Genomic DNA, 144,179 nt, shown 5'->3' on the forward strand with positions numbered 1-144,179 from the left:
ATGCACTGAAGGGTCATTCCGATAATGGCTGATATATACTTTTTTAATGGATTGATCATATTTAAAAGTGTGCTTTAATGAATTACATTACCAACAATTATGAAACTCCTTCCCAGGACTTTTTCATGACCTTACAAACCCTCACTTGACAACTTGGAACAGCGCATCATGCCATACAGGCTGGCACATTTTCAATCTGCGCAATCTCAAACAGCCTACTGTCACTCAAAGATTGACAGCCTCTAAGCAACAATGGCTTTCCTGTAAAAATACATTTGCGTGCTTGAAAGACACATACATGGATTTCGAACACCATATATGATGTATTGGTACAATATCAATGTAAATCTTTTAAAAAGATTAACCTTAAAACAAATAGGACTATCTCTCTCATCTATTTGGGCACTGAGATTTCCACCACATTGGCTCATGTTGTTTGCCTGAGGCTTGATGTACTTTGGTCTCAGGTGTGCTGTGCTCCCTGAGTGAATTGATGCTACCAGGCTGTAGAAAATTGAGGACCTGCTCTCCATCCATCAGCAGTCAACCATGAAACAACATGTTTGGCCAACAGGGATTGAAGCTGTGATATTTTGGTGATTTGTCTCTCTGTAATTCCTACCATAGCCAACTTGACTTCTACGTTAGCCTTCTGACACATAGTTTGTCATTACATGGAAATACAGTATAATAAATGTTACACCTTTGTGCACGTTAGATCATTTCATGGACAAAGTTATCAGTATTATTTATAGGGCGACCGATTTGTAAACATTTTCCAAAAAGTCTGGACTGTAATATAAATTTATATTCATCCAACCTATATCCCTTTTTCAAATGAATTGTTAAAAAAATGGTTGACATTGACTTGTATCTAGCACATACATAGACATTACCACATTCTACATTAAACAAATGTGGTTTCCTGACCCCCTCCCTAACAATTATTTCCCAGAGGAAACAAACATTTCTATTGGGTTTAGCAGGGCCGGCCACAGGGATAAGCGACATAAACGGTCGGTTTTTGGGGGGGAACAGTCAGGGTCTCAACTTACTGTTGAGAGTTAGAATAGTAGAATACACACGGTGCAAGGTCGACATGTGTTTGTGCATCGGCAGTTTTTCGCTAAGTCACTAAATTAGCCATGTCAGCTAACAATTTTTAGATTGGTAAATTAGTCTAGCTAGCTATCAAATCTTGTAGTAATCATCGGCGAATACCGACCGGGCATGCAGGGCACGTGCCCAGGAGCCCTGATCTCCAAATGGCTCCTATTGATTTTGTTAGTCAAATAATTGAACTGTCAATGACAGATGTGGTCATAGACGACACGACAACTACTACTATATTGAGGGAGTGTGAGGACAATGTAGTGTATGTCCAGTATTTAAAGTTATAAGATAAGACATTGGTTAGCCTTTTCTTTCAGCTCCCTTTTAGTGGAGAACATAGATCATTGACTTGGCTTCACCACCAGTGTTGACTTCACTCAAAATCCATTATAAGCTACAGCATAAGTGCCTAGATGTGATTGTTAATGTGCCATCCCATCAACTGCAGATTTGACATTTTAATCATTTAGCAGACACACTTATCCAGAGCGACTTACAGAAGCAATTAGGGTTAAGTGCCTTGCTCAAGGGCACCGACAGATTTTTCACCTAGTCGACTTGGAGATTCGAACTAGCAACCTTTCGGTTAGAGGACCAACGCTCTTAACCAATAGACTACCTGCTGATGAATAATATGTCAATCTTGTTTAGCATTGTTCTGAATCTGGCAACTTTTAGTGTATACTGTACAGTTGGCAGGCAATAAACCATTCAACAGGATGATTGTCTAATGAGCCATTAATGCATTAGGAAGTCTGTTAACATTAATACATTAGGAAGTCTGTTAAGGTCTGATATATGATAGTTATTGTGGTCCATGGCTATTGTGGCTAATAGCTTGGTTGGCAAACAGGGAGTCCATAAATTACTGAAAGAGCAAGATGCATTTCCCATCACCAAATGAGATTAGTGGACCTAAGACATACTTATTTCCACTTTATTGACAAGTCTTGTTTGCTAGGTTTTAGTCTCCAAGATCACCACAATATAGAGTTGAAGTCGGAAGTTTACATACACTTAGGTTGGAGTCATTAAAACTTGTTTGTCAACCACTCCACAAATGTCTTGTTAACAAACTATAGTTTTGGCAAGTCGGTTAGGACATCTACTTTGTGCATGACACAAGTAATTTTTCCAACAATTGTTTACAGACAGATTATTTCACTGTATCACAATTCCAGTTGGTCAGAAGTTTACATACACTAAGTTTACTGTGCCTTTAAACAGCTTGGAAAATTCCAGAAAATGATGTCTTGGCTTTAGAAGCTTCTGGCTAATTGACATCATTTGAGTCAATCGGAGGTGTACCTGTGGATGTATTTCAAGGCCTACCTTCAAACTCAGTGCCTCTTTGCTTGACATCATGGGGATTTTTTTTTTAAATCAGCCAAGACCTCCACAAGTCTGGTTCATTCTTGGAAGCAATTTCCAAAGGCCTGAAGGTACCACGTTCATCTGTACAAACAATAGTACGCAAGTATAAACACCATGGGACCACGCAGCCATCATACCGCTTAGGAAGGAGACGTGTTCTGTCTCCTAGAGATGATGCGAAAAGTGCAAATCAATCCCAGAACAACAGCAAAGGACCTTGTGAAGATGCTGGAGGAAAGAGGTACAAAAGTATCTCTATCCACAGTAAAACTAGTCTTATGTTGACATAACCTGAAAGGCCGCTCAGCAAGGAAGAAGCCACTGCTCCAAAACCGCCATAAAAAAAGCGAGACTACAATTTGCAACTGCACATGAGGACAAAGATCGTACTTTTTGGAGAAATGTCCTCTGGTCTGATGAAACAAAAATAGAACTGTTTGGCCATAATGACCATTGTTATGTTTGTAGGAAAAAGGGGGAGGCTTGCAAGCCAAAGAACACCATCCCAACCATGAAGCATGTGGTGGCAGCATCATGTTGTGGAGGTGCTTTGCTGGAGGAGGGACTGGTGCACTTCACAACATAGATGGCATCATGAGGAAGAGAAATATGTGGATATATTGAAGCAACATCTCAAGACATCAGTCAGGAAGTTAAAGCTTGGTCACAAATGGGTCTTCCAAATGGACAATGACCCCAAGCATACTTCCAAAGTTATGGCAAAATGGCTTAAGGACAACAGAGTCAAGGTATTGGAGTGGCCATCACAAAGCCCTGACCTCAATCCTATAGAAAATGTGTGTGCAGAACTGAAAAAGCGTGTGCGAGCAAGGAGGCCTACATACCTGACTCAGTTACACCAGCTCTGTCAGGAGGAATGTGCCAAAATTCACCCAACTTATTGTGGGAAGCTTGTGGAAGGCTACCCGAAATGTTTGACTCAAGTTAAACAATTTAAAGGCAATGCTACCAAATACTATTTGAGTGTATGTACACTTCTGAGCCCACTGGGAATGTGATGAAAGAAAGAAATGCTGAAAGAAATCATTCTCTCTACTAATATTCTGACATTTCACACTCTGAAAATAAAGTGGTGATCCTAACTGACCTAAAACAGGGAATTGTTACTAGGATTAAATGTCAAGAATTGTGAAAAACTGAGTTTAAATGTATTTGGCTAAGGTGTATGTAAACTTCCGACTTCAATTGTATCCTCATGTCGCTACTAAAAAGCCACAATGGATCCCATCTCAACTATTTCCCCTCTTTATCCCGTAGTAGTCAAAATTGTAAATTATTGAGCTTGTATGAGATTGTTATTGTGCACGTGTCGTTGAGGCAATGATGAGTGTCTATAGTGAGAGATTTCACTGTTATTAAGTTAGTGCTACATCATATCACCATCATCTCCAGGGAGAAAAAATGCATGGTAATCCATGCATGCCTTCCATTCTATGCTATGGGAGTAATGCTAACAAGCATCATCCCCCTCAGCGACAGCACATATCTTTTAGTAAGTCAGAGATACATTTTCTTATCTCTCATAAAAGTCAGCCAACAGCTGCTTTTGAATAGTACTTTTAAAAGGGGCAAACTGCGATTGCTACATCAAATGTTTACTTTTAAATTAATAGAATATATGAACGGAGTTCACAGGATGACAGAATGGAAAAAATATCAGTTGGATATCAAAGCAAGCATTTTATCATGTAGGAACTATCTTCCTTGATGTTCAATCATGAGTCTCAGTACACAATCTGGAGTGAATCTGACATATGGTTCATGAGGAGAAGATGATTGCAGATCATTTTGAGCATTAGCATTACATATGCAAAGAATGAGTTGTTAATAGTTTCCTTGTGTTTTGAGATATCAATTCCAAATTCCATGATAGCGATGACACGTTGTAAATTGACAGGCCACTGTGGAGTGGATTTACAGTAGCTTAAAATGACATGTAAAATCTGAATTTGGATTTATCAATTACTCAGCCATCTTTTGACCAATCCCTTAGCTTTTCTTAAACTAAGTTAAAGCTGCAATATTTTTTTTATTTTTTATTTCACCTTTATTTAACCAGGTAGGCTAGTTGAGAACAAGTTCTCATTTGCAACTGCGACCTGGCCAAGATAAAGCATAGCAGTGTGAACAGACAACAACACAGAGTTACACATGGAGTAAACAATAAACAAGTCAATAACATGGTAGAAAAAAGAGAATCTATATACAATGTGTGCAAAAGGCATGAGGAGGTAGGCAATAAATCAAATAATTACAATTTAGCAGATTAACACTGGAGTGATAAATCATCAGATGATCATGTGCAAGAAGAGATACTGGTGTGCAAAAGAGCAGAAAAGTAAATAAATAAAAGCAGTATGGGGGTGAGGTAGGTAAATTGGGTGGGTAGTTTACAGATGGACTATGTACAGCTGCAGCGATCGGTTAGCTGCTCGGATAGCAGATTTTTAAAGTTGTTGAGGGAGATAAAAGTCTCCAACTTCAGAGATTTTTGCAATTCGTTCCAGTCGCAGGCAGCAAATTCACGTAGAAATCTGTGTTATAGATCTGCCATTCTCATTGAACTCAAGTCTAAGAAGCGGTAGATCTGTTCAATGTGCACTATTTCTATGCTTCCCATTCTTAAGTTGTGTTTTTGCGTCTTTCACATTTGTTTCACATAGCTGAACATACAATATGTTTTGTTATGGAAAATATATTTCACAGCAGTTTAGATCGTACAATGATTCTCTACACAATATTTGCTTGTTTTATCACAAACTGAAATTAGGCAAACAATTACAATTTTAGCATCCAGGAAATGGAGGAACAATTTCTGCATAGTGCATCTTTAAGATATGTACCATGGGCCTAGATTCCACATTTGGTGTCATTTGGCCCTATGGTTCATGAGAAGCATATTTTAGCACTGGTATAGTGTGGCCATCTTTGAATGCATCAACGTTATTTTCTCCATCTCTTTAGGGACCATTGTGATGAGCCCAAAGACAACATTTGTAGTGAATCTGACTTTTAGTACATGAGATGTTTTATGATTATTTTAAGCATTAGCATTACATAGTCAAAGAAGTGAATTGTTAATAGTTTCCTTATTTTTTAAGATATCAGTGCAAAAACATGGTTCATTATGGTAATTATTTGATGACCCTAAAAGGTTTCAAGTTGATAGGCCATTGTGAAGTGGATTTACAAAGGATTTAAATGGACATGAAACATCTGATTTCCTGATCTACCAATAACTCAGCCATTTCTTAACTAATCCCTTTGCTTTCCTTGAACTATGTTAAGAGATGTGTCAAATGGGGCGTCCAATATGATATGAATTTAAGTGAGACTGCTCATAACGGCGGTGCCATCGGGGCCATTCTTTTTGAACAAGTTACTGAGGGCCTCTAGTTTCTGTGTGCCAAATTAGAAAAAAGATACTAATCTATGCTTGAGTTATTTGACCATGTCAAGGGGAAAAAAACATCTAAGAATAACGATAGGCTGTGAACCCCTAATAAATGCCTATTGAGCTTACTTCAATTGTCGTACCCCCTCAGAACCAAAAATATAAGCTTGTATTATTACATTTCTTGTAAGTAATGTAATTGTAAACAAACACCGTATAGCCTCAAAGCATGGTTAAAAATATATTTGTATATCATGGATGGCTAGTCATCGCTTCCATAGATATGTCTGTGAATTTGAGAGTGGTTACATTTCTCCAGCCTTATCCCTCAGCTTTTTATCAGAACATTGGCGGGGTTTCCACTTTGTTATTGCTGGACTGCAGATTCCCCCATTTAACCACTAATAGTAATTTTTCAGCATAATGTTACACTGACTGTGATTGAAACTGAATAATAAGGCTATGATAGCAATAGCTGCGCAATGAGCATAGTTATCTGTCCCTGAATGCCCCGAGAGAAGAATCAGCAAAGGCAGCTTATAGATATGACCAACAGATGGCAGCAATACAGTGGCTTGCGAAAGTATTCACCCCCTTGGCATTTTTCCTATTTTGTTGCCTTACAACCTGGAATTAAAATGGATTTTTGCAGGGAGTGTATCATTTGATTTACACAACATGCCTACCACTTTGAAGATGCAAAATATTATTTTTGTGAAACAAACAAGAAATAAGACAAAAAAACTGAGAACTTGAGTGTGCATAACTATTCACCCCCCCAAAGTCAATACTTTGTAGAGCCACCTTTTGCAGCAATTACAGCTGCAAGTCTCTTGGGGGATGTCTCTACAAGCTTGGCACATCTAGCCACTGGGATTTTTGCCCATTCTTCAAGGAAAAACAGCTCCAGCTCCTTCAAGTTGGATGGCTTCCGCTGGTGTACAGCAATCTTTAAGTCATACCACAGATTCTCAATTGGATTGAGGTCTGGGCTTTGACTAGGCCATTCCAAGACATTTAAATGTTTCCCCTTCAACCACTCGAGTGTTGCTTTAGCAATATGCTTAGGGTCATTGTCCTGCTGGAAGGTGAACCTCCATCCCAGTCTCAAATCTCTGGAAGACTGAAACAGGCTTCCCTCAAGAATTTCCCTGTATTTAGCGCCATCCACCATTCCTTCAATTCTGACCAGTTTCCCAATCCCTGCCGATGAAAAACCTCCCCACAGCATGATGCTGCCACCACCGTGCTTCACTGTAGGGATGGTGTTCTCGGGGTGATGAGAGGTGTTGAGTTTGCACCAGACATAGGGTTTTCCATGATGGCCAAAAAGCTCAATTTTAGTCTCATCTGACCAGAGTACCTTCTTCCATATGTTTGGGGAGTCTCCCACATGCCTTTTGGCGAACACCAAACATGTTTGCTTATATTTTTCTGGCCACTCTTCCGTAAAGCCTAGCTCTGTGCAGTGTACTGCTTAATTAAAGTGGTCCTATGGCTACGTACTCCAATCTCCGCTGTGGAGTTTTGCAGCTCCTTCAGGGTTATCTTTGGTCACTTTGTTGCCTCTCTGATTAATGCCCTAGTTGCCTGGTCCGTGAGTTTTGGTGGGCGGCCCTCTCTTGGCAGGTTTGTTGTGTTGCCATATTCTTTCCATTTTTAATAATGTATTTAATGGTGCTCCGTGGGATGTTCAAAGTTTCTGATATTTTTTTATAAGCCAACCATGATCTGTACTTCTCCACAACTTTTTCGCTGACCTGTTTGGAGAGCTCCTTGGTCTACGTAGTGTCGCTTGCTTGGTGGTACCCCTTGCTTAGTGGTGTTGCAGATTCTGGGGCCTTTCAGAACAAGTGTATATATACTGAGATCATGTGACACTTAGATTGCACACAGGTGGACTTTATTTAACTAGTTATGTGACTTCTGAAGGTAATTGGTTGCACCAGATCTTATTTAGCGGCTTCATAGCAAAAGGGGTGAATACATACGCACGCACCACTTTTAAGTTTTAAATTTTTTTATTCAATTTAAACAAGTAATTTTTTTCAATTCACCACCAATTTGACCTAATTTGTGTATGTCCATTACATGAAATCCAAATAAAAATTCATTTAAATTACAGGTTGTAATGCAACAAAATAGGAAAAACGTCAATACTTTTGCAAGGCACTGTAGATCCAAAACCATCTTTTAAAAAATGTATTATTTCAACTTTCTATACGTCTTTGTTGTATGTTGGTAGTGTACATATCATTTTTACAATATCATTTGTCACAAAATATTATATTTGGATATGAGGGGGAAATAATGAATACCTTGCTGCTTTTCTTGTCTCAGGTTATGGAGATATCTATCCGGTGACCCTGAATGGTAAGGTGGTCTGTATCCTGTATGCCATGGTGGGTATCCCCCTCATGCTCCTGGTCATCACAGATGTGGGAGACCTCATGGCCGTGCTCCTGTCCAGGGCCTACATCCACCTGCACAATCTCTTCTGCAGGTTGCGTCAATATGGCCACTGGCTCCCCTCCCATCACACAGAGAAGCCAGGGGACGGGGGCCAGGGGGGCCTCCAGGACGGAACCTACACATTCAGCCACAAGGTGGTGGTCCGGGAGCCCATCGACATCCGACAGGTCCTTCACAGCCAGCAGTCTGTGAAGCGCAAGCCCAACCAGTTGCTGAACAACACAAAGATCTTTGACTGCATCATTGCACGAGAGAACTTCAACAGGCAGGGCCCACTGGTGCGGAGCCTTTCTTGCCATGAGCTGGACAGCATGCTTCCCTTGCCCGAGGACTTTGCCATCTGGGACTTCACAGGCATCGGGGAGAGTATGGACAAGCTAAACGTCCCGCTGCTCCTCATCCTGGTGGTGGTGTTTGCCTACATCCTGTTTGGAGGCCTCATCCTGCCCCTGTGGGAGACAGAGTTCAACACCTTTGACGCCTACTACTTTTGCTTCATCACCCTCACCACCATCGGCTTCGGTGACATCGTGCCCAAACACCCCAAGTACTTCATGCTCACCTTCGTCTTCATCATCACAGGCATGGCCATCATGTCCATGGCCTTCAAGCTGGGCCAGTCACGCATCGTCAGCTGTTACCGCCAGTGCATGCGCTGTATCAGCGGGGGGAAGGTGGAGAGGTATGACAATTTGGGGAGCGACTGAATCGAAGAGTTTTGGCCACCATCGGGCAGCTCAAGAGTTCTAGGGTTATAAGGCCCTGCACTGTGGGTCCAAAAAGCACTAAGAGTGGAGTTGAAGTTCTGTATGGCTGACTAGGGAACAGTGTCTAGCTCAGGGCGATGCAAAGATAACCCTTGAGTTGACCCCTCATCATTAGCATGAGCAAATGAAAATGTGCATGTGGCCAATGCTTAAAGACATTCTCCAGTGATTTAAAAAAAATCCTGTTGAAAAGTGATATCCCAAGTATAAATACAGTAAAGTACACACACTCAAGGGTAAAACCAAAACGTTTTGAGAAAAATAGTGTTTTTTAGACACAATTACAAACTTCAAGGAATAGGGCATTCAAGGAGTTGGTCTGATGGGAAGTTGTGATGTCATCACCCTCCCTCCTTGCCTGAGGAACAATAGAGGAACATTAGAGAACAAAAGTGGAAAGGCTCACCCTCCTGTGATATGTCATGACTCACCTTGACCACCTATTGAGATGTTCCTTTTGTTAAGTAAATCAGGTATTAAATTAGGTTAAAACTAGACTGGAGTGCCACTTTAAGCAAAATTGTGTGATGTTATCTGTGTGAGATTCATCTTACATGTCTGTTGCCTGAATAAACACTGGGTGTACAAAATCATTAGGAACACCTTGCTAATATTGAGTTGCACCCACTTTTGCCCTCAAAACAGCCTCAATTCGTCGGGGCATGGACTCTACAAGTGTCACGTTCGTTAGAATGAATATCGGACCAAGGCGCAGCGTATGTTGAGTTCCACATATTTTAATGAAAGTGAAACTAAGCAATGACAAAAACAAATAAACAATAAACTAACCGTGACTACAGATATGCTATGTGCACTAACTCAAAACACATACATTCAAACAATATCCCATAACCCACAGGTGGAAAAATGCAACTTAAGTATGATCCCCAATTAGAGACAACGATTACCAGCTGCTTCTACTTGGGAATCATACACAAACCCCAACATAGAAAATTAAACCTAGAACCGTACATAGAAATAATAAACTAGACTAAAACTCCTAGTCACGCCCTGACCTACTCTACCATAGAAAATACAGGCTTTCTATGGTCAGGACATGACAACAAGGTGTCAAAATCATTCCACAGGGACGCTGGCCCATGTTGACTCCAGTGCTTCCCACAGTAGTGTCAAGTTGGCTGGATGTTCTGTGGGTGGTGGACCATTCTTGATACACACGGGAAACTGTTGAGTGTAAAAAACCCATCAGGGTTGCAGTTCTTGACACACTCAAACCGGCGTGCCTGGCACCTACTACCACTTAAATATTTTGTCTTGCCCATTCACCGTCTGAATGTCACACATACACAATCCATGTCTCAATTGTCTCTAGGCTTAAAAATCCATATTTAACCTGCTCCCCTTCATCTACACTGATTGAAGGGGATTTAACCGGTGACGTCAATAAGGGATCATAGCTTTCACCTGGGACAACGATGAGAGAGCCTATAGGGATGAGGTCAGAGACAACAACCTCTCCCTCAACGTGAGCAAGACAAAGGAGATGATCGTGGACTACAGGAAAAGGAGGGCCAAACACGCCCCCATTCACATCAACGAGGCTGTAGTGGAGCGGGTCGAGAGTTTCAAGTTCCTTGGTGTCCACATCATCAACAAACTATCATGGTCCAAACACACCAAGAAAGTTGTGAAGTAGGCACGACAACGTCTTTTCCCCCTCAGGAGACTGAAAATATTTGGCATGGGTCCCCAGATCCACAAAGAGTTATACAGCTGCACCATTGAGAGCATCCTGACTGGTTGCATCACCGCCTGGTATGGCAACTGCTCGGCATCTAACCGTTAGGCGCTACAGAGTGTAGTGTGTACGGCCCAGTACATCACTGGGGCCAAGCTTCCTGCCATCCAGGACCTATATACTAAGCGGTGTCAGGGGAAGGACCAAGAATTGTCAAAGACTCCAGTCACCCAAATCATAGACTGTTCTCTCTGCTACCGCACGGCAAGCAGTACCGGAGCACCAAGTCTAGGTCCAAAAGGCTCCTTAACAGCTTCTACCCCCAAGCCATAAGACTGCTGAACAGTTAATCAAATGGCCACCCGGACTATTTACATTTACCCCCCCCCCCCCCCCCCACTTTGTTTTTACACTGCTGCTACTCGCTGTTTATTTTCTATGCATAGTCACTTTACCCCTACCTACACGTACAAATTACCTTGACTAACCTGTACCCCAGCACATTGACTCGGTACCGGTACACAGCCTTGTTATTGTTATTTTGTTTTACTTTTTATTTTTACTTTAGTTTATTTAGTAAATATTTTCTTAACTCTTGCTTGAACTGCGTTGTTGGTTAAGGGCTTGTAAGTAAGCATGTCACAGTAAGGTCTACACCTGTTGTATTCAGCATATGTGACAGATACAATTTGATTTGATTGAACTGGTCTGTTTATTTCATGGAAAGAGCAGGTGTTCCGAATGTTTGTACACTCAATGCAGTGGTGATTTTAGCATGTAAATCTTTTTGGGGCAAACTCAACCAACTTTTGTAGATGCATGCCAGCAAAGCCACTCACATGTTATTATTTTATTAGGCCTATGTGGTCTGAAAAGGAAGGAAAATACAATAACTGTCACGATCATCGTAAGAACATTCGGACCAAGGCGCAGCATGATATGGGTTCCAAATCTTTTATTTTGTGAAACGCACAAAAACAATAACGAATAAACGAAACGTTCTGGAGTGCTCACAGGCAACAACACAAAAACAAGATCCCACAAAACACAGTGGGGAAATGGCTGCCTAAATATGATCCCCAATCAGAGACAACGATAAACAGCTGCCTCTGATTGGGAACCATACCAGGCCAACATAGAAATAGACAACCTAGATAGGAACACCCCCCTAATCACACCCCGACCTAACCAAAGTAGAAAAAAGGCTCTCTATGGTCAGGGCGTGACAATAACGAGGATACACTTTTACAGAAAATATGTAATACATAATACATTATATAGTATCCTCTCCTCGTGAAGAAAAGCACGAGCTAATTATAATACACAAAGTAAGAAAAACAATGAAATCATTCCAACATTGCCTAAAATGATGAATGACACTATGGAGCGAATGGAATGGCATCAAACACATGGGAAACATGTGTTTGATGTATTTGATACCACTCCAACTATTCCATTCTGCCATTACCACGAGCCCGTCCTCCCCAATTAAGGTGCCACCAACCTCCTGTGATGGATATATTTATCCAAAGAGTTACTTATATTATCAATGGTATGCATGTTGTCTTCAGTTCAACCTGTTGTTCCACTACTCTATCTTTGATTTAGGATAGGGACATCCCAGATTTGACTGAAGCTGCAATGACTTGCTTTGGTGAGTCTTTGTTGAAGTTGTGAAATAAGTGCACAATAAAGCGTGCACCTGCATTTCTCAGTGCCTTCTCTATAGGGACTAATGTGGTAGCAGTTTATATATATAAAAAAATATATGGTCATTGTATTTACCTTGTATTTATTATCAATGCATTTTTTCTGGTATTTACTTAATTTAACACAATTAGGCTAGTAACTATAGTACCTGGTACCAAATGGTTATTATTGTGTAATTATCATTTATCATGTATAAATTCTTGGTAATGTAAAATTAAGTATTACTGTCACACCCTGGCCTCTGTTATATTGATTTTCTTTATTAGTTTAGTTAGGTCAGGGTGTGACATGGGATGTTTGTGTGTTTTGTCTAGTTTAGGGTGTGTGTATTGTTTAGGGGGTTGTGTATAGTGTATGGGGTTGTGTTCAGTAGAGAGGTTTAGGAAAGTCTATGGTTGCCTGGTTTGGTTCTCAATCAGAGACAGCTGTTTATTGTTGTCTCTGATTGGGAGCCATATTTAAGGCAGCCATAGGCTTTTAGGTGATTGTGGGTAATTGTCTATGTTCTATGTGTGCACTTAGTTCGTTTTAGCTTCACTTTTGTTCGTTTAATAAGTGTTTGTTTTTTCTTCATTAAAAGATGTCTTTTTTCCACGCTGCGCCTTGGTCCACTCATTCGTCTCATAACGATCGTGACAATTACCAATCCCAAAAATTTAACTTGCCTTCTGTGTTCATTGAGCTAGTATTTGATTGTGTGCATTGTATGTGCCAGTAACTATTAACATGTATACGGTAGTTTACTTAAATTGTTTGTTTAAAATTGTAATGGAGAAGAGATGACATATTCTCTGAAATATGTTATCTTAATCACCCTGCATGTATAAGCTCATGCTGTCTCCAGCCAACTGTATATCCTGCTTTCACACCACCATTAAAACACGTTCAACTCAATGTGTGGTGTCCACATTTTTCATGAAGGAAACAACATGAGACATCGTGACACATCAAAACTTGTTTAAATCAGACTCAAACAGCAAATTCCAAACAGCAAAATATATGCTTATATCCTTTTAGTATGGCAGCAAATTCTCAGAGAGCAGAGAGAAAAAAGAAAGGTTGAGAGTGAAGTCTGAGCTCAACCTGAAGAACAATGTTGTAAAGTGGGGGTTGTTGTCAATGGCCAATCAGAGGAGACCACAACCAACATACTGTACCGGCATCTCATAAAACCCCAGTAGCAACAACATGGGCCTACTACAATTCAGGAAAGCAACTGTGTTATTTCAGACAGAAGCAATTTCCCCTTAGTGTATCTTGAGGTAACCCATAGAACAAAATATTTGATCTACTCCCACAGCAGCAACATACTAATAAATCACAAAAAATGGAAAAAATGCACTCAATGTAAGAAAAGTTATTGATAAACTTGTCAGCTATCCAACCGGAGGGGCAAGAGGCTATGGTTACTCAATTAGCTGAAGATCTCATACAGTAGGTCAAGGAGGTGAATAGGCTACAATGGGTAAAACATCATGGGTTGCAGAAAGAGTGAAGGTCATTTTTTTCCATCTTTATAATACGAGCCTTCTTGGTCAACATCCTTTAGATGTGGATTAAATGATCTGTAAACTGGTGGGTGACATGATAGTTTGAATATGTCAATATAGTTCAGATTTGCTTCAGTTTAACTGGATGAAGGTCGTGGATAAATCCGGGGCCAATAAAAAGCAATGCGATCCCACTTAGTCGCGTGAAGTCTAGACAGATAACAGCTACGTCATCTTTATGTCTCCACAGAATTGGCGATGCACAGATACTGTAGGTGGTTCCCTGTTTATGGCAACACATAGGCTTACTAAGTGTCAGTTTCGCATTCTCATGATGCAAGAGACGTCATATAACACAAGATGGTGCCATTGCCACCCTTTACTGAATGAAGTATGCATAATGACGAGTCATTTTCAAAATAGACAAGAGTATCGTTTTTTTTTTACAAAGCCACGGGAAGTAAGTGGTGTTGAAGCAACCCCTGAAATATCGAAATTAAAACAAATATGTATTAAAACATTAAAACTTTTTTTCTTCCCAAAATTATTGAACTAGGCCTGCCTAGTGGTTAGAGGGTTGGGCCAGTAACCGAAAGGTTGCCGGATCGAATCCCTGAGCTGACAAGGTAAAAATCTGTCGTTCTGCCCCTGTGCAAGGCAGTTAACCTGCTGTTCCCCGGGCGCTGAAGACATGGATGTCAATTATGTCAGCCCCCCGGAACTCTCTGATTCAGAGGGGTTGGGTTAAATGCAGAGACACATTTCAGTTGAATACATTAAGTTGGACAACTGACTAGGTATCCCCCCCTTCCCTATTACTCCTGTATGAGTGGATCAAAATACAAGTTTTTTTGACAGTTGACAAAAGTTCCAGTAGTTTTACCTCGCACCCACAGGAACTATATTGTTACGCGGTGCGAAACGGGGGAACCCAAGAGCAGACTCAGAAGAGGAACCCGGGACGAATGAACCAAAACGTGTATTGTACACAGAGAAATATGGAGTGCAGAATAGGTAGTTCAGATGAGATGCAGGAAAAGCAGAAGTGTAGAGTGAGGTTGGAGTTGGCTGAGTTGAACAGGGGAAACAGGTCCTGAGGGGAATCCAAGGCAGTGGTGGTGAGTGATATCCAGGGCAAGTTGGTTGGGTGGTGAGATGTGGAACAGGAGACGTAACTGCAAGAGAGGACAAAACGGTGTGAGGCAGGGAAACAAGCACAGCAGAGCAACAGGATCTTGAGAAGTGACAAAAGGCTAGGATAATGACTGCCTGAGCAGAGATTACAATCTGGCAGAGTGGAAGTGGCAGGAATGAGTATTTGTAGAGATCTTGATTTATGGGACGAGTTGCAGCTGGTAGGGATCTGCTCTCTCCAGCACACCTGTCTCCAACCACACAATCACAACGAGAGGGAGAGAGCGAGTACAGGGGGAGAACTGCAGGTCAAGAGGACACCGGATGACCAGCAGAGGGCGTAGCATGAGCAGATGTGACAATCGGTCATGTACGGGAAATTACAAAGGAGTGTGTGTGTTCATGCTCCAGCTTTTGGTTCACAGCCCTATGTGAAATCTCTTTTAAATGACTTCCACAAGCACAAGCACACACATACATACACCTACTGTACACCTTGTGATAGGCTGTTGCCTATGTATGATTATGAATAAACTGGAGTGTAGCCTTCTTATTAGGCTACCTGATTTGATTTTTTTTTTAATGCTGAATTGTCAGTCTATACAGATAAACTGTAGTTGGATAAAAAATTATAATGATGACCATCAGAAGTGGAAAAAAAAGAATACACTACATGGCCAAAGGTTTGTGGACACCTGCTTATGGAACATCTCATTCCAAAATCATGGGCATTAATATGGAGTTGGTTCCCCCTCTGCTTATATAGCAGCCTCCACTCTTCTGGGAAGGCTTTCCACTAGATGTCGGAACATTGCTACAGGGACTTGCTTCCATTCAGGCACAAGAGCATTAGTGAGGTTGAGCACTGTGTTGGGCGATTCAGCCTGGCGTTCCAATTAATTCCAAAGGTGTTAGATGGGGTTGAGGTCAGGGCACTGTGCAGGTCAGTCAAGTTCTTCCACACCGATCTTGACAAACCATTTCTGTATTAATCTCACTTTGTGCACGGTGGCATAGTCATGCTGAAACAGGAAAGGGCCTTTCCCAAACTGTTGCTACAAAGTTGGAAACACAGAATCGTCTAGTATGCTGTAGCGTTAAGATTTCCCTTCACTGGAACTAAGGGGCCTAGAAAAACAGCTCCAGAAAATTATTTGTCCTCCATCAAACTTTACAGATGGCACAATGCATTCGGGAAGGTAGCCTTCTCCTGGCATCCACCAAACCAAGATTAGTCAGAATGACAGATGGTGAAACGTGATTCACCACTCCAGAGAACGCGTTTCCACTGCTCCAGAGTCCAATGGCGGTGAGCTTTACACCACTCCAGCCGACGCTTGACATTGCACATGGTGATCCTAAGCTTGTGTGCGGCTACACGGCCATGAAAACATCCTAAACATCCTAGAGGGCCACCATTGTTCCTGTTCCCAAGAAAGCTAAGGTAACTGAGCTAAACGACTACCGCCCCGTAGCACTCACTTCCGTCATCATGAAGTGCTTTGAGAGACTAGTCAAGGACCATATCACCTCCACCCTACCTGACACCCTAGACCCACTCCAATTTGCTTACCGACCCAATAGGTCCACAGACGACGCAATCGCAACCACACTGCACACTGCCCTAACCCATCTGGACAAGAGGAATACCTATGTGAGAATGTTGTTCATCGACTACAGCTCAGCATTTAACACCATAGTACCCTCCAAACTCGTCATCAAGCTCGAGACCCTGGGTCTCGACCCCGCCCTGTGCAACTGGGTCCTGGACTTCCTGACGGGCCGCCCCCAGGTGGTGAGGGTAGGTAACAACATCTCCACCCCGCTGATCCTCAACACTGGGGCCCCACAAGGGTGCGTTCTGAGCCCTCTCCTGTACTCCCTGTTCACCCACGACTGCGTGGCCATGCACGCCTCCAACTCAATCATCAAGTTTGCGGACGACACTACAGTGGTAGGCTTGATTACCAACAACGACGAGACGGCCTACAGGGAGGAGGTGAGGGCCCTCGGAGTGTGGTGTCAGGAAAATAACCTCACACTCAACGTCAACAAAACAAAGGAGATGATTGTGGACTTCAGGAAACAGCAGAGGGAGCACCCCCCCTATCCACATCGACGGGACAGTAGTGGAGAAGGTGGAAAGTTTTAAGTTCCTCGGTGTACACATCACGGACAAACTGAATTGGTCCACCCACACAGACAGCGTTGTGAAGAAGGCGCAGCAGCGCCTCTTCAACCTCAGGAGGCTGAAGAAATTCGGCTTGTCACCAAAAGCACTCACAAACTTCTACAGATGCACAATCGAGAGCATCCTGTCGGGCTGTATCACCGCCTGGTACGGCAACTGCTCCGCCCACAACCGTAAGGCTCTCCAGAGGGTAGTGAGGTCTGCACAACGCATCACCGGGGGCAAACTACCTGCCCTCCAGGACACCTACACCACCCGATGTCACAGGAAGGCCATAAAGATCATCAAGGACAACAACCACCCGAGCCACTGCCTGTTCACCCCGCTATCATCCAGAAGGCGAGGTCAGTACAGGTGCATCAAAGCAGGGACCGAGAGACTGAAAAACAGCTTATATCTCAAGGCCATCAGACTGTTAAACAGCCACCACTAACATTTAGTGGCCGCTGCCAACATACTGACTCAACTCCAGCCACTTTAATAATGGGAATTGATGGAAATTATGTAAAAATGTATCACTAGCCACTTTAAACAATGCCACTTAATATAATGTTTACATACCCTACATTACTCATCTCATATGTATATGTATATGTATATACTGTACTGTATATCATCCACTGCATCTTGCCATTTTTATGTAATACATGTATCACTAGCCACTTTAAACTATGCCACTTTATGTTTACATACCCTACATTACTCATCTCATATGTATAGACTGTACACTATACCATCTACTGCATCTTGCCTATGCCATTCTGTACCATCACTCATTCATATATCTTTATGTACATATTCTTTATCCCTTTACACTTGTGTGTATAAGGTAGTAGTTGTGGAATTGTTAGGTTAGATTACTTGTTGGTTATTACTGCATTGTCGGAACTAGAAGCACAAGCATTTCGCTACACTCGCATTAACATCTGCTAACCATGTGTATGTGACAAATAAAATTTGATTTGATTTGATTTGACTGTGCCACGTTGAAAGTCACTGAACTCTTCATTCTACTGCCAATGTTTGTCTATGGAGATTGCATGGTTGCACATCTGTCAGCAAAGGGTGTGGCTGAAATAGCCAAATGCACTTATTTTAAGGGGATGTCCACATACTTTTGACCATGTAGTGTAACTTTATGTAATGTGGCATTGTGTTGATTTCATATCATGAACATAATCAAAACACAGACTTTCACTATTTCGACTTAGTCTTCAACGTAACCTGAAACAGCGAGAATCTGTCAAGGCTTACGTAGAATTATGTGATTACGAGCAGCAGTAGTTCCTGGATTTGGGTTTTCATCATTGATTATTTGGACGAATCAGGATTGGGAGAAGGCAGTGCTAAACGGTTTTCACTGTATTCCACAGCCACAATGTCAAAATTGGCCATATCGTAAAAATTCATGAAAACAAAATGTCCTTTTTAGCCATGATAAACACGGATGACATTAGCGGAACGGCTCCCTCCTGCCCTCGCCTTTCGTTAATAACAGAACAGGGGCAAAGGACACTTTATCGGTGTGTACTAGCTATAGCTAGCTACCGTTGTCGCCCCCCCCCCCCCCTCTTCTGCCTGTGAGGTTTATCAACGTATGGCATCCAACGTTATGTTGCATTCCTGCCATCTACTGTACTGGAGCACCCCTGCCTATGTACTGGAGTAAGAGCTTAAAATGGATCAATAGAAGTATAAAGAGGGGTTCCTGCAGATGCAAAAATGCCCATATGTAGGAACGCCCCCGAATTGCGGGCTGCAGTTGCACCCTTCTCGAGACACTGCTATGCTCTAGGTGAGGATGTTCATGATAAAAGTTGCATGACGTCAAGGATCAGTCAAGCAACTAAAACGCTCTGCACATATCGTTTCTTTCACCACGGTTTGCAGCCGCAAAGTGATTTTTGCTAATGTGCATCTAAGGTAAGATTTCAACCATTATGTCACTTTTAACAAATTACAGGTCACGATTTATTGAAGCAGATGTCCCAATTTCTGCTTCATTCTAATGACACATATGCGATTTATTTGAGTCTTCTCCAATCTACATCAGGTCATTTTACATAGCCTTGTATGAATGCTTAATTTGTCATTAGGCTTCTTGTGCTAAAGTACATTTTTAGAACTGTCACTCTCTGGTGTCCATAACGTTTGTTATTTCCCCAGAGCAAATCTTTTTTCGCTCGCTCTTTTGTGGACTCAAAAAATGGGAAGATTAGACACTCTGAGAGAATTTAATTTATTGTCATGGATGAGAGAGGAAAGACAATCGAGGAAGTTGACCCTGGTCATCGTTTTCATCGCCTTGCTGCTGGATAATATGCTTCTAACGGTGGTCGGTAGGTACAACTTTGGAAAAATTATTTTCACACCTGTTACTGTTGTGTCAACTGTTGTTTCACCCCCCATTGAAACGTATCAATGCCTTTCTAAAGGACAATTCGAGTCTGTTGCCTGCCAAACTAACCCATCAACAATGTGGACAACTGACAGATATTCTTTTCAACCATGCAATGTTTTGTTGTTTCACTTGTAAGAAGGTTGTATTCCCCTTTTTGTTTAGAGTAGTTCAATTATAATTTTTGGTGTGGAACAAAAGTTATTCCGTCCTGGCTATTACCCCCCCCCCCCCCCCCCCCCCCCAAAAAAAACATTGTGATTTGCTCATCATTTTACCTTGCATGAAGCTTTTTAATTATATACGAAATTAGACACTAGCTACTTCAGTTGTTACATTTTATTCAAATAAGATACACATTGGTTTTCATCCAATATCCAATATTAGATAGCACAATGAGTAAGAATGACAGCCTGGTCTCATAGACTAAACTAAACATAGTAAACGTAAATCATGGACACAAAAATATTTATTATATTTTAGGTGTGGTATGATACATAAAATAGAAGGTTACTTAAGGCAAAACTGAAAGTAGGGTGGGTGAGTGTATAACGTGAATGTCTAGCAACCCAAAGGTTGCGTGTTCGAATCTCATCACAGACAACTAGCATTTTAACTAATTAGCAACATTGCAACTACTTACTACTTTTTAGCTACTTTGCAACTACTTAACATGTTAGTGTTAGCCACCTAGCTAACATTAGCAACAACAAATTGGAATTCGTAACATATTTTACATTTTGCAAATTCGTTACATATTGTAGGAATTGCAATTCTTAACATATCATACGAAATGGATGATGGATATCCACAAATGAATACATACATACCAAATGTAACATATCATACTAATCTAGGCTGTATCACATCCGGACGTGATAGGGAGTCCCATAACGTGGCGCACAATTGGCCCAGCGTCGTCCGGGTTTGGCCAAGGTAGGCCGTTATTGTAAATAAGAATTTGTTCTTAACTGACTTGCCTAGTTAAATAAAGGTGAAATAAAATTTAAATAAATAATTGGAACATCCCGGATTTACTTTTACTATGTTACGTCTACCCCTGAGTCCAAGTTGAGAATGAGTGAATAAAATATGTCATAAATCAAACATATTGTGAATTAAAATGTAAATATACCCATAATATATATAACATAACATATTAGAAAGCGGCCTATGTGCTACAATGTTTTTCCATAAACATTTCCTCTGTCGATTATTCATGTTATCAGATTGTGTCAAATTGATTACAACCTTAGGCATTTTCAAAAGCTGAATGTAGCCTTTAGTGTAAAGTTTCACAGGGAGGTTAATTGTTAATAATTGGTCATCCTTTATATCGCCTTTCACGTGGCCAAGTGAATAGTAATTAGTAAATGAAAACTATGGTGGGCCGGGATGGTGCGCCTGCTACAGATTATTTGGGCATGGAATTCATCCATCTACACCCATTGTATATTTTTGGTACCAAGGTCCCCAGCTCACTTGATTTCCATGAAAGCATCAGCATTGCCATTACCAATGAATCTCCCAGTCGTATCAGATAGATTATGGATGACATTGATGTGCACATGAATGCTGTTATTTTGCTTGAGATTGTGCCGTCAGTGCTGGACACGTCTCCCGGACATGTCCATTGAGCAATGGATACAGATGCGCATTGGAAGAATGTCAGAATTTGTCAGTCAGAAATTACTCTAGAGTAGCTGTATATGCTCATACGTGATTGGAGGCAAATCTATAAACAGCAAGGGTATGAATAACAATTAATATGATAAAAGCAGGATAATAACAATAATATGAAAATAATAAGCTAAAACCATCTTAATGGGGCCAATCATTGTGTTATCTGGCACATTTATAGCTACATGAATTAAATCAAATCAATCTTTTCTTAACCTTTGAAAGAAATGGAGTGTGTCCTAATGTCCTACCCGTTACAAAAATCGAATAAATATGAAATAAATTCGTAATTATATTCCACACAGACTTCTTTGGATGATGAGGTTATATCGGAATATACTATAGTAGATATAACACTTTTCAGCATCTGTTTTTCTGCTCCTTTCTTCCTGGTAGTCCCCATCATTCCCAGCTACCTATACACAGTTGATGATGCAGCAGCCAACATGGCCAAGAATCACACCACGGCCTCCCCACACACCCCTTCTGGAACCTTCCAGACCATCGTGTCCCTCTATGACAACTCTGTCAGGGTAACCAGCGGGGGCCCAATGGACTCCACACCCATACCCTTGGATCAGACGCAGGCGGTCTCTCTTTCCACCTCGGCTCTCACACCCCACAACTCCACAGAGCCTGACTGCCCCAAAGCAGATGACCAGCTTCTCAATGAGAATGTGAAAGTGGGACTACTTTTTGCCTCCAAGGCCACCGTACAGCTCATCACCAACCCCTTTATTGGGCCTCTCACCAACCGGTGGGTGAATGACATGATCACACTGGTTGGTGTGTTATCTGTTATCTTATTTTCATACTGTCACGTTCTGACCTTAGTTCTTTTGTATTTTCTTTGTTTTAGTATGGTCAGGGTGTGAGTTGGGTGGGTTATCTATGTTTTGTGTTTCTATGTTGGGTTTTTCGTTTGGCCTGATATGGTTCTCAATCAGAGGAAGGTGTTAGTCATTGTCTCTGATTGGGAACCATATTTAGGTAGTCTGTTTTCTGTTGTGTTTTGTGGGTGGTTGTCTTCCGTGTCTGTGTTGTTCACATTACGGGACTGTTTCGGTTTTCTATTCACTTTGTTATTTTTGTATTGTTGTCGTGTTCAGGATTATTAAATATAATGGACACTTACCACGCTGCGCATTGGTCCGACCTTTCTTACTCCTCGTCAGATGAGGAGGACGAATTCCGTTACACATACTTATTTCTAGATTATTTCAATGAAATGCCAGCTGTGAACTGGCTTGCATGGCAACTATAATTCAGGTTTCGTAAAACCTGTCTATTTATGTTGCCCTAGTTTATGAAGAGTTTTAGCATTTAGTTTTAGCATCCCTGGTTGAACAAATGTTTTAATTGTGGTTATAAAGGGGTTGTTTCATACAGTTATGACTTGATTTGACTAATAATTAAGACAAGTAGTTTTGAATGACACTAAAATGAGATGACAGCAGGCATGCAGGTTAGGCCAATGTGTATCTTCAGAGTTCAGTGTGAAGCCACATGCAGTGTGGGTGCCTGCCAGGGCTTCCTGCTAGCCCAGAGCTAAATGGTGGCTCAGCTTGGCCTGCGTTTGGGTAATCAGTCAAAGGTCCATGGGGAGAAAGACCAGGAACAGACTCTTTTCAAGTGACAGGGAGTAAAATCAAACGCTGCCATTTGTATATTGCTATTTTGAGACCAAATGTCATGTCAGTTAGATCTAATCCAGCCTGTTCCCATATAGCTAAATTCCTGTTTAGTGGTTTGTGTTGGATTTATGCATCTCTGAATGCATGCATTCAGTATGGATCCCTGCTTGTAGGGCTTTACAAGCACTTGTAGTTATTGTTTTGAGCATCGTACTGTATTCTGAAATTACTCAAAATATCGATTTTACTAAGGATCAATACTTTTGTAGACATATCTGTATGTTAGCGCACATATTCGGGAAAGACCAATTTGTCAGAGATATTACTGTGAAATATTTTCTTATGGAATGCTCACATGGGTAAAGTCAGTCAAGGTTTGAGCTCTAGCAGTGCTCACTGCTCAGTCATAGACGAATGCATCAAGGCTAATATTTACCGTCTCAGCCGGGCACCACAATATTCTGTGATTGAAGCAAACAATAGAATCCTATTATTTACCCATAGTCACCTTCCGTGTGAGAAAGGACAACACAAGGCAAGTCATGCATGTCAGGTACATGGAACAAGGCGCTAAGTACACACAATGCATATTTACAAAAGCATTGACACCGCTCCATAATTGTGTAATTTTTGTGCAGACCAACTCCCAGATGTGTATCACCCAAATATCAGTTGTATCACAACCATTGTGTCAAACGCAGTGTGTACGAGGCCAAAGAGTGTTTCTGCCCAACTTCTACTAGACTAATGTTAGATGAGCTGTAGTTATGTGTCTTGTTTTATATAGTATTGCATTATATTCTAGAGTATTGAGAAAGGATGTCTCAATGTGCTTACAGAATAGGATACCAGATCCCCATGTTTGCCGGGTTCTGTATTATGTTCCTGTCAACCATTAGTAAGTATTACCCACATTCACACCTGTTTCCAGATCTCACACCGTGTTTCAATTATATTTTTTCATGATTGATGTTTTCTTTTGTTTTTTTTTGTCTGAATTTCTATTGTCGTTGTTGTCAAGTGTTCGCCTTCTCATCGAGCTACACTCTGCTGTTTCTGGCCAGATCCCTGCAGGGTGTGGGCTCCTCCTGCTCCTCCGTGGCTGGTAAGGTCCTTGGCATTACCCCTGACATTTATAGATGCTTTCAGGATTAGCTTCACTTTGAGACAGGAGCAGCAAGCACATACAGTTTCTCCAGAACCTTCACCATTTTTATTACAGTAGGCCTACCTTGGTATGCATCTTTGTCTCTCGAGTTGAACATTGAGGCATTTATTATACACATCTCTAGTTGAGTTATTGAAAGGTGCTGTGGTAAGAGGAACAACCAATACTCCTAACGTAACGCTGGTAAGTGTCTATTCAAACAGTCACAGAGGATTTGTTTTGTGCAAGCAGCCCTGGGATAAATGAAGAGCAGTGTTTCAAGAACTAATAATAATAATAATAATAACAATAATATATGTAGTATGCTATAAAGAAATACATTGCCTTGCAAAAGTATTCAGATTTACATTTTGTTATGTTACAAAGTGGGATTAAAATTGATGTAATTGTAATTTTTCTGTCAACAATATACACAAAATACTCTGTAATGTCAAAGTGGAAGAATTAAGGATTAATACAAAATTATATAACACAAATATAGTTGTTGCATAGTAGTCAGCCCCTTTGTTTAGGCAAGCCTAAATTAGTTCAGGAGTAAAATTTGGCTTAACAAATCACATTAAAAGTTACATGGACATGACATGATTTTTAAACGACTAACCCTTCCTCTGTCCCCCATATATACATCTGTAAAGTCCCTCAGTCATGTATTGAATTTCAAGCACAGATTCTACTACATAGACCAGGGAACTTCGAAAACCTCATTAAAAAAAGGGCAGTGATTGGTAAATAGGTAAAAATAAAAATCAGGCATTGAATATCTCTTGTAGCATGGTCTAATTTATAATTATGCTGTGCATTATGTATTAAACCACCCAGACACCTCAAAGATACAGTCGTCCTTCTGAACTGAGCTGCAGGACAGGAATGAAACTGCTCAGGGATGTCACCTTAAGGACATTGGTGGTTTTAAAAGTGGTTTCAATGGCTGTGACGGGAGAGGACTGAGGATGGATCAGCAACATTGTAGTGACTCCACAATAATGACCTAAATGACAGAGTGAAAAGAAGAACACAAATATACAAAACATGCATCTTGTATACAACAAGGCACTAAAGTAATAATGCAAGAAAAACATGACAAAGGAATACACCTTTTGTCCTAAATGCAAGCCTTATGTTTGGGGATAATCCAATACAACACATCACTGAGTAACTGCCTTCTTATTTTCAAGCGTGGTGGTGGCTGCATCGTGGTATGGGTATGCTTGACATCAGCAAATACTGGGGAGTTTTTCAGGATAAAAAAAACGGGACAGGGCTAAGCACAGGCAAAATCCTAAAGCAAATCCTGCTTCAAGTCTGCTTCATACCAGACACTGGGAGAGAAATCTACACTGGAGTTGCTTACCAAGAAGACAGTGTATGTTCCTAAGTGGCCAAGTTACAGTTTTGACTTAAATCTGCATAAAATACTATGGCAAGACTTGAAAATTGCTGTCTAGCCATGATCACCAACATCTTGACAGAGCTTGAAGAATTTAGAAAATAATAATAGGTCAATCTTGCGCAATCCAGCTGTGCAAAGCTCTTAGAGACTAACCCAAGAAGATTCACCTCTGTAATCGCAGCCCAAGGTGTTTCTAACATGTATGGACTCAGGGAGCTGAATACTTATGCAACGACTATATTTTATTTATTACATTTTTATTAATGTTTTTAAACATTTTATACTTTTTCTTCCACATTGACGTTAGAGTATTTTGTGTAGATTGTTGACAAAAAATTACAATTAGTCCTTCCGAGTAGCGCAGCTTTCTAAGGCACTGCATCGCAGTGCTAAAAACATCACTACACACCCGGGTTCGATCTCAGGCTGTGTTACAGCCGGCTGCGACTGGGAGACCCATGAGGCCAAGCGTCGTCCGGGTTAGGGGAGGGTTTGGCCAGCCGGGATGTCCCTGTCCCATCGCACTCTAGCGACTCCTTGTGGCAGGCCGGGCGCCTGCTAGCTGACCTCGGTCACCAGCTGGAAAGTATTTCCTCTGACACATTGGTGCGGATGGCTTAAGCGAGCAGTGTGTCAAGAAGCAGTGCAGCTTGGCGGGGTCGTGTTTTGGAGGACACATGGCTCTCGACCTTCGCCTCTCCCGAGTCTGTACGGGAGTTGCAGCGATGGGACAAGACAACTACCAATTGGAGAGAAAAAAAGGTTAAAGAAAACCACCTACTCATTCAAGGGTTCTTTATTTTACTACATTGTAGAATAATAGTGAAGACATCAAAACTATGAAATAACACATATGGAATCATGTAGTAACCAAAAAACTGTTAAACAAACAAAATATAGTTTCTATTTGAGATTCTTCAAAGTAACCACCCCATCGATACGCCCCATCGATACGCCATCCCATCTGGTTTGGGCTTAGTGGGACTATCATTTGTTTTTTAACAGGACAATGACCCAACACACCTCTAGGCTGTGTAAGGTCTATTTTACCAAGAAGGAGAGTGATGGAGTGCTGCATCAGATGACCTGGCCTCCACAATCACCCGACCTCAACCCAATTGAGATGGTTTGGCATGAGTCGGAACGCAGAGTGAAGGAAAAGCAGCCAACAAGTGCTCAGCATATGTGGGAACTCCTTCAAGACTGTTGAAAAGCATTCCTGATGAAGCTGGTTGAGAGTATGCCAAGAGTGTGCAAGCTGTCGTCAAGGCAAAGGGTGGCTACTTTGAAGAATCTCAAATATAAAATATATTTAGATTTGTTTAGCACTATTTTGGTTACTACATGATTCTGTATGTGATATTTCATAGTTTTGATGTCTTCACTATTATTCTACAATGTAGAAAATAGTAAAAATAAAGAAAAACCCTTGAAGTAGGTGTGTCCAAACTTTTGACTGGTACTGTGTATGTAAAAAGAAAAAGACAATTAAATCCATTTTAATCCTGTGAAAAAATACAAGGGGTCTGAATACTTTTGCAAGGCACTGTATATTACCCTGACTGCTCTAACCAACTATATAGATGTGGCCAGGTCAAATGTACCTGTGTATATAAGAGCTTACATGTTCTGTTCTTCTTCTAGGGATGGGGATGCTTGCCAGTGTGTACACAGATGACGAGGAGAGGGGAAACGCCATCGGGATAGCCCTGGGTGGTCTGGCCATGGGCGTGCTGGGTATGTACACAATTCATGATGCGTTTGAGCTCTTTGTAGACTACAGTAACAGGCAACAGTTGGCCAAAATCCTTGACCATCTTTACTTTCTTCCACCCAGTGGGCCCACCATTCGGCAGTGTCATGTATGAGTTTGTGGGGAAAACGGCACCTTTCCTCATTCTGGCTGTTCTGGCTGTGCTGGATGGAGGTAAGTAATGTGGCCATGTTTCTCTCGATCATAATGCAGATGTTCTGTTTTCTCTAATCAGGAGTCACCTGTTAGGGATGCTAACTAAGTTCATCCTCTGTGTCTCCCAACAGCACTGCAACTGTTCATTCTCCAACCCTCAAAGGTGGAACCAGAGGTGAGTGTATGGCTATAGATTTGACAGCTCTTTTTAGGATTATTGATGTAAATTCATTGGAATTGTGTAAGAATGTGTTCACAATCACCAGATCACTGTGATATGAATGTGGGGATCAATAGAGTATTATAAGTGATTTGATTGGATTCATACAGCGTCTTTCCAGATGCTTAAAGTGCTTTACACTGTTTAGGGAATACAAATAGTGCACAGGCCATTAAAAGTAATTTTACACTGAATAAATACACTTTTCTCTGTCAGAACTCTTCTGCCATGCAAACAGATAAGCAGAGAAATTCAGCCGCTCACAGTGACAGCCATGAGTGATGATCCGTTTGGAAGTGTCTTCCAGCCAGGTTTTTATATCAGAGCGACAGCCTGAGCTGTGTGCTGTGTAGGTCTCTGGTATGATGGTTTACCATCCCAGTTAGAGGAGACGTGTGCCTGGGATGGATATTCCTATCACAGCCCCTCTGACTTTGATCTATGGGGCTGATGCATATCAGTCATCACGGATACCAAGGAGGTAGTGACAGAGACCCAATCAGATGGTGGCTGTGATTATCAGACCAATGGCGCTTATACATTGTTTAGTTGCGGATGACGAATATTAAAAAGGGAAAAAGGGAAGGGGACATGACATAATCCTCACTATTAGTACATCACTGTAACCGAAAGGTTGCAAGATCGAATCCCCAAGCTGACAAGATAAAAATCTGTCATTCTGCCCCTGAACAAGGCAGTTAACCCACTGTTCCTATGCCGTCATTGAAAATAAGAATTTGTTCTTAACTGACTTGCCTAGTTAAAATAAAATAACAAATCTCTGTTGCTGAGATTTCTAACAGTGATGTGAACACATGATCATTGAGCTTAGAGACGTTGTCAGAGTAACTGACAAGAGGTTATTGTCACACCTGTGCCAGTCATTAGTGAACTCAATGGCTGTGTGGACATTTCCTATTCATTACTGTAATAGCAGGGACCCTCAGAATAGAGAGGAACAGTGGTATTTCAGTGTGCACAAACACTTTGCATACTGAAAGCACAGATAGTAACTGTACATAACTGTACATCATTGTGGAATGATGTAAAGGTACAGACAGCACTGTAGTAACTAGGTACCACATAATTATTCGAGGCTGCCTTTTTGTATTAATCAGTTTTGACATGAAACTGTTTAGCTCTACATTTCCTGACCCTTTTCTCTCTACAGAGCCAGAAAGGGTCCTCACTTTGGAGCCTTATTAAAGATCCATACATACTCATTGCTGCAGGTAAGAATTTATCATTTATTATTGTTAGTCATATTATTACTTTATTCTGAAGTACCCGCTGTGGCATTTCCCATTTCAGTCACACTAAGCGAAAAGCAACTAGGTGGAAGAAGAACTGACTGAGATGTTCGAACAAATTGTATTCCTGTGGTTGAATTTCTGCCCTGAACTAGGAAAAGACAAACGCTGAGCCTACCAATTGATTTCTGGGTTAAGAACAGTATTATTGCCAGAAAGAGTGTGGAGAGGGAGCGAGCACTGCATGTTAGAAGGGGTCATCTCCGCATCAGATTAGACTGTGTGTGTGTGCGTGCACATTTGCTCGTGTGTGTTGGAGTATGTGTGATGCTGAAGTGCTTGGGGAAACGACATCTATGTGTCAGTGAGACTCCCCACCACTTCAATCAGGGCAGCCTAATACTGGGTATTATGTCGGGGGGGCTGGGGGCTGACAGGGACATAGAAAATGTGTAAAGATGGAGAATAACAGGCCCAAGGTCCACTTATCCTCAATCACATTCTCTTTTCCAGGATCCATTTGTTTTGCAAACATGGCCATCGCAATGTTAGAGCCAGCGTTGCCTATTTGGATGATGGAGACCATGTGTCCAAGAAAATGGCAGCTAGGTATTTTGACATTTCTTTTCCTTTTTGCCCCTCTTGACAACCCTGTTTCCCCTATTGACAATGCTGCACATGAAACCACTCTGCTTGCTGAATGTACTTAGAATGATGGTCTTCATTTGAACTCAAGGTTTGAAAACACAGCAAAAGGAAACAGCATAACACAATAACTTGATTATGACACTGTGGCGTATAACTGGGTATTCACAAAGACTTCATACAGTATCTAGATGATCATTGAAACTGATCTGTAGTCGTTCTCCACCTCATTGAACCTCCCATTTTAGTGAAACTGAATCACTCTTTTTCTTTTCCCGCCATTATTACTTATTTTTAGTAGTGGCATTGACTATGAGGACTCGCACGAGAGAGAGGATGGAGCGACATGGGGGAAAGCAGGGGACAGGATATTAGGGTTTCATTTGCGGGCGAGTGGAGAGTGGGAGTGCTCATTACTGTGTCTAGGAGATATGCTGGAGCCCTATGATAGAGACGGATAATGTGCTTGCTTATCTTGGCCCCTCTGTACCCTGCTATCTCTCGCTCTCTGCCCTGCTATCTCTCTCTCAACTGATCTCTGTCTCTCCCTCTCTATCTTTCTCTCTGCCAGGCGTTGCCTTTGTGCCAGCCAGCATCTCCTACCTTATTGGAACTAACATCTTTGGCGTCCTCGCGCACAAGATGGGGAGGTAGGGAGGGAAATGACTCCCGTTTTTTCCGTCTCCTTATCTTTTCCTGCGTTCGTATCTGTTTCCTGTGCTATTGAGCAACTCTAAATTAGATTTCTCAGGCAGGTTGGGTATTTGCTGTTTATTGAAGTCTACAGTGTGACAGTGTGTTTATAACTGCTTGGCTAACGTTTGTTTGTTTACCACAGTTGTGTGTGCACAGTCACATTTAAATCAATAGATTTTTACCTCACACTTTATGAAAATACATGTGTTTCAGGGCTCAAATATTGCCTGTAGTCATAGAAGTATTCTTTTAGAAAGTTTGAAAAAAATCTAACATTTGTTTCTCAAAATGTCCTAATCCTGTCTCAAAGAAAACAGATTGTGGTCCATTTGCTTCCTCTGTTCGTTTATTTGAAGTTTATTATTGTAATAAATCAGATTTCGTGGGCTTGCGATACAATACAACAGTGAAGGGAGGGGAGAGGGACATTGACTGTTGTCATTGGCAGACCCTGAACTGCTCTTTCCTCTTTTCCCAGATGGCTGTGCTCTCTCATCGGGATGGTCCTCGTGGGGGTTAGCATCCTCTGTGTGAGTACTAGACACATCTTTATCAGGTAGCTTTTAGCATCCAGCTCAACACAATGCTAACATTAATGTACCTGTTTGGCCTGGTGGCATCATCAGAATCAGGGGGTCCATCTAAGGATATTGGGTAGCACTATTGGGTATACACTATACAGTGCCTTCGGAAAGTATTCAGACCCCTTCACTTTTGCCACATTTTGTTATGTTACATAGCCTTATTCTAAAATTGATTAAATAAATAAAAAATCCTCATCAATCTGCACACAATAACCCATAATGACAAAGCAAAAACATTTTTTTTTAAATGTACCTTATTTACATAAGTATTCAGACCCTTTACTATGATACTCGATATTGAGCTCAGGTGCAACCTGTTTCCATTGATCATTCTTGAGATATTTCTACAACTTGATTGGAGTCCACCTGTGGTAAATTCAATTGATTGGACATGATTTGAAGGCACACACCTGTCTATATAAGGTCCCACGGTTGACAGTCCACGTCGGAGCAAAAACTAAGCGATGAGGTTGAAGGAATTGTCCGTAGAGCTCCGAGAAAGGATGTGTCGAGGCACAGATCTGGGGAAGAGTACCAAAAGATTTCTGCAGCATTGAAGGTCCCCAAAAACACAGTGGCCTCCATCATTCTTAAATGGAAGAGTTGGCCACCCGGCCATACTGAACAATCGAGGGAGAAGGGCCTTGATGAAAACCTGCTCAAAGAGTAATCAGGACCTCAGACTGCAGCGAAGGTTCACCTTCCAACAGGACAACGACCCTAAGCACACAGCCAAGACAACGCAGGAGTGGCTTCGGGACAGGTCTCTGAATGTCCTTGAGTGGCCCAGCCAGAACCCAGACTTGAACCCGATCGAACATCTCAGGAGAGACCTGAAAATAGCTGTGTAGCAATGCTCCCCATCCAACCTGACCGAGCTTGAGAGGATCTGCAGAGAAGAATGGAAGAAACTCCACAAATACAGGTGTCAAGCTTGTAGCGTCATACCCAAGAAGACTTGATGCTGTAATTGCTTCCAAAGGTGCTTGAACAAAGGGTCTGAATACTTATGTGAATGTGATATGAGTTTTTATTTCAAATTTCTAAAAACCTGTTTTTGCTTTGTAATTATGGGGTATTGTGTGTAGATTGATGATGGAAAAAAACAATTTTATAAATTTTAGAATAAGGCAGTAACGTAACAAAATGTGGAAAAAGTGAAGGGTTCTGAATACTTTCCAAGGCACATACAGGGGTTCGTGGACACCCCTTCAAATTAGTGGATACGGCTATTTCAGCAACACTGGTTACTGACAGGTGTAAAAAAAAATATATCACACAGCCATGCAATCTCCATCGACTAACATTGGCAGTATAATGGCCTTACTGAAGAGCTCAGTGACTTTTAACGTGGCACTGTCATAGGATGCCACCTTTCCAACAAGTCAGTTCGTCAAATTTCTGCCCAGCTAGAGCTGCCCCGGTCACCTGTAAATGTTGTTATTGTGAAGTGGAAATGTCTAGGAGCAACAACGGCTCAGCTGCGAAGTGGTAAGTCACACAAGCTCATAGAATGGGAGCGCATAGTGCTGAAGTGTGTAGCACGTAAAAATCCTCTGCCCTCGGTTGCAACACTCACAACCGAGTTTCAAACAGTTCTTGTGCCGGCACAAGAACTGTTTGTCGGGAGCTTCATGAAATGGGTTTCCATGGCCGAGCAGCCACACACAAGCCTAAGATCACCATGCGCAATGCCAAGCGTCTGCTGGAGTCATGTAAAGCTCACCGCCATTGGACTCTGGAGCAGTGGAAACGAGTTCTCTGGAGTGATGAATCACGCTTCACCATCTGGCAGTCTGACGGACGAATCTGTTATTTTTTTATAATAGACCGCTGCGACTCGGGAGCCCTGAGTGCCAGGAGAACGCTACCTGCCCCAATGCATAGTGCCAACTGTAAAGTTTGGTGGAGAAGGAATAATGGTTGGGGGCTGTTTTTCATGGTTCAGGCTAAGCCCCTTAGTTTCACTGAATGGAAATCTTAACGCTACAGGCATACAATGACATTCTAGACAATTATGTGATTGCAACTTTGTGCCAACAGTTTGGGGAAGACCCTTTCCTGTTTCAGCATGACATCTAGTGGAAAGCGGTCCCATAAGAGTGGAGGCTGTTATAGCAGCAAAGGGGGGACCAACTCCATATTAACGCCCATGATTTTGGAATGAGATGTTGTACGAGCAGGGGTCCACATACTTTTGGTCATGTAGTGTAGGTGAAACCTAGGGTTTTACCAACCCAGTCATGTCAGATCAGGGGTTACATACAAGAAGGGAGAAGGTAAGGATGAATTTTCTATGTATTGGAACAGGCCTACTGTCTTAATGTCCTACTGTATCTCATTAGTCTCCAAATCACATTTTGAGGCTACAAAGGGAAGGGGAGTTCAATCAGAAGTCAACTCGAAAGCCAGTCAGAAAACAGCGAATTCTCTGGACACAGATAATTAAATTTTCATTGTAGTTCCTTATGCAATTGTGTTGTGTGTGCAAGAACAAAGCTCCTCAAGTCCTTAGACCACATAAAGATGGTATTCTGGATTACACGGTAAACATCTGATCAATACAAATCCTCTTCCACTCTTTACCTTGACTATGTCGTGTCATAGGTCCCTTTCGCTAAGGACATCTATGGACTGATACTTCCGAATTTTGGTGTTGGTTTTGCAATTGGTAAGTCAATTTGTATTGCATTGTATAGAGAAACAACAGATGATGAAATTAGCATCTGGTTTGTAAGATATTACTGAACTTCTCATTGTCTTGTCTCTTGTCAGGCATGGTGGATTCCTCTATGATGCCAATCATGGGATATTTGGTGGACCTGAGACATGTGTCAGTCTATGGCACTGTGTACGCCATTGCTGATGTGGCTTTCTGTATGGGCTTTGCTTTAGGTAAATTACCATCAGATGCTTGAAAATAACCCAGTCCCATAGTATAGTAAAACATTTCTGTCACACGGTCTTATGTATGTTTTTGTTGTTGTTGAGGTGTGGCACGATAAGAGTAGCATCACGATATGTCAATTTGGGGGAAATAATCTATATCCGGCTCCTCTATAAGCTCACTAACCTTCCTTTTGCTGATGAAGGTCCGTCCGCTGGAGGCGCCATAGCGAAGAGCATTGGGTTCCCCTGGCTCATGACCATCATCGGCGTCGTGGACATCCTCTTCGCTCCCCTCTGCTACTTCCTCAGGAGTCCTCCTGGGAGGGAAGAGAAAATGGTGAGACACTGAACACCTCGTACACGCACAGAAGTGTGCACGCACGCACGCACACACCTACACACACACACATGCACGTGCACACACACACACACACACACAAACATACTACACACACACAGAGGTATGCGTTTGAATACTGGTTACTTGTAATGCTGCATCTGATGCAGAGAGAACTAGCCATTGCCATCCCCACAGGCTCAAACTATTGCCATCTTTTATAGGTGATACTACCAGGTGAAACGGAGAGAGAGGAACTCGAGACACACTTTGATCATGAGACACACTTTGAATGGGCTGTCTGTTTAAGTTGACCAGTTCAGGTCTCATCATTGCTGTGTATTGCATTCTACTGCTTTTGGCCACCCCCACCCCACCTTCCACCTGCTTTTGGTTCCCTAGACTAAATACATTTAGACTATGAGTAAGCTGTGTATGGGTAGGTAGAAGAAGATGGCTTATTTGTGCACATGGGGAAGGGATAGGTGGATAGATTGTGCACATGGTGACTGGTGGCACCTTAATTGGGGAGGACAGGCTCATAGTAATGAATGGAATCAATGGAATGGTATCAAACACATCAAACACATGAGCTGTGTTCAAATACCCATACTAACATACTGTATACTGCATACTTAATGAGTATATACTACATACTATTAGTTCATTCTAGTATACTGTAAACGAATAGTATCGTTTCAGTTGAGCATACTAGAGCTTCGCCTGTCTACCGGAAGTGGATGCTGTTGCTATGCAACCTCTTGCTAGCCTGTTAGCATAACACATGACTAGCTAAACATTTTACGATTTCAGGTGTGTTCGTAAATTCAATCTGCAGTGCCAGAATGCGCTCTGGGCGTTTGTAAATCCAGAGCGTTGTCAGATTGTAAATTCAGAGCGGTCGGAGCATTCAGAGAGCACACTGGACACTCTGGCCAAGGAGTAAGGAGTAGGGTTGACCCGAGCGTTCAACGGCAGTCAAGCACCCACGCTAACTGGCTAGCTACTTCTAGACACAAATGAGAGAACACCTCTCTCTGACCATTTTACTCGCCATAGCAGAGCTGGTTAGGCTGTTTTCATGTTATCCAGAGCGTTGGTGACTGTAACTGTGCTGCTGGCAACAATTTATTACGCTTTTTTTGCCGACATTTACTGACACCGGCCATATTCAACTGTGCGCTAGAGTAGATAGCCAGAATTAACAATGTCTATTGAAACGCACAATGACTATACCGCTTAGCTAAGAATGATGTGAATAATCAAGTCAATAAACGTTGGGTAGTTAGTTAGATAGCAGATAGTTAATATACTGCCTGGCAAGTTTGATGTATTAGTATCCAACTAACGTTAGGTAACTAGCTAACATACCGGTACATACTGATGTAATGCTATGCGGTTCGTAAGGATAGTGTAGCTAGCAAATTGTCTGCCAACGTAACGCAACTTATTTGAAAAGTCATTACTTTATTACATTGCTCAACATTTTCTTAACATTTGTCATTAGTTAGTCGGACTTCGGATTTTCTTCAAATCTGAAAACGATGTGAAGCCACACCCATTTTCTGAAGAATTGCATTATGGACCCTAAAAGTACGGAAATAGTGTCCTCTGTGTGTATACTTCGTATTTTTCCGAATTTAGTATAACATCCGGCAACTTTTGGCATACTAACTATATCCATACTATGACCAATAAGCATACTATATACTCAATTCACGTTACAAATAGTATGGTTAGTGCGGTTAGTATGAGTATTCGAACACAGCTATGATTCGACGCCATTCACTCCATTCCAGCCTCTTGGGGTGGAGGGATTGGTGGATAGATTGTGTGAATGTTTACGGTTTGCTGTAACAGATACACCACATACATGAACAGATAGCAGGGTATTCAGCTTGATTAAAGTGTTTGAACTATATAAAGTTTCCCCTTTTGGACCTTATGGTGGTGGTGAATGGTGGTAAGTCTAAAGGTAACTGCCAAAATAAAGGAGGATACAAAATATTGAAAGCAGGTGCTTCCACACAGGTGTGGTTCCTAAATTAATTAAGCAATTAATATCCCATCATGCTTAGTGTCATATATAAAAATGCAGAGTTGCCCATTATTGTAGCTACCATGGCTAGAATAAGAGATCTCAGTGACATTGAAAGAGGGGTCTCAAATGAGCATAGGGGGTTTAAAAGGTGTGTGTGTGTGTGTCAGTCACCAGATCTCAACCCAATTGAACACTTATGGGAGATTCTGGAGCAGCGTCTGAGATAGCTTTTTCCACCACCATCAACAAAATACCAAATTATGGAATTTGTCATAGAAGAATGGTGTTGCATCCCTACAATAGTGTTCCAGACAATCCCAAGGTGCATTGAAGCTGTTTTGGCGGCTCGTGGTGGCCCTATTAAGACTTATCTTGGTGTTTCCTTTATTTTGTCAGTTACAGTGCCTTGCAAAAGTATTCATTCCCCTTGGCGTTTTTCCTATTTTGTTGCATTACAACCTGTAATTTAAATTGATTTTTATTTGGATTTCATGCAATGGACATACACAAAATAGTTGGTGAAGTGAAATGAAGAAAACTTGTTTCAAAAAATTCTAAAAAATAAAATGCGTAAAAGTGTTGCGTGCATATGTATTCACCCCCTTTCCTATGAAGCCCCTAAATAAGATCTGGTGCAACCAATTACCTTCAGAAGTCACATAATTAGTTAAATAAAGTCCACCTGTGTGCATAAATAAAGTGTCACATGATCTGTTAAACGATCTCAGTATATTTGCACCTGTTCTGAAAGACCCTAGAGCAAGCAGCACCACCAAGCAAGCGGCACCATGAAGACCAAGGAGCTCTCCAAACAGGTCAGGGACAAAGTTGTGGAGAAGTACAGATCAAGGTTGGGTTATAAAAAAATATCCGAAACTTTGAACATCCCACAGAGCACCATTAAATCCATTATTAAAAATGGAAAGAATAGGGCAACACAACAAACCTGCCAAGAGAGGGCTGCCCACCAAAACTCACAGACCAGGCAAGGAGGGCATTAATCAGAGAGTCAACAAAGAGGCCAAAGATAACCTTGAAGGAGCTGCAAAGCTCTACAGCGGAGGTTGGAGTATCTGTCCATAGGACCACTTTAAGCCGTACACTCCACATAGCTGGGCTTTAGGGAAGAGTGGCCAGAAAAAATCCATTGCTTAAAGAAAACATAAGCAAACACTTTTGTCAAAAGGCATGTGGGAGACTCCTCAAACATATGGAAGAAGGTACTCTGTTCAGATGAGACTAAAATTGAGCTTTTTGGCCATCAAAGAAAACGCTATGTCTGGCGCAAACCCAACACCTCTCATCACCCGAGAACACCATGTTTTTCCATCGGCAGGGACTGGGAAACTGGTCAGAATTGCAGGAATGATGGATGGCGCTGAATACAGGGAAATTCTTGAGGGAAACTTATTTTAGAGACTGGGACAGAGGTTCACCTTCCAGCAGGACAATGACCACAAGCATACTGCTAAAGCAACACTCGAGTGGTTTAAGGGGAAACATTTAAATGTCTTGGAATGGCCTAGTCAAAGCCCAGACCTCAATCCAATTGAGAATATGTGGTATGACTTAAAGATTTTTGTACACCAGTGGAAGCCATCTAACTTGAAGGAGCTGGAACAGTTTTTCCTTGAAGAATGGGCAAAAATCCCAGTGGCTAGATGTGCCAAGCTTATAGAGACATACCCCAAGAGACTTGCATCTGTAATTGCTGCAAAAGGTGGCTCTACAAAGTATTGACTTTGGGGGGGTGAATAGTTATGCACACTCAAGTTCTCAGTTTTTTTGTCTTATTTCTTGTTTTTTTCACAATAAAAAAACGAATTTGCATCTTCAAAGTGGTAGGCATGTTGTGTAAATCAAATGATACCAACCCCGAAAAAATATATTTTAATTCCAGGTTGTAAGGCAACAAAATGGGGAAAATGCCAAGGGGGTGAATACTTTTGCAAGCCACTGTACAGTACCTGTACATAGTTAGAAATGCTTTTATAAATTGCACATGCGTACGTCTGCAACTAAATATTGGGTCAAAGGATCAAAGAATTACAGTGTATTCAGAAAGTATTCAGACCCCTTCACTTTCACATTTCGTTACATTACAGCCTTATTCTAAAATGGATTAAATGAAATTGATTTTTTATATATATATATATATATATATATATATATATATATATATATATATATATATATATATATATACACTGCTCAAAAAAATAAAGGGAACACTTAAACAACACAATGTAACTCCAAGTCAATCACACTTCTGTGAAATCAAACTGTCCACTTAGGAAGCAACACTGATTGACAATAAATTTCACATACTGTTGTGCAAATGGAATAGACAAAAGGTGGAAATTATAGGCAATTAGCAAGACACCCCCAAAAAAGGAGTGATTCTGCAGGTGGTGACCACAGACCACTTCTCAGTTCCTATGCTTCCTGGCTGATGTTTTGGTCACTTTTGAATGCTGGCAGTGCTCTCACTCTAGTGGTAGCATGAGACGGAGTCTACAACCCACACAAGTGGCTCAGGTAGTGCAGTTCATCCAGGATGGCACATCAATGCGAGCTGTGGCAAAAAGGTTTGCTGTGTCTGTCAGCGTAGTGTCCAGAGCATGGAGGCGCTACCAGGAGACAGGCCAGTACATCAGGAGACGTGGAGGAGGCCGTAGGAGGGCAACAACCCAGCAGCAGGACCGCTACCTCCGCCTTTGTGCAAGGAGGTGCACTGCCAGCGCCCTGCAAAATGACCTCCAGCAGGCCACAAATGTGCATGTGTCAGCATATGGTCTCACAAGGGGTCTGAGGATCTCATCTCGGTACCTATTGGCAGTCAGGCTACCTCTGGCGAGCACATGGAGGGCTGTGCGGCCCCACAAAGAAATGCCACCCCACACCATGACTGACCCATCGCCAAACCGGTCATGCTGGAGGATGTTGCAGGCAGCAGAACGTTCTCCACGGCGTCTCCAGACTCTGTCACGTCTGTCACATGTGCTCATGTGCTCAGTGTGAACCTGCTTTCATCTGTGAAGAGCACAGGGCGCCAGTGGCGAATTTGCCAATCTTGGTGTTCTCTGGCAAATGCCAAACGTCCTGCACGGTGTTGGGCTGTAAGCACAACCCCCACCTGTGGACGTCGGGCCCTCATACCACCCTCATGGAGTCTGTTTCTGACTGTTTGAGCAGACACATGCACATTTGTGGCCTGCTGGAGGTCATTTTGCAGGGCGCTGGCAGTGCACCTCCTTGCACAAAGGCGGAGGTAGCGGTCCTGCTGCTGGGTTGTTGCCCTCCTACGGCCTCCTCCACGTCTCCTGATGTACTGGCCTGTCTCCTGGTAGCGCCTCCATGCTCTGGACACTACGCTGACAGACACAGCAAACCTTTTTGCCACAGATCGCATTGATGTGCCATCCTGGATGAACTGCACTACCTGAGCCACTTGTGTGGGTTGTAGACTCCGTCTCATGCTACCACTAGAGTGAGAGCACCGCCAGCATTCAAAAGTGACCAAAACATCAGCCAGGAAGCATAGGAACTGAGAAGTGGTCTGTGATCACCACCTGCAGAATCACTCCTTTTTTGGGGGTGTCTTGCTAATTGCCTATAATTTCCACCTTTTGTCTATTCCATTTGCAAAACAGCATGTGAAATGTATTGTCAATCAGTGTTGCTTCCTAAGTGGACAGTTTGATTTCACAGAAGTGTGATTGACTTGGAGTTACATTGTGTTGTTTAAGTGTTCCCTTTATTTTTTTGAGCAGTGTATATATATATAAAATCAATCTACACACAATACCCCATAATGACAAAGCAAAAACTGGACATTTTTGCTAATTTATTAAACATAAAAAACAGAAATACCTTATTTACATAAGTATTCTGCCCCTTTGCTATGAGACTCGAAATTGAGCTCAGGTGCATCCTGTTTTCATTGATCATCCTTCAGATGTTTCTACAACTTGATTGGAGCCCACTTGTGGTAAATTCAATCGATAGGACATGATTTGGAAAGGCACACACCTGTCTAAGGTCACACAGTTGACAGTGCATGTCAGAGCAAAAACCAAGCCACGAGGTCGAAGGGATTGTCCGTAGAGCTCCAAGACAGGATTGTGTCGAGGCACAGATCTGGGGAAGGGTACCAAAACATTTTTGCAGCATTGAAGGTCCCCAGGAACACAGTGGCCTCCATCATTCTTAAATGGATGAAGTTTGGAACCCCCCAAGACTCTTCCTAGAGCTGGCCGCCCGGTCAATCTGAGCAATCGGGGGAGAAGGGCCTTGGTCAGGGAGGTGACCAAGAACCAAATGGTCACTCTGACAGAGCTCCAGAGTTCCTCTGTGGAGATGGGAGAACCTTCCAGAAGGACAACCAACTCTGCAGCACTCCACCAATCAGGCCTTATGGTAGAGTGGCCAGACGGAAGCCACTCCTCAATAAAAGGCACATGACAGCCCGCTTGGAGTTTGCCAAAAGGCACCTAAAGGACTCGCAGACAATGAGAAACAAGATTCTCTGGTCTGATGAAACCAAGATTGAACTCTTTGGCCTGAATGCCAAGCGTCACGTCTGGAGGAAACCTGGCACCACCCCTACGGTTAAGCATCGGACTGGGAGACTAGTCAGGATCGAGGGAAAGATGAATGGAGCAAAGTATAGAGAGATCCTTGTTGAAAACTTGCTCCGGGGTCATCAGGACCTCAGACTGGGGTGAAGGTTCACGTTCCAACAGGACAACGACCCTTAGCACACAGCCAAGACAATGAAGGAGTGGCTTTGGGACAAGTCTCTATGTCCTTGAGTGGCCCAGCCAGAACCCAGACTTGAATCCGATCTATCCTCTCTTTAGAGACCTGTAAATAGCTGTGCAGCGATACTCTCCATCCAACCTGACAGAGCTTGAGAGGATCTGCAGAGAAGAATGGGAGAAACCCATCAAATACAGGTGTGCCAAGCTTGTAGCATCATACCCAAGAAGACTTGAGGCTGTAATCGCTACCAAAGGTGCTTCAACAAAGTACTGATTTAAAGGATCTGAATACTTATGTAAATGTGATATTTCTAAAAACCTGTTTTTGGTTTGTCATCATGGGTACTGGTTGTAGATTAATGAGGAGGGGAAAAAAAGGAATTTAATTAATCTTAGAATAAGGCTGTAACGTAACAAAATGAATACTTTCTGAATGCACTGTATGCCTCGAGACAGGCGGATGAATTTGCCTTGGTAGTTGTCTTCCATCAAAGCTACATGACTGTTACAATGTAACCACAGTACAAAGCTCTTTGTTCAATCGAGAGCCATATTTTGTCTCTGAAACTTTGGTCCTTGATAACAAATTATTGGTGGCTAATTTTTGTTGTCTTGGAATTTCTGGTAAATTCTGACTCTATACAATTGTAATCTTCTCAGGCCATCTTGATGGACTCTAACTGCTCGATGAAAACCCGATCATACTCAACACAGGGGAACACAGAGTACGAAGAGATGGAGACAGAGTACGATGAGTATTAATGGACACCAGACATGTATGTTACCTTCCAGAGGATCTATTTTGTTGTACAAAAACAGAGATACAATGATTATTATTTTTTAACAGCAAGGCTGTTTCGTTGTGAATGTCCGTCTTCACTGTTCTGTGTCATTGTTATTGTACGACTAGAGCAAACCAAAGTTGTTGTCATTGCCCTGTGTTTATTTTGAGCCTTATCCAATGGAAGTGGGGCCGTGTCAAAACAGGGTTTTCATGGGCCGTAATAGCAGACTGCTGTGTGTCATATTTACTGAATAGTTCAGATGAGGGTGGTATTATACAGTTGTGGCCAAAAGTTTTGAGAATGACACAAATATTAATTTTCACAAAGTCTGCTGCCTCAGTTTGTATGATGGCAATTTGCATATACTCCAGAATGTTATGAAGAGTGATCAAATTAATTTAAATTAATTGCAAAGTCCCTCTTTGCCATGGAAATGAACTGAATCCCAAAAAAACATTTCCACTGCATTTCAGCCCTGCCACAAAAGGACCAGCTGACACCATGTCAGTGATTCTCTCATTAACACAGGTGTGAGTGTTGACGAAGACAAAGCTGGAGATCACTCTGTCATGCTGATTGAGTTTGAATAACAGACTGGAAGCTTCAAAAGGAGGGTGGTGCTTGGAATCATTGTTCTTCCTCTGTCAACCATGGTTACCTGCAAGGAAACACGTGCCGTCATCATTGCTTTGCACAAAAAGGGCTTAACAGGCAAGGATATTGCTGCCAGTAAGATTGTACCTAAATCCACCATTTATCGGATCATCAAGAACTTCAAGTAGAGTGGTGCAATTGTTGTGAAGAAGGCTTCAGGGCGCCCAAGAAAGTCCAGCAAGCGCCAGGACCGTCTCCTAAAGTTGATTTAGCTGCGGGATCGGGGCACCACCTGTACAGAGCTTGCCCAGGATATTCTGCAAAAGGTACAGGGATTGGACTGCTGAGGACTGGGGTAAAGTCATTTTCTCTGACGAATCCCCTTTCCGATTGTTTGAGGCATCCGGAAAAAGGCTTGTCCGGAGAAGACAAGGTGAGCGCTACCATCAGTCCTGTGTCATGCCAACAGTAAAGCATCCTGAGACCATCCATGTGTGCGGTTGCTTCTCAGCCAAGGGAGTGGGCTCACTCACAATTTTGCCTAAGAACACAGCCATGAATAAAGAATGGTACCAACACATCCTCCGAGAGCAACTTCTCCAAACCATCCAGGAACAGTTTAGTGACGAACAATGCCTTTTCCAGCATGATGAAGCACCTTGCCATAAGGCAAAAGTGATAACTAAGTGGCTCAGGGAACAAAACATCGATATTTTGGGTCCATGGCCAGGGAACTCCCCAGACCTTAATCCCATTGAGAACTTGTGGTCAATCCTCAAGAGGCGGGTGGACAAACAAAAAACCCACAAATTCTGACAAACTCCGAGCATTGATTATGCAAGAATGGGCTGTCATCAGTCAGGATGTGGCCCAGAAGTAAATTGACAGCATGCCAGGGCGGATTGCAGAGGTCTTGAAAAAGAAGGGTCAACACTGCAAATATTGGCTCTTTGCATCAACTTCATGCAATTGTCAATAAAAGCCTTTGACACTTATGAAATGCTTGTAATTATACGTCAGTAGTCCATAGTAACATCTGACAAAAATATCTAAAGACACTGAAGCAGCAAACTTTGTAGAAATTAATATTTGTGTCATTCTCAAAACTTTTGGCCACGACTGTAGATCACCAAATTCCGTGCTGTAGGTCGGCAAGGAGTACAAACCTGTCCTAATAATTCACCTATTGGCCATTAACAGTACGAACAAAATAAATGTTCCTTCTATCTGTGTAGAAACTGACCTAGGGTCAGAGTCAACATCTCGAACAAGGCACTATGAGAACACTGCTTAGTGTTGGTCATTCTATTGGTTGAGTATAATTGGTAAATTATTTAGATATATAGTATAACATAGCCTATTACAGAGATACAAGTTACTCAATACATTTGGAATAAGAATGTTCTTACTGCTTTAACAAGGCAAACCACATTTTACCTTGAAATGGGCCTTTTTCATTGATTCCACAAACATTTTTTTTTATACATTGAGATTGATTTTTAAATTGAGGAAATACCTGAACTGAAAGGACAATACCCCAGAAGCTGTTATAGCCAATGCTGTCCTGGGTTGACTGCTTATGACTGTGCTTGTGACTATTTGCATGGTATACCACATAAAAAAACACCATCACTCCAATGCCGTCGTCAGTTTCACTGTCCACATCAAAACAAAAAACAAGTTAATAAAGCAAATGACTGTCACTGTATATGATACCACAGCTCATAGGAAACATGTTTAGCTGTTTTTTAAGTGTATATACCTTTTGGTAAGCCATTTGAATGTGTGGAAAACGAAGACTCATATCTGAAGACTCAATGTTTAGGTAGATGATAATTAACTTTCCCTATTGACATTTCAAGCCATACAAATATATATTGTGTTGAAAAGTAAACGTATGGATACAGGTTTACTTTGATGTCTCTGAATAAACAGCACCTTAAGGAGATGGTAAAGCACTTTATCAGAGTCTAGTTACTCACACCATTTAACTCCAAGGACAGTTCTAGTATGTTGATGTTGGTTTAGCAGAGAGAGAATTGAGGTGATGAGCTTGATATGTTTTGTAATTTTGTCTAATGTTAGCAACAAAACACTCAAAGTTTTATCAAAGATGAATTCACTTATTATTGTGGTTGCAGTGCACTGAACATCCCAGTAGTGTTAATCCCTAACACTACTCCCGAGTGGCGCAGCAGTTTAAGGCACTGCATCTCAGTGTTAGAGGTTACAGACACCCTGGTTCAAATCCAGGCTGTATCACAACCGACCGTGATTGGGAGTAACATAGAGCGGCGCACAATTGGCCCAGGTTTGGCCGGTGGAGGCCGTCATTGTAAATAAGAGTTTGTTCTTAACTGACTTGCCTAGTTAAATAAATAAAATAGAACCGCAATGTATTTTCAAACACCGAGGTTGAATTTTGGGTCTCAATCTTGACCAGTCTGAATCTTAAACTAACCTGTGAAGAGCATTAACATTATTTGTGAACACTTCCAGTAGGTCATCAAAAAGTATACACACAATACATACAGATCAATATGCATTGTTTCCAAGATCCAAGATTATATTGACCAGCAGCAATGTGCATGCACATACATACAGTAGCAACTTCAGTCTGAGGATTTGATTGGCTGACTGGGCCCTGGCCTGCACATGTCATTAGAGACTTTTGTGTGCAGTCAGTCACCAGTATTAATCCACAACACAGAGCCATGAAGTGTCCCTCCCGTTCCCCCACCCCCTTTCCTATTTGTCCTGAAGCGGAAAATGAAAATATTGACTCATCCACTGCTCTTTGTCAAGACCACTGTGATCTAACAGAAACAGCCAGGCATACAAAGCACTGCTAATAACTGTCAAATATCTCTGTGCTTTTTGGCAAAGTGCATTTATTACAAACCATTCTTTGGTTGTTCGAGCAAACCTGACATCTGGAAATCTGTGAAAATACTTTTATGCCCTTGCCACGGAAAAACACAATGGCACATGTTAAAAATGTCAAATAAGACTGCATTTTTAGGTATATGAAGTGTTATTTGCAAAACTCTGGGTTTGCTGGGTTGCAGGTTTGGTTGAATGGACACCCCAATGGGTTTCATTGTAAATAAATGATGCAAGCAAAATAGCCTGTGATGAAGTTAACAGAGATCGTTTCCTGATACCTTCACTATTAGTTTCATTATTTGCTCTTAAATGTATATTAACATTTTAAATTGAAATACTCATGTCAAGATGGCTACCATTCTGAGAGATTTTTGTTATTTTGCAATAAATTGTTGGGTCATGTAGGTTTCATAATGGATTATACAGTGCCCTCCTGAATTATTGGCACCCCAGGTGAACAAAAAAGGCTGTGAAAAAATGTTATTGTTGTTTATCAACTTGATCTTACACTCCAAATATCATATGAACGTAACCTTTAATTGAGTTAAAATTGTAACAAAAATAATTAAAAATCAAGAAATTGTTTTTTTATTCTAAAACATGCATGTCAGAATTATTGCCACCCCTAAAAATTCTTATGAACAAAATCAAATGTATGTATATTCTGATCTGAGTGTTTGGGAACTCTTAACAGGTCATCCATGACAGGGGTATAAATATGAGGTGACACGCAGGCTAAAATCCCTTAGTCATCCATCAACATGGACAAAAGGTTGTTGACCTTCACAAATCAGCCAATGGCTATACAAAGATAGCCTGAAAACACCAATCTCCACTATTAGGGCAATAATTAATACATTTTAAACAACTGGTGCTGTTATGAACCTGCCTCGAAGAGGATGCAAGTGTATTAAGAAGGATGGTTCATGTGGAGAAAAAAAATCTCCAAGGATAACAGTTGGAGGAGAATTGCAGAAGGGTAACATTTTGGAGTCACCAAGTTTCCAAAACTACAATTCGACGCCACCAATGCCAACAAGTTATTTGAAAGGGTTGCTAGAACAAAGCCTCTGCTGTCACCAAACCACAAACGTAAGCAGCTGGAGTTTGCTAAATGTCATTGGAACTTTGATTGGAACCACGTTCTATGGTCTGATTAGACTACAATAGAGATTTTTGGCAACAAGGGTTTGGTGTAAAAAGAGAGCCATGGTCATGCAGAAAATAAGTATGGTGGTGGATCTGTGATGTTGTGGGGCTCTTTACTTCCAAAAACCCTGGGAACTTTGTAAGGATCAGTGGTGGAAATATTACCCAATTTTCATACTTGAGTAAAAGTATAGATGCCTTAATAGAAAGTTACTCAAGTAAAAGTGAACGTCAGCCAGTAAAATACTACTTGAGTAAAAGTCTAAAAGTATTTGGTTTTAAATATACTTAAGGATCAAAATTAGGGCCTCCCGAATGGCACAGTGGTCTAAGGCACTGCATCGCTGTGCCACGAGAGATTCTGGGTTCGAGTCCAGGCTCTGTTGCAGCCGGCTGTGACTGGGAGACCCATGGGACAGTGCACAATTGGCTCAGCGTCATCCGGGTTAGGGGAGGGTTTGGCCGGCAGGGATGTCCTTGTCCCATCGCACACTAGCAACTCCTGTGGCTGGCTGGGCACAATGCATGCTGACACGGTTGCCAGGTGTTTGGTGTTTCCTCCGACACATTGGTGCGGCTGGCTTCCGGGTTAAGTGGGCATTGTGTTAAGAAGCAGTGAGGCTTGGTTGGGTTGTGTTTCGGAGGATGCACGGCTCTCGACCTACACCTCTCCCGCAGCGATGAGACAAGACTGTAACTACCAATTGGATAACGAGAAAATGGGGTAAAAAAAATATTTAAAAAATAATACATTCTTTAGGATTGTGTAAAAGTTGTCAAAAACATAAATAGTAAAGTACAGATACCCCAAAAATGAATTAAGTACTTTTTACCACTGGTTAGGATACATGGCATCATTTTTTAAATTTAACCTTTATTTAATTAGGCAAGTCAGTTAAGAACAAATTCTTATTGTCAATGACGGCCTAGTGGCGAACAGTGAGTTAGGGCCCCTCGTTCAGGGGCAGAACGACAGATTTGTACCTTGTCAGCTCAGGGATTTGAACTTGCAACCTTTAGGCCACTAGGCTACCCTGCCGCCCCATCATTGGCTCACTCCATCAAGTACCAGGAGATTTTAGGCAAAAACCTGTCTGCCTCTGCCAGGAGGCTAAAACTGGGTCGTCGTTGGATCTTCCAGCAGGACAACAATCCAAAGAATACCTTGAAATCCACAAGAAAATGGTTCACCGACCATAGAATCAAGCTTTTGCAATGGCCATCCCAGTCCCCTGACCAAACCCCATTGAAAACCTGTGGGGTGAGCTGAAGAGGGGAGTCCACAAGCGAGGACCAAGGATCTGGGGGAATGGTCTCAAATCGCCTCCTGTGTTCTCCCACCCCATCAAACATTGAGACAACTCAGAGCTGTTATCTTGGCAAAGGGAGGGTGCTCAAAGAACTAAATGCAGGGGTGCCAATAATTGTGATATGCATGTTTTATATATTTTTTTAAAATAATTTTAACATAAAGGTTAGATTCATATGATATTTTGAGTGTAAGATTAAGCTGATAAACAACTTTTTTCCCCAGCCTTTTTTGTTCATATTTACCTAGGGTGTAGAGATGAATATATTTGTCATTTGTAGAAATCTATTGCACACATGCACAAACATATGTGTGTGTGTGTGCCCATGTTGGTGTGTGTGCCTTCTGACATGTATGTAATTGGTTTGTGTGTATATCAACTACTTACTAACTGGTACACAAAAAAAATGTTGACCTTTTATATTCTGGACTGGTTGTTTACCTGTAAAGTGTGCTGATTGTATAATATATGTTGATACTCAATGGGGATGGAAAACCCCTAAATAAATGTTGCTCTGAAAAAGTGTTTGGATTGAATACGAGTATGTGAACATTTGCTATCTTTTTTTTTTAAGCAGTAGATTCAATCAACCGTAAGTTTGTTACATGTTTGATGGTATGATTGTTTTTGACTGAGGATAAATGCCTCCTATTCTTGATGTCTTTGAAGCAGTAGTGGGAGACACAAGGATGGTGGGGGACCAGGCTATGATGAAGGGGGGGGGGGGGGGGGGTGTCACCAGTTTCCAATGTTTGAGACGACACACTGTAATTATCATGTCAGTCTCCCCAATGGGCTCCAATTACTTACCAGATGCTCCGTTCCCATTCCACCAAGGAACTTTACAGTTACCATAAGACCGATGGCTGCCTTATCTTTCCCTGTGTCTACAGGACAGTGTGAGAGAAAAACCATTAGACCAATGTCATGTTACACTAAGAAAATATTTAACAGGAGCAAATGCCATATTCTGAAGGTACTGTAAGACTATGAGCTCAGTATTGTGTAATTCAAAGAGTATTTGGAGTAGGAACACACAGGAAGTCAGGGGGCTTCAGATGAGCTTGTTTATTGAGGCTATGTACAATAGCGCTTCATCACATGATCCACCTCTAGAACTGTGTACAACATCCCTCTTACAAAACAAATCTCAAAAGCAGAACGCCATAACACGACGTGAATCGTGGGGTTAGAGATAAACAGCGTATGAATGGGATTAGAGAGCACCGATTTACAACAGCTGCAGCAGTAGTAATGGAAGTAGCAAGACACAGACCAAAAATAGTTTTTGTTTACTCTCCTCATGAGCTCAATTCCAGCCCAGGGTCCCCCAAGTTACCTAACTGACCCTTAAACTACGCCAGATACGGTTTGCGTCGGAGAGAAACAACGAGAAACTGAAAAGGAGAGATTGCAAACTGAAGAATCCCTTCCTGATTATCACATTTGTCTTCATTTCCTACAAAAATATGAATATACAACAAGTAGCAGCCAAGACAGTATCTAGAAGAGCATCACGTCTATTGCACAGACATTTTTTGCTTTGCTTCCTTTCCCCTTCACACCTTGTATATTGTCCTCCTGTCTGACTCTGATCCCAAAAGGCCTGCTTTTAACCAGCTCTGGTCCTGTGCTGAAGCAATGGCAGCACAGCCACAGAAGTACACTGCGATTTAAATTAGCTCGGTGAGAATAGAATACAAGTCATACTGATCCTATCCAGAGGCTTTGGGCCCCTTGAGAAGAGAATAACGCTCTCCTTTTATGATCTTTACCCTAAAAATCAGTGTTTTCCCCCCGTGCCTACAGTTGTAATGGGTTTGCTTGTGGCTGGTCATGATGACATCACTATATTGGGGTACAACAGTGGTTGCATTTCTGCAGAGGGTTTGTGCTGGATTGTATATACATATAAATATAAATGGACATACATTTGTCAGTAATTGAGAACAACTTTCAAAGGCCAAGAACTTCACACAATCACAGCCTAACTGCTCAGAGCATTTATAACATCCTAACTGCACAGAGCATTTATAACATCCTAACTGCTCAGAGCATTTATAACATCCTAACTGCTCAGAGCATTTATAACATCCTAACTGCTCAGAGCATTTATAACATCCTAACTGCACAGAGCATTTATAACATCCTAACTGCACAGAGCATTTATAACATCCTAACTGCACAGAGCATTTATAACATCCTAACTGCACAGAGCATTTATAACATCCTAACTGCACAGAGCATTTATAACATCCTAACTGCACAGAGCATTTATAACATCCTAACTGCACAGAGCATTTATAACATCCTAACTGCACAGAGCATTTATAACATCCTAACTGCTCAGAGCATTTATAACATCCTAACTGCACAGAGCATTTATCAATCAGACCCCACACCAGTCACCAAACCAAGTAAATAAAGATATGCAGTACCAGTCAAACATTTGGACACACCTACTCATTCCATGGTTGTTATTTATTTTTACCATTTTCTAAATTCTAGAATAATAGTGAAGACATCAAAACTATGAAATAACACATATGGAATCATGTAGTAACCAAAAAAAAGTGTTGAACAAATACATTTTATATTTGAGATTGTTCAAAGTAGCCACCCTTTGCCTTGATGACAGCTTTGCACACTCTTGAAACAGTCTTGTAGGAGTTCCCACATATCCTGAGCACTTGTTGGCTGCTTTTCCTTCACTCTGCGGTCCAACTCATCCCAAATCATCTAAATTGGGTTGAGGTCGGGGGATTATTGAGGCCAGGTCAACTGATGAAGCACTCAATCACTCTCCTTCTTGGTAAAATAGGCAGCACACAGCCTAGAGGTGTGTTGTGTCATTGTCCTGTTGAAAAAAAAATTATAGTCCCACTAAGCGCAAACCAGATGGGATGGCGTATCGCTGCAGAATGCTGTGTTAGCCATGCTGGTTAAGTATGCCTTGAATTCTAAATAAATCACCGACAGTGTCAACAGCAAAGCACCATCACACCTCCTCCTCCATACTTCACGGTGGGAACCACATATGCGGAGATCATCCGTTCACCTACTCTGCATCTCACAAAGACACGGCGGTTGGAACCAAAAATCTCAAATTTGGACAGATTTCCAACGTTTTAATGTCCATTGCTCGTGTTTCTTGGCCCAAGCAAGTTTCCTTATTATTGGTGTCCTTTAGTAGTGGTTTCTTTGCAGCAATTTGACCATGAAGACCTGATTCACACAGTCTCCTCTGAACAGTTGATGTTGAAATGTGTCTGTTACATTTATTTGGGCTGCAATTTCTGAGGTTGGTAACTCTAATGAACTTATCCTCTGCAGCAGAGGTAACTCTGGGTCTTCCTTTCCTGTGGCAGTCCTCATGAGAGCCAGTTTCATCATAGCGCTTGATGGTTTTTGTGACAGCAATTGAAGAAACTTTCAAAGGTCTTGAAATGTTCCAGATTGACTGACCTTCATGTCTTAAAGTAATGATGGACTGAAGTTTCTCTTTGCTTATTTGAGCTGTTCTTGCCATAATATGGACTTAGCCCTATTTGGTAAAATAATATCTTCTGTATACCACCCCTACCTTGTCACAACACAACTGATTGGCTCAAACGCATTGAGAAGGAAAGAAATTCCACAAATTAACTTTTAACAAGGCACACCTGTTAATTGAAATGCATTCCAGGTGACTACCTCATGAAGCTGGTTGAAAGAATGCCAAGAGTGTCCAAAGCTGTCATCAAGGCAAAGGGTGGCTACTTTGAAGAAACTCAAATATAAAGTATATTTAGATTTGTTTAACACTTTTTTGGTTACTACATGATTCCATATGTGTTCATTCGTCATTTTCATGTCTTCACTATTATTCTACAATGTAGACAATAGTAAAAATAAAGCAAAATCCTGGAATGAGTAGGTGTGTTCAATCTTTTGACTGGTACTGTACATAGAATAAAACAGAGATCCATGTGCTCCTGTAACATTCATACTGAGATGAACCATATAATTAAAAACTTTCTGCCACGATTACATAAATACTTTGCAATTGATCAAGAAGAATTTCAAAAGCAAGCATTTCGTCTGAAGTAACATGATTGGATAAAACTACCACCACCATAGTTATGTTTTAGTTCAGGGATATTATATCCATACAAAAAAAAAAAAAACGATTTGGAAGGGGGGCGAGAAAACAAAAGCAGGTGCTTAATCAAATAACTTAAAACATTTTTTAATTATACATTTGAGAAAAATATTATACAACTCTATCCCTCTACCCAAAAAGCTAAGAAAACATTGTAACAGAGAGAGAAATAACATGTACAGTGAATATGCTGGTTAACCAAATGGGTCATAGATGTTTGGCCTATAAATAAACTGAACCAAGGATGACAGGGGACAGACCATCTTCCCCCACAACATTATTGCCCATTTCATTCAATTATCACGAGCTTGTAGTTTGCAAAAAGTCCAAAAGAAGAGGAAAGTCATAGGTGATTTCTAAAATTGGATTATGCATTAAAATCAAAAGTGCTCACAAAGTTATGAAGATATGAGTGGCATGAAAAGTACATAATCTGTAACATAAATTTCCATATGGTGGAGGATTTCATTTTTGCTCTGCATTTCCACACTGTTGTCTTCCTGTAGACGCACAACAAGGTGTCCAGTCTAACAAAATATGCTTGTTACTCACAGTAAAACAAATCAAACTAATATTTATTTCCTTCCCCAAATAAAATTTGGATAAAACAGAGCTATTTGCTATTTGCATAGCTCCTGCAATGTCAACCACATGTTGATTGCAATCTTCTGCAAAACGGAAAAGCGGTTGCTGTAACTTTTAGTGATAAAATACTGAACTGTAACAAACATTTAAACTCACATTTTCAAGTGATAGAAAAAAGTTAAGGTGCCCTGTAATGTCAACAAAAGCTAAATTATAGAAGGCAATTTTTATATATGTATGTTTTAAAATGTTTGTGAACCCAAGCATTTACAGATTGCCATGAAACACTGATCCTCAATGCAAATTTCTCCATCTAGCTTTCCAGCTTCCCTTTAAAAGTATAATTTTAGGAAAACTAAACTGCTGTTCTTTGGGACAACAAGAGTGGTCTCCCCAAACAAAGTATGCGTGACCAATTGTTTTACAAATCAACAATTTCACCCTCACTAGACCGCCTCAGCTGATCTTCAGAAGGTAACATTTACCCCACCCCCACAGAAAAAGGTTCAAATAATTTTCCTGTGAGTCTGAAGCCCATCCCTCGTCCTTGTTCTCTCTAGTGGAGCGCCTCCACACAGATCTGCTCCTCTGTGATGTTATCCAGCAGCTGGGCCTCCACTGGGCTGCATATGTCACTGTCATAAACCTCTGTCCCCAGTAAGGCCTCCTCCAATACCACCCCCTTGGCCTTGAAGCCATGTGGCTCCGAGGGGGAGGTGCCGGTGCTATCCACATACTCCAGGTCCTCAATGCCTGCCCGGTAGTGAATCACGAGCAGGGTGAGAGCCTGGAGCCTCTCTCCAGACTTGGCCAGGGCGGCCGTGATCAGGGCCTTCCTCCGGGCATCCCCCGTCTCCCTCTCCTCCAGCATCAGGGCGTTGTTGTGCTCCAGTTCCTGGTCGATCTCCTGCTGCAGCTTGTCTAGCATCAGCTCCAGCTTCTGAGAGCGCTCCTCAGTGGGCAGGCCCCGGTAAAGGTCGCGGCCTATCTCCTTCACTGCGATAAATACACTGTCGTCAAGTCCTCCCTCCCGCCGTACAAGCTTGGTGCTGCCGCCGGCTGCATGCTTGGAGGGGCTGGCCCCGGCGTAGGTTTCTGTATCGCTGCTCTCGTTGTCAGAGATGTCGGGGATGTGCACCACATCTGGCACATCAGCCGCTTGCTCTGCCAGCCGGCTCTTGGGCACCTGGCGCAGATTGAGCAGACGGGAGCCGGTGTTGATGATGTGGCGGCTGAGGCCCGTAGTGGCGCGGTTGATGGTGGATTTGGCCTCCGGGTCGGCACTGCGTCGGTCGGTGGCGGCCACGCAGAAAGGGTGCTCGGCCAGGCACTTCTCTTGGCACTTCTTGTGGCAGACATAGGAACAGATCATGCACTGGGAGGCGGCCTTGGTCCACACCTTCTTCTTGCAGTACTCGCACCAGGTGGGGTTCTGGAACTGGGTGTCCTGAAAGTTGTGGCGCACCTCCACCAGCTGTATGGCACTGTAGGCCAGGTCGTCACGGGGAACAAAGGAGAGCTGTTCCCTCTCCCTCAGCTCCTCATCCGGCATGCTGGCCTTCCTTTCACCCTCCATCAGCCCACCACACGTCTCTGACTCTCCATCAGCCAGGTAGCTGAAGTTGAGTGTGACGTCTCCGTAGCAGAGCTTCTCGTTGAAGCCCTTGTGGGTGCTGAGGCTGCGCAGGGCGGTGCGGCTGACGCTGGCCCTGGGCTCTGGGGCTTCCAGTCTGAAAGTGCTCTGGTACTCAGACGAGGACGTGGACAGACACTCCAGGGCCACATGCTCCAGTGTCAAGCTGACGTGGCCCAGACACAGCAGGCTGCCCAGCTTGAAGGGGTCTTTGCACCACAGGGCCGTGTTAAGGTACTTATGGTTGCTCTCCACCACTAACACCACAGAACCATTGCCCCAATGGGCCGTCCGGTTGCGGAACATGATCTCTGAGGACTCCCACATTGAGTGGTCCTCCATGATGTCTCGGGTGATGATGGAGCTCTCAGACACCTTGTCTTTGGCCAGGTCCTGCTTGCTGGGAGCGGAGGGGGCCCCTGGTGGCTCTTCGCAGGGCTCGGGTGGTTTGACCGCTGGCTTTGGTTCGGGCTGTTTCACAGGTGTCGTCACAGCACTGCCTTTGTCACCATTGCTTCCAGTGGAGTGTGTAGGAGTCTTTTCTGGAGTTTTCTCAGCCGCGGCGGTAGCTTCGCTCCCCTCCAGCAGACTTGGTGTTTCAGAAGAGGCTGACGTTAATTTAATGTGGGGTCTAGGGGGCACCAGCGGGCGAGTGGGTGGGGGTGGAGGGGGGACAGTGGGGCGCTGTGGCCCCTCTCCTGGCTCGACACTCTTGTGTGGTGAGTGCTTTGGTGTGGGTGGAGGTCTGACTGGTGACTGAAGCCCTGCCAAGTTCAGTTTGCGGTTGAGGATGGGCGATATGCTGCCAAGGGGTTTGGAGGCTAGATTGGCCATAGTCCTTTTGGGGCTTTGGTTTACTGACAGGAAATCCTCCTTGGCCTCGGCGCTGCTGCTAAGCAGGCTAGACTTGGGGTCTGCAATCAACTCTTCAAACTCAGAGTCCATGTCTTTGCTGTCGGATATGTCGGCGAGGGCCGTGATGGGTGCCGGGTCCTCCTCATAGCCCCCCGGCGGGAGGATGAACCCGGGCTCCTCCAGCTGGCCCAGCCCCTCCTGGAGGGCTCCCAGGCCAATGGTGGTGCTCTGGTGACGCACAGGCCTCTCGTACAGGACCAGCACCCTGTCCCCTGCCTGCTTCAGCAGTTTGGGCACTTGGACAGAGGATGTCACTTTGACACCTGCCCAGAGATAGAGAACATGTTAGACTCATATTGAGATAAACAGTACAACTGAACAACATACATCCAGTATTACTGTATGCTGCTGTTCTTAAGTCACTTCAAACATCCTCAGGGTTGCCAGATCATGCCACAGTCAGGTTTACTTATGCTGCATGGCCTTAGTGTCTTACCGCCGATGGCGATGAGTCGATCGCCCCTCTGTAGGTCTGCCAGGGCAGCAGGAGAGTTGGGAGTGACTGTCTCGATGCTGACATGGACCGTATCACCCTCACAGTCGGGGATGTGCCTGAATGTCATACCCACACTGCCAAAGGGCCCTTTGATCACCTCTGCCTGAAACACACAGAGAGAAACAAACACACTTAGCACTTTCAACTTAGGATCACTTTAAAGCAAGAATCCTGAAGTGAAAACAATAAAGTGTCCTCCCACCCCTGTTTTGCTAAAAAGCTAAGAAATGTAACCACTCTCAATTGTATAGATAGAGCTATGGATGCATAGACTGACCATCCATGATATAAAAATTATACTTTTAACCATGTTTTGAGGCTATACAGTGTTTGTAACTAAGCTCATAAGGCATTTAGAAGTTATATTCTTCAAGAATGAATGGGTATATAGAATAATGTGTAAGTCCAAAAATGGATGTAGCAACTAAGGATTCTAGCTTTAAGCTTGCTATGGATATCAGAACATTGAAGAAAATACAGTAAACCAAAGTATCACAGAACAGTTAACACCCTTACAACATACAAATATTCAACAATATTAGTATTCAACAAATGAAGAAGTTCATTTGTAGACAGTAAGTAAACACTTGACTTCTTGTGAAGTCCTCTATTTATAGCAGTCGACTATAAACATCTCATATGTTGCCTGAGTACAATATTTTATTTTGAAACGTTAATAAATACATGCTGTGTTAATTTTGGCAGGGTTACCTGCCTACAATACCCACTGTAGTGTGCGTAGGTCTCAAGCCCATAGTAAGTCAATAGCGCTAACTGGCTAGCTACTAATGTTAGCTAGCCAGATATCAATTCTCCATGGCTATCTACCTTGGATAACATAGGTTTTAGGTCATTTTTGCCTGTTATACTATCTGGTTAGCTACATTATTACGATTCACATTTAGCTAGCTGATAGTTATGATGTAAAATGTTTGCTTTGTGTACATCTTGTTTCGTCTCTGTTGTCATTGTCCTAGTTAAAAGAAGGAAGGTTCAGTGAATGGGTAAGTCCATAGTAAGTCAATAGGGCTAACTGGCTAGCCACAAATAATTGTTAGCTAGCTACCCATGAAGAATTGACATCTACTTTACCTTGCATAACATTAGTTTTAGGTCATTTTTGCCTGTTTAACTAGCTTTAACGATTCACATACAGTGCATTCAAAAAGTATTCAGACCCCTTGATTTTTCCCACAATCATTCTAAAATGAAGAGAAAAAAATCCCAATCTACAGTACACACAATACCCCATAATGACATAGCAAAAACAGGTTTAAACATTTTTGCAAATGTATTCAAAATAAACTGAAATATCACATTTACATAAGTATTCAGAACCATTAAATCAATACTTTGTTGAAGCACCTTTGGCAGCGATTACAGCCTCAAGTCTTCTTGGGTATGATGCTACAAGCTTGGCACACCTGTATTTGGTGAGTTTCTCCCATTCTTCTAAGCAGATCCTCTCAAGCTCTGTCAGGTTGGATGGGGAGTGTGGCTTGGGGTTGTTGTCCTGTTGGAAGGAGAATCTTTGCCCCAGTCGGAGGCCCTGAGCGCTATGGAGCAGGTTTTCATCAAGGATCTCTGTACTTTGCTCCGTTCATCTTTCCCTCGATCCTGACTAGTTTCCAAGTCCCTGCCGCTGAAAAACATCCCCATAGCATAATGCTGCCACCACCATGCTTCACCGTAGTGATGGTGCAAGGTTTCCTTGGCATTCAGGCCAAAGAGTTCAATCTTGGTTTCATCAGACCAGAGAATCAAGTTTCTCATGGACAGAGTTGCTTCAATATATCCACAGAATTTTCCTTAATCATGATGCAATCTATTTTGTGAAGTGCACCAGTCCCTCCTGCAGCAAAGCACCCCCACAACATGATGCTGCCACCCATGTGCTTCACGATTGGGATGTGGTTCTTTGGCATGCAAGCCTCCCCCTTTCTCCTCCAAACATAACGATGGTCATTATGGCCAAATAGTTATATTTTTGTTTCATCAGACTAGAGGATATTTCTCCAAAAAGTACGATCTTTGTCCCCATGTGCAGTTGCAAACCGTAGTCTGGCTTTTTTATGGCGGTTTTGGAGCAGTGGCTTCTTCCTTGCTGAGCGGCCTTTCAGGTTATGTCGATATAGGACTCGTTTTACAAAGGATATAGGTACTTTTGTACCTATTTCCTCCAGCATCTTCACAAGGTCCTTTGCTGTTGTTCTGGGATTGATTTGCACTTTTCGCACCAAAGTACGTTCCTCTCTAGGAGACAGAACGCGTCTCCTTCCTGAGCGGTATAATGGCTGTGTGGTCTCAAGGTGTTTATACTTGCATACTATTGTTTGTACAGATGAATGTGGTACCTTCAGGCGTTTGGAAATTCCTCCCAAGGATGAACGAGACTTGTGGAGGTCCACAGTTTTTTTTCTGAGGTCTTGGCTGATTTCTTTTGATTTTCCTATGATGTCAAGCAAAGAGGCACTGAGTTTGAAGGTAGGCCTTGAAATACATCCACAGGTACACCTCTAATTGACTCAAATTATGTCAATTAGCCTATCAGAAGCTTCTAAAGCCATGACATAATTTTCTGGAATTTTCCAAGCTGATTAGAGGCACAGTCAACTTAGTGTATGTAAACTTCTGACCCACTGGAATTGTGATACAGTGAATTATTAGTGAAATAATCTGTCTGTAAACAATTGTTGGAAAAATTACTTGTGACATGCACAAAGTAGATATCCTAACCGACTTGCCAAAACTACAGTTTGTTAACAAGAAATTTGTGGAGTGGTTGAAAAAATGAGTTTCAATAACTCCAACCTAAGTGTATGTAAACTTCCGACTTCAACTCTATGTAAGCAAGGTTTGAAATGATCATGTTTTAGTCAAATATTAAATCGGACAATTTGCAGTCTACAAATTATTTGTAATTATGTTCCGGCCCCGTGACTATCTGCTCAAGATAAAAAATCTACCCATGGCTGAATCAAGTTGATGATCCCTGGTCTAGGGTTTACAGAGAATGGTTAGACAAACAAAAAACACCCAGTCAGCATCAGTCCTGTGGGTGAAAACAGCATGTGAATGAGAGGTCGAAGGACAATGGCAAGAATCGTGTAAGCTAACAGGCGGGCCCCAAACAGGCAAATAACGGTGCAGTACAACAGTGGTGTGCAGAACGGCATCTCGGACTGACGAGTTGTGCGTTCCTTGTCACTGATGGGCTATTGCAGCAGACGACCACACCGGGTTCCACTCTGATCTGCTAAAAACAAGAAGAAGCGGCTCCAGTGGGCACGCAATCACCAACACTGGACAATTGAGGATTGGAAAAACGTTGCCTGGTCTGACGAATCCCAGTTATTGTTGAGTCATGCTGATGGCAGAGTCAGCATGAGTCCATGGGCCCATCCTGCCTGGTGTCAACGGTACAGACTGGTGGCGGTGGTGTAATGGTGTGGGGATTGAGCAATGTTTCCATGCTTGGAAGAAAATTAAATACAACGGCACAACCAGAAAAATCGTAGCTTTTTTATAGACCGAGATAGAGGTGCTGGCGTCAGAGGTTGCGTAAAACCAAAAGGTTTTACTTGGCTCGCACGGTTGTGGCTATGACAAGTAAAAATAAAAGCATAGCTACAAATAAGAGGACATTAGGACAATTCAAGTTGGTTTAGCAATGGCAAATATACTTCAAATGAGTAGGCAACACTCACCAATAAGCCATCTATCCTCAACAGCTCAGGCCAACATTGCTGTTCTGCAGAATGGATGAGTTGTGCGCTCCACCTGGCCACCACATTCAGCAGCGTCTTTTGCGCATCACATAATGTGCGGGTGATGGGTTAAGTGAGTGGAAGCCTTTTCTGTTCACATAGTTGAACTTGTTTTGGGAGGGTGCTTTTATGGCGATGTGGGTGCCGTCTATTGCTCCATTCGTATTTGGGAACCTATTGATGGCAAAGAAACCCCTCAACTTTAACCTGTTGTGAGATGGTGTATGGAAATTGTATGCAACTGTTCGTCAAGGGCTGTGAGATGCCGATCGGTAAACTCCTGCCAAAAACCCTAGGGTGGAGAGCACTTGGATGTGCACCGGAGTGGCAAGCGCTTGCCTTTCTAAAGAAGGTCTTAAATCCTTACAAAAATCCTATAACATTGGTTTGGGGAAACTATGTCTGATGATCCCATTTGTACTTAATGCTAAAAAGTCCCACCTGTCTCTAAAAACGTGCTCTCTGCGAAATACAGCTTGTGCCGTGCCAAATCTTCCAACAGAGCAAGATCGACCAGCTCTCATTCCATTTCCCATTTCCTTTTATAGTATTTCAACAATGGCTTCCCTTTCACACGTACCTCTAACTTAACAAATAACTGTACTTTATATGGATTATTATTGTAACAAATGCACTGTCAAGATATGTTGCATGACTTCACAATAAAAATGGAAAAATGATCAAATGATTACTATTTTACCCATTCACTAGGCTACGCTTGACCAGCAGTTCCCGTATTCCACCAATTGACACTGTGCGTACGCATGGTCATGGATGTAAATGTACGCACACTCTCAAGCAAACGTTCATATTGATAAATCTCACACTTTGCGTGGAAATGATCCCCCGCATTGTTTACGCACAGATTTGTGCCTACGGATGATTGGTAAAATGAGGCTCCTGGAGTTTACCAGCTGCCTCAATCACTGTCACGGCGCACTGAGAACAAGTCACGTATCCACCATTCACCGGTTGTGACGTCGGGGCAACCTGCTTTGTGTCTCCCTGGCCCAATGCAACATGACAGCGTGTGTCGCTAAAGTGCAGTGCGTCCAACATAGGAGTCCCCCCCCCCCCCTATTGTATGCAGATCCTCAGAACACCATGTCATCATGGGAAAATTCCAACTATCAACATTGTGCACACACCAACACAAACAATAGAATTGTGGAGGAAGTTGATGAAGTCGGTCAGATCTTGAATGAATGAGAGTTCAAATGTGATGAGAGATTGATGGTTGAGGGAGAAGAGGGGAGAAGGGAGGAGGGGTTCCCGGTCTGGGAGACAGAGACGAACAACTGTAATTTCCCAGCTGTCATTTGTCATAATTCTCAAGGAGGGCACTGATCAAGTTAGGGGCGGGGATGGAAAAAGCAAATGATCTATATGAGCTGGGGGGGGGGGGTTGATTCACTTGAAGCTGACGGATGATTTCAAACCTGGGATGGGAACCTTTTGGAGATAAAAAGAGAGATGTGGCTACATGTGGTTATATCACAATGTAACACTGTAGGCAAGAACAAATCATAATGGTTTATATTTCTAATAAAAGTTTCAGGTATCATCATAAAAAGTAAAATGGTAACTTGTGCTTATCTTTTTTACATACATTTGACTATTTTATTGTTGGAAATCAAATGATTGTGCAATCATAAAGAATTGCGTATTATCTTGACTATGTTCACACGTGTTGCAGATGGTTTAAAAATACTTACAGTACACCAGAAAAATAAAAACACAGTTGAGGTGTGAGCCATGAAAATAGCCTGTAGGCCTCGTCACAGTGGGAGTCAACTGACAGAATGTTTTCATTTATTCATTTATAAAAATAACAGAAAACAATCAATGTTTTATTGTCACATACACCATATAGGTGCAGTGAAATGTGTTGTTTTACAGGGTCAGCTAAATTAGGGTTAAGTGCCTTGCTCAAGGGCACAGACAAAATAAAATATTGTCGACTCAGGTTTTCAAACCAGTGACCTTTCGGTTACTGGCCCAACGATCTAACCGCTAGGCTACATGCCGCCATTATATGGTGTGGACAGCAGTTTTTAAGTTAGTCCTATAACCTGTTTATAAATCCTATGGACCCAGGAACCTGCCTTTTCATTTGAGACTTTCCTAATTCATTTAATGCAGGTCTCTGCCTCACGGCTTAACCTGATCTGGCCACGTTGCTCCCCTTTCCTAGAATGCCCTAACGACATTTAAAAAGGCAACAGGTGTTTGTGGGGAAACTAGGAGAACAGCAAAGCTAACAGTAGATGTAAAGACAACAAACTGTGCACAAGAGCCTTTAAATCATCAAAATTGTGCGCAAGTCAATGATGAAGACCACTGTGTATCTAAGGATTAAATGTCAGGAGTTGTGAAAATGTATTTGGCTAAGGTGCATGTAAACTGCCGACTTCAACTGTGTGTGTGTGTATGTGTGTGTGTATATACACATACACACACTTTCTTACACAAATACTGTTTTTTTGTTGTTGTGTCAAACAGAGTTGACAGCATGGTGTTGTCATATTAGAGGAGGAAACTACACTTTGTAGGTAAGTCAAACTATGGGGGCCAATCTTGCCAAAGAAAACATGTTGTTTTCTCCCTTTTCTAAAAGAAGAGGCCAGTGAGATTCAGAAGAGAGTCTGAAACCACACAGACACATACCGCCAGCTCCAAAATGATTGGAACCCTTGATAAAAGACGAGCAAACTCAACTTCAGATATATTTTATGCCAAAATAATTACACTAATACAATTGCTCAGAGAAAGAGATATTGTTTAACAAGTCATATTTACTTTTCTCAAAAAGATAGGGTTCAAAATTATTGACACTTGTTTTAAATACCTTTCAAAACCTTACCTTGCAAACATAATGGCACTGGGCCTTTTTATTAAATGTTTTAGGAGATTGGAGAACACATTGGGTGGGATTTAGACAATTCCTCCATAAGTAATCTTTCCATATTCTTGATATCCTTCGTCTTTGCTTCTGGACTGCCCTCTTCAATTCAAACCACAGGTTTTCAATGGGGTTCAAGTCCGGAGACTGAGATGGCCATTGCAAAATGTTGATTTAGTGGTCAAGTAACCATTTCTTTATGGATTTTGATGTGTGCTTGGGGTTACTGGCTTGCTAGAAGATTCACTTGCGTCCAAGTTTCAGCCTCCTGGCAGCGGTAACCAGGTTTTTGGCTAAGATGTCCTAGTACTGGGTAAAGTTCATGATGACGTAGACCTTAACAAGGGCCCCAGGACCAGTGGAAGCAAAATAGCCCCATAACATCAAAGCTCCACCACCATATTTTACAGTAGGTATGGGGTCATCTTTCTTTTGAAGCCAAACCCACCACTAGCCCAAGAGCTATATTTTCATGTCATCCAACACATGTAAACGCCTGGAGTATGCTCAACGGCAATGGTACTTGGATTGGAACCTGTGCTGTGGTCAGATTATATGAAAATAGAGTTCTTTGGCCACGTACACCAGTGGTGGAAAGATGCATAAAAAAGAAAAGACCATACCTACTGTAAAATATGTGGACTTGTTAATCAAAATCTCTTTCTCTGAGTAATTGTATTAGTATAAAATAAAATACATTTAGCATGCAATATAGCTCAGTAATGTTAATTGTATTATTAATTTTTATTCAGCCTTTTTCGTTCATCTATCAAGGGTGCCAATAATGTTGGACCCGAGTGTACATAAAGCAATTCAAGTTCAACATTTAGCTGGGCAGAGTGAATATCAAGGGTGCCGCCGCTATTACTGAGGCTAATATCTTCTTTGTGCCAGGAGCGGAAACGCTGTGTGATCTAAACCGGAGGCTTTCATCTGAGAATGTCTGCCCCTGAAAGCATTGCAATCCACTTCAGTCGCTGGTTATGATGCAAATCACACACAGGGCTGCGACTGACAAAAGACAATTTAACATCAGATCGAATGGTCTGCTATACACTGCTATAGTCACGAAGCAGATTCAATTGACGGCAAACCGTCAGCTGGACCCTCATGAGTTTCAGCATCCAACCTGAAGAAACACGGATCTCTGAATTAGACAGTCTAAATCCTCACAATTCTAAAAAGCATTAAACAAAACTGTTTTCATGGTACTGCACGAGTCTTTAATGTTCCAGCTTATCAATATTTTGTGATGATGATGCTCGCCGGGTCAAGGAGGGTTAGGCTTGAAGCTCATCAGTTTGCCTTGAATAGGATTTGTAGGAAATCTGTTTATCTGATAGGCATATCACCTCTTGAAGGCTCTCAAAAATGAGACACTATACCAAAGAAGAAAGCAGAGATAATACCCTCTGCTTTGACATGCCCTGGCAGCAAGACCCTGAGACAGACATCCTGTGTGTGTCCATGTCACTGTTTTCCCCAAAATCCTAACCCACTCAGAGTAGTCATTGAGTTGCAATTATGGGTAATTTGCAAGGATGAACGCCGACTAAAGGGCAATTACGGAGGAGACGGTAGGAACAGTGGGGAGCGGCGTAGGATTCAGCCAGGCCAATAATGTCAGGGAGCAGGTAAACAGATGCTGCCGCTCACCAGGGCTGTGGCGTGCAGCGCTCCGCACCACGTCAATTTAAACTGATGCTGTACACGGTCCCTATAGATCAGCACGCCTGGCCCGCAGATGGCCTACCTGCCATGAACTAAAAAGAGGCCCCCCACACCAAACACACCTCCCTGAGGAGGAATATTCATTGTTAATGTCCCCTCGAGCTGTGTGTACAACATGGTACCATTGTCTTGAGTGACATGTAATTACACTCATAGGGGTGACGTAACACTAAAAAGCTTTACAGTTAGTTGACCAAGTCGTAGGCTGCAGCAAAATAATACAGGGTTGAATACATCTATGCTTGCATCTCTAAGTTACAGCACTTCAAGTATTTACACTGAAAAAATGATCGCCTTGCACTGAGCGGAAATCATATGTTTTTCAGTAAAGGAAGTGAGGTGAGTCAACACCATTGATGACTAAATACAACGCCACTACAGCCTTTATTCAGTTACTGTTCACAGGGTCACAAGTAGTGAAATCGTAAACATAAAACTGCAGGATGATTCACACAAAAAAACAGTGTCCCCACAAATACAATTGTATGCTCTGCTAAGCTAACATTGCCGTTGAACAGAATGCACAAAGGCATCAAATTGTGCGCTGCAATTGCAATGACAGGCCGTCTGACAGAGTACATTGGTGAGAAACAAATTACCCATGTAGCAGATGCCAAGAGATTGAGAGGCGGCAGGTAGCCTAGTGGTTAAGCAGTGAAAAATCTGTCGATGTGCCCTTGAGCAAGGCACTTAACCCTAACTAATCGCTTCTGTAAGTCACTCTGGATAAGAGCGTCAGCTAAATTACTAAAATGTCAAATGTAAATGAGCAAATATGCCAAGTTGAGGCACATGGATAGGTGTGTGTGTGATGAGGGACAGTCATTGAAGCCATTGTGCTCATAAACACAGTAGCCTTGCGTATATACCTGTTGCTCGAGCGACGCCGCTGTTCAATCTACCTCTTCATTCACCCCCTGGGTCATTTGCATGTAAGAGCAGAGGTTTTTTTTGTTGGTGAAGTGCAAATAGCGCCCTCTCCCCTCCCACATGCTGTGTGCACAACACACACACACACACGGTGGACACTGACAAGAAAGAAAACCCCTAATGAATTTAGAAATAAGACCGCTGTTCTCTCCCAGATGTTCATTAAAGAGCGTTTGTCCCGGTCTCCTTCAGAGTTATGGTCTAATGTACACCGATGCTTCATTCAACGAACATGAGAAAAACCAGCGCAACCTCTTATAATTCAGCAGTGCTGCTGCTGAAATAAAACAATTTTAGTAGTATTCCTTTCAGCTTGATGTTGGTATCCAAATATTCATATAAAGTATATATATCTACAGTATGCGTCGGCAAACACATTTTTTATTATTTAGAAATTCAAAAAAAGACTGAATATCAACCATGATGTTGGACAAAAACAGGTCTGAAATTCAACTAATGAAAAACCATGTGTGCCAAACAGTCCTTTTTTTAATGGCACTTTTCGTGCTTAAAAGTTGTTTTTAAATGGCTTTTACCCTCAAATTACATTGTTTTATTATTTTATGTGGGTGCTTAATCTCAAGCCCGAGCTGAAGTGACTGAGTAATCTAGTTAACATTGACAGAGAACAGACAGCTCTCGGTCTCTTCTCACTGAGAAAAACAAACAGGAAGCGTAGCAACAGTGAATGGCCTCGATGTAAATAGAACAATTTTCTATCTATCTTTTATCTGTGCTGCCATGAAGAACAAATGAAAGGTTAATATGACTATTTAGCAGGTATCACTGATTAAAATACACATTCGTCTGTAGCCTCAGCCTCCGCTTGAGTAGGAATACAGTTGGCCATTATTTTCTTTGATTCATCACAGTATCTATTTAAATCGCACGTTGGATTTTTACTTAAATTGGCCTGTACTGTGAAATGTATTCAATGGTTTGTTGATAATGTGTGTGTGTCTTCTTTGTTATTATGTAGCCTAATGAAATTGTGAAATTCTATGACAGAGCTATTTTAGATAATAGATGTTAAACTTCAGCACTCCCTACATCAACGTCCATGTGTAGACTGACACCATGCTAGATGCCAAAATATAAGCAGCAATATCATGACATTAGGCAGCAAGAGGTGAAAAACTAGAAAGGTTAGCCAAAACATAAAACACATGGTTTCAGTGGTTTTGCACTATTCTGAAAAGATAAAACATGTCAACAATACCAGCCCCTTATTTTCCATATAATACCCTGTATAGGCCACAGTCATAACAGTCACCAGCTTCATCTATATTTCAGTTTGTACCTCTAAAAGCACGTGTTACACTCGAGAGTGTAACATGTGAGAGTGACCTGAGAGGGCTGGGGCTTCTGCAGAATGGCTGAGCTTGAAGCTCCTCTCGGGCTGGTCCAGGGGGTTGCACGTGAGCAGAGTGTCTGCCGGATGCTGGTCGGGGCGAACAAATCCTTTTCCCTGTCACTGGGCTGCCCAGTAATCTAATCTAATACCACATGTCAGATCGATTTGTGTATGCTTATAGGGTACAAGTCCCTGCAAGGCATGCAGACAGCTACTGCAGGGGGTCCACGGCCAGACCTCAAAATATATTTAAAAATAAATGTTTATGAATATTATTAAAAACAGATTAAACATATTTTGGCAAAGGGATCTGTGGAATAAGTTGAGGGTGTACTACAGTATTATGGATCTACAATTTCTGTTCTTTCCACAGTACTCCACCAATTATCAATGTTTTCAACTCAATACTTCTTGTTTTCCCCCAAATAAATAAATAAAATAAATACATTATATATATATATATATATAAAATAAATCTTCACATAAATACATGCTTTAAAATGGCAAAGTTCTCCTTCTGCCTCATGGAAAAATGTGTCAAATTTCAGGATATTAGCTTTAAAGCTGCATCAACAAAAAGATCTCTGCCACATGACAAAATGTGTAGAATTGCAAGAAATTATCTTGAAAACTGCAAAATTCTCTCTGATACCAAGAGTAGGGCCTTTAAAATGTTCCTTCCCAGGGCCAGAGACTTGGTTTGTCCGGCCATGCACTGTCAAAGTAAAAAACTCTGAGTATGTTATTTTTACCTCACTCGAGTTGTGTTCTGATTATGAGGGGATGAATTAGGCATCACAAAAAGCATCCCCGGCCCCCAAAAGTTTGACAACCCCTGCTATATAGAATAGAATGTGTAAGAGCAAATGTGACTGTGTGATTGTTTTTATATGGCTGGTTATGGCTGCCTGGTTTAACAGATTTAATAAAAGGTCTCATAATGGATGTTTCATCAATAATCTCTGTTTTGGATGTGAAGCACTGCAATCTGTTTAACCCCAAAACTTTTAAATTGAAGGAGAAAGCCAATTACATTACTCGTTGGGCATGTTGCAGATGTGCCTGCTAAATCAGGCCTCACACGTAACTGACATAATTATCATTGCCTGTCATGGTTGCCCTTTTCTCTTTTGTGAAAAGTCAATAACGCTCTAAATCAACTATTCAAATAGCTATTTATTTTACTAAAATGTGTGTCCCTCAGTTTTATGCTATCGGTGTTACCGCCTTGAAAATCACAGATTACAGTACAAAGATATACAAGGACGTTGAGCATTCTCTCCATTGGCGAACTGCTACTGAGGAAGGGGTCTGTCTATATTAAATACAATTATTAGCTAATCACACCCTTTTAGTGTGTCATACATTTCAGGATTCCATTGATCATTTGGTGTGTCTAAATTCAAAGTGTCACTTGGTGGTAGTCAATTTAAATGAAGCATTAGTGGCCTCCATTTCAGAAAATCCTAATTTACCAAAAAAATGTAATTGGTGTTACCATCATTGTTGTTACTACTCCTACTGGTGGCACAATGTTATCATATTTGTAAAACATATTTCAAAAGTCATTAAGTTACTATATTAGTTATTTTAGAATGGGAAGATGTACCCAAATACATTTAAATAAGTCCAAATCTAGAAAAATTGAGTTGACAAAGCTTGCGGTCCAATTTATGATCGTGTTTGTCATCAAAAGTTATTTGAATTTTAATGTTGCCACTGTGGCTTATGATAGGAGGCTGGGTTCAAAAGCAAGGAGACAAAAGAGTTGTTATGGAGACTGAGGCGAACACAAAAAAGGTACTCATGTCCCCCCCCCCCTCCTAATTTGCACTTGCATATACAGCCTCCCCTGTAGGTTCTTCACCCACACGTAGTCCACAGGTCTGTTTATAGCAGGCCCATTGTCCTTCACGCCCAGATAATAATCACTCAGCAGCAGCAGTTTTCCCAAATGGAAATAAAACCACCACAAAGACACGAACAAATGTCCTTCCTCTCATATCAGCAATTTCCTTTCAAACAGCAATGACACACTTTTATTTTCCTTATCACGTTGGCATTTCATTATTTATTCTTGGTCCTTTGAGCTCCAACGTGCAGCTTGTCAATCAGGCAAATGCAGTGATAGCCTGGTCATATCCTTGTCTGAACTTCTCAAGTGGAGGCTCTCTGTGGGATCGCAGGTGCTACTCAGCTCTCTGGGACTTCTCAATGCTGACTTGCCTGATTAACCCCTGGCATTTACTTAGCTTACCTTAGGAGCTGATTGGAGCCCGTAGGTAAACAGCAACACAGTATATTAGCTTGGTGCAGCCACAGTGTATTAGAACATCCCCTGCCAACCAACCCTTTGTACCCTACCAAAGCAGACATGGAGCCAGTCCCATAGCAACCCCCTCCAGTCTCTCCATTTGTCTCTTAGTACACAGGAAGGCTATCAGAGATTTGGATCAGAGGAAATGCAAACTGCAGCAGAAAAAAATTCTAAGAAAAGAAATGACCGTCAATTTCATACTGAATGAAGTTAAACTGAGGAGAAAAAACATGGCCCTTGTCAGAGGAATATAAGCTGATCATAAAACTAAAAAGTTCTCCTTCAGCTCATCTGAGCAGTTTGCTAACTAGTGTGATCTACTGTAGGCTATAGCCTAAGATCCATCGGCTGTGAGTTTATACCGGTACTAATAAAACAAACATTGATTTGCTGTGCCACAGCAAAAATCTATATATTTTTTCCCCAACATCATAGTATTTCTACCAAACTTAGTTTTAATAAAGTTGTGTTAAGCACATCGCTTTTCTTCAGTAAAAATATATGTTTGGGTACAACAACACCTTTCTAAAGGTTATGTAGTTATTTGTGGCACTCAAACCTGCCTGCGCATGAAACACAGAGCATCGCATTTGGTTAATTTCCTCACGGTATTGATGTTTCTTTCAGAACCTGGGACAATTCTGACACATAGCAGCAAATAACGTGAGGTCATTCACGCTCGAATGAGTGATGCTGTCCAAGGCATCAGATGAAGGCATTCCGAGCCCAAATGACAGGAAGTCAGTAATGTGGTTGTGGCGAGGTCTGTCATGCTCACCCTCCGAGGTGAATCGATTGTAAATTCAATGATGATAACAAACAGCCTACGAGACCTGGTGTCTGTGTCTTTAATCTGTTCCCACCTTGCAGACACACAGCTGTAAACAGAATTATAGTGGGCCATTTATTGGCCACACCTAGGAGGAAGGCGCTGATAAGTGTCACACAATCTGGCAGTCAATTTGTTTGCCATGTAACAGATATTGAGGTGACCGCTGTCTCCAATGTTTAGATCATCAACTATCCCCACTGGGTTAAGAAACAAAAGTATTTTACTGGCTTTTGAGAGCGTTGATGCATGTCAATACGTTTTCCACATTTTCGAACCATTAATATGTGTCAAAGGCATTTTTGTCCACTGACAGGTTACCTACAGTGGTTCGTCCTTTAAAAGTTGCAGCGTACTGCGGCGCAGCTTGCATGGTGCCGCAGAATTCTATGGAACGTTATTTATCATCTTTGAGAAGCATTTGATAGCCTTCAATAGTGGCTGTACTAGAGAATTTAAAACCTTTTTTGTAAGAACATAGTATACGGGACCGATTTTAAGAAATGTTGCTTAATTCATTTGATTCATATTATGGTGTTTCTATTCCAAGAAAAACCAAAAAAAATTGGGGTTTCTGTTAGGATGGAACGGAAAATATGGCGCTGTACAACGTGACGGTCGGGAGTACAGTACTGGGCTATTTAGCTAAAGAATCCCAGTGTCGTGAGGGCATGCGGGAGACCAGGGTTCAATTCCCCGACGGCGAGGAAGGAGTAGGCTGTCCTTGTAAATAAGAATTTGTTCTTAACTGACTTGCCTAGTTAAATAAAGGTTACACTGAGAGAATAACATTTTTATACCTTAATTTTCTAATTCTAGTCTAACCAATACCCAAACGGAAATTCAGTGGAAAATAAAAAAGTCATTGATTTATCAAAAACAGTCCCCATGCTTGTCTCAGAGCAGCGCAAAACAGTGCTGAAATAGTTGGATGCTTTTGCTTCTAATTTCAATATGCTCTTTAAATAAATAAGACCTACACCACTTTTAACAGCACATTACTCAACACTAGTGAGACTCATGTCGCCTAAGGTAGGCCTACAGTATATCGAAAAATATTACTTCTCTCCGCCAATAATTACAAAGAGGATTGGAGGATATTTCTGTAATTCAGTGAGATTTATTCCCATAGTAATTCGTTATGGATCCATAACTAAATAAACATCGGCATTTTGAAAGAGTATTTTTCTAATTATTTTATTAACGAAAGCATAAAGATGCCATTATTAGTTACATTGTTTTAGGTTGAACGTGCAGACTGGCACTAAGAACAAAACAGCGAGAACGTTTCCCTAGTCAACGCCATTATTAGTGCAATGCCTCAAAGTGTTGCCAGTGTGGCGAGGTGGGGGTCCACCCCCCCCCCCCCCTTCCTTCCCTCCCCATGGGCTAGGTCGGTCTTCTGTGCGCGGCTCTGCGGCCCATCCCGTGCCCCCTGCCCCGTGCCTTGAACCTCGCATGCTTTCAGTGGATACAGCTGGAGAACTGCAAGGCAATCCCATTGTGCGCCACTCGGGAGCCATGACCAATATATATTGTCCTGCTAATAATAGGGTTAATAATATATCTGTGAGAATATCCAACGGGCTTTTATATAATTCTAAATTAATAATAATAGCTTTGTTTAAAAAATTATATTTTGGAGATGATTTTGTATTCAAATAACATAAAATGAGCGAGAAACAGGCCATTGTTGAACATGGGGTGAGACATCAATACTAATTTGTAAATAAAGCCAGTTTGTTATTTAGAATCATTTATTTCTGTTTTTAGAGGGAGAGAAACCAAAAACCTACAGTCATCTCAGGGGTCTCCCAGTCAATGCCGGCACGGGTATTGAACCAGCATCTGTAGCAACACAGCTTGCACTGCTATGCAGTGTCTTAGACGGTTGTGCCACTCAAGCGCTGTATAACATGAACGGTCGGGAGTGGCCTACACTACTACAGTAAGAGCAAAATAATCCTAACAAAATAAAAGAATAAAAACCTTAGTGTAACAACAGTTTTAGTAAGTAATACTGAAGTCGTGCACAATTATCAGTTTCTATTTAGGTTTATGTCACCCATTCATTGTCAGAGACACAGTAGGACCCAAAAGCATAATCAGTGCTCTAACTCCCCCTTGCGCTGGTCTGGAGAAATGAAGTAGTGACGCAGGGTACCGTACTAAACCACAAATTACCTAAGTCCCGCAGCATAATCACAAAACTTTCAGTGGCGCAACCACTGTATATCATCACTGTACCTCAGGGAATTGAATAGCTACACCAACACGATGAAAGCAACTAAAAAAATACCTGATAAACCATCTACTTTTTCACTTCCTCTACATGTAAATCAAACATTTGCCTCAAGAGAAGAGCTTTATAGCTCTGCCACACAACAAAGGAGCCAGTAAGTGCACTGTGTATACCTGACCTGTATGGTGGAGTTTGGGGTTGTGTGCAGCCCATCGCCTGAATGAACCTCATCTTTGCAGGGCAGAATGAGCAGGGACAGGTGAGGTGAAAGGGAGGGAGAAATACCTGTCTATTGACTGCCTTTCATCAGCCGTCAGTGCGAGCCATGCACAAGGTGGATTAAAAGACACAGGAACGCACACATGCTGGAGTGGAACATCAAACAGTGGGGAGTGAAGAGGTGCGTCAGAGTATCTCTGATGACACCAATGGACACAGGAAGTGCTCCCTTTCTATCGCTCCGAACCAGCACTGGTGAGATGCTGAAGGCCAGACTGCAGAGACGGACACATGGAGTTGTTCCAGGTGAACTGGCAAAATGAGAGAGGATCCTTTGTGAAACAGGATGCACTAAAATTACAGTTCTTAAGGCGTCCGCATGCTTCCCATCCGAAACAGTTTGTGCATCTTTTATGATGGCATTTTGTGATGTTATTTGTTCGTTTTGGTCTTTGGCAAGGGTTTTTTGGACTGTTTGGGCGGACACATTTTTCTTGAGGCTAGCCGCAGTTCGGTAGCCGAAGTCTCCGCCCGTTCGTCAGCGATTGGTCAACAGTAGGGATTCTTCAATTAAGTGCGTTGTCATTCCAGGAGGGAAGACTCGTTTTCATGCACATTTCTTAAATTGAGAAATACTGCACCAAACATCTTAGTTAGAGGTAAAACTGTGTGACTGAGACCTACTCTGAAAAAACAACAAAATGACAGATTTCTTGAGATATCTTAGATCATTAGTGTCCAGTACGTTGATCGCGGTCGACCCGTCAATTGCAAACTTCTTTCTAGTAGACCTCATAAAAGTTTCAAAATGTATGCACAAAAAAAAGAGATATTTTGGCAATTCACATCGTTACCATCGAGTCTGCTTAAAAATAATGAGGTCCACTGTTCTGAAGCACCATATGCTTTGCTTACAGGTTAGCTTCTTTCTCGAATATTACTGCACAGCCCCCCCCCCCAAAAAAAAGTTTTTAACTGCATAATTCACATAAAATTGGACCAACCCGCGGCACTACAACTGCTACATTTCTTTTCCAAACTGTAGCTACCATAGCAACCGTCTGAAGTTAGTACGTTTACATGTCCACGCTTGCGAGACCTGTAACAGAATATTCTTTGTTATTCTAGTTGTTATTTTACTATGTTTTTTTCTATGAAGTTGAGGTTTCGTTTTTAATATGAATGCTGGACCAAGCAGCAAGAAATCGAAAATCTTCCACTTTCAAAGTGAGTGGGAGGAAGATGATTTTTTTTGCCACAACAAATTCAAAATGTGTGTGTCTGATCTGCTATTCAAACATAGCTCTTGCTAAGAAGGGAAATGTCGAGAGGCATTTCAAAACTGTTCACAAGAAATATGAAAGTGACTTTCCAGCTCAAAGTGAACTACGTAAGAGAAAAGTAAAAGTTGAAGTCTCAACTAGCTGCCCAACAATCGATCTTTACAAGGCCCAGCTCAAAATCAAAGGCAGCCACGATTTCATCATTCCGGGTGAGTCACATACTAGCAAAGCACAATAAACCGTTCCAGGATGGAGAAATGCTAAGAGAGGCCTTTTTGGAGGCAGCAGAAAAGTAGATCCTACATAACTAAAGTCTGGGCACCCCTGTCTTAGATTAATTCAGACTATTTTGAGGAAGTGTATACTGGCTACGGCATCTCAAGGGGGACAAACAGTACTATTGCCTATTTTTTCTCATTTTTCAAGCGGTCTTTTAAGGGAGTATGTGAGTATGAGGCACAGACACTCACTTCAGCAGAGTTCTGCTAGGAGCAAACCAAACCTAGTATGCAGACAGACGCCTTTACAGTGAAAAGTGAGGAAATGTCTTATTGATTATTCATGAAAGACGGAGAGGGACAGAAACACAGAAAAATGCAGAATAAAATAAACAAAATCTCAAGGAAATAAAAGCAAGCAAGCTCTCTAGGTCACAGGAATTAAGGATGCCCAGTGAGCACCTTTACATCTTGTCTTGTTTTTGACACTCAGTCTGTGGGGAACTCCTCTGAAGAAGCTGTGAGTGCACAGTACTACGCCTAACTGTGTACAGACAGACTCACTAGTCTCCGGCCAGCTGAAGAGTGAAACTCAGAGAGACAGCTCCTAACTCCAGCCACAGACATTGTCTGCCTGTGTCATTCCCATGACCAACAGCAATGATGATGGCGAGAGTGAGAGAGATGGAGAGATGGACTGCTCTGTGGTGAGAAACGCTGTGTTCTTTCGCAGTGTCATGACCTGAACCTATCGACAGAGCAGTGCCTTTCCCTTCATGTGTAGGAAAAATAAGTGTGTGTGTGTGTGTGTGTGTGTGTGTGTGTGTGTGTGTGTGTGTGTGTGTGTGTGTGTGTGTGTGTGTAGTGCTAAACCCAGACATCCTTTGTCATTGAGGAGAACTAGACATCAGTTCTTAGAAATAGCCATTCAGCCAATCACTTTCTAATCTAAGCACACACCTTCAGGCACATTTGGACAACAGAAGAACCATGTAAAAAAGAAAAAAAATCTAGTTTAAATCAATCAATTGGTTATTTACCATTAACATTTTGGTACTAAAGAGATGGACTGATAGACACACAAATGTGAAAACATATGTATAAACACATACAGACACACACATTGGCTGGTAGGCTGTCAGAAAGCATCAGCACTCGGGGCCAGTTGATGGCTGATGATGGAATCAATGGGGCAGATGTGCAAACACGTAAGGCGGAGCAGTCTGCACCACAGGCCTCCTGTCACTAATAAACCCAGCCCAGCTTGGTAATGGAAAAAGGCTAAATTTACCCAAGCGTCCGCAATGTTTCCTCTCCCCTACACATATTGAGACGGGTGGAGGACACAAAAGGGGGTATGCCTGGGTATTATGTGATGGCAGGAAGGAGTGTGAAGGGAGTGAGCCTCCCTCTAGTCTACAATCGGAAGGGAAACGCATCTAAAATCGATATTAGGAAAGCAAACCGTGCTATAACTCGATGTAGGTGAAGTATGGTCAAGGTGAGAGTAAAAAGGAAGCAGATAGCTCAGTACGTTTTAGACTTTAGGTTTTCAAACTTAAAATTCCATTCAAACCTTATCCTGGTTTACAATAATTTACCAGTAAAATTACACTATACTCTAAGATACAACAGTGACCACACAACTAGTATGAATGATAACACTATTTTCTTTCTGCAAACAGGTTATTCAAGAGCAGGCTTTGCAGCCCTCTCCAATGAAAACCAGTGTTGTGCGTGTCTTTTGTGTGAAACCACTAAGTAAATATCTACAGACAGCTGCGAAAAACACTGTCAATAATATAATTTAAGAGCTTGAACCAATTCTCCTGGAAAAATGCTACTCTGAGGACAGAGCTGCTCAAGGAGAGAGAGAGAGACAAAGTAGTTAAATAGCATGAAAACCATGAACATACGTGCCACACAAAGAGCCCAGTTCAGAGGAAAGTTGGGCCTCATCACAGGCAATCATTCTTGGAATAAAAATGCAAAGGAATATGCAAAGAGAGAGAGAGTGACCTTTTTTCAGATGGTATCGCCTTTAATCCTTAGCATGGAGTCCTGTTGGGACACAAGCTGGAAGAGGCTGATAAAACAGCCTAAATGCCACTTTGCATCTGCATCTCTAGGTTGCATATTAATGGAGAGCTGGTAACAGATCTGCCTGTAGAGGACACATTAGAGGGACGCACCAGGCAAGTTGAACACTTTTACCTCAGCGTCTGCAGTTGAGGTTTTACAGTGGAAGGAATGTTTGAGGAAAATGTGTTGTAGCACGTCTGTGATTCATAGCTTTTACAAATGGCTACTGCCTTCGGCTATCACTTGCACTATTACACATACAGTGCATTCAGAAAGTATTCAGACCCTTAGACTTTTCCACATTTTGTTACAGCCTTAATCTGAAATAGATTGTTTTCCCTCATCAATGTACACACAATAACCCATAATGACAAAGCAAAAACAGGTTGACATTTTTGCAAACGTATAAAAATAAATAAACACACCTTAAGTGTAACTATTCAGACCCTTTGCTATGAGACTAGAAATTGAGCTCAGGTGCATCCTGTTTCCATTGATCATCCTTCAGATGTTTCTACAACTTGATTGGAGTCCACCTGTGGTAAATTCAATTGATTGGACACCTGTCTATATAAGGTCACACAGTTGACAGTGAATGTCAGAGCAAAAACCAAGACATGAGGTCGAAGGATATGTTCATAGATCTGGGGAAGGGTACCAAAAAATGTCTGCAGCATTGAAGGTCCCCAAGAACACAGTGGACTCCATCATTCTTAAATATAATAAGTTTAGAACCACCAAGACTCTCCCTAGAGCTGGCTGCCTGGCCAAACCGAGCAATCGGGGGAGAAGGGCCTTGGTCGGGGAGGTGTCCAAGAACCCAATGGTCACTCTGACAGAGCTCCAGAGTTCTTCTGTGGAGTCAGGCCTTTATGGTAGAGTGGCCAGACGGAAGCCACTCCTCAGTAAAAGGCACATGACAGCCCGCTTGGACTTTGCCAAAAAGGCACCTAATGGACTCGCAGACCATGAGAAACAAGATTCTCTGGTCTGATGAAACCAAGATTGAACTCTCTGGCCTGAATGCCAAGCGTCACGTCTGGAGGAAACCTGGCACCATCCCCATGGTGAAGCATGGTGTTGGCATCATGCTGTGGGGACTGGGAGGCAGGGACTGGGAGAGAAGTCACGATCAAGGGAAAGATGAACGGAGTTAAGTACAGAGAGATCATTGATGAAAACTTGCTCCGGAGTCATCAGGACCTCAGACTGGGGTGAAGGTTCACCTTCCAACAGGACAACGACCCTAAGCACACAGCCAAGACAACACAGGAGTGGCTTCGGGACAAGTCTCTGTATGTGCTTGAGTGCCCCAGTCAGGGCCCTGACTTGAACCCAATCAAACGTCTCTGGAGACCTGAAAATAGCTGTGCAGCGATGCTCCCCATCCTTACCTGACAGAGCTTGAGAAGATCTGCAGAGAAGAATGGGAAAAACTCCCCAAATATGGGTGGGCCAAGCTTGTAACGTCATACCCAAGAAGACTTGAAGCTGTAATCGCTGCCAAATGTGCTTCAACAAAGTACTGAGTAAAGGGTCTGAATACCAATGTAAATGTCATATCAGTTTTAAAATGTTTAATACATTTGCTAAAATGTTAAAAAAAAAAAAAAAAAGTCAGAATGGTGTATGTGTAGGTTGATGAGGGAATTTTTAAAATCAATTTTAGAATAAGGCTGTGACAACAAAATGTGGAAAAAGTCTTGAATACTTTCTGAATACACTGTAGGCTACAGAGCAACAAAAAAAAAAAACACACTTTGAAGCAAAGCGTGAAACTCAAACAAGCTTAATATGGGAAAATGTAAAGTTAGAGATAAAATTAGGTCTCACTCTCAAATTAATGTGGGGGGAAAAAAATGTCGATGTTTGTTTTGAAGAGGGAGCCAATGAACATCACACACACACACACACACACACAACTGTAATTTACAGATCATATCATGCTAAAATGCATGGCTTACTGAGAGGATACTCAGTAAATAAGGATTACTGAGACATTTATTGGAAGAGACGTAGCGAAGAACAAATGCTAGTGGCATTGCCCCCTGCTGGACAGGATGGAATCTGCTCCTTTAATTACAATGAATATGAAATAATTGTTCAGAGAAATTACCTCTTGAATGAAACTAAAATTAACTTTGAGCCAATACAAATGGCAGTTTTACACACAGAAAGAAGCAGCGTTGGGATGTGTGAGCGGTGGAGTCAGCAATTAGCCTAGACTTGACATTTCAGTCTCAAATGGTCGTTAGTCGTTACTTCCGAACAACCCCCATGTGAAAATGCTAATATCTCTGAATTGCTGCAATTAGAAGAGGTTTGCTCTAAGGCCTGATTATTTGTTTTCTTTCAAAATGTTACTGGGGGAAATTGACTTCTCAGATGGGGGAACTTAAAACATTTGTATCAATAGATTAAGTCTTTCATGCTTCTTCTCTAATGGCTATGGTCTCTATCATGTTAATATCTGTGAATAAAAATGTAGAAAAATGAGTGAAACTGATAAATGTCACCATTAGGTGTTTTGTACTTAGCAAATTAACGTTTCACAAACGTACCTCATCTATAAGAGTTAAATACCATTGTCAAAATGTGACAATTGATTTGGACCACAAAAATAACATGGAGCACCGATACGATACTTTGTTTGTTTTTCTTCTTAAGGAAAAAGGTTCCCCTTGTTGAACATGGTGGATCAAACGTGTCATTAGCCTTCTGGCTTTTTGTCGGAACAAATAGGCATTGCACTCGGGTGGTCTTTAAGAAAGATGACTGCTGTTGTACATGGGGGAGGGGGGAACAGTATCTTAAGAGAAGCCCACCGTTTTGATGGAGCTGCGAGTCTTCTCTTTCCACTCATGGCTGCTCAGCTCAAAGGTGCAGTGCACGTAGGTCTCTCTGTCATACGAGCCCAGGATAAACAGCCTGAAGGAGAAATGACAGAAGAAAAAGCTAATTTAGACAGTACATCATTGCGGATTCTCCTGGTCTCCCTATGTATAGTGCATAGCCTACTGTATGTAAACCTGTTGATGCCACTGTGTTTTATGGTGCTACTAAGATGTATCAGAGAGACCCCTGACCAATGGTTACAATGATACTAAAGCAAACAAAACACTGTCAAGGCTATTGCTGCCCCCTGGTGTAGTGATGAAAACACACAAGAAAAGCATAAACTACTGTAGTATAGCAGGAGTATCTGCACATTTGAAGTGTTGAGCTATTTACACTCCCGTACTTATTTATTTTGGACGGTGAATATAAAACGTTTAATTTGTCTCTATACTCCAACATTTTAGATAAAATGTTTCATATGAGGAGACAGTACGGAATGTCACCTTTGATTTGAGGGTATTTTTTATACATATCTGTTTTACAGCACTTTATGTATCTAGTACCCCAATTTGAAGGTGTCATAAGTATTTTTACAAATGTACTTGTGTATGAAAGTAGTCAAGTGTAGTATTTGGTCCCATATTCCTAGCACAAAATGACTACATCAAGCGTGTGACTCCACAAACTTGGATGCATTTTCAGTTTGTTTTGGTTGTGTTTCAGATTATGATGTGCCCAATATAAATGAATGGCAAATAATGTATGGTGTCATTTGAGTCACTTTTATTGTAAATAAGAATAGAAAATGTTTCTGAACACTTCTACTTTAATGTCATGCTACCATAACTATGGATAATCCTGAATACTGATGAGAAAGTTAGACGCACAAAGATCATACCCCCAAGACATGCGAACCTCTCACCATTACCAATAACAGGGGGTTAACATTTTTTTTGGGGGGGGGGTATAATATTTATAACTTTCTCGCTCATCATTATTTAAGATTGATTCATGATTATCCGTAATCATGGTAATATCCACATTGTGTTCAGAAACATTATATTCTTATTTACAATAAAAGTGACTTCAAAAAGACAATACATTATTTTCCATTCAGTTCTATTAGGCACAACATAATCCGAAACACAACCAAAATAAACTGCAAATGCATCCAACAATTTTGTTGAGTCACAAGCTTGATGTAGTCATTGTGTGCTAGGAATATGGGACCAAATACTACACTTGACTACTTATGACACCTTCCAATAGTGGGTACTAGATACAGAAAGTTCTTTCATTTCTAAACGGTAAAAAAGTTATATAAAACACCCTCAAATAAAAAGGTGACATTCTGTACTGTCGTCTCATATGAAACATTTCATCTCAAATCCAAAATGCTGGAGTATAGAGCCAAATGAAAAGTTTTTGCTTCACTGTCCAAATTAATACATAGGAGAGTTTTCTTGTATATTGTGGGATTAATTTCTACAATATACCGTATGTAGACCTATCTGAAATTGATGGTTTCAAAATAAAAATACATTTCTTAATTTTAAGGTCATAAAAATACAACTGACAAGTGTTTAAAAAAGCAAATAAAAAAAGACAGTAGTAACCTTTTTTATTTTCCTCAATTAGACCACTGGATAAACCCTTTACTTAAATGAATTGAGTTCCCAATTACTGTATACAACAAGCTCAGTATTTATACAGGATGTGTGGATACTGGATTCTGAATTAACAATATACTGACTATGTCTCCATCTGGTGGTGGTAGACAGCACATTTTACACAGACTTGATAACTTAATACTGCCACTGACTGATTATAAATCTTCGAGCTCCTCTCTGAATTTGGGTAAAAGCCGACCACTAAAACTTTGGACACCCTTCTTCTGTCTTGACCAGTGTCTTAACTAGTTCACAACCAAGGGCCTGGATTTAAATCAGTTACCAAAAAAGCTCTTGAATATTTTAAATGAATGTATTACAGTTTAAATAGTACCAGTCAAAGTTTGGACACAACTACTCATTCAAGGGTTTTGATGTATTTTTGCTATTTTCTACATTGTAGAATAGTGAAGACATCGAACACAGTAATTACCAAAAAAAGTGTTAAACAAATATAGATTTTAAATTTGAGATTCTTCAAAGTAGCCACCCTTTGCCTTGATGACAGCGTTACAAACTCTTGGCATTCTCTCAACCAGCTTCATGAGGTAGTCACGTTGGAATGTATTTGTTTCCTTCTTAATGCGTTTGAGCCAATCAGTTGTGTTGTGACAAGGTAGGGGTGGTATACAGAAGACATAAAAAAAATATATATAATAAAGACCAAGTCCATATTATGGCAAGAACAGCTCAAATAAGCAAAGAGAAACGATAGTCCATCATTACTTTAAGACATGAAGGTCAGTCAATACGGAACATTAAGAACCTTGAAAGTGTCTTCAAGCAGTCGCTAAAACCATCAAGTGCTTTGATGTAAACTTATTAACTGCACCTCAGATTGCAGCCCAAATAAATGCTTCCCAGAGCTCAAGTAACAGACACATCTCAACATCAACTGCGTGAGGAAATTGTGTGAATCAGGCCACTAAGGACACCAATAAGAAGAGACTTGCTTGGGTCAAGAAACATGAGCAAATAGACATTACACCGGTGGAAATCTGCCCTTTGGTCTGATGAGTCCCAAATTTGAGATTTTTGTTTCCAACTGCCGTGTCTTTGTGAGATGCCGAGTAGGTGAACGAATGATCTCCGCATATGTGGTTCCCACCGTGAAGCATGGAGGAGGAGGTGTGATGGTGCTTTGCTGGTGACACTGTCGGTGATTTATTTAGAATGACTTAACCAGTATGGCACACTTAACCAGTATGGCTACCACAGCATTCTGCAGCGATACGCCATCCCATCTGGTTTGCGCTTAGTGGGACTATCATTTGTTTTTCAACAGGACAATGACCCAACACACCTCCAGGCTGTGTAAGGGCTATTTGACCAAGAAGGAGAGTGATTTGAGTGCTGCATCAGATGACCTGGCCTCCACAAATCACCCACCCAATTGAGCTGGTTTGGGATGAGTTGGAATGCAGAGTGAAGGAAAAGCAGCCAACAAGTGCTCAGCATATGTGGGAACTCCTTCAAGACTGTTGGAAGCGCTGGTTGAGAGAATGCCAAGTGTGCAAAGCTGTAATTTATTTATAGATTTTTTTTAAACTTTTAAGTCAGTTTAGAACAAATTCTTATTTACAATGATGCCCTAGGTAGGTTAACTGCCTTGTTCAGGGGCAGAATGACATATTTTTACCTTGTCAGCTCAGGGATTCGATCTAGCAACCTTTCGGTTTCTGGCCCAACGCTCTAACCACTAGGCTACCCTGCCGCCCCGTCATCAAGGCAAAGGGTGGCTACTTTGAAGAAACTCAAATATAAAATAGATTCTCATTTGTTTAACACTTTTTTGGTTACTACATGATTCCATAGGTGTTATTTCATAGTTTTGAAGTCAACACTATTATTCCACAATGTAGAAAATAGTTTAAAAAATAATAATAATAAAAAAGTGAATGAGTAGGTGTCTCCAAACATTTGACTGGTACTCTATATTCATACAGAGCCTAGTGAAAGTCTACACACCCCTTGCACAGTCTTCACATTTTGATGCCTTACAATTACATCTAAAAAAAAAAGGGATTCATTTGGATTTTATTCCTACAGATCAACACAACCTACTGCTCGTGGCAATGTCATTTCGCTAAGTTTACCTTTAAGGGCATTGTTGCAAATAGAATGGATGATTTGGAGTGGATTTTTTAACACCAGCTTTCTTATTTTCACTTTGTCATACAGGCCAGTAATGTGGAGTGAAAGCAAAGTTGTTGATCCTCTGTATTTTCAAGTATTGTGGTGGCAGCATCTGGTTATGGATATGCTCGTCACCGGCAGGGACTGGGGAGTTGGTCCGGATTTAAATAAATATTAAAAGGAGCCCAGCTAAAAAGTTAGACTGCTGTAGGTTTTCCTATTTTTCAGCGGGAGAATTACACACATTTTAACACCAAAGTCAACGTTTGAATAGTGCTGTCCATCAATGATTCCCAACCAAATTGACTGAGCTTGAGCAATATTGACAAAAACTATAGTTGCTGTAAGAGTTGTGCAAAGTTGGCAAAATCTTATTCAAAATGAGTCACAGTTGAATTACTGCCAAAGCTTCTTCCACCAAGTATTAACTCTGGGGTGTGAAAATATATGCAATCACATATGCAATGTGTATTTTGTATTAATTTGGAGGGGAAAAAATTGACCTCGAAATCCCTTTTTAGATTGAATTTTAGACTTTCACTAGCGATGTATTTTGGACACATGGTAGGCAAGAAAAAGCAAGCATGCTATCATTACATTTTAAGAGGTTTCTCACCGTCTGTTGGTAGTAACAAGACAGAAAGTAGCCAATCAAAACTAAGAGGAGAACATAAAGAACATGATAGGCAGTTTAAAGAGATCCTGTTGCAATTTACAATCGATCAAATATTCATCTTTTATTTATTTTTATTTCACCTTTATTTAACCAGGTAGGCTAGTTGAGAACAAGTTCTCATTTGCAACTGTGACCTGGCCAAGATAAAGCATAGCAGTGTGAACAGACAACAACACAGAGTTACACATGGAGTAAACAATAAACAAGTCAATAACATGGTAGAAAAAAAGAGAATCTATATACAATGTGTGCAAAAGGCATGAGGAGGTAGGCAATAAATCAAATAATTACAATTTAGCAGATTAACACTGGAGTGATAAATCATCAGATGATCATGTGTAAGTAGAGATACTGGTGTGCAAAAGAGCAGAAAAGTAAATAAATAAAAGCAGTATGGGGGGTGAGGTAGGTAAATTGGGTGGGCTATATACCGATGGACTATGTACAGCTGCAGCGATCGGTTAGCTGCTCGGATAGCAGATGTTTAAAGTTGTTGAGGGAGATAAAAGTCTTTTGCAATTCGTTCCAGTCGCAGGCAGCAGAGAACTGGAAGGAAAGGCGTCCAAATGAGGTTTTGGCTTTAGGGATGATCAGTGAGATACACCTGCTGGAGCGCGTGCTACGGGTGGGTGTAGCCATCGTGACCAGTGAACTGAGATAAGGCGGCACTTTACCTAGCATAGCCTTGTAGATGACCTGGAGCCAGTGGGTCTGACGACGAACATGTAGCGAGGGCCAGCCGACTAGGGCATACAGGTCGCAGTGGTGGGTCGTATAAGGTGCTTTAGTAACAAAACGGATGGCACTGTGATAAACTGCATCCAGTTTGCTGAGTAGAGTATTGGAAGCTATTTTGTAGATGACATCGCCGAAGTCGAGGATCGGTAGGATAGTCAGTTTTACTAGGGTAAGTTTGGCGGCGTGAGTGAAGGAGGCTTTGTTGCGAAATAGAAAGCCGACTCTAGATTTGATTTTGGATTGGAGATGTTTGATATGAGTCTGGAAGGAGAGTTTGCAGTCTAGCCAGACACCTAGGTACTTATAGATGTCCACATATTCTAGGTCGGAACCGTCCAGGGTGGTGATGCTAGTCGGGCGTGCGGGTGCAGGCAGCGAACGGTTGAAAAGCATGCATTTGGTTTTACTAGCGTTTAAGAGCAGTTGGAGGCCACGGAAGGAGTGTTGTATGGCATTGAAGCTCGTTTGGAGGTTAGATAGCACAATGTCCAAGGAGGGGCCAGAAGTATACAGAATGGTGTCGTCTGCGTAGAGGTGGATCAGGGAATCGCCCGCAGCAAGAGCAACATCATTGATATATACAGAGAAAAGAGTCGGCCCGAGAATTGAACCCTGAGGTACCCCCATAGAGACTGCCAGAGGACCGGACAGCATGCCCTCCGATTTGACACACTGAGCTCTGTCTGCAAAGTAGTTGGTGAACCAGGCAAGGCAGTCATTAGAAAAACCGAGGCTACTGAGTCTGCCGATAAGAATATGGTGATTGACAGAGTCGAAAGCCTTGGCCAGGTCGATGAAGACGGCTGCACAGTACTGTCTTTTATCGATGGCGGTTATGATATCGTTTAGTACCTTGAGCGTGGCTGAGGTGCACCCGGAAACCGGATTGCACAGCGGAGAAGGTACGGTGGGATTCGAGATGGTCAGTGATCTGTTTGTTGACTTGGCTTTCGAAGACCTTAGATAGGCAGGGCAGGATGGATATAGGTCTGTAACAGTTTGGGTCCAGGGTGTCTCCCCCTTTGAAGAGGGGGATGACCGCGGCAGCTTTCCAATCCTTGGGGATCTCAGATGATACGAAGGAGAGGTTGAACAGGCTGGTAATAGGGGGTGCGACAATGGCGGCGGACAGTTTCAGAAATAGGGGGTCCAGATTGTCAAGCCCAGCTGATTTGTATGGGTCCAGGTTTTGCAGCTCTTTCAGAACATCTGCTATCTGGATTTGGGTAAAGGAGAAGCTGGGGAGGCTTGGGCGAGTAGCAGCGGGGGGGGGGGGGGGGGGGGGCGGGGCGGGGCTGTTGGCCATGGTTGGAGTCGCCAGGAGGAAGGCATGGCCAGCCGTTGAGAAATGCTTGTTGAAGTTTTCGATTATCACGGATTTATCGGTGGTGACCGTGTTACCTAGCCTCAGTGCAGTGGGCAGCTGGGAGGAGGTGCTCTTGTTCTCCATGGACTTTACAGTATCCCAGAACTTTTTGGAGTTAGAGCTACAGGATGCAAATTTCTGCTTGAAAAAGCTGGCCTTTGCTTTCCTGACTGACTGCGTGTATTGGTTCCTGACTTCCCTGAACAGTTGCATATCGCGGGGGCTCTTCGATGCTATTGCAGTTCGCCACAGGATGTTTTTGTGCTGGTCGAGGGCAGTCAGGTCTGGAGTGAACCAAGGGCTATATCTGTTCTTAGTTCTGCATTTTTTGAACGGAGCATGCTTGTCTAATATGGTGAGGAAGTAACTTTTAAAGAATGACCAGGCATCCTCAACTGACGGGATGAGGTCAATATCCTTCCAGGGTACCCGGGCCAGGTCGATTAGAAAGGCCTGCTCGCAGAAGTGTTTTAGGGAGCGTTTGACAGTGATGAGGGGTGGTCGTTTGACCGCGGACCCGTAGCGGATACAGGCAATGAGGCAGTGATCGCTGAGATCTTGATTGAAGACAGCAGAGGTGTATTTGGAGGGCAAGTTGGTCAGGATAATGTCTATTAGGGTGCCCATGTTTACGGATTTAGGGTTGTACCTGGTGGGTTCCTTGATGATTTGTGTGAGATTGAGGGCATCTAGCTTAGATTGTAGGACTGCCGGGGTGTTAAGCATATCCCAGTTTAAGTCACCTAACAGAACAAACTCTGAAGCTGGATGGGGAGCGATCAATTCACAGATGGTGTCCAGGGCACAGCTGGGAGCTGAGGGGGGTCGGTAGCAGGCGGCAACAGTGAGAGACTTATTTCTGGAGAGATTCATTTTTAAAATTAGAAGTTCGAACTGAACCAGTTCACTGTTCATTTCAGGCCTATGTAGAATATTCTGATATTCCTCTGAATATCAACAACCTTTAATTCCTTAAAAATGCATTGCCTATTCCCCAAAAACGAAGACCTCGCAGTTTGGTTGCATTTGGCTCCATCCCAATGGAATTCCACAGAGACAAACCCAATATTGGGCACGGTAAGTTGAAGTGGATGGTTGTCATTGTCAGACATGTCTGGCTGGCCCAGTGAGGTAATAGGGTATCCATTTGCAGCAGCTGTGAGGATAGGAGTGCCAGCCAGCCAGCCATAGCGTTGGCCTGGCCTCATAATGGGCAGGGACTGTGCATTATTAATGAGGAGCGGTTTCTGGATGTCCTACTGTCTGCAGCCACTCCGCTACTATACCAGACCCAAGCAACATAACAAAGGCTTATACCACCGTCAGGAGAGGGTGGAGGAGACAGAGCTCAGGCCCGTGGCTGGCATGTTTACACATTTTCATTGGCCCAGAGTAGGGCTGTGGAGGTCATGAAATTGTCTCATCTGGTTGTCATGCAAAAGTCTGCCGGTCTCACGGTAATTGGCAGCTAATTAAGATAAACATGTTTAGCATCTCAAGGCCTCCATGCACACAAGCCGCTGATGCATGCCTTTCCAACATGTACATTTAAAAAAAGTAGAATAAATCAATTTAATATACACCATCACAATATTTCTTTTAGTCAGATCTAAAGGAATATTTTGATGAAAATGTATTTCAGAAGAGCAAAATATGATTTGGCCTAAATTATGTTATCTGGCTATGCTCCATGCCATAGACTGTAGGCTTGTTCATTTACCTGACAAGATATGCTTTTAAGTCCAGTGGCATTATTTTATATTATAGTAAGAGGAATTTAATTGAACTTAGCTGAATAAAATAGAAAGGATATTTTTCCCAGAGCGAGGGCGCATATGAAGTGGCTATGTTGAGAATCAAGGTGATCATCTGAAACAGGCTCTATACGCTAGATTTAGTCATTTGGCAACTTTAGTTGTCAATGATAAACCTTAGAAATCAAAACTTATACGGGCTGCAAGATGCGACTATAGGCTATTGATGATTTGAGAAAGTCACAAAAAAAGCTTGCGCTCTCTTCCTTGCCTCAGGCTGCACAGCTGTTCTCTCAAGCGATCATATTTTCACCCATCAGACTGTTCTCAATTTAATCTTGTCTTTACTAATATGTAAAAATATTTTCAATTTAGAATGGCCCATTATCAAACGGGCAGAAGCATGGGCATGGGAAAAAAAAAACAAGTCATCCGTATACACTCGAATAGCGAATGGAGGCCGCGCGCTTTAGGAACTATTGGATATAGGAGCAACGTCAACTTATCAACATTACGACCAGGAATACGACTTTCCCGGATCCTCTGTTTGGACCACCAGCCAGGACAATGGATCGGATCCCAGTTGTCGACCCAAAACAACGGCGCTGCAGAATGGGCAGACGGAGCGGTCTTCCGGTCAGGCTCCGTAGACGGGCACATCTCTCACAGGGTCCCGAGTATACTACTTGCCAATGACCAGTCTCTTGACAACAAGGTAGACGAAATTCGAGCAAGGGTTGCCTTCCAGAGAGACATCAGAGATTGTAACATTCTCTGTACGGAAACATGGCTCACTCGGAATACATTATCAGAGTCGGTACAGCCACCCGGTTTCTTCACGCATCGCGCCGACAGAAACAAACATCTCTCTGGTAAGAAGAAGGTCGGGGGTGTATGCCTTATGATTAACGAGTCGTGGTGTGATCATAACAACATAATGGAACTCAAGTCCTTTTGTTCACCTGACCTACAATTCCTAACAATCAAATGCCGACCGCATTATCTACCAAGAGAACTCTCTTCGATTATAATCACAGCCGGCATCCCTAGCCCCGTCCTCAGAGCATGCCCAGAACAGCTGGCTGGTGTGTTTATGGACATATTCAATCAATCCCAGTCTGCTGTTCCCACATGCTTCAAGAGGGCCACCATTGTTCCTGTTCCCAAGAAAGCTAAGGTAACTGAGCTAAATGACTAGCACTCACTTCCGTCATCATGAAGTGCTTTGAGATATGATCAAGGATCATATCACCTCCACCCTACCTGACACCCTAGACCCACTCCAATTTGCTTACCGCACCAATAGGTCCACAGACGACACAATTGCAATCCCACTGCACACTGCCCTAACCCATCTAGATAAGAGGAATACCTATGTAAGAATGCTGTTCATCGATTACAGCTCAGCATTTAACACCACGGGTCTCGACCTCGCCCTGTGCAATTGGGTCCTGGACTTCCTGACGGGCCGCCCCCCAGATGGTGAAGGTAGGAAACAACATCTCCACCCCCCCTGATCCTCAACACTGGGTCCCCACAAGGGTGCGTTCCCAGCCCTCTCCTGTACTCACCGTTAAACCATGACTGCGTGGCCATGCACGCCTCCAACTCAAATCATCAAGTTTGCAGATGACACTACAGTGGTAGGCTTGATTACCAACAACGACAAGATAGCCTATAGGGAGGAGGTGAGGGCACTCGGAGTGTGGTGTCAGGAAAATAACCACACACTCAACGTCAACAAAACAAAAGAAGATGATCGTGGACTTCAGGAAACAGCAGAGGGAGCACTCCCCTATCCACATCGACGGGACAGTAGTGTAGAAGATGGACAAACTGAAATGGTCCACCCACAAGGCCAGCGTGGTGAAGAAGGCGCAGTAGCGCCTCTTCAACCTCAGGAGGCTGAAGAAATTCGGCTTGACACCAAAAACACTCACAAACTTTTACAGATGCACAATCGAGAGCATCCTTTCGGGCTGTATCACCGCCTGGTACGGCAACTGCTCCGCCCACAACCGTAAGGCTCTCCAGAGGGTAGTGAGGTCTGCACAATGCATCACCGGGGGCAAACTACCTGCCCTCCAGGACACCTACACCACCCAATGTCACAGGAAGGCCAAAAAGATCATCAAGGACAACAACCACCCGAGCCACTGCCTGTTCACCCTGCTATCATCCAGAAGGCGAGGTCAGTACAGGTGCATCAAAGCTAGGACCGAGAGACTGAAAAACAGCTTATATCTCAAGGCCATCAGACTGTTTAACAGCCATCACTAACATTGAGTGGCTGCTGCCAACATACTGACTCAAATCTCTAGCCACTTTAATAATAAAAAAGTGGATGTAATAAATGTATCACTAGTCACTTTAAACAATGCCACTTTATATAATGTTTACATACCCTACATTACTCATCTCATATGTATGTACTGTACTCATACCATCTACTGCATCTTGCCTATGCCTTAAGGCCATCGCTCATCCATATATTTATATGTACATATTCTTATTCATTCCTTTACACTTGTATGTATAAGGTAGATGTTGTGAAATTGTTAGGGTACTTGTTATATATTACTGCACGGTCAGAACATCTGCTAACCATGTATGTGACCAATAACATTTGATTTGGATAGACATTTTGGAACGTAGCATAAGGTAACCACTCCATCTGGTATGAATAATAATAATAAATAACAGTCCACACTCAAAAGCGATTACTCTAATTTGTTTAATTTTGGAGTATAGGCTAGACCAATTATGTACCAAAGGCATCTTAAAATCAGTTTAGTTTTTTGTTTTTCTGCCATGCGTAATATGCTGTAGGTTATATATTGTATAACGGCAGAGTCATAATTCAGGTTTTTATTTCGTGCTTCGGCTCAAAAGCCTCTGCGGCTGTATAAGTCCTAATATGCCTGTGTGTTTTGAATTAATCATCACCTTAGAAAGTACTGTTCCATTTCGTTGTGTTTCGAAACTATTTGCATTGATGTCAGAGTGGTTAGAGGGACAATAGAGCCCTGAGTACCAGGCCATTAGGCCATTAGCAAGTTGGGTACTACTAAAGCATGTCCAGTGTGCATAAGAGGAGATTACCATGACTCAACAGTCACACGGAATTTTACTGCGGTTATGACTGTCGGTGAGGTGGTAATACAGTCACCGCAACAGCCCTAGCCCAGTGCAGAAGTGGGTGTGTTTTAGGAAGGGAGAGGAGACTAGTGAAGGGATACATCACCTACCCCGAGACAAAGGGCTGCTTTTTAAGTGCGCCCTCTAACACAGAAACCAAACCAGCTGTGCGCGTGCGCCATCATGCATAAATCTATTTTGTCCCGCCACACCAAATGCGATCACGACACGCAGGTTAAAATATCAAAACAAACTCAACCAATTATATTAATTTAGGGACAGGTCGAAAAGCATTAAACATTTATGGCAATTTAGCTAGCTAGCTTGCACTTGCTAGCTAATTTGTCCTATTTAGCTAGCTTGCTGTTGCTAGCTAATTTGTCCTGGGATATAAACATAGTTAAAATGTTACCTGAAATGCACAAGGTCCTCTACTCCGCCAATTAATCGAAACATAAAATGGTCAACCAAATCGTTTCTAGTCATCTCTCCTCCTTCCAGGCTTTTTCTTCTCTTGACTTTATATGGCGATTGGCAACTTTCATAAATTAGGTGCATTACCGGCACTGACCTCGTTCGTCTTTGTCACCCACGTGGGTGTAACCAATGAGGAGATGGCACGTGGGTAGCTGCTTCTATAAACCAATGAGGAGATGGGTGAGGCAGGACTTGCAGTGCAATCTGCATCAGAAATAGAACTGACTTCTATTTTAGCCCTTGGCAACGCAGACGCTCATTGGCGCGCGCGAGCAGTGTGGGTGCAATAATTGAATAACATGCATGTCTACATTTACTTTGCAACGCTCGCACACACAACGTGAGCGGTGTAGTCAGCCTGAAACTGTGGTAGGTATTGTCGCCCAAACGGATTAGGTTAGTTTGAGCAGGCGGTAACTCAATCACCTGGTAAATATGTAGCCTTGCTGGTTAAGTTGATTAGTGCTGCATTTCCTTTCTGTGGCTAGAGAATAAAAGGCCTTGATCATTTATGAAGAGCAGGCTTGAACACCGAGCTTAGATACTAGTGACAAATGCAATGTCAACATATAGTCCAGACATCTTAGGTCCTTTTAATACTGATGTAATAAAAGTGGTTTTCACCATAAGATATATCCTAACCTGTCAAGTAGCTCAAACCAGGCTAGAATACACACAGCGGGTGGCCTACCTTATGATTCTGCATAAAAAGTGCTGAACATACTGTATGTGACATAAAGTATATAGTATCCCTGTGCAGAAAAGCTGTGGAGACCACAGACACAAACTGTGAGTACCGCTGAACTACTTATAATGATCAAAAGCATTTCATTCTTATGGTCTCATAGGCATGTTAGGACCATAACACTAACTACATACAACATGGGAAGGGTTGACTTAGAATGAGTATAATTATATTATATCTTCTCTGATAAAAGGAGGATTGCTGTAATGCATAGGGAAATAACACCCCACGCCCCTCTCCCATATTACCAAGAATGCGTCATCCTACCTGCTACATTCAACGAGGGTGACCCTAAGCCGACCCTCAACCAATCCTGAGTCCTGAACAGAGAGGTCCAAGTCACAGGCGGAGGATCCAATGGAAGGTTGCACTTGGAACGGGAAGAAGGGTTTGTATCTGAAAAAACACAAAAAAGGTAGACAATTATTATACATTTGTTGTATACTGTTAGTGATTTCAGTGCGACTATAACTGCTGAGGGATTCTACACTTGAAAAAACTTGGGGCCTAACTGAAAACAAAAGTCAAATTTTAGCAGTGTTTGACAATCGAAGCATAGGCCTCTGGCTTTTCCATTGGGGGTAACATCTACGTTTCAGATGATGATCTGCTGTTAGCCCACAGCAACAGATTAACAGACAATCGTTAGGCATTTCTGCTTTGTCATCATCCTCAGGATTGTCTCTCTTAAGTGACAGAAATACAGGCTCAGTGATAAAACTAGAGACAACCAACAGTCTAAAACACATGCTAAAGCTGCTATTGACGGCTTCTTCACGACACCTACACATAAACAAAGCCACACAGTATAGGACTACAGATATAAAAGGCACAAAACAAAAAAACGCACTGAATCAATGTGTGTAATATGTTACATTGTAATTACAGGAATAATTACACAGTAATAAGGGCACTTCCTTGCTCAGAGAATGAATGGGTTGGAAAAGGGAACGAAGACAATGAGAAGAGATGAAGTAGAATGAGAAAATAAAAATAAGAGAAAATAAACATTTTAGGAAATAAAAGGAGAGATTGAGAGGATATGGAGTTGAAAAATGAAGGAGGGATGATGTAGAGATGAGGAAGCTGGTGAGATGAGAGGAAAAGTAGGGGAAAGATGGAGAACAGATAGATAAGAAATGTTGGAGACCCTATAGGAGCGTCTACAGGAGCCCCACGGTTCCAGTTGGCAGGCAGGCAGGAGGAAATCCATGTCCTGCTGGGATCAGATTATCTAACAAACCCTGGTTGTTTCCTGCTCTCGCTCCACAGCAGGAAGGCTGACCTCAACCAATGCGGGGCTGAGAAAGACACTCACAGCGTGGCTCTCCATCTCTCAGGCTCGCCCTACCTCCCACTCTTCTACTCACACACTAACCCACTCTCCGAACATGACGTTCTCTTGCCCCTGTTGCTCGCTCACCCTCTCTCCCTGACCATACACACAGACACCCTCACAAAATGTTTGGTCCGAGCACTGTGATTTCCTCAATTGGGTGTGGTCATTGGCTAGAAGCAGCAGTAAGGCAGATGGTTAAACCGTAAAGAATGGGTTCATTGTAATTAGGTAATAAAAAGCATGAGCTGGAACGCACCCAAAATAGTTATTTGAGGTGCTGACTAACGGTGAGTAAACTGTATGATATTAAATAAGAGTCTCACACTCCATATACAAGCTTCCAGTCATTTATTGGATAAAGCACCAACTATGCACAACAGTGACGCAGAAACGTTGGTGGTTCACCCAATAAATTACTGGGAGCTTGTATATACAGTGTGCGACTCCCTTTACTCATTGTAATTAAGAACATCATGCTGTTTGGGACCACACGTATGCCTTTATTTTTGGCCCCTGATGCTATGTCTAGCTTGAAGCCCCTCGCATTCTAAACCAGATAATATTTTGTGTAACTGTTCATAATAATCTAACATGGAAGATGTGAGATAGCCTAACCATAGACGTATTGAATAGAAAAAAAGTATAACTCATTCTAGTTCTGTGAGCCTAACTCATCTCCAAAAGTCAAAGCAGGGAAACTTAAATCTCTATCAGCATGTTAAATGTGCAACCAGAGGGAAAGAAAATTCTAGACCACCTTTACTCCACACACAGAGACGCGAACAAAGCTCTCCCTCACCTTCCATTTGGCAAATCTGACCATAATTGTATCCTCCTGATTCCTGCTTACAAGCAAAAATTAAAGCAGGAAGCACCAGTGACTCGGTCTATAAAAAAGTGGTCAGATGAAGCAGATGCTAAGCTACAGGACTGTTTTACTAGCACAGACTGGAATATATGTTTTGGGATTCTTCTGATGGCATTGAAGAGTACACCATATCAGTCACTGGCTTTATCAATAAGTGCATCGAGGACGTCATTCCCACAGTGACTGTACGTACATACCCCAAACAGAAGCCATGGATTATAGGCAACATTCACACTGAGCTAGAGAGTAGAGCTGCCGCTTTCAAGGAGCGGGATTCTAACCTGGAAGCTTATAGGAAATCCTGCTATGCCCTCCGACGAACCACCAAACAGGCAAAGCATCAATAAAGGACTAAGATCGAATCATACGATACCGGCTCCGACGCTCGTTGGATGTGGGAGGGCTCGCAAACTATTACATACTACAAAGGGAAGCACAGCCGAGAGCTGCCCAGTGACACGAGCCTACCAGACGAGCTAAATAACTTCTATGCTCGCATCGAGGCAAGTAACACTGAAACTTACATGAGAGCATCAGCTGTTCTGGACGACTGTGTGATCACGCTCTCCGCAGCCAATGTGAGTACGCTCTCCGCAGCCAATGTGAGTAAGACCTTTAAACAGGTTAACAAGGCCATTGGGCCAGACGGATTACCAGGACGTGTACTCCGAGCATGCGCTGACCAACTGGCAAGTGTCTTCACTGACATTTTCAACCTCTCCCTTGCCGAGTCTGTAATACCAACATGTTTCAAACAGACCACCATAGTCCCTGTGCCTAAGAACACTAAGGTAACCTGCCTAAATGACTACCGACCCGTAGCACTCACGTCTGTAGCCATGAAATGCTTTGAAAGTCTGGTCATGGCTCACAACACCATCATTAGCCCAGAAACCCTAGACCCACTCCAAATTTGCAAACCGCACCAACAGATCCACAGGTGATGCAATCTCTATTGCACTCCACACTGCCCTTTCCAAACTGGACAAAAGGAACATTTATGTGAGAATGCTGTTCATTGACTACAGCTCAGCGTTCAACACCATAGTGCCCTTAAAGCTCATCACTAAGCTAAGGACCCTGGGACTAAACACCTCCCTCTGCAACTGAATCCTGGACTTCTTGACAGGCCACCCCCAGGTGGAAAGGGTAGGTAACAATATCTGCCACGCTGATTCTCAACATGGGGGCCCCTCAGGGGTGCGTCCTCAGTCCCCTCCTGTACTCCCTGTTCACTCATGACAGCACGGCCAGGCACGACTCCAACACAATCATTACGTTTGCTGATGACAACAGTGGTTGGCCTGATCACCAACAACAATGACACCTGACCGTGTGGTGCAAGACCAACAACCTCTCCCTCAACGTGATCAAGACAAAAGGAGATGTCTACTTTTATAATCGGACAAAACAGAGATGCTTGTTCTAGGTCCCAAGAAACACAGATCTTCTGTTGAATCTGACAATTCATCTTGATGGTTGTACAGTCGTCTCAAATAAAACTGAAGGACCTCGGCGTTACTCTGGACCCTGATCTCTTTTAACCAACATATCAAGACTGTTTCAAGGACAGCTTTTTTCCATCTACATAGCATTGCAAAAATCAGAAACTTTCTGTTCAGAAATTATGCAGAAAAATTAATCCATGCTTTTGTCACTTCTAGATTTGCAATGCTCTACTTTCCACCTACCCGGATAAAGCACTAAATAAACTTCAGTTCACTTCAGCGAAACACGGCTGCTAAAATCTTGGCTAGAACCCAAAAAAAGTATCATACTACTCCAGTGCTAGCCTCTCTACACTGGCTTCCTGTTAAGGCTAGGGCTGATTCCAAGGTTTTACTGCTAACCTACAAAGCATTACATGGGCTTTCTCCTACCCATCTTTCCGATTTGGTCCTGCCGTACATACCTACACATACGCTACGGTAGCAAGACACAGGCCTCCTAATTGTCCCTAGAATTTCTAAGCAAACAGCTGGAGGCAGGGCTTTCTCCTATAGAGCTCCATTTTTATGGAATGGTTTGCCTATCGATGTGAGAGACACAGACTCGGTCTCGACCTTTAAGTCTTTAATGGAGACTCATCTCTTCAGTAGGTCCTATGATTGAGTGTAGTCTGGCCCAGGAGTGTGAAGGTGAACGGAAAGGCACTGGAGCAATGAACCACCCTTGCGGTCTCTGCCTGGCCGGTTCCCCTCTCTCCACTCGGATTCTCTGCCTCTAACTCTATTACAGGGGCTGAGTCACTGGCGCTCTTCCATGCCATCCCTAGGAGGGGTGTGTCACTGACGTGATCTTCCTGTCCGGGTTGGCGCCCCCCCCAGGTTCGTGACGTGGGGGAGATCTTTGTGGACTATACTCAGCCTTGTCTCAGGATGGTAAGTTGGTGGTTGAAGATGTCCCTATAGTGGTATGGTGGCTGTGCTTTGGCAAAGTGGGTGGGGTTATATCCTGCCTGTTTGGCCCTGTCCGGGTAATGTCGGACGGGGCCACAGTGTCTCCCGATTCCTCCTGTCTCAGCCTCCAGTATTTATGCTGCAATAGTTTGTGTGTCGGGGACTAGGGTCAGTCTGTTAATATCTGGATTATTTATATTGTCTTAGCCAGTGTCCTGTGTGAATTTAAGTATGCCCTCTCTAATTCTCTCCCTCACTCTTTGTCTCCCTCTCTCTTGGAGGACCAGAGCCCTAGGACCATGCCTCAGGACTACCTGGCCTGATGACTCCTTGGTGTCGACAGTACACCAAGTCGTGATGCTGCTCAAGTTTCAAATGTTCTGCCTGCGGCTATGGAACCCTGACCTGTTCACTGGACGTGCTACCTTGTCCCAGACCTGCTGTTTTCAACTCTAGAAACAGCAGGTGCGGTAGAGATTCTCTGAATGATTGGCTATGAAAAGCCAACTGACATTTACTCCTGAGGTGCTGACCTGTTGCACCCTCTACAACCACTGTGATTATTATTATTTGACCCTGCTGGTCATCTATGAACATCTTGGCCATGTTCTGTTATAATCTCCACCCGGCACAGCCAGAAGAGGACTGGCCCACCCCTCATAGCCTGGTTCCTCTCTAGGTTTCTTCCTAGGTTCTGGCCTTTCTAGAGAGTTTTTCCTAGCCACCGTGCTTCTACACCTGCATTGCTTGCTGTTTGGGGTTTTAGGCTGGGTTTCTGTACAGCACTTTGAGATATCAGCTGATGTAAGAAGGGCTTTATAAATACATTTGATTGATTGATTGTGGACTACAGGAAAAGGAGGACTGAGCACGCCCCCATTCTCATCGACGGGGCTGTAGTGAAGCCGGTTGAGAGCTTCAAGTTCCTTGGCGTCCACATCACCATCAAACGAACATGGTCCAAGCACACCAAGATAGTTTTGAAGATGGCACGACAAAACCTTTTCCCCCTCAGGAGACTGAAAAGATTTGGCATGGGTCCCCAGATCCTCAAAAGGTTCTACAGCTGCACCATCGAGAGCATCCTGACCGGTTGCATCACCGTCTATGACATGACAGGCGGTGATGCAACCATAAGGCGCTACAGAGGGTAGTGCGTATGGCCCATTACATCACTGGGGCCAAGATTCCTGCCATCCAGGACCTCTATACCAGGCGGTGTCAGAGGAGGGCCTAAATATTGTTAAAGACTGCAGCCACCCTAGTCATAGACTGTTCTCTCTGCTACCGCACGGCAAGCAGTACCGGAGTGCCAATTCTAGGTCCAAGAGACTTCTAAACAGCTTCTAACCCCAAGCCATAAGACTGACTGCTAAACAGTCTTTTGGGGGGGGGGTAATTTTCTTAAAACTGCATTGTTGGTTAAGGACTTGTAAGTAAGCATTTCACTGTAAGGTCTACACCTGTGGTATTCGGCGCATGTGACAAATAGCATTTGATTTGTTTTGAAATTGACAGCTAACACTGATCTTTTACCTAGCATTTTCCAAATTCAATATCTTAAAATCCCATTTACCCTCTATGTTGACATTATGGCTGACCCCATTTAGTTGACTGGTCGATTGTTTGGTCGATAAATATTTTTTCCGTTGAGCAGTGGCAAATAAAGTGCCTTCGGAAAGTAATTAGACCCTTTGACTGTTTTGTTACGTTACAGCCATTTTGTTACGTTACAGCCTTATTCTAAAATGGATTCAATCAAAACAATTCCATAGTAATCTACACACAATATCCCACAATGACAAAGCAAAAACAATTTTTTTGAAATGTATTAAAAATATAAATATCTTATTTACCTAAGTATTTGCTATGAGACTCGAAATTGAGCTCAGGCGCATCCTGTTTCCATTGATCATCCTTGAGAAGTCTCTACAACTTGATTGGAGTCGACCTGTGGTAAATTCAACTGATTGGACATGATTTGGAAAGGCACACACTTGTCGATATAAGGTCCCAAAGTTGACAGTGCATGTCAGAGCAAAAACCAAGCCTCGAGGTCAAAGGAATTGTCCGTAGAGCTCCGAGACAGGATTGTGTCGAGGCACAGATCTGGGGAAGGGTACCAAAACATTTCTGCAGCACTGAAGGTCCCCAAGAACACACTGGCCTCCAAGTTAGGAACCACCAAGACTCTTCCTAGAGCTGGCCGCCCAGCCTTACTGCACAATTGGGGGAGAAGGGCCTTGGTCATGGAGGTGACCAATAACCCGGTGGTCACTGAAAGATCTCTAGAATTCCTGTGTGGAGATGGTTGTCCTTGTGGAAGGTTATTCCATATCTCCAGCACTCAGCCAGAAGAAGCCACTCCTCAGGAAAAGGCACGACAGCCCGTGTGGAGTTTGCCAAAAGGCACGTAAAGACTCAGACCATGAGAAGCAAGATTCTCTGGTCGGATGAAACTAAGATTGAACTCTTTGGCCTGAATGTCAAGCGTCACGTCTGGAGGATTTTTTTTTACCTTCATTGAACTAGAAAAGTCAGTTAAGAACAAATTCTTACTTACAATGACGGCCTACACCAGCCAAACCGTGACAACGCTGGGCCAATTGTGCGCCGCCCTATGGGACTACCAATCACGGCCGGTTGTGATACAGCCTGGATTCGAACCAGGGTGTCTGTAGTGACGCCTCTAGCACCGAGATGCAGTGCCTTCAACCGCTGCGCCACTTGGGAGCCCAAACCTGGTACCATCCCTCCAGTGAAGCATGGTTGTGGCAGCATCATGCTGTGGGAATGCTTTTCAACGGCAGGGACATGTATACGTTTGAGTGGCCCAGCCAGAGCCCGGGCTTGAACCCCATCGAACATCTCTGGAGAGACCTGAAAACAGCTGTGCAGTGACGCTCCCCATCCAACCTGACAGTGCTTGAGAGGATCTGCAGAGTAGAATGGCCGAAACTCCCCAACTACAGATGTGCTAAGCTTGTAGTGTCATACCCAAGAAGACTCGAGGCTGTAATCGCTGCCGAAGGTGCTTCAACAAAGTACTGAGTAAAGGGTCTGAATACTTACATAAATGTGATATTTCCTTTTTTTAAATGTAGAGGAACCTGTTTTTACTTTGTCATTATGGGCTATTGTGTGGAGATTGATGAGAAAAAAATAACAATTTAAATCAATCTTAGAATAAGGCTGTAACCTAGGCACTGAATATAAAAAGATTCTGGCACACGAGACACCCATCTGATTCACGCTTGTTTGAGTGGACTAATCCATTGTGGAGGATTGTTAATTCCCATTTACAAAGTTTATTTGGTTACAGTAATTTCTGTTATGCATTTAATATTATTATAATAATTATTACTATTACAGTCTTACCGTTGTCATTGTAGGAGTGGACACGTTCTTTGCAGAGAGCACACCCTAGGCTACACTTGTGAGAAAAAAAAGTTTTGGTTCATTCCATTTCCGAGTTTTTGTTTGGAGAACTCCTGTCAATCTTGACTTAGGACACACATCTGATTACGCATATAGAAGTAGGATGAGGCTACCAGGCCTGCGCGCAAGTGTAGGTCTATAAGTGTGCCCATTTGGTCATCTAATACTATTTTCTGATTGTCTTAACTCACCGACAAAGTCTGTTTTTACATCCATTAAGAACTACAACAGTTCCTCAATTTAGCCTATTTGAAAAATCTTTCCAGCTCTCTCCCTTTCGATAACCACTCAGCATGAAAGGAGGAAAAAATGTAATGCTCTGATCCGGTGGAAACATCATAAAATACACTACATGACCAAATAAGTATGTGGACACTTGCTCGTCAAACATTGTATTCTAAAATCATGGGCATTAATATGGAGCTTCTGCTATAATAGCCTCCACTCTTCTGGGAAGGAATTCCATTAGACGTTGGAACATTGCTGCTGGGATTGCTTCCATTCAGCCACAAGAGCATTAGTGAGGTCGGCCACTGATGTTGGGCTATTAGGCCTGGCTCGCAGTCAGCGTTCCAATTCATCCCAACGGTGTTCGATGGGGTTGAGGTTAGAGCTCTGTTCAGGCCAGTTAAGTTAAGTTCTTCCACTCCGATCTCAGCAAACCATTTCTGCATGGACCTCGCTTTGTTTCATGCTGAAACAGGAAAGGGCCTTCCCCAAACTGTTCAAATTAAAAATCAAATCAAACTTTATTTGTCACATGTACCGAATACAACAAGTGTAGACTTTAACATCAAATGATTACTTAAAAGCCCTTAACCAAAAGTGCAGTTCAAGAAGAAGAAAATATTTATCAAGTAGACTAAAATAAAAAGTAATAATAAAAAGTAACACAATAAGAATAACGAGGCCATATACAGGGGGCACCGGTAGCGAGTCAGTGTGCGGGGGTACAGGCTAGTTGAGGTAATCTGTACATTCAGGTGGGGGCGAAGTGACTATGCAAAAGTAACAAACAACAGCGAGTAGCAGCAGTGTACAAAAGGAGAGGGGGGGGGGGGGAAATCAATGTCAATTTAATGAATTGTTCAGCACTAATGACTTGGGCGTAGAAGCTGTTGAGGAGCCTTTTGGTCCTAGACTTGGCGTTCCGGTACCGCTTGCCGTGCGGTAGCAGAGAAAACAGTCTATAACTTCGGTGACTGGAGTCTCTGACAATTTTATGGGCTTTCCTCTGACGCGCCTATTATATAGGTCCTGGATGGCAGGAAGCTTGGCCCCAGTGAAGTATTGGGCCGTTCGCACTACCCTCTGTAGCGCCTTACGGCCAGATGCCGAGCAGTTGCCATACCTGGCGATGATGCAACCAGTCAAGATGCTCTTGATGGTGCAGCTGTGGAACTTTGAGGATCTGGGGACCCATGCCAAATCTTTTCAGTCTCCTGAGGGGGAAAACGCATTGTCGTGCCCTCTTCACAACTGTCTTGGTATGTTTGGACCATGATAATTCGTTGGTGACATGGAAAACAAGGAACTTGAAACTCTCGACCCGCTCCACTACAGCCCCGTCAATGTTAAAAATGGGGGCCTGTTTGGCCCTCCTTTTCCTGTAGTCCACAATCAGCTCCTTAGTCTTGCTCACACCGAGGGAGAGGTTGTTGTCCTGGCACCACACTGCCAGGTCTCTGACCTCCTCCCTATAGGCCGTCTCATTGCTGTTGGTGATCAGGCCTACCACTTTTGTGTCGTCAGCAAACTTAAAGTACACACCCCTAAGGGGCCCCAGTGTTAAGGATCAGCGTGGCAGACGTGTTGTTGCCTACTCTTACCACTTGGGGGCAGCCCATCAGGAAGTCCAGGATTCAGTTGCAGAGGGAGGTGTTTAGTCCCAGAGTCCTTAGCTTCGTGATGAGCTTCGTGGGCACTATGGTGTTGAACGCTGAGCTGTAGTAAATGAACAGCATTCTCACATAGGTGTTCCTTTTGTCCAGGTGAGAAAGGGCAGTGTGGAGTGCGATTGAGATCGCGTCATCTGTGGATCTGTTGGGGCGGTACGCGAATTGGAGTGGATCTAGGGTGTCCGGGAGGATGCTGTTTATGTGTGCCATGACCAGCCTTTCAAAGCACTTCATGGCTGCCGACGTGAGTGCCACGAGGTGGTAATCTTTTAGGCAGGTTACCTTCACTTCATTGGGCACAGGGACTATGTTGTTCTGCTTGAAACATGTAGGTATTACAGACTCGGTCAGGGAGAGTTTGAAAATGTCAGTGAAGACACTTGCCAGTTGGTCAGCGCATGCTCGGAGTACACGTCCTGGTAATCCGTCTGGCCCAGCGGCTTCGTGAATGTTGACCTGTTTAAAGGTCTTGCTCACATCGGCTACCGAGAGTGTTATCAAAGTCATCCAGAACAGCTAGTGCTCTCGTACATGCTTCAGTTTTTCTTGCCTTGAAGTGAGCATAAAAAAGGCATTTAGCTTGTCTGGTAGGCTCGCCTCACTGGGCAGCTCGCGTCTGGGTTTCCCTTTGTAGTCCGTAATAGTTTAAGCCCTGCCACATTTGACGAGCGTCAGAGCTGGTGTTGTAGGATTCAATCTTAATCCTGTATTGATGCTTTGCCTGTTTGATGGTTCGTCGGAGGGCATAGCAGGATTTTTTATTAGCGTCCGGATTAGTCTCCTGCTCCTTGAAAACGGAGGCTCTACCCTTTAGCTCGATGCGGACGTTGCCTGTAATCCATGGCTTCTGGTTGGGATATGTACGTACAATCACTGTGGGGACGACGTCATCGATGCACTTATTGAGAAGTCGATGACTGAGGGGGTGTATTCCTCAATGCCATCGGATGAATCCCGGAACATATTCCAGTCTGTGCTAGCAAGAGAGTCCTGTAGTGTAGCATCCGCGTCATCTGACCACTTCCGTATTGAGCGAGTCACTGGTACTTCCTGCTTTAGTTTTTGCTTGTAAGCAGGAATCAGGAGGATAGAATTATGGTCAGATTTGCCAAATGGAGGGTGGGGGAGAGCTTTGAATGCATCTCTGTGTGTGGAGTAAAGGTGGTCTAGAATTTTTTTCCCCCTGGTTTCAAATGTGACATGCTGGTAAAAATTTGGTAAAACTGATTTAAGTTTGCTTGCATTAAAGTCCCCGGCCACTAGGAGTGCCACTTCTTTTACCACAAAGTTGAAGCACAGAATAGTCTAGAATGTCATTGTATGCTGTAGCGTTAAGATTTCCCTTCACTGGAACTAAGGGGTCTAACCCGAAACATGAAAACCAGCCCCAGACCATTATTTCTCCTCCACCAAACCTTACAGTTGGCACTATGCAGTCGGCAGGTAACGTTTTCCTGGCATCCACCAAACCCAAATTCGTCCGTCAGACTGCCAGATGGTGAAGCGTGATTCATCACTCCAGAGAATTCGTGTCCCCTGCTCCAATGGCGGCGAGCGTTGCACCAGTCCAACCTACGCTTGGCATTGCGCATGTTGATCTTAAGCTTGTGTGTGGCTGCTCGGCCATGGAAACCCATTTCATGAAACTCCAGATGCAGTTTGGACCGAGGACAGACGCTTGTTACGCGCTACAGCACACGGCGGTGCCGTTCTGTGAATTTGTGTGGCCTACCACTTTGCGGCTGAGCCTTTGTTCCTCCCAGACGTTTCCACTTCACAATAACAGCATTTACAGTTGACAGAGGCAACTCTAGCAGGGCAGAAATTTGACTGACTTGTTGGAAAGGTGGCATCCTATGCTGGTGCCACGTTGAAAGTCACTGAGCTCTTCATTAAGGCCATTCTACTGCCTACGTTTGTCTATGGAGATTGCATCGCTGTGTGCTCAATTTTATACACCTGTCAGCAACAGGTGAGGCTGAAATAGCCGAATCCACTAATTTGAAGGGGTGTCCACATACTTTTGTATATATAGTGTAGGTCTACCAGATTTTCTTGCGCAAAATAGCCTACAGCTGTGTGTCTGTCCCGAGCTCACTTGCTCCGGAAACTCTGAGGGTCCAGAATATTTTATACAATGTTGCAAGTTTCCTAGCACGAGCTTCGGGACGGACCAAGTTAATACAATAGTTGACACAATATTTAAAAGTTCCATGAGTAGCCAATGTGATTTACAGGATATTTATCAGGATATTTTCTACCTTCAACGTTTTTATTTGTTGGCTTTATAGGCTATTTTTATATGGCAATAGATGTTACTTTTAGATTTGAATCATTTTCATTTAGATATAATTTTGATTAACCACATGACATTGATTTTGAGATAAGACATTATTATAAAGGAATAAATTAACTTGCATGCAGATCAGTAGAAATGGTATGATAAATTGGCACTCCAACTGGAAAAGGTTGCCGAACGCTGGTGTAGCTTATTACCGGCAACTTCAGGAGGATAATGGCAGAATCTGCGAAGGCCAGCAGCAGAGGGCAGCGGGAGGAGAAGGGCCGGGAACAGGTTTTTCTTCTTCTAGTTAGGCTATATTGATCTGTGTCTTCATTTTAAGTGCAGTGCTTAAAGCATCAGACAAGCTCAGTAGCCTACATACAGTGTATTTAATAAAAACATAGGGCTTGCCTATAACATGAAAAAATACACGTTTTAAAATTTCAACCAATCGATTCGTCAGAAGAACAGACGACTCTTATTATTATTTTTTACTCGGATACAGCCATAGTTGACATACCGTGCTCCCACCCATCCAGGACATCTACTCGAAACAGTGCCTGAGGAAGGCATGCAGCCTCATCAAGGACCCCACACACGCCAGCCACGAGCTGTTCTCTCCCTTACTGTCAGGCAGATGCTATCGGAGCATGAGGTCTGATACCAATAGGCTCAGATACAGTATCTATCTACAATCCATTAGAGTGCTGAACACTTGAACTGGACTGACCACCTGCTGATTCTCCAAACCTTAGCACACATGCACACACCCACACAGACAGATACACCACAACTGCTGCTACCAGAATCTTAATATACTGCTCAATTTATACACTTGCCCCCCCATCCCCAATACACGTGTAAATATTAGACTAGACTATAAATTGTACCTTCCTGTATGATACTTATGCTAAAAAAACATATTCTAATGCAATTAACTTTATGGTCGTATTCTTGTCTTGTATTATTTCTTATTGTCGATAAAGAACCTGCAAGTAAGCATTTTGTTGGACAATCTATACCATGCGTTTCCCGTACATACAGCAGTAAAAAACTTTAACTACACTGAACAAAAAAGTTAGTTAACATAAGGAAATTAGTCAATTCAAATAAATAAATAAGGCCCTAAATCAATGGATTTCCCATGACTGTGAATACAGATATGCATCTGTTGGTCACAGATTATTTTTTAAAGTAAGGTAGGGGCGTGGCTCATTAAACCAGTCAGTATCTGGTGTGCCCACCATTTGCCTCATACAGAGCAACATCTCCTTCGCATAGAGTTGATCAGGTTGTTGATTGTGGCCTGTGAAATGTTGACCCACTCCTCTTTAAATGGTTGTGCTAAGTTGATGGATATTGGCGGGAACTGGAAAACAATGTCATACACGTCGATCCAGAGCATCCCAAACATGCTCAATGGGTGACATGTAGGCCATGGAAGAACTGGGACATTTTTAGCTTCCAGGAATTGTGTACAGATCCTTCTGACATGGGGATGTGCATTATCATGCTGAAACATGAGGCGACGGCCGCGGATGAAAGGCACGACAATGGGCCTCAGGATCTCGTCACGGTATCTCTGTGCATTCAAATTGCCATCGATAAAATGCAATGGTTTTTGATGTCCGTAGCTTATGCCTCCCCATACCATAACCCCACCACGGGGCACTCTGTTAACATGGTCATCAGCAAGTCGCTCACCCAAACAATGCCATACATCCTGCCTGGTACAGTTGAAACCGGAATTCCTCCATGAAGAGCACACTTCTCCAGCGTGCCAGTGTCCATTAAAGGTGAGAATTTGCCCACTGTAGTCGGTTACGACACCAAACTGAAGTCAGGTCAACACCCTGGTGAGGATGACAAGCATACAGATGAGCTTCCCTGAGAAGGTTTCTGACAGTGTATGCAGAAATTCTGTTGTGCAAACCCACAGTTTCATCAGCTGCACCTGGTCTCAGACGATACCGCAGGTGAAGAAGCCGGATGTGGAGACCCTAGGCTGGCGTAGTTACACTTGGTCTGCGGTTGTGAGGCCGGTTGGACGTACTGCCAAATTCTCTAAAATTGTTAGAGGCGGCTTATGGTAGAGAAACTAACATTGAATTATCTGGCAACAGCTCTGATGGACATTCCTGCAGTCAGCATGCCAATTGCACGCTCCATCAAAACATGTGGCATTGTGTTGAGTGACAACTGCATAGAGTGGCCTTTAACTGTCCCCAGCACAAGGTGCACCTGTGTAATGATCATGCTGTTTAATCAGCTTCTTGATATGCCACACATGTCAGGTGGGTGGATTATCTTGGCAATGGCGAAATATTCACTAACAGGGATGTAAACAAATTTGTTCCCCAAATTGAGAGAAATATGCTTTTTGTGCGTATGACAAATTTCAGGCATCTTTTACTTCAGCTCATGAAACCAACACTTTACATGGTGCATTTATATTTTTGTTCAGTGTTTATCAACATTTTAATCTAAACGTTCCCCAGTGGGCAAAACCTGGACCCTAAACAGCTTCTACCCCCAAGCCATATGACTTCTAAACAAGACTGCTAAATACCTAATCAAATAGCTACCCGGACTACCTACATTGATCCTTTTTTGCACTGACTATGCACACACACACTGGACTCTACCCACACACACGCACTACATACACCCACAACATTCACACACATGCATACTGACACCACACACACACCATACACTGCTGCTACTGTCTATTATCTATCCTGTTACCTAGTCACTTTAACCCACCTATATGTACATAGCTACCTCGTACCCCTGCACTTCAACTCGGTACTGGTACTCCCTGTATATAGCCAGGTTATTTTGACTCGTTATTGCTATTTGTTAGTCATTGTGTATTTATTCACTATTTCTACTTTTGGTAACACCTTATTTGGATAGTCCATCTGTAGAGCATGGACTATCTACAGATGGACCATCTACTAACCCTTATCCTAACCCTTACTCTAAACCTAAGCCTACTCTTAGCAAGCAGTTGCTTATCAACAGATAGTATGACCATCTGTAGAGCATCTACAGATAGAAAATCTGGACTATCAAAATAAAGTGTGACCCTATATTTTTTTAAAGTATTTATCTTATCTTTAACTCTGCATTGTTGGATAAGGACCCATAAGTAAGCATTTCACTGTTAGTCTACACCCGTTGTTGTTTACGGAGCACGTGATGAATCAAATTTGATTTGAACTGCCTTGGTTGCCCAATAAAGATCTGCAAAACTCAGTTTAATCGTCCTGGTGTGATGAGTGAGGATTAAAGTCTATTTTGGGGGGACTGGATAAAATGCAGCCAGACAGATGTTTCAGGCAATAATCCTAAAATGACTGTATGAGGGATGCTAGGTGAGAGGGAATGATAAGCAGAGGTGACCAGTAAAATGCAACAATCTGATGGAACAGCCAAACACATTGTGAGTCTCTTAAATAATGTATGAAAACTACATTACTGAGCAAAGCAGACTGAAAATCCTTACTCTACCTAGGAACATTTTTTGTAAAGGTATCAGTCTCAAAATGAGAAGAAGCATATGTCTGGAAAACATGCCGATGGCCCATGTGGTGAAAATAACAGCAATTATTTATGTTATGAAGATGGACTCAACACCACCTGTGTAACACCCCCACTGCTCAATGCCCTAACAGGATCAGGGAGCACATGTGTGTCATCAAACTTGTAGTGTGTGTGTGTGCTAAAGACACTAGCATAGCATTTTCTACTACTTCAATCAAAATAGAAATGAAATCACATGCATGCTCCTTAAATTATTACTGTACTCAGACAAATGTACTTTTTCCTGTTGTCATCTTCCCTCAGCTACGAGGAAATTATAGTACCCATTGTTATGCCCGGTGCCCTAGCAACAGTGAAATCATAAGATGTTAAATAGAAATCTTGAAAACATTGAGCTGAAACAGATTGGGCAGATCCATATTTAACAGACAGTGAGTTATCCTATCACTTTAGAAAGTAAAGAAAACTGGTCAGGCATCTTGTAAAAAAAGAACATATCCAAATTTCGAGCAAAAGGAATCGATGAAGTTATTCATTATCAGGATGTCACGAACAACATCCATTGCAGTGGGCTTCGTGTGTAGAACTACAGAGCTCCTTTTCAACACATTAGCAAACAAAGCATTCAAAAGCATTATTGATTAGAACCCTAACCTAGGGCTAGCACAATTACCGTATAACCGATGAAGACCGTAATGAAAATAAAATAACTGACATAACTATTTAGAATTTTTGTTTTACGATTTTTTGGTGGAATGAGCAGCTGACAAGACGGGACGGCCGGGCATTCGTGCAGTTTTGTCAGTTTCTGAGGTAATATGGACTCTTAACAACGTGATGAAACTTTGTTGGTCCTTGCTACAACAAGCAAGGTGTTGGCTTAAGGTTAGCAGTGTGGTTATGGTTTAGGGTTAGGTTTTAAATCATATTTTAACTAGAGAAATTGTAGAAATGGGCAGGGTTCAGCCATCATTTTGGACTTTGTGGCTATGGAAGCTAATGATGACCAGCGGGGTTTGAGCAAAGGATTTGTCGGTTGCCTAGGCAACACCCCCCACATTGCAGCTGCAACACACATTGCACATACAGTCAGGAGCGGAGGAGAGGAGAAAACATACATTAGTGTCATCCAAAATCCCATGACAGTCACAGCCCTACCCTGACCACATGTCCCGGATTATGCAGGAAAGTCCTGCATTTTGTCCCACAACCAAACAATTGTGTCCCACATTTTATCAAAAAATGAACAGCACTAATTTACAAAAAAAGGTCAATTTATCACGTATTTCACTCAGACTTCCTCTTCATTCGAGGAAAATACACATTCCAACCTGTACCTTTTGCAGTCACTTTGCGCTTATGACGAGATATATCATAAGGATGTGGTACTAGTGATGTTAAACACTTCTCCAATCGTTGTTGGGATCTGATATTATGCACAGCCCAAGATGAGACATTGGTTGAGATATGACATTGGCCTATCACATTTGTCAAATCCTTTCGGGTTGAATTCCATCTAAATGGAGAAAATTGGACAGTTAAGTACTTACAAAAAGCGTGCTTTTAACAAAGAGCTACCAAAGTATGTAAATCGCCGTATTAGACTGAAACATAAAAGGTAATTATCAAAATAGTGCGGTTTGCTCATTCAACATATTTGCTTCTACTTCACTCAATCCCGTTTTAAGTCTCACTTCTTAACTGTTTTACATTCCCTGAAACCAACCAGAAAATGTTTTTGGGCCACATATTCCACATTTTCAGAAAACAGCTATACATGTGGTCTCTCGTTTTCTGCATCACCAAATTTGGCATGAGGCAAGAGTAGGCTAGGTGCGCTTTAGTTAAAGGGGATGTGTGTGTGTTGGGGGGTGCTGGCCCAAAGAAATTATTCATGTAGGCTACACTGTCCCACAAAATCCTGTTCTCCCTCATTTGGGTATTTTAAATGTGGTCACCCCACGCTGAGCACCAGTCACTAACACACACTTATACAAGAGTATGCAATATTTTGTTCTATTGACAGAGGTTGGACATAAGGGGAGATTGGTGGGCGAGGGCATGGCCATTTTTCCTGTATGAAGTACAAAATGGTGGCTCTCTGGTTAGAGGCTGTAGTAGTACTTCTAGCTTCATTGTTTTATAAACCTCTTTTCTCCCTTTCTGAGATCCAATAGAACAGCTAAATAACAATGACAGCTCAATCAATGAAGTGTCTGAAGTCCCAGGTTATCCAGAGTGGAGCAGAGAGGAGAAGAGGGTCCATTAAAAGTGGCTACCTACATGTAAAACTGTGCTGTGTCCAGCTGTGTCCCTCCCCCAGCATGTAGAGTCAAAGAGCTCAAAGAGAGAGCGATAGAGGTTAGACGTTAAAGTGAAGGAATAACAGATGTCTGGAGAGCAATTATGAAACAAACAACCCAGCTGACAGTGGATAAGTGAGAGATGGGGGTTTGATGCCGTAATGGCCCCAACACCATGAGGCTTCACCCATTACTGATGGTCCAGGACATCTCAAACTAAAATTATTTCTGAATTTCACACAGGACATACAAGTCATATTGTAGAGTCAATCCAACAACCACCCAAAGTCATGACAATTAAAAAGGAATGACGCACGGTAAGCCCAAGCTTACAAAAAAAAGTATGCCAATCTGGTCTGTCCTGTAAACTCTCAGATAAGGATGGGAATAGGGTGAATGGCTTTGTGCATTTTACTCTGATCTGATCCACCAAGTGATTGGCCCCTTACCTGGCAGAACAGGTCAATGTAAATAGTCAGGGTGGCCATTTTATTAATTGTTCAGCAGTCTTATGTCTTGGGGGTAGAAGCTGTTAAGGAGCCTTTTGGTCCTAGACCGGTCAGGATGCTCTCGATGGTGCAGTTGTAGAGATGTTTGAGGATCTGGGGACCCATGCCCTCTTTACAACTGTCTTGGTGTGTTAAGAACATGATTGTTTGTTGGTGATGTGGACACCAAGGAATTTAAAACTCTCGACCTGCTCCAATTCAGCCCCGTCAATGTTAATGGGCGCCTGTTCGGCCCTCCTTTTCCTTTAGTCCACGATCAACTCCTTTGTGTTGCTCACATTGAGGGAGAAGTTCTTGTCTCTGACCTCCTTCCTATAGGCTGGCTCGTCGTTGTCGGTGATCAGGCCTACCACTGTGTGTCGTCAGCAAACTTAATGATGGTGTTGAAGTCGTGCTTGGCCACGCAGTCGTGGGTGAACAGGGAGTACAGTAGGGGTGCATGCTTAGTCCCCTGGGGGCCCAGTGTTGAGGATCAGTGTGGCAGTGTTGTTGCCTACCTTTACCACCTGGGGACAGCCCATCAGGAAATCCAGGATCCAGTTGCAGAGGGAGGTGTTTAGTGCCAGGGTCCTTAGCTTAGTGATGCGCTATGGTGTTGAGCGCTGAACTGTAGTTAATGAACAGCATTCTCAGAAAGGTGTTCCTTTTGTCCAGATGGGCAGTGTGGAGTGAGATTGCATCATCTGTGGATCAGTTGGGGCGGTATGTGAATTGGAGTGGGTCTAGGGTTTCCGGCATGATGGTGTTGATGTGAGCAATGACCAGCCTTTCAAAGCACTTCATGGCTAGCGACGTGAGTGCTATGGGCGGTAATCACTTAGGCAGGTTACCTTCGCTCTCTTGGGCACAGGGACTATGGTGGTATGTTTGAAAGATGTAGGTATTACAGGAGAGTTTGAAAATGTCAGTGAAGACACTTGCCAGTTGGTCTGCGCATGCTTTGAGTACAAATCCTGGTAAACCGTCTGGCCCAGAGTTCTGCCATCTGTGACATTCAGCAAATCCTAATGTCCACTGCTCTGTCCTCAAAGGCTGTTTTATATTACATCACCTCAGAACCCTAGCTTGCTCAGTCAGTCCTTATCATGGGCACCTCAGACACATGCACCCTTTTAGGCAACTCCTCCAGATTGGTGCATTTAGTCTACAATTAACAGTTAGCTCTCACACATGAGCCGAACCAGATCTTTCACAAGAAGTGGCTATGCCATGCCAAAATATGTCTGTGGCCACACAGAGGAACATTAAAATAGTTACATTTAGTTGTTGTTCTCACAAAACAACCAAACCATTGTTTGCCTGCTCTGCAGCCCACACAATACATGGTGGATATAAGGAAAGTCTGACAAAATGAACGGACACAAGCCAGCGTTTCATTGATTTTCAAGTGAAACAATGTGCCTACTCACATTCTCTGGCATTTAAACAGCAATAATTACCTGATTAAATCTCACCTAATTAGTTAAGTGTAATCTAAATCAATGAGAAAAGCTGGTTTTGTAGGGACTATTTGCTACATTACACTGTTAAAAATGTTGATATCAAATAAAACATGTAAAAATCAACAGCCAGGGGCCTCCCAAGTGGCACAGTAGTCTAAGGCACTGCATCGCAGTGCTTGAGGCGTCACTACAGACCCCGGCTTGTTCCCAGGCTGTGTCACAATTGACCCAGCATCATCCAGGTTAAGGGAGGGTTTGACCGGCTAGGATTTCCTTGTCCCATCGCGCTCTAGCGACTCGTTGCGGGCCGGGCGCCTGCAAGCTGACTTCGGTCACCAGCTGGCCAGTGTTTCCTCCAACACATTGGTGCAGGTGGCTTCTGGGTTAAGCGAGCAGTGTGTCAAGAAGCAGTGCGGCTTGGCAGGGTTGTGTTTCGGCGGACGCATGACTCTCAACCTTAGCCTCTCCCAAGTCCGTAGGGGAGTTGCAGTGATGGGACAAGAATGTAATTACCAATTGGATATCACAGAATTGGTGAGAAAAAGGGCAAAAATATATACACTGCTCAAAAAAATAAAGGGAACACTTAAACAACACAAATGTAACTCCAAGTCAATCACACTTCTGTGAAATCAAACTGTCCACTTAGGAAGCAACACTGATTGACAATAAATTTCACATGCTGTTGTGCAAATGGAATAGACAACAGGTGGAAATTATAGGCAATTAGCAAGACACCCCCAATAAAGGAGTGGTTCTGCAGGTGGTGACCACAGACCACTTCTCAGTTCCTATGCTTCCTGACTGATGTTTTGGTCACTTTTGAATGCTGGCGGTGCTTTCACTCTAGTGGTAGCATGAGACGGAATCTACAACCCACACAAGTGGCTCAGGTAGTGCAGCTCATCCAGGATGGCACATCAATGCGAGCTGTGGCAAGAAGGTTCGCTGTGTTTGTCAGCGTAGTGTCCAGAGCATGGAGGCGCTACCAGGAGACAGGCCAGTACATCAGGAGACGTCGAGGAGGCCGTAGGAGGGCAACAACCCAGCAGCAGGACCGCTACCTCCGCCTTTGTGCAAGGAGGAGCAGGAGGAGCACTGCCAGAGCCCTGCAAAATGACCTCCAGCAGGCCACAAATGTGCATGTGTCTGCTCAAACGGTCAGAAACAGACTCCATGAGGGTGGTATGAGGGCCCGACGTCCACAGGTGGGGGTTGTGCTTACAGCCCAACACCGTGCAGGACGTTTGGCATTCGCCAGAGAACACCAAAATTGGCAAATTCGCCACTGGCGCCCTGTGCTCTTCACACATGAAAGCAGGTTCACACTGTGCACATGTGACAGACGTGACAGAGTCTGGAGACGCCGTGGAGACCGTTCTGCAACATCCTCCAGCATGACCGGTTTGGCGGTGGGTCAGTCATGGTGTGGGGTGGCATTTCTTTGTGGGGCCGCACAGCCCTCCATGTGCTCGCCAGAGGTAGCCTGACTGCCATTAGGTACCGAGATGAGATCCTCAGACCCCTTGTGAGACCATATGCTGGTGCGGTTGGCCCTGGGTTCCTCCTAATGCAAGACAATGCTAGACCTCATGTGGCTGGAGTGGGTCAGCAGTTCCTGCAAGAGGAAGGCATTGATGCTATGGACTGGCCCGCCCGTTCCCCAGACCTGAATCCAATTGAGCACATCTGGGACATCATGTCTCGCTCCATCCACCAACGCCACGTTGCACCACAGACTGTTCAGGAGTTGGCGGATGCTTTAGTCCAGGTCTGGGAGGAGATCCCTCAGGAGACCATCCGGCACCTCATCAGGAGCATGCCCAGGCGTTGTAGGGAGGTCATACAGGCACCTGGAGGCCACACACACTACTGAGCCTCATTTTGACTTGTTTTAAGGACATTACATCAAAGTTGGATCAGCCTGTAGTGTGGTTTTCCACTTTAATTTTGAGTGTGACTCCAAATCCAGACCTCCATGGGTTGATAAATTTGATTTCCATTGATAATTTGTGTGATTTTGTTGTCAGCACATTCAACTATGTAAAGAAAAAAGTATTTAATAAGAATATTTAATTCATTCAGATCTAGGATGTGTTATTTTAGTGTTCCCTTTATTTTTTTGAGCAGTGTATATTTAAAAACATTTTTAAAGCAACAGCCAGGTAGAACAACTACGTAGAACAATCACAACTACGCATTCTGAAAAAGGGCAATTCCACAGTGATGCAGAGACTCCAATTTTTTTACTTTAAAATGTATGCCAAACAAAAACCAATGATTGCAAAATTAAGCAAACAACTCCATGCACAAGGCTGACTTTTAACAATTTCCACTGAATTTGAATTTAAAAAAACACATTTCCTTGAAGATAGTGCTGAGCGATTACTGCTTTTTGAGGTCGGTTCAGTTTTGGTTCGATTATTATTTTTTAATTATCAGGCTTTTCGACTTCAATCATTTGAGTTGAATGCTGTAACAGAACAAAACCATTAATAGAATTCCCATGATGGTAGTGACTGCCCATTACTGCTTATCACTTATTAGCCATTTATTCACATTACTTTACTAAAATTATTTCAGTTGTGTATATTACATGCGTTTTATTTGATGACTATTATTTTATTCCAAGTCATCATCTCATCTCTATAGAGCTGCTGCCTATGCTTTCTGACAAAGTATATTTTGTAGTTCTTCAAAGTAAATAAGGCATACCTTTCTGAATACCAACGATGAATCACTTCAAATCATGTCTTTTCAGGTAGAGATATCTCGCGAAGCAACAGCTGCTCTCTATATTTATTTAATTTTATTTAACTAGGCAAGTCGGCTAAGAACAAATTCTTATTTACAATGACGGCCTACCCCGGCCAAACCCTAACCAGGATGACGCTGGGCCAATTGTGCGCTGCCCTATATCCCCTCACGATCGTGCATTCTTCTGCCTCTTTTGTAGCAGGCATAAAAGAAGCACAGACCAGACAAGAAGAAGTTAAATGGATCATGGTCATTGTTAGGGCTGGGCGATATGGCCAAAATCTCATATCCCGATACAGGTCATTTCATATCCCGATAATGATACATATCACGACATAGCACATTTTCTGTAAATTCAATTAATAAATAGTTTATGTAAAATGACCACATGTAAAGGTCTATTTCTTATTACATTTTGAATTATACTCAACAAATAAAAGGTACTTACTTATATTTGATTATTTCTCCTTTTATTTAGAACCTTTGTGCAAATTTTCAGTTAAGCATGTAACAAAATATGTATAAAATCTAAAAAAAATAAGTAAATAGAAAACACTTCAACTATAGTTGCAAACAAAATAAATACAGTGGGGCAAAAAAGTATTTAGTCAGCCACCAATTGTGCAAGTTCTCCCACTTAAAAAGATGAGAGAGGCCTGTAATGTTCATCATAGGTACACTTCAACTATGACAGACAAAATGAGAAAAAAAAATCCAGAAAATCACATTGTAGGATTTTTTATGAATTTATTTGCAAATTATGGTGGAAAATAAATATTTGGTCAATAACAAAAGTTTCTCAATACTTTGTTATATACCCTTTGTTGGCAATGACAGAGGTCAAACGTTTTCTGTAAGTCTTCCCAAGGTTTTCACATACTGTTGCTGGTATTTTGGCCCATTCCTCCATGCAGATCTCCTCTAGAGCAGTGATGTTTTGGGGCTGTTGCTGGGCAACGCGGACTTTCAACTCCCTCCAAAGATTTTCTATGGGGTTGAGATCTGGAAACTGGCTAGGCCACTCCAGGACCTTGAAATGCTTCTTACGAAGCCACTCCTTCGTTGCCCGGGCAGTGTGTTTGGGATCATTGTCATGCTGAAGGACCCAGCCACGTTTCATCTTCAATGCCCTTGCTGATGGAAGGAGGTTTTCACTCAAAATCTCACGATACATGGCCCCATTCATTCTTTCCTTTACACGGATCAGTCGTCCTGGTCCCTTTGCAGAAAAACAGCCCCAAAGCATAATGTTTCCACCCCCATGCTTCACAGTAGGTATGGTGTTCTTTGGATGCAACTCGGCATTCTTTGTCCTCCAAACACGACGAGTTGAGTTTTTACCAAAAAGTTATATTTTGGTTTCATCTGACCATATGACATTCTCCCAATCTTCTTCTGGATCATCCAAATGCTCTCTAGCAAACTTCAGACGGGCCTGGACATGTACTGGCTTAAGCAGGGGGACACGTCTGGCACTTCAGGATTTGAGTCCCTGGCGACATAGTGTGTTACTGATGGTAGGCTTTGTTACTTTGGTCCCAGCTCTCTGCAGGTCATTCACTAGGTCCCCCCGTGTGGTTCTGGGATTTTTGCTCACCGTTCTTGTGATCATTTTGACCCCACGGGGTGAGATCTTGCGTGGAGCCCCAGATCGAGGGAGATTATCAGTGGTCTTGTATGTCTTCCATTTCCTAATAATTGCTCCCACAGTTGATTTCTTCAAACCAAGCTGCTTACCTATTGCAGATTCAGTCTTCCCAGCCTGGTGCAGGTCTACAATTTTGTTTCTGGTGTCCTTTGACAGCTCTTTGGTCTTGGCCATAGTGGAGTTTGGAGTGTGACTGTTTGAGGTTGTGGACAGGTGTCTTTTATACTGATAACAAGTTCAAACAGGTGCCATTAATACAGGTAACGAGTGGAGGACAGAGGAGCCTCTTAAAGAAGAAGTTACAGGTCTGTGAGAGCCATAAATCTTGCTTGTTTGTAGGTGACCAAATACTTATTTTCCACCATAATTTGCAAATAAATTCATTAAAAATCCTACAATGTGATTTTCTGGATTTTTTTCCCTCATTTTGTCTGTCATAGTTGAAGTGTACCTATGATGAAAATTACAGGCCTCATCTTTTTAAGTGGGAGAACTTGCACAATTGGTGGCTGACTAAATACTTTTTTGCCCCACTGTATAGGCCTAAAATATATATATTTTTGGTGGCTTGCCTGTTATTTTGGCATTAATTACGTGTCACATATCAATTTGCATTTGGTACCTTGGGTCGACTGTTAGCACCAACTCAAGAAACTCCCGTTTCTCGACCATGTAAATTGGGGCCATGTCTCTGCAGATGTAAGTTGTAACGGCAGCTGTTCTCTCCTTCCGTCTTCGTGATTCTTTGCCATATGGGGTGCCGCGGGCAAAAACCTCTTGCAACGTCTGAGTCAGGGGTTTGTTTTGAGCACTCGACTGTACTTGTTTGGGTCTCATCCGTAGACTCTCTCCATACTGTTTCACATGATTCTTGCGTAGGTGGTAAAAGAGGTTAGTCGTGTTTGAGCTTGTTGTCGGGACTTTGGCCTGCGGCATATTTAGCAGAGGACGGTTTTCAGGTCTGTGTCAGACTTTTCATACCCAAACCTAGGGCTGGGCAATAAATCAATAATTAATCGAGGTAAATACTTCCCTCAATATCGATATTAAAAAAAATGGATTAATTTTCGATAATGTCGATATAGAATAATTAGGTACAGCAGTCCATTTCACCTCTGACGCAGCAGGAATGTGCGGAGAAGTGACAATATGCACGTGGAGAGGTATACGCTCACTAAAAACCACTTAACACCTCAAGTGATGGAGTAGCCACTATTAACCACGAAAAATGAGTGATGTAAGCGAAAACAGTGGCAGTGATAGCCATGGAGAAGGAGCAGCTTCCAACGAAGAAATTGATAAAAAGGGATAAACTGTTTCAGTAATTTGGAAGTGGTTTGGCTTTTTGAAGTCCGACAAAGAGCAGACTAATGTTCGGTGCAAATTGTGCCGTAGACAGGTGGCTACGAAGTCTGGTAATACGACAAACCTTTTTCAACATCTGAAGCAAAATCACTCTTTGGAACATGCAGGAAGTTTGAGTTTGCGCCACGGTATTGATAAACGCCCCTCAAGTACCAGCCAATCTAGGGATGTTTTCCCGAAGCAGTCAACACTGACAGCGTTTATGCCCTACGAGCAAACATTGAAAAGACAAAAGCATCACAAATACTATTATGCATTGCTATTATCAGCTGCCTTGTCAGGTCGGGGATTCGATCTAGCAACCTTTCGGTTACTGGCCCAACGCTCTGCCTAGTGGTTTGTTCAGGCATTAGGCATTCTTGAGTCTGAAGCAGATATGCACCTTTTAAACATTATTTGATTAATATCGTGATAATTATCGTTATCGAATGAATTTTTTTTATAGATACCGTGATAATTTATTTGTCATATCGCCCAGCCCTACCCAAACCACGTCCATGCCACCGAAGTAGCCCCTCTTTTAGGTACGAGCTCCGTGTCTCCGTGCTCTGTGTCATGTTCACTCTCCTCCATGTTTGTTTGTGTTGCAAATTTCAAGAACACAAAGCATCGTCCAATTGACGAAAAATATTGCCGTAAAAAGTGTGATTTACGACAACGGAATAAACGATAGAAAAACGTCTATCTTTTCATATTATGCTCTATTGTTACACGATATATATATATCTCGTCATAATCCCCCAGCCCTAGTCATTGTAGTTAATTACCATGTTTTATGTGCTAAACTATGTAGAATATTGGCCTGTTAACTACAACATCAAACAATTCAGACAGGACCTGATTATTCTCTAGAGAAACTGTGCAATGTGCACATTGAGCTCACAGAAAAAAACGAACAAAGCGGAATTCAAATAATAAACAATGTTGGTCAACTAATTGCTTAAAAGAATTACAAAAAATAACCGAAATTTCAGGTAATCGCTCAGCACTACTTGAACAGTGCAGATGCAAAGTTTCTGATTTTTCACTTTAAAATGTATGTCAAACAAAAATTAATTATTGCAAATTTCAACAAACCATACAAAAATTTTACAAAAACACATTTACTTGCAGAACAGTGCAGATGCAAAGACTGGTAACAGAATGACGGTTTATGCTGTTGGTACTGTCATTCTGTTACCGAACTGTGCATCCCTCTGTTAGCGTGGATTTGCCCAAAAGAAAAAACTCACACGCAAAGACTACATCTTGAAATAAATCATATTAGGCTAATAGCAAACTAAAAAAAGTGATTTTGGCTTGCTACATTCTAGTGAATCTCCAACGCACCTGCAAACAACCTACCCAGGATGTGAAGTGCATTTCACTTCAAAGGATAGAACAGGCAACAAGATAGAATAGCAGTATTCCAGCAAAAAGCTAACAATCCAAGCAAAGGAATGATACAGGAATAATGTTAATCACGCTGTACAGGAGACTGAATGTATAGAGGTTTTACATTCCAATGCGGCTATCGCTGCAGTTCCAGCACACCAGTGTGACCCTTCCAAACATAACACATGAGCCAGCTGCATGGGTCAGTGTGCCATGTAATGGGGCCACCAATTCTGCGCCCAGAAAGTGCTGTCACAGCATTTATGATGAGCTGACAGAGCCACTAGAAGCATTTAGAAGAAGCTCAACCATAGCAACTTATAGGTGATAGGCTAAGCCCTACCTTTTCAGCATAATTCAATCGATTAGTTTCCCGCAACTTGAAAAGGCCTCGATTTATTCTACATTAAGGCCTAGTCACGTTGAAAAGGTAACACTTAACATTAAATTGCTCTTATACCTGAGAAGTTACTGTAGTAGTACAGTGTAACACTACGGTAACATAATAGCCTAATTTAGTAAGGCAGTATATCATCAGTTAAACTTACATTTAGGCTATGTGACATACGTTTATAGAAAATCAGAAAAGTTCCAGGCCTAGCTTAGTCTAAAAAAAAAAAATGTTTACTTATGAGAGTGCAACCAAATACAAGAGTGAAGGGGAACACTTCCAGTAAATAATATCTACAAAAGGGTGCCTGAAAAAAAAGTGACAGAATAAATAAATTGGAGGAGGTGAAAAGATGCTGCACATGCATTCATGTTTCTAACAGGGAAATACTAGAAAGCTTTTGTCTTTCAGTTTCACACAAGTGTTGGCTAAATGTTTAACTGTCACTATTTCACACCAGGTTGTGATTATTTAAAAACATTCTGAATGTAGTGACAGGAGGGCACTCCTCTGTCTAAAAAGGATGAACCCTATCCTTTCATAGGTCTGCAACCATGATGTCCCTCAATGGCTTTCTTTGCAACATGTGCCGTCCCATGTCTCAAGACCTTAAACTAACACACTGTGTGCATACTGACAGTGGGTATGCCCTGGCTGACAGTTGAAAAAACATCAAGACAGCATGTTTTGTTGTCATTAAACCTTTCAATAACATGGTGGCCAGTTTTTAACCTAAACATTTTTCTAAAAGGTTGCAGTAGGCTAAAAAGGCCTAAGCAGAGCCTTAAATTTAGCTAAATAGAAGGCTCTGGGCCTATGTATTATCACCAACTTGGAGCACAAATATGCATCTTACCGATCTTGGTAACTATACAAATAGAAGTGAGGATGTTGAGGGCCACTTTCCATAGTCCTTAGGTTAGCTTGAAATATTGATACACATTTTTGACCATCTCTCAGCAGGCCTACTGACTTGCATAGACCTAAACAAATATAAAATTGTAGTTTCTGAGCAAGTTTTACCTGATTTTGTAATTTGGCAAGGTGTGTTTCTTCTTGATAACTCTTTTCAACTGGTTGACAATGATTGAGGTAAGCTGAGGCAAGGGCCTTCCCTCGAACTGTGACTTCACCTCAAAGTCTATCAATGGGTCCTCAAGGAACGTGAAGGACCAGTGCGTAAAAGGCACGCGGGTGAACTGCAGCTTCAGTCTTCCAACCACACGCGTCATCTTTACGAACAGGTAGGCTGACTTCCCAAAAACAAGGTCTACATCAATTGCTAAATGGAATCCCCCATTATATTCAAGGTCCACGTCGAAATTGAGTTCCTCGGGCATGCCGTCTTCATTTAAACGCACTGGATTAATAAGTTTGGCCGTTTTAAAAACGGGCAAAGAATTACCCAGGGAGATATCCCTGAGACTGAGTCCCTCCAACAGCCGACCAGCTGTCTTGGTTTGTAATAGCTCCTCGAACTCCACCTTGATCTTTTTGGTCAGCCAGTGCCTAACGACAGGAGTGTCGCGGAGTTCTCTGAATAGGAACAAAAAGATAGCGTTTAGAAAATTGCACGTCTCCGGTTTGGAGGTGTGGAGTGGCTCGCTTTGACAATGCGGTGGCGGTTGTTGTTTAGGGCTACTGCTTGTGACAGCTGCTTCCTGTTGCCTGGGAGAGATGGCCTCTTGCTGTTTGGATGCAGCAGATGCTGCGATGTCTTGTTGTTGACCTGATTCGGCTTGTTGGTTATTGAAGTAATCCTTCAAGGCGGGATCAGGCACTGCTTTGACATATTGCACTGTCCCGGTTTTTGGCTCGGGGCTTCTCCAGTAAAGCAGTAAGAACTGTAATACCAACGTAATGAGTGCGCCAGATAATGCGGAAATTACTATCAAGTAAATCATTTCGAGCAGTTGCCTCTTCCCGTTTCCGCGTTATAAAACAATCATATTCCGACGTTTAGCCGTAATAACAAAGCAAGTTCCACCTGGTTGCTCACAAACCTGCCATATTTGCTGCCTTTTTCTTGGGGTTCAAGCTCTTCAGCTGATTGGGCGAACGTATTACGTGGTTGTGCGTAATGACGGATTTACAAAAGTGTACACTACCATACCAAAGATTATGGATATTATGCCGCCTTCATGTGCTAGTCGGAACTAAATTCAAATGTTGGTTAAACGTGGCACTTGTATGACTACAACTAGTTAGCAAATCTGAAATGTCAGAGTTTGACAAGCACTTGAACGCGGCAATACTTGTCTCTCCGCCCTAACACAAAGCGTCACGGAGCTCCCCCCTTTTCCTCTCTTTGGATTGGTGGATACATCTCATTATTTGAGTTGTTAACGTCAACCACCTGTATTAAATATCTGCTACGCTACTAGCCTTATGTCATGAATATGTATAGCCATCTCCGACAACTCCGATATAAAAGGTTTTTTCAAAGTTGCCGGGATATCACGTTTCCTACTTATCAGTGCACTCGTTACAATCTAAGCATGACAAAACTTATTTTCGATCAAATAAACCTCATGAATAAATCAACTAAACAACGTCGCCTGCTGGAGAAGACCGATTTCTGGCAAAGTTCTGCCTCTCCCGCTCTGACCATAAGCACCAACCGAGCCCAGGAAAACTGTTGGTGCATTCAATGCCATGTTCAAAACAACTGGGAACTCGGATCTCGGAAATCTCCGACTTCTGACTAGCACATTCAAAACAACTGGGAACTCTGGAGAAAAAAAAAACAAGCTCCGACCGGGAACAGTTGATTTGAATGGTCAGCCAACGCGGAATTCCAACTCGGGAACTCAAGCCACTTTCTAGAGCTCTGACTTTCCGACCTGAAGATCACTGAGGTCATGATTTGACCTCATATTTAGAAGAAGAAAAAAAAACTTTTTTTAACAACAACCAGACACCTAAAGCTAGGTTTACCAGCAAACGTTAGCACATGACTGGAGTTGGTTAGCTAGTTAGCCTGGCACTTGCTAACTTATGCACCAAGCCTCGCGTATGTAACTTGTTAGCAAATGTGTAACATCAACAACTGTAAATTATTTTACTAGCTACCTATGTAACAATTTCAATCTCACAAAATTATAGGCATGACTCAAGATAAGATTCCAAACTATTGTATATCCACCAAGCTTGCTAGCTAAGTTTACTAGCAAACATTGAGGAGAAACAATAATACAACAATTTACTATTGTAAATCTAAAACTGAAGCTGGTTTTACTATAAAATAATATTTGCCAAAGCATGCCTGATAGACATGCCTGTAGGTAGATAGCTACTGTCTGCCTACCTACCTAGCAGGTTTTACTTCATTTTAAACTCAAGTTTGTACTATGCTATAAACTATCTCCAGACAGCACCACTGAATAATTTTCTACTTTGAAACCACCGAAGTCCAGTCTTGGCCATGACAGGCAGTGATTAGCCAATCTGGGACATTTTGCCCCACCCCAGAGGCTATAATACGCACTGCCTTGCCAGAGAGTCTCACTCTTGCTTTATTCAGCCACCGCTGTTTATCGAAGCCACCATTCTTATCATCTGAAAATTCATCTTTACTTTTTTCATCCTACGCCTTCGACCGAGCGACAAAGACATATTTTTTTACATTTTAGATTCCTTTGACATCTGTCCGTTTAGAAGCCTAAGTCAGCTAGCTTTCTAGCCACTGCTAACGGTCCTTCTAGCTAGCGCGTCACGCTTGCAGGAGACAAGATTCTGAGGTAATTATTTTATAATCGCCTTCCCAATCACACTCAAACAGTGTTCTTAAGCTTTGAGTGAGGGTATCAGATGGATTCCTTCAGATTTCTGTTTTTTAACTGTTTATTTCTCCTCAGGCCGAGGTGTCGTCACCTGCCGGGATAAAACAGTGCGTCGAGTTCATGTCGGGGAGGGACTGTCACGGAGAGTGCGCCCAATGCCTCAGACCACGTAGAGGTGGATGTTACGGACCCCTTCTTCTGTATCCACTGCTCCGGGCTTCCTCTGCCTTCCCTCCGCCATCGAGTGGACCTGGTCTCTATCTCTCCACCACCCAGCTCCTCCAGTATAGCTCCGCGGGAACTTACGGAAGAGCGGGCAAGGTGCGGCTCTCCAATACTGGACAGAGCCTCTGCCTCCACCTCTGCCCTTCCCCAACCTGCTGGTTCTTTCGAGGACGCAGAACAATGGGAGCTGATAGACTTCCATGCCAGCCAGTAGGATGCCTATGGAGATCCTGGCTCAGATGGGGCTCAGAGTGAGGGTGACACAGAGGAGGACAAGGAGGAGATGCCGGCTGCCCCTCCGATCTCTGACAAGGACCCTTACCACAAGGAGTGGTAGAGGTCCCCCCCCAGACTTCTCTACAGAAGAACGTGCTGCTGAATGCTTCTGTCACGGTATCTGGGCTCTTCGAGCCTATTGTGGAGATCATCACACACAAGTTTGAGCAGCAACAGACACTAAGCAGCAGACACTAAGCATCCGCCACGAGCTTCATGGCCTTAGAGAAAAATTCCATGAGCCCAAGGCCAAACATAAGGGTGGGACAGTTAGGTTTCACCGAGACACACGGTTTAATTCCAGTCATGCAGCAGCCTCTGCCTGTGACTCGCCTACACAGTCTAAATCAAAATTGTTAAACTGCACAGCAGACTCTGCCTGTAGCCCAGTTAGATATTCCCAATCAAACAACAGCCCTGCCATCTCTAATAGAAAGAGCAGATCTGTCCAGTAGACTGAGTGTGGAAACACGCATGCGCAGCTCCCCCTTGGGTACTGAATACAATTCGGAAGGGTTGCAGTTTGCTCAAAGTCCGCAGGGGTTCGCTGGTGTCACTCCCACGACAATTTCAGCTCAAGCGGCCCTTATTCTAGAACAATAAATAATCTACCTCAGAGGAAAAGGATCTATTCGCCCAGTGAGGGAAGCATACAAAAATATGGGTCATTATCTGAAATATTTTCTAGTGCCAAAAACAGACGGTGGCATGAGACCGATCTAAGATTTGAGGGTGTTGAACAAATCATTACAAAACCTACCTTTTCGCATGTTAACACACCGCCGTCTATTCAAAGCAGTCAGACAGGCAGATTATTTCACCATGGCTGATAACCATTACACAGCAATGTCACCACAGCCTATCCTACTGGCAAAACCCGAGCATGCTCTTAGCTGGTATCCAGCTTGGTCCAGTAGCCTTGCGGGTTGTCATACAGATGATGCCTCCGGGCCTTGGTGCGGCTGGCTTCCGGGTTAAGCGGGCGTTGTGTCAGGAAGCAGTGCGGCTTGGTTGGGTTGTGTTTCGGAGGACGCACGGCTCTTGACCTTCGCCTCTCCCGAATCCGTACGGGAGTTGCAGCGATGGGACAGGACTGTAAATACCAGTTGGATACCACAAAATTGGGGAGAAAAAAAGGGGTAAAATAAAAAGATGCCTCCCTGAGGATGCATAACGACTAGTTAGTGGGAAGAATGTTTTTTGTATGCTGTAGCATTGAGATTTCCCTTCACTGGAACTAAGGGGGCGGCAGGTAGCCTAGTGGTTAAAGCGTTGGACTTGTAACCGAAAGGTTGCAAGATTGAATCCCTGAGCTGACAAGGTAAAAATCTGTTGTTCTGGTCCTGAACAAGGCAGTTAACCCACTATTCCTAGGCCGTCATTAAAAATAAGAATTTGTTCTTAACTGACTTGCCTAGTTAAATAAAGGTTAAAAAAAAGGGGCCTAGCCCGAACCATGAAAAACAGCCCCAAACCATTATTCCTCCTCCACCAAAATGTACAGTTGGCACTATGCATTTGGGCAGGTAGTGTTCTCCTGGCATCTGCCAAAACCAGATTAATCCGCTGGACTACCAGATGGTGAAATGTGATTCATCACTCCGGAGAACACATTTCCACTGCACCAATGTCCAATGGTGGCGCGCTTTACACCACTCCAGCCGATGCTTGGCGTTGTGCATGGTGATCTCAGGCTGCTTGACCATGGAAAGCCATTTCATGAAGCTCCCGATGAACAGCTCTTGTGCTGACATTGCTTCCAGAGGCAGTTTGGAACTCGGTAGTGAGTGTTGCAACTGAGGACAGACAATTTTTATGTGCTTCAGCACTCGGCGATCCCTGTGAGCTTGTGTCGGCTGAGCCGTTGTTGCTCCTAGATGTTTCCACTTCACAATAACAGCACTTACAGTTGACCGGGCCACTCCAAGCAGGGCAGAAATTTGACAAACTGACTTGTAAATGTTGGAATCCTATAACGGTGCCACATTGAAAGTCACTGAGCTCTTCAGTACGGGCCATTTTACTGCCAACGTTTGTCTATGGAGATTGCATGGCTGTGTGCTCAATTTTATACACCTGTTGTCGCTGAAATAGTCGAATCCACTAATTTGAAGGGGTGTCCCCATACTTTTAGAGATGTAGTGTACCTGAACGGGAACGTCTTAAGTGACGGGTTAGCTCTAGCGGTTATAAAGACTACAGAGTGCTATGGCTAGTTCAACAAGGTCTCTACACATACAGGTGGCATGCGTTTGCAAGCACATAGTGAAGACCCATTTCACTGCAGTATCGGTATCATACTGAGCTTCCTTCAGAGTCTAATTGATAAAGGCCTTTCTCCTTCTACATTGAAGGTCTATTTGGCTGCTATATTGGCTTACCACTCTGAAATAGATAGTATAGATGGGAAGCCACATTTTGGCCTCTCGGTTTATGAAGGGCACCTGTCGTCTGCGCCCGCCTACACGTTGTCTATTCCCCAGATGGGATTTGGTCACAGTTCTGGATGCGTTAACTAACTCTACTTCCGACCATAGAGACACAATAGAATAAAAATTCCTCTCGTTTAAAACAGCACTACTATTAGCCCTTGCCTCCGTGAAACGGGTGGGTGACCTGGCGGCCCTTCTCCGTGCACCAGTCATGCATGGTGTTCTCGGAGGACAAGTGGAGGGCTACATTGACACCTAACCCCGCTTATTTGCCTAAGATCATTACATCTGGTTTTAAATCTATGGTTATTGATCTGGCTACGTTCTCCCTCCTCCTTTCCGCTCTGAGGAAGAGGTGTGTCTTTACACCCTGTCCGTGCGCTCTCGGACAAGCAGCCTGCGCCGCTATGACCAGTTGTTTGTGTGCTTTGGTACACAAGCACAGTGTAAGGCTTTGTCCAGAGAACGACTATTTCGCTGGATAGTTTTAAGCTATCTCTTTGGCATACTCCTCTGCAAGGAAGGCTCCCCCCAGAGGGACTTAAAGCGCATTCTACTAGAGGTGTGGCAACATCTGGACACTACTTTGGGTCGTTACATTGGACGATGTATGTGGGGCAGCTTCTTGTGCCACACCTCACACTTTTGTCAGGTTCTATAGTCTTGACATGACTGCTTCTTCGTTGTCACATACAGTACTGGCTGCAGCCAGACGTTAGTTCCCACAAAACATGTGCTGTACACATCGCTTTGGGCCCTACATGTCCACACTATAATCTCTTCTACCAGTACATAGTTATAGAAGAAGGTTATTCTTTACAATGACCTGTGTTACCTATTTCTTATTAATTGTATCACATAGCCTGCAGGCTTTGCTTGTCTTATCCCGGTTTAATCCATTTTACAATAAGGCTGTAACGTCACAAAATGTAGAAAAGGGTCTGAATACATTCCGAATGCACTGTATTCCCTGAATTTTAGTACACTGACGATACTGTATGTTTCTTTGTGAATGGCAATTTCACCATGACCACTAGTTCTTAGCTACAGATTGTTATACCAGATAATGTGATTTAACCAAAGATTTATTATATTCGATTACTGGGAGTTACAGGATAGGTTGTTTGGTGTAGCACAGAGAATTTAACCCATCTCAACGATGCCGTCTTAATCCTTGATTCAGGGAAACAAGAGTCTCATAAAATGTCTGCGTTCAGTTGCAGGGGGTCAGTTTGGATTTTAAAAATGCTGTTATTAAAATACTTTTTGCTCCATGACATAATCCAACAATTTGTAAGCCGCCATCTTGTCTATTTCAAGTCTTCTCTCATTAATCAAAGCAGGTCTCGGTTATCATGCCATGCAGCTCTTTGGGGTGTACACCCATCTGTCTCGATCAATGAGAGAACACTTGAAATAGACGATTTCTGCAAGAATCTTTGGGTAAATCACATTATCTGATGTCACAATATGTAGCTCAGTTCCCTGCACTTGTGTGTCTCTACAACTGAGAAACACCCAGACACACTGAACTGTAATACAGTGTTCATACAATGTTTTGTTTATTTACTTTTACCATATAACATACCCAGTTCTCTTGATTTAGCATTAAATAGTGTACCCTTGTATTTTAGATTATGACAAAAACATTTGTTGGACATCTGAATGTCTAGCATCTGTTTGATGCTACATAGCCCTGTACAGGTCATATAAATATATTCTCTGAATCCATGAAGTCATACAAATTTCCAAGATATTTTGAAAGAAAAGATCCATATTTATTTCATGGTGATTCTGCATCAGGGCTCTACAACCCTGTTCATGGAGAGCTACTGTCCTGTAAATTTTCCCTCAACCATAATCTAGCACACCTGATTTTAATAATTAGTTGGTTGATAAGCTGAACCAGGTTAGTTACAACTGGGGTGGGAGCAAAAACATAAAAGGAGGGTAGCTCTCCAGGAACAGGGTTGGAGACCCATGTTCTACACATGGTCTTATGCTGAGCCACACTGGCTGTGTTTACAGAGGCAGCCCAATTGTGATCTTTTTTCACACTATTTGGTCTTAATCACATATCTTTTTCAGAACTGATCTGATTGGTCAAAATACCAATTAGTGAAAAAAAGATAAGAATTGGACCGACTGTGTAAACGCAGCCATAGTCCTTTATCCGTCTTCTGTACACTGGCAATGGTGTTTGGCATGGTGGTTTGGGGAAGCTGAGACTCTTTGAGCTAATGGCGAATATTCTTGTCCTGTCTGCGGTAAGTGGACAGCTGGATAAGACTCTGCCAAAAGTGGTGTAGGGCTTCTTAACCACCAACTGTTTGGTCCTCTTGCAGAAGATTTGCTGGTACTGCACGTCTGCTGGAAAGACATAGTCGTGGTGTAAGCATGTGGAAGAGATGTAGGGCAACATGCCTTTGTTGGTAAAGGTGTCAACCGAATGGGACCTTTTAGCGTATTGTTTAGGGACAATGAGGGGACATTGGGAGCTGCTTTTGAGAGGAAAGATCAGTCAACAAAGTGAATGGGCTGGGGGGCTAAAGAAGGTGTGAAAAGTCTTTGGAAGGAAGTTCTTACACAGTATGAATAGTTATATTGGAGATAAGGAGAAATGGCACCTCAATCGCTCTCATAGACAACAATACATTTACCGTCTAAGCAGAACCCTGCACAACCAAAACCTCCTTTCTCATCTCAAAGTACTGTCTGTAAATGAGGTGGTTGTGTCATTACTGTTGTAGTTTTGATTTTTATACCTTTCAGTGTCCCTTTCTGGTTTCTGTCCCACAATCTTGTTGTGCTCTATAACAGCAAGGTGTGTCCGCTCCCTCATGCGTGTATCCAAAATGTCACTGCTTTGGGGTATTTTTCAGCAGGGCACTGGGGAATGACTCCAGATAACCCAGGTTTTACAAAAAGAAAAGGTAAAAAAAACACTTGTAACCCCATAACAAACACTACCCAATTCATGTTTATACCATGCTTACTGTAAATTGAGCTATCTTAGTAAATATGCCAACTTACCTTCACCTTGTCCAGAGCTAGAGGTTGGAAGAGCATGTGGGTGGAATCAGATTCTGTACCACCTACAACAAAATACACAATTTAACCACCCCACTAATTGTATTGATGTCTTTTAGACTGGCTAGCTTAGGATACCTAACATGGACATTTCAATATTGTCAGTTTGCTGTTAGCTAACTACGCTTAGACTTTGCTAACGCCTGCAGATCTTACAACTCCTGGATAAATATTTTAATTATCAGCTAACCAGACCACATGTTATAGCAATTTTTTTGTCGATGACGTAACACGCCACCATTGGTTGTTCCCTCGCCTCACCTTAGCTGTGGTATGCAAACGACATCATCAAACAAACATCAACTGATCACACCTGCCCAGACCCACTAGCACACATCACTTTCCCCCACATGGCCTGAAACTGCACCATTTTTTTCTCTCTCCGTAGCCTAGCACTTTCATTATTTAAATAATAAATCATTTCATTTTTCCATTGTATTAATGATGGCCGATTGATTAATTTCCACGTTTTTTGTATACATTTTCTCAAGATGAGTGATGAAAAGAGAATCGTCCAACCCGTCGGGTATCTCACTACACCCATATGCCATGTCTTGTAGTAAGCAGACAGACGGATTAAAGGTAAATGTTCATTGTAATAATCCTGACAGCCAACTTTCTAGCTCCGTTTACAACTTCCGGACTTTATAGCGTTCCCAGAAAGCATGGTTGTATTTTTGATTATTGAGTCATTATTATTTTACACTTAAGACATGACTTGGGCCGGCGTTATAATTGGAGTGCCTCCTTGCCCGTCCAAATAAAATATTGAAATATTGATTTATTTGACTGAGACACGCATCGACAGAAAGACGCATCAATCTCAGATAAAGCATCTGATCGAGCGAAACAGCGCCCCTCTGTCTCAGCATGTGTAAACCATGTATCTGATGCTGTTTTGACAAAAATAGGACTAGATACAGATCTCTGGTTTCAGCATCTTGCAAATTGGAAAGCTCGCGATTGCACAGTGCACTGTTCGGATGCTAGCTTCCCCTAAAGTAAGTGTATGTTTTGCCACAATTATATAATTACTCCTGTCTAAATAAAACAATTAAAAATACTTCACTTCATTGAAGCTGATGAGCTGTCTATGGTCTTTACCATTACACCCATGAAAAAATGTGAGGTATTTCCTGCCTATGGAAATCAAACGCCGGTCCAACTGATTTGTTCTGCGGCAGGACCTGGACATAACTCTGCCGTTATGATGTAAAATGTGTGAATTTTGTCTCTTGTATAGTGCATGCTATACATTATCTTTATACTGGATTAATCGTACAAATTCGTTAACTGTGATTTCGTTCGCTATGCTCCAACTTTCCCTCCATTTTGTGCCAACATCAGTTCTTTTCAAGTCTTGGTTCCAATAGTTTATATTTTTTCTAAGAGATTGTCAATTGAATATGCTCACTGCAAGGTTTTGTACATCTTACTTATCATATGAACATCATTTTCTGACTCAAGTAAGATTCCCTCAAGGTTGCGCAGATGTCTAAAATATATATATATTTTTTTAAATTTAATTGCATGTATTTGAAACTATCTACATTGGTCAGTCAAAAATGACTTTTTAACTCTGTCATTGAAATAAATGTATTTTCTGTTATCAAGTAATTTACGGTTTATTTTTAATTTAATTTTTATTGCCATTATTAAAAACAATCCACGTTAATTTGATAAGTTACTTTCTAAATGTAATCATTTACAGTTACCTGTCAAATTGCAATCAGTAACGTAACTTTTGGATTACTCAAACTCAGTAATGTAATCTGATTCATTTTATTGGATTACTTTCCCCTTGAACGGCATTAGAAGAAGACGAGAAGGATCCATCAAGCACATTTGGTGTGTCATTTATAGTGGTATGCCTTGTGGTCAGACTCGCTCAGGTGGAACAAACTTACACTTGCGCCTTTTTTCAATGCTGAATTGAATGTGATTGAGAAAACAGAAAGAAAGATGTCATGTATTTTTTCGCAAACCTTTCTGATTTTAAAAGTAATCAAATAAGTAATTAAGTAGTTTTTCAAAAGTATCTGTAATCTGATGACAATATTACAGCTGGTAATGTACCTGATTACAGTTTTTAGTAATCAGATTACATGTACATGCGTACATGTAATCAGTTACTCCCCAACAGAACACTCGTAAATCTTAATAAATGCCTAGGCATAAAAGTATGTGTTGTATTGAATTTCTAAGAGAAGCTGTGTTTTGTCCACATTGTGCAGGACATACCCATACAGTACAGCAGATGGCAGCAACTTTACATTTGAATCCTCAAAAGACACTCTAAAGGGATAATATACACTGCTAAAAAAAATAAAGGGAACACTTAAACAACACAATGTAACTCCAAGTCAATCACACTTCTGTGAAATCAAACTGTCCACTTAGGAAGCAACACTGATTGACAATACATTTCACATGCTGTTGTGCAAATGGAATAGACAAAAGGTGGAAATTATAGGCAATTAGCAAGACACCCCCAATAAAGGAGTGGTTCTGCAGGTGGTGACCACAGACCACTTCTCAGTTCCTATGCTTCCTGGCTGATGTTTTGGTCACTTTTGAATGCTGGTGGTGCTTTCACTCTAGTGGTAGCATGAGACGGAGTCTACAACCCACACAAGTGGCTCAGGTAGTGCAGCTCATCCAGGATGGCACATCAATGCGAGCTGTGGCAAGAAGGTTTGCTGTGTCTGTCAGCGTAGTGTCCAGAGCATGGAGGCGCTACCAGGAGACAGGCCAGTACATCAGGAGACGTCGAGGAGGCCGTAGGAGGGCAACAACCCAGCAGCAGGACCGCTACCTCCGCCTTTGTGCAAGGAGGAGCACTGCCAGAGCCCTGCAAAATGACTTCCAGCAGGCCACAAATGTGCATGTGTCTGCTCAAACGGTCAGAAACAGACTCCATGAAGGTGGTATATGTAAATGTAAATTCGGGACACTCAACTTAATGTTATGTTACGTTAAGTATGGTTACACAAGACAGAAGATGACTTAATCATCTATTTTATACAATAACGTGAATGTTGAGCTACCCAAAGGTTGCTTGTTCGAATGTCATCATGGACAACTGTAACATTTTAGCTAATTAGCAACTTTGCAAATACTTACTACTTTTTAGTTACTTTGCAACTACTTAGCATGTTAGCTAACCCTTCCCCTTTAACATAACTCCTAAACCTAACCTTAACCCTATGCCCTACCCTAGCTAACATTAGCCACTTAGCTAATGTTAGCAGCAATAAATTGGAATTTGTAACATATCATACGTTTTGAAAATTTATAACATATTGTATGGATTGCTATTCGTAACATATTGTACGAATTGCAATTTGTAAAATATACGACTTGTAATTTGTAACATATACGAAATGGATGATGGACATCCACAAATTAATAGCCTACATACCATACAAAATGTAACATATCATATTAATTGGAGTGGCTGCCATATTTCATTCTGGGATGTGTCCTACTGTTCAATGTTCACAATCAGTGGAGAAAAGATTTGAATTTGGCTGCCTGTGTAAATGCAGCCCAAAAAGTGCGGCTGCATTAAAAAAAAAGGTAGGCCTATGCTTTAATTGGGACCACTGGTTAACTGGAGCCATTGCATAGCCTGATAACTGTTTTTAGACTATTTTCCACACCAGTGTTATGGGGCATAGCATAGGTCTGTTTCCTTGGCTATATAGCGTAAAATAGCATCCTATAGAATAGACTAAGAAAAGTCCCCATTGTCGGGTCATCAGACATGGCGGAAATTGAATGATAAATCTGCAGAAGGGGTCTGTCAGCCTCCGTGTCTAACATTTATTTATGTGTATGGGAAGTTACGTGACACCCGTGGTCGGGGGAGAGGTTTTGTGGTGCTTTCAAGACTGGGAAATAACCGAGATCAGGTTATGACGTCGGTGATCTTCAGGTCGGAAAGGCAGATTTCTAGAAAGATGCCTGAGTTTCCGATTTGGAATTCCGAGTTTGATGACCATTCAAAACGTTTTGTTCCGAGTTCCCAGTTGTCTTGAAAGCACCAATAGCATCGAGGTCAGAATTTTTTTTTCTCCCATTGAGCGTCATTTTACCAACTACACCTCCCGCCCCCTTAGCGCACTCTCCGGCACTCCGTTGCAGAGGTGGTAACGCCACTTTTCGACTCAATTTCGTTATTATCTGTTGTCATTTTACTCTTATGTGCAACGGACTTTTCTCTTATGTTCACATCTATTTGTGTAAAGATGACTAGCTTGAAGGCGTTTAAGGAGCCATTCGGTAAGTCTGCACTGTTATTTCAAACGTTAAATCGTATAGATAGGCTATGTCGTTTATGATGCTACATTTTTGCTAGTGGTTGTGGATGAAGGTCATCCCGTGTTGCATGTTTGTACCTTCATCTTGTTCTTTTTGAACAACCTTCTAATTTACAAATAGATAGGCCCACTGTAATATTGAAATGTAAAAGTCCTTTTGTTTTTTAAATGTAGGCTATCTGAACTTTTTTAATAATTCGTTAAAAAAAAATATATAATTCATATCACATTGACATAATTTACATAAGAGAACTTGCATTTCATTGATTCTATTTCAATGTGCTCTTCTCACAAGTGGGATTTCCCCAAACATAAAAATCCCCCCCTCTGTATCAATGATAGTAAGGGACTTGTGCCTTACTCTTCGTGAATGTATGAGATGTGTGGGAACTGGAAAATATTGCATTTTTTCAGTGACAAAGTTTTCAGTGACAAAGTGAGTAGGCTAGGCCTAGGCTTTTCCAAACTGTCCAATGTAAGTGCTGACTTAGACATAGCATAAAACTGTTATCTCCAATTTGAGGCATTGGAACATTGGACAACCTGAGGAATCAAACTCAATGGCAAGCTAGGCTACTGTGTTTGTCAATGTTGTAAAGAATAGAACCCCACGTTTTTATATGGTTGGTTTTCACTGTGATTTTTGGCTGACAGGGTCCCCTAATACAGGACTAGTAAAGGCCCAGTGCACTACTTTTGGGGAAAAATGTAAACAATGTATTTCAGTGTTTACCAGCATTTCTAACTTAAGGCTGATAGTTATCTGTACAAAACAGTGCATCTGATAATACTTATGGAATATACAAATACTTGCTTGATATATGTTTTCCAGTTTCTTTAAATACTTTGCAAATGCAACTTATATGTTCACTGAAATGGTCTATACATTTCCATACTGGTCATCTATGGGAATCAAACCCACAACCCTAGCATCACAAGTGCCATGCTCCACCAACTAAGCCACAACACATCATCACAAACCACTTGATGTCTCAATGTACTCAATAACTTCATTGTGCATTGTTTTTCTTAATGGGGATGGAAAGTCTACAGGTACAAACCTAGATGACCAGCCTTTGTACAATATAGTACTGTACATTTACATTAAGTGGTTTCTAAGGATGGTAAATTAATAGTGAACAAAAGTGGTTGTTTTCCATGTTATAAAAAAAAAAAAATACGATCAAGAAAATATTTACTTTGATGTGGATGTTTTGTGTCTTTGCCCATAACTTTGCACCTTTTGATGTAAATGTTTGAGGACAGGGTTTTGTTCTTTGTCATTCTAATGGAATCCAGAATCACAGAGAAAGGGACAGGGCAACAACTCTTATAATTCTAACTATTGAATCCTGAAAGATACTGTTCTTAATTGTACAACATTTCTTGCCAAAGCAGAGATGCTGATTTTTTTTTTGTTGCCCGCCCTACAGACTTTTTATATCGGTTGCTAATATTAGTAAAGGCCCAGTGCACTACTTTTGTGGAAAAACATTGAAAAAAGTATATATACAATACCAGTCAAAAGTTTGGATACATCTACTCATTCAAGGGTTTTTCTATATTTTTACTATTTTCTACATTGTAGAATAATAGTGTTGACATCAAAACTATGAAATAACACATATGGAATCATGAAGTAACCAAAAAAGTGTTTAAACAAATCAAATAATATTTTATATTTGAGATTCTTCAAAGTAGCTACCCTTTGCCTTGATGACAGCTTTGCACACTCTTGGCATTCTTTCAACCAGCTTCACCTGGAATGCTTTTCCAACAGTCTTGAAGGAGTTACCACATATGCTGAGCACTTGTTGGCTGCTTTTCCTTCACTCTTTGGTCCAACTCATCCCAAGCCATCTCAATTAGGTTGAGGTCGGGTGATCGTAGAGGCCAGGTCATCTGATGCAGCACTCCATCACTCTCCTTCTTGGTCGAATAGCCCGTACACAGCCTGGAGGTGTGTTGGATCAGTGTCCTGTTGAAAATCAAATGATAGTTCCACTAAGCGCAAACCAGATGGGATGGCGTATCACTGCAGAATGCTGTAGTAGCCATGCTGGTTAAGTGTGCCTTGAATTCTAAAGAAATCACGACAGTGTCCATGCTTCACGGTGGGAACCAGACATGCGGAGATCAACCGTTCACCTACTCTGCGTCTCACAAAGACAGGGCGGTTGGAAGCTAAAATATCAAATTTGGACTCATCAGACCAAAGGACAGATTTCCACCGGTCTAAAGTCCATTGCTCGTGTTTCTTGGCCCAAGCAAATCTCATCTTATTATTGCTGTCTTTTAGTAGTGGTTTCTTTGCAGCAATTCGACCATGAAGGCCTGGTTCACGCAGTCTTCTCTGAACAGTTGATGTTGAGATGTGTCTGTTACTTGAACTCTGTGAAGCATTTATTTGGGCTGCAATTTCTGAGACTGGTTACTCTAATGAACTTATCCTCTGCAGCAGAGGTAACTCTGGGTCTTCCTTTCCTGTGGCAGTCTTAGTTTCATCATAGCGCTTGAGGGTTTTTGCAACTGCACTTGAAGAAACTTTCAAAGTTCTTGACTTTTGCTGGGTTGACTGACCTTCATGTCTTAAAGTAATGATGGACTGTCATTTTTCTTTGCTTATTTGAACTGTTCTTGCCATTATATGGACTTGGTATTTTACCAAATAAGGTTATCTTCTGTATACAAAGTAGGGGACTTTGTCACAACACAACTGATTGGCTCAAACACATTAAGAAGGAAATAAATTCCACCAATTAACTTTTAACAAGGCACACATGTTAATTGAAATGCATTCCAGGTGACTAGCTCATCAAAGTTGTCATCAAGGCCAAGCAAGGGTGGCTATTTTGAAGAATCTCAAATATAAAATATATTTTGATTTGTTTAACACTTTTTTGGGTTACTACATGATTCCATATGTGCTATTTCATAGTTTTGATGTCTTCAATGTTATTCTACAATGTAGAAAATAGTAACAATAAAGAAAAACACCGGAATGAGTAGGTGTGTTCAAACTTTTGACTGGTATTATAGATGAGGGGGGGGGTTTAGATTTTTTTTAAATGTATTTTTTAGGAGGTGCTACAGCACCCCTACTTCCCGCGGGGCTGTGGAAAATGTATGAAAATGTGAGCTGTCCCCTTGAGCTCATACATATAAATTACATTTACTCAGTGATCTGTTTGGACAGATACCTGTTGGGTCTTGAGGATGCCTGCTCAGTTGAATGAACAGAACAATAATACCCCAATTTTGCACAATGCTCTGATTCTTTCATAAAAATGTCTGTGCTTTTTTAATGCTGAAACATTGTCCTCATCAGCATGCCTTGAAGAACAAGCTCTTTATTCTTTATTACTATTGCATTGTCAATCTTCATATAGCAGCCAAGGCCTGTGCAGAAGCTGAGGCTTTAGGCCAGCAAAGTAAGCCTCCTCTCACAACAAAATCACAGAACTTATTTGTCCTGCTGGAACTTGAGTTTTACAACACACACACACACAACCCTCAATCATTCACTGTACATAGACAAGGCAACTTTCAAAGCATTTGTCCATCTTTGCTTTAGGTATAGAAACTGCATGGATTGAGTTAGGTATTAGCACGCCATTCATCTCAAGCCATGTGTGGAAAAAAGCATGCCTTGGTCGCTGCAGAGCAAATGCAACATTGCACGGTCTGATTAAACTTTTAGAAACTCGACTTATCTTAGTAGCAAAGGCATGGGTGGTCAAAAAGGAGAAAATCTAGGTTAATCTCTATGGAATCATGGCCTGGAGGGATCTATTATGATGTGGTTTATATTTCATCTATTGAACTTCTTGCAGAGCGAGTAGGTACATGTCTCTGCATTCCCTGTGGAGCAGAAACAATGCTGAGCTGAGATGGGTTTCTGCTTACAGTTGATGAGTAGGGGACGTGGGGCTGATGTGTCTCAGCGTTGCACTAATAAGGAGCAGGGTAGAATGAGATTGAGTATGCATTACCAAAGCATCTGTACACATCTATGCAACCACAGACCTAGAATGAGATTCTATTTCTGTGTCCATCAGCAATTACACAGTTATTACAGTGATCATCACTGCTCTGCTGTTATTGATCTTACTGAGAGTATGGCATATGGTGAGTTAACTGGCATGTCCTCTCCTCTCTTGTCTCACTGTCATCATCATGTAGGTAACAACAAAAACAATTGAGAAAATACTGCAATATGTCAATATGCAGAAAATACTGCAATATTTTGTTTGTACCCTCCACAGAAATTATCACAGTTTCTGGACTGTGATTTATGACTTGCATATGTTTTAAAATAATATTGTTCAATCAAAGGTGGTGAAGGTGTTTTAGTATTTATTTTAGTCTGGTATGTAAAGCCTCACCACAAAAAAAAGTGACGTCTCAACAATATTTCCCTTCTTGTTGGTGATATGTTCAATCAATGACACGGGCCCCTGGTGTGAGACACCTTACAACTCCATTATAGTAAAGTGTGTGTGTGTGTGTGTGTGTGTGTGTGTGTGTGTTTACTCATGTCAGCATTGTGAGAAACCCTGCTATTTTTTTCTCTTGTTTGAGGAAGTGAACCAACCCACATTGTCGTTTTGAGATCTATGTCTGACTTACACTGTAGTTTCAACTGTGTCAACAACTTCATTAATATAACCCATGTGAAATGGTCTTTGGTTAACTTGAATGTGTTTACAAATCCAAGGTTCCCATATAAACTGAAGTGAGTGTCAGCTTCATGGAGTGTAACTTAAGAAAGGTCAGAGCAGCTCTTTATTTGGAGCTCTGAGGTCTCATACAATAGCCTCACAGTGATGCAGACTGACAGAGGCCTGCATAGCCTTGTAGAGGTATGTTTTAGAGCTGAAAAGAGGGCTTTGTACGTCTGCAACTATCAGGACCCAGGACACTCAATAAGTTCAGATTTAATGTGTCCTCTTCATGCTGATATTTGCTTTGTTGAAAAACTGCATTCCATTTCCATCAGCCATCATTTTCTATCAAATCTGCAATATTGTCCTTTGTGCATTGTTCTCTTCATGTAATCTCCCTGTTACACCTGTCTTGTCTCGACAGATAGAATAATCTCTGAACCAGTGGAGGACACAGATACTAGTAGCTTCATGGCAGAAATGGTACGACCCTCTAATATCATCAGAAACAAACTAGTGCACACAAATGTACTATCTGAATTTTAAGGGATAATCCACCCCCAGAAATAAAAATCATGAAACACCTGTCAATTTGGTGAAAGCCTATGTTCTATCAGTGGTTTTAAAATAAAAATGTACCCAATGATTTAATTTCTAAGTGGTCCGTCTGGGAAATCTGAAAATCATGTAGAAACTCGTCATAGCTACCAGTTTCTCGTCACTGGAGATAGAGTATAACACACTATCACATTTCATAACACTTCTAAAACAATTACCTGCTCTCCAGATCGGCCAATAGAACACATTCATCCGTTTTATATCGTCATGACAAAGTATATATTTCGCTTAGATGTGCTCAATCTAAACAGTGTACCAAATTATTCAACTCAGTTTCTCCTTTAAGTACCATCTCGCAATGTGCCATGTGGGAAATGGCTGCTGTTCCCATAGCAACATACTCTGCAGTCGCTCTGGGTAGTGACGAACTGTACATTTAACTGGTTGAGATACACTCCTAAATTGATAGTGAAGTTTGTTTAGGTGATTTTACAGCTAGCTAGCTACTTCACATGCTGATATGGACTTTGGTATTATTGTGTGTAGCTATATTTGCTAGCTAGCTACCTAGCTAACTTGTCAGCCAGCCAAGAGAGAGCATTGCATGGTGGGTTTTGTAGTCAACTTGAACTGCAACATTTTCCCACAATTATTTTCATGTTGCTACCAAGCTTGTTATAATGACAAAATGAAACATTTGTTCACAAAAAATATTGTTTTCACATATTAGTGTTATTTAACACTCTTTAACACTGTTAATAATTGGAATTAGTGGTTTGGGGTGGATTATCCCTTTAATTGAATAGATACATTGTTTTTGTTAGCAATAATTTTGTTATATCCTTTGAGTTAACTCTTCGGCCTGTTTAGATTGAGAAGAAAATAGCCATGTAAAGTAATTGAAGCATAGTTGAGTACATTATGCTGGAATTTCTTATGCCCAGGGACTGATATAGAAGCAAGTTGCAACAAGCCACTTTTCGCTATCCAACACAGAGTATAATTTTCTCACACAATTTACAGACTTATTCATTGCTATCTCTCGGTCTTAAAAGATGTATATCAGCATAAATATCTGCATTGATATATATATAGTATTAAGATCACAATCCATCAGTATGCCTCTTCCCAGCAAAGCTGAACATGTGTGTTTTGTGTCTCTTAGTCCTTGAAGTCCAACTATCCAGTCCAAGTCACAGAACCTCAAGGTGGGTGCTCTAAGCTCAGTACATTTGTTCACACAACTGATGTGCCTTTCTGTGCACTCTGATGAGAAACTACAACATTCACTTACACCGTCCATCTGTCCTTTCCAGATACAGTGACACTGCAGCTGAGGTCCATGCCACCTGGCTACCTCACACCTCCCTCAGGCAGAATAAGACAGGTGTGTAATGGGGTCACTTGCACCGAGCTAAAGTGTATTGTTTCTTTGGCTTATGATATTAATGTGAATTTGTGGTGATGAGTCTTGACAGGATGCTACTGTACACTGTAGCTTTTTAAATATAACTCCATACCTCTTACCCAGCATCTGAAAATGTCATACCCTGGCTATCTAATGTTTTAGCCTTTGTAACGGAAACTAGCTGTTGGTGTCAAAACCACAATAACATTTTGATGGGTGAGAGTGATCACTTTTTTTCCATGGGAAAGGTGTTGTGAGTAGGTTTAAAAAGGTTGTGATTATTTTAATGGTATCAATTAGAATATTTTGATGTATTCTGAATCATATTTGTAGTTAATTCCACTCTAGAACTACAACAACTGAATGTAATGTTTTGTTTTACCCAACCTCATACAGCCAGTAGAAGATGGTGTGGAGTGCATCTGCACAGGCTCCATCTTACAAGGTAAGTTAAATTAGCATTTTTATCATGATATATACTGTATCTCCGAACAACATTTCCAAGCACGTTGTACATATTTTCTACACAGATGCATTACACTTACATACGTGTACCTAAAATGGTAGTCTAATCATTTCCATGTACAGTGTATATATTTCCAAGGCTGTTGGTAATTCCATTTTCCTTGCTCCAATTCCTACCCCTTAGACTTCCCCAAGGAGCTGCAGTTCTTGAACAACCCCTGTGAGAAGTGCTGTTGCTCAGCTCCACCTCCAAAGATCAGTGACCTGATGGATGACAAGGACTTGCTGGACTTACTGCGGCTTAAACTGGACCCAAATCATTGCACTGTTAAGAACTGGAAGAACTTTGCGAGCCGTTGGGGTATGAGCTATGATGAGCTGACTCTGCTGGAGCACCGGACCCAGGGCTCAATGTGCCACAGCCCCACACAAGAGTTCCTGCTGCGCAACAACCACAAGACCGTCACTGAGCTCACCGAACTTTGCCGGGTTTACCAGCGCATTGATGTGCTGCGGCTTCTGCAAAGCTGGATGGATAACGACTGGCCCTCACGCTGGCAAAATGCTCATTGACCACTTGCCCCAACCCCTGAAAATCCCTCATATTACTTTTTATATTTTGCTATACACTTTATTGAATTAGCAACAGGGACTTGGACCATTTTTTCCATTTATTTAACATCCAGTGGTTCCAGGATTTTGGTTGAGTTGGTGTGCAAAAGACCGGTGGATCACATTTTATGACTCCTGCGGAGTTGAGGACTTAATAGGACTGATTTCCATTATATACTCTTTACCAATACTGTAGTTCTGAGCATCTCAACCAGCTCATTATTTTCTTTTTCAAAGGTCCTGCAACCTCAGAATTGCTGTGTGTCCAATAGTGATGGGTTGTTCGCGAACAAACGGCTCTTTATGAACAGATCCTTTTTGGTGAATGTCAGGAAGCAAATCGCATCGTTGAAAGAGCCGTTCACTTGGCTCCCTGATTTGCATACTGCTACTATGCAAATATAGCGTGTACATTCTGGTCCACATTCATTTTTGCAGTGCGTTTAAAATAAACACAATTTATTGACCGATCTAATAATTTCACCACGTAAAAAAAAAAATTTAACACGTATTTCACGATCTGACATAATGGTAGCCTACCTTTTGGGCTTTACATTGGAGATTGGAAATCATGGTTCTAGGTCAATCTTTTTTAAATAATTTTGAACGAAGAGCTGTTTGGGAGCCAAATGAGCCGACTCTGAAGTGAACGGAGCCAAATGAGCTGGCTCACCGAAAAGACTCAGAATGGCCATCACTAGTGTCCAAGTGTCCCACAAAAATGACCAATGGGCTAGAACATAGTAAGTGGAACTGTGCTAACCAACATGGCACATCAAGAAGGTAAAGTGGAAAAGAGAGAAGAGGATTTAAATGGTGAACTGTTAGTACATTTTTACTTATTAGAACAGTCACCATAGTAATGACAGACTAATAATCAATGTAGTATATATAATATGGCCATGGAGACAGTTTTGCATATTGGTCTTTTATAGTCTCATAAAAACATGAATCATCTCCAAATATTGTATTGTTTGTATTAATAGTTAATGAGTCTTGATTATTTTGGGATAGTTTGATGAAGCTGAGGTCATGTTGTCAAATGAGATCTCACTACGGTCTGAATCTTAATTAGCAATTTTCCCTTACATTTTGTGGTTACAATTCCTCTCCCCCCCCCCCCCCCCCCCACCCCCACTTGAAGCAAATAAAAGCTAGATGTTTTCCAGCTTCTTGCTAATCTTATGAACTTTTCTTCATCAACACGTTTCAAAAGTCATAATTGAAAATACAGCGCTGAAAAAATGATTTCTGTTGGAAGTTACCCATGAGAGTTTGAGCTTTCTGTGTATATGATTATATAACTTGGTAAATGTTTATTTATGTAGACTTCTTTTCAGTGATGAATATCCAATCAGAGGAATTCAAGCCTGTCATTTAATTATACAGTATCATATGGTTGTAGTCAATTATAAATTAGTAGTCTATCATCAATAAATGACAAAGAAACATAATGGATGTATTAATATAATAGTTTATTGGAAAAAATATCTCATGAATAGTTTAATTACATTTCACTTTTCAACTATTGTTTTTGCTTAAAATGTAAAGATGACATCTTCCATACAGATTGTGTCCCCTTTGTGGTTGAAATAGGTCTGAATTGTGACAGATACAATACTGAGGCATTTGTAAAAATGAGTATACTTCCAAGTGAACAGAATATGGGAAATAGTACCATAATTGAAATAAGTTTGAGTACACATGGAGCTAATGAGCACATTTTCCTTAATTTTGATGTCAAATGTTTAAATATAGATGTAGCATATGGATGAATACAAAGAGATATCTGAGACAAATCTACAGAAAAAAATAATGACATGTTTATGTTTTCTACATAGAAACAAATCACATCCTCAACATGGAGTCAACTCATCCACAAATGGAATGGTGCTTATTTACAAAATAGTTACATTCATGTTGGTTTATCCCAAGTGTACGGTTCACATGGCTGAAAACCAGGAATAATCTGCATCGGGATCTGTGATATTCAGACCAAGCATATTGGAGAGGCTTATTGATATCCTGTTTTCATCCAATGAGTCTAGTGCATCTGAGGTGATTTTTGCTTTGAACAACTTCAACCGCTCCATGATGTTAATAGGTCCTGAAGGTGATGTCTCTTTCCGTCCTTCAGTCAAAGACACATTCACTTTAGGCAAACTGACCTCTGTACTAGCTGTATCATGGCCTCCTTCAAGCTTTGGTGTGTCAATGGCCTCAAAAAGGGCCTCCGCAGCATCTTTGAGCGCACTCTCAATCTTGTTGTTCTTTGGAAGTCTGTGAAAGGTAAACATTGGTACTTCTACCTGACCACTCTCTGTTTCATCCCCACTCTGCTCTTCCTCATTGTCCATGTCAGACTCTTTACCTTTTGAGCCAGAGAATCTAAACCTTGGCCACTTTAATTGCCATTTGAACTTACTTTTGTGAGTGTCATCTATTTTGATGTCAGGTAAATTGACGTCAGGAGCAGAGAGACTCAGTTCAGGTGTACTAATCTCTCCCTCAACTTTGGGGACAGAAACTTCCACATCTGGCGCATTCACATCTGCACTGGCATCAAGTTCTGGTACCTTTATTCTAGGTCTTGAGAGACCAAACTTTGGCATCTTAAAATAAGGCAGTTTTCCAGAGGGAACCTCAATGTCAACATCTGGAGCTTTCAGCTCGACCTCAGGACTTTTAATGTCTCCCTGCACACTCAGACCAATGTCTGGGACACTTACTCTAATCTCTGGAGTAGAGAGATTAAGATCAGGAGCATTCAATTCCACCTCTGGTCCGGAGAGGTCAGGTTTTGGTAAAGTTAGATTTACATCTGGAGCACTGATATCACTTTCAACATTAGGAGCAGATAGATTTCGGTCTGCTTGATGTACATCTACCTTTGGGGCTACACGCCCAGTCTCAAGTGTGGGAACTAGAATATTTATGTCAGGTGCATCAACATCAAGGTTGGGTTCTTCCAGTTTATGATTTGAAAGACCAAATGTGGGGTGCTTAAAATAAGAGAATTTTAATTTGCCTGAAGCGGCATCCGTATCTATATCTGGAGCTTTTATATCTACTTCATATCCTTTGAGGTCAGCTTTGGGTACGTTGATATCTATCTCTGGTACATTCACTTCGCCCTCAAGTTTGGAGGCTGAAACATTGAGCTCTGGTGTTTTCAGGTCTAGATCATGAACTTTAAGATCTACTTTTGGTAAATTCACATCAACCTCAAGAGCTGAGATGTCTAAATCTGGTGTCTTCGGATCAGCATCAACATTAAGGTAAACATTTGGCGCTTGAAGATCTACATCTAGTCCTTCAAAGTCCATTTTGGGCAAACTGATATCTAAATCTGGAGCAGAGATATCTCCTTCAACCTTTGGGGTAAAAAGGTTCAGCTCTGATATTTGCAGCTGGTCATCGGTGGCATTTCGGGCAGCTTCAGGCAAACTGACATTGATACCTGGAGCAGCAATGTCTCCCTCAATTTTTGGAGCTGAGAGGTTGAGGTCCGGTGCATTCAGGTCTAGATCAGACCCTTGAATATCTGCTTTTGGTAAATTCACATCGATCTCTGGAACTGATATGCCTGAATCGTGTGTCTTAAGCTCAATTATTGGAACCTCAATGTTGAGATCAGGGGCTTTAAGGTCTACTTCAGACAAATGAATATCAAGACAGGGAGCAGTTATGGCTCGCTCAATTTTGTGGGCAGAAAGATCAGGTGTTTTCAGCTCTACAACACAGGCTTGGAGGTCAGCTGTTGACAAATTGACATACACATCGGGAACAGAGGCATCCAACTCTGGGGCCTTGAGATTAGCATCCAGGTTTGGTCCTTTAACTCTTGGCCCTGTTAAACCAAAATTTGGCAGTTTGATTTTAGGCAAATTAAAATTTCCAGAGGGA

General features: G+C 42.2%; 4 protein-coding genes across 4 annotated transcripts in view; 3 read left to right on the forward strand and 1 right to left on the reverse strand.

Annotated features, from left to right (window-relative positions):
• LOC120045870 (potassium channel subfamily K member 18-like) overlaps positions 1-9,081 on the forward strand; it is a 15,160-nt gene extending 6,079 nt beyond the window's left edge. The window contains exon 3 of the mRNA XM_038990802.1: positions 8,243-9,081. Within this exon, the coding sequence (XP_038846730.1) occupies positions 8,243-9,081 (839 nt within the window). The remainder of the gene's footprint in view (positions 1-8,242) is intronic.
• Positions 9,082-19,571: 10,490 nt separating this feature from the next.
• On the forward strand, positions 19,572-41,731 carry LOC120045871 (synaptic vesicular amine transporter-like). The gene is made up of 15 exons (XM_038990803.1): positions 19,572-19,704; positions 21,840-22,200; positions 23,917-23,975; positions 24,099-24,182; positions 27,280-27,372; positions 27,473-27,562; positions 27,676-27,719; positions 28,936-28,996; positions 29,528-29,623; positions 30,231-30,309; positions 30,834-30,885; positions 33,547-33,610; positions 33,715-33,834; positions 34,032-34,165; positions 41,630-41,731. The coding sequence occupies exons 1-15, from the start codon at positions 19,572-19,574 to the stop codon at positions 41,729-41,731; spliced, it is 1,572 nt and encodes a 523-aa protein (XP_038846731.1).
• A 10,124-nt stretch (positions 41,732-51,855) lies between these two features.
• On the reverse strand, positions 51,856-120,447 carry LOC120046544 (PDZ domain-containing protein 8-like). The gene is made up of 5 exons (XM_038991872.1): positions 119,463-120,447; positions 91,143-91,271; positions 78,163-78,265; positions 55,404-55,566; positions 51,856-55,230 (listed from the first exon to the last, which is right to left on the reverse strand). Exons 1-5 carry the CDS (start codon positions 120,341-120,343, stop codon positions 52,976-52,978), a joined length of 3,531 nt encoding a protein of 1,176 aa, XP_038847800.1. The 5' UTR covers positions 120,344-120,447; the 3' UTR covers positions 51,856-52,975.
• Positions 120,448-132,385: 11,938 nt separating this feature from the next.
• LOC120045872 (ectodysplasin-A receptor-associated adapter protein-like) lies at positions 132,386-141,315 on the forward strand. The gene is made up of 6 exons (XM_038990804.1): positions 132,386-132,528; positions 137,655-137,713; positions 138,954-138,996; positions 139,105-139,175; positions 139,593-139,641; positions 139,846-141,315. The coding sequence occupies exons 1-6, from the start codon at positions 132,471-132,473 to the stop codon at positions 140,232-140,234; spliced, it is 669 nt and encodes a 222-aa protein (XP_038846732.1). The 5' UTR covers positions 132,386-132,470; the 3' UTR covers positions 140,235-141,315.
• Positions 141,316-144,179: the final 2,864 nt, after the last annotated feature.

This window comes from Salvelinus namaycush, chromosome 4 (genome assembly GCF_016432855.1).
Source record: "Salvelinus namaycush isolate Seneca chromosome 4, SaNama_1.0, whole genome shotgun sequence".
Lineage (NCBI taxonomy): Eukaryota > Metazoa > Chordata > Actinopteri > Salmoniformes > Salmonidae > Salvelinus > Salvelinus namaycush.

Excerpts from the sequence above, each read along its gene's own strand:
- LOC120045871 (XM_038990803.1), top strand. The coding sequence starts at position 19,572 with ATGGGAAGATTAGACACTCTGAGAGAATTTAATTTATTGTCATGGATG. Across the intron at positions 27,373-27,472 it reads TCTGGCCATGGGCGTGCTGG|TGGGCCCACCATTCGGCAGT; the intron begins GTATGTACACAA and ends TCTTCCACCCAG. Across the intron at positions 34,166-41,629 it reads CTGGGAGGGAAGAGAAAATG|GCCATCTTGATGGACTCTAA; the intron begins GTGAGACACTGA and ends TAATCTTCTCAG.
- LOC120046544 (XM_038991872.1), bottom strand. The coding sequence starts at position 120,343 with ATGATTTACTTGATAGTAATTTCCGCATTATCTGGCGCACTCATTACG. Across the intron at positions 55,567-78,162 it reads CTCGCAGCTCCATCAAAACG|GCAGAGGTGATCAAAGGGCC; the intron begins GTGGGCTTCTCT and ends TGTGTGTTTCAG. Across the intron at positions 55,231-55,403 it reads TCGACTCATCGCCATCGGCG|GTGTCAAAGTGACATCCTCT; the intron begins GTAAGACACTAA and ends ATCTCTGGGCAG.
- LOC120045872 (XM_038990804.1), top strand. The coding sequence starts at position 132,471 with ATGTTCACATCTATTTGTGTAAAGATGACTAGCTTGAAGGCGTTTAAG. Across the intron at positions 138,997-139,104 it reads CCAAGTCACAGAACCTCAAG|ATACAGTGACACTGCAGCTG; the intron begins GTGGGTGCTCTA and ends TGTCCTTTCCAG. Across the intron at positions 139,176-139,592 it reads CCTCAGGCAGAATAAGACAG|CCAGTAGAAGATGGTGTGGA; the intron begins GTGTGTAATGGG and ends AACCTCATACAG.